General features: G+C 40.5%; 1 protein-coding gene across 5 annotated transcripts; it reads left to right on the top strand.

The window, feature by feature from the left end:
• The first annotated feature begins 29681 nt into the window (after positions 1 to 29681).
• ARHGAP12 (Rho GTPase activating protein 12) lies at positions 29682 to 106574 on the top strand. Of its 5 annotated transcripts, XM_080340545.1 has the most exons (18): positions 29682 to 29780; positions 36427 to 37180; positions 65101 to 65364; positions 71256 to 71396; positions 73027 to 73107; positions 81207 to 81332; positions 84848 to 84922; positions 87641 to 87702; positions 89336 to 89417; positions 96250 to 96354; positions 96705 to 96791; positions 98237 to 98354; positions 99378 to 99497; positions 102342 to 102440; positions 104071 to 104148; positions 105001 to 105135; positions 105398 to 105500; positions 105932 to 106574. In XM_080340545.1, the coding sequence occupies exons 2-18, from the start codon at positions 36512 to 36514 to the stop codon at positions 106104 to 106106; spliced, it is 2520 nt and encodes an 839-aa protein (XP_080196671.1). In that variant the 5' UTR covers positions 29682 to 29780; positions 36427 to 36511; the 3' UTR covers positions 106107 to 106574. The 5 variants fall into 5 exon arrangements, with proteins under 5 accessions (XP_080196671.1, XP_080196667.1, XP_080196669.1 ...); XM_080340541.1 differs by lacking the exon at positions 71256 to 71396; XM_080340543.1 differs by lacking the exons at positions 71256 to 71396; positions 81207 to 81332.
• Positions 106575 to 109768: the final 3194 nt, after the last annotated feature.

Here is a 109768-nt window from a genome sequence, read left to right as displayed (position 1 = left end):
TGGACAGTCATCTTTGGAATCCATGTAAACTTGGTTGTGTTTGGAAAGGAATTCATGAATCGCTGTCTTTTTTGAACTTGTCTTCTGCTGATTTGATCACCCCTCATTCTTGTTCAAGAGAGATTAGTCCCTTTCCAACATTTCTATGCCACCTAGACTTTTACAGACCTCTCCTCTTTCTGTTCCTCAGGACTCATAATTTTCTTTTCACAGTAATCTGTAACAGTTGATTCTACTTTTTCTGAGTGGTATTGAACTGATCTTTTTTTATGAAGCAATCTAGTTATGTGAGGCTGCAATCATCTGGATATTTTTCTCAGAAAAAGATCTAGCTAAATTTATAGAGCTTTGATATATAAGCATATATAAAAAAGCATAGAGGAGGCTGATTTAGGTCTGCTAAGACAATCATGTAAAAGAAAAGATCTCAGGAGGAAGATACTATGTCTGTAAAACTGCTCAATAATGAGCTAATCTGATACTATAAAATATTTCATCATACCTCTTATTAACAGAAAATGGTTCTGTCACACTGGTGAAATGCTCTAGTAGATTGTCTCTACTAGGGGATGACCAACTCAAAACAAATTGCAGAGAACTAAGGGTTGCTCACAAAGGAAAGTAAGTCTTTCACTGAAGTTTTTTATGAGCAATGGCGTGACCTGAAATTACTTCTGAAATTAAGAAAAAAATATTAATACATCTCTGACAAGGGAAAATCTGCAGTTACCCGCACTGATAACTCACAGACTGCTAAAGGAATTCATTGACAGAACAAGTTTGTCCTGTTGACTGCCTTGGTGTGGCTTCCCTCTTGAAAGGATAGAGAAGCTGTAACGCCAATTTACAAAGTGTCAAAATGCATCACTATATTTAACATGTGCTATGTGCAAAACCGTCTCGAGTCACTTAAGTACATAACAACATGTCTGGAAGATGATTACTGAAGACTGCTGGGTCCATCAGAATTTCTGCCTGTGGAGTTTCGAGCTGATGAATCTTTCTGAACTCCCTACAGTTCATCGTTTTACATTTAGCCAGTCCTTGCTGTGGGGAGTGACAAGTGACTGGGCTGGGAGAGTAATTTGAGCTGCTAACTCCTTTTAGTGTTTCATTGTGAAGGCTGAAGGTGCAGAGGGTATCAGCTGGGCTATCCAGTGGATTGGGGAGAAGAAGAGTTACCTGAAGAAGAAAAATAGAATGCAAAAGAAAAGCAGAAGAAAAATACATGCAAATGAGACTATTATATTAGAGCATATATAGTCTATTTAACTTTGAAAAGGAAGATAAAAGGCTAATGACTATAAAGGGGAAAGAGAGGGGTGTTGCACGGCATGGTGTGGCATACCTACACCCCGATACCTTGCAGGTGTACATTTCAGGAGAATATTCCCTGCAGGCTCCATGGTGCTCTGTAGGCACAACAGGATTGTGGGACGGAGTTGTCTTCACCTAAGGTACCAAGGAAACTGTTCATACATAACTCCAGCAAGTAAGGAGAGCAGCCTTACCCACATTCTCCACATTCCTAAATCCACAAAACTAGGTATGGAAATGACTCAGAGGTGCCCCCAGGTGTGTGTTGCAAAGGGCTATTTCCACAGCCTCTGTTGTGAGTAACAAATACCAGGGAGCCCCTGTCCTGTTCTGAAAGTCAGCTCACATTGTCTCCTGCAGTTGGAGACAAATACACTTCACACCTGATAACACCATATTGAAGATACCTGCAAAGCTCCTTGCTGTTCCAGTGGATGCTTGATCTGGCTTTTGTCAGCAGCATTAAGAAGTGTGTTAAAAAACAAATTAGCTCAGCAAAGCGTAAATGTCCGTGTTCTCCTGTTTGCTTATTGTCTCCATCAACAGGTCCAGTTCTGATCAGCCCGGGGTGGGGGTGTTGTACTGCCATCACAGTTGTTTTACATGATCACTCAGCATCCTATTAACAAGCAGGTATTTGCAGAGTATTTTGTGCTGGTCTTTTCCTGAGAGGGTGTAAATGATTCTTTAAAACACTCGTACTGCAAGAAATACCCTTCAGCAGAAACCATGACAGATCTTAGTCTGCTGCCCAGGAAAACTCCTTTCACCCAGTTTAACTGTAAGGCCTTTCTGTTTCTGGTACCGGTGGTGTGCAGCAGCCCGGCGAAGGTCTGTGGTTTCCATGGCCTGGTTGACGGTGGGGACTGCAGCGGGGTGATGATGGGAGAGGGAAGCTCTTTTGGCAGAGGGTCTCCTCTCACATGCATTCACAGAGCTGTGCCTTGACAGGTTCCCCGTCCTGGTGGGTGGTTCTGCAGAGATAACCCAACTCGCTTTGCTCACGAGTGGTCAGACATGAGTCCTGGTGCTGCTGCTGCCCTCCTCAGCCCCCGCTGCCTTTCCCCTTTGGACTAGAGGGTGGGCTTCCCCCTGCCCGCCTTTGGACCCTGGCGTGAGGGATCTGTCACTGTACTGGTGGACAGGAGGAGCTGCCTGCTTGTCCTGGAAGAAATCTGTATTCCTGCTCCTGTGGGTCTGTTTCCCTCACTGTGAAGCCACATGCCACAGGGCCACCTAACAGGAGAGAGACTGGAACACAGGTCCTGGAGCAGAACAAATGCAGTCCAGCCTGTGGAGTAACAAAAGTTCTGAGTTTGGTGTGTGAGACTTGCTAGGTCTATTCATCTTTCAATAAAAAATGAAGAATGTCACCGCTGGGTTTTTCCCAGGGGCCCAGGCAAGGACTAGTTTGTGGATGAGCCTGAGAGGTCGTGATGAAGCGTCAGCCACGCTTGTCATGTCACTACTTGGGGCAGTAAAACCAGAACTGCCCGGCTGGGCCTAAAATTTCAGCTATGCAGAGCTAGTGATCAACAACCAGGGACTAACCTGCCCCATGCAAGACCCTTCTGTGGACACTTTATTAACCCCAAACCTCACATGTGTGAGAGAGGAGAGGGCTGCTCTGGGGAGAGGGAGCTTGTACACCGGGAGTCGCTGGTCCAGGGATCCAGCTGTCAAAATCGACAGATTATCAAATCCCCTTTCTCCCTCGTCTTAGGTTTCACTTCTGCCTTCAGTGTGAAATCCGCATTGGGCACCCGGGCCCGAGGCCCGTGTGGAGGCTGCACCCGGCGCCAAGGGACTAGAGAGCGCCAAGGGCACTAGAGGGCGCCAAGGGACTAGAGGGCGCCAAGGGACTAGAGGGCGCCAAGGGCACTAGAGGGCGCCAAGGGCACTAGAGGGCGCCAAGGGCCGGCGGGCCCGGGCGCGGCCCGAGGGGAGCTCATTGTTCATAAAGGGCTGTTTGTTCGGACTTCCAGGCGTTAATCACCGCAAATGACTGCTCAGATGGTTGGTGTGTAGCAGCCCAGGGCTCCTGTGCGTTACTGCTCGCCTGCCTGTGTTTCTGTGTCCCTCTGACCCCCTCAGGCGCCTGTTCCTCAGGGGGCTGAAGCTTTACCAGCGCTCTGCAACCTGCTGGGTGTTTTTCTTCCTTTAAACGTGTTTATATTGTGTACAGGTCCTTCCCAACCCACAAACCTCTTCCCCATCCCTGATTCCAGAGGGGACGCTTCCCCAGGTGACAGAAAAACTGTCTCTGGCCTCCTGGGTGCCGCGTACACAGAACACGGGCCCCGGCAGGCCCGGCGGCCCCGCTGGCCCGAGGGAGCTGAGCAGCTCAGCACTTCGCCTTTTCCACACGTTGTTGGCTCACACAGAGCTCACACTTCGTGTCCCCCAGAACTCCAACCTCCTCCACTCAGCACCTTGGTTCCCAGCCCATCCTGAGGCACCTGCCTGAGAGGAGAAACCCTGTGGGGTTCCCACAGGTGCAGGAACCACTGCGGGCTGCTCTCATGCGTGACCCTGATAAAGTCATCTAAACAAAACCTGAAAAATTCATACTTACGCTAAATGCCCAAGTAGCTTTACTGCCGTCACGCAGAGCAAGTGCGATTTGTCACAAAGAAATGTCCTGTGTGTCTTTGTATATTGTGATATATAAAGCTCTTCTATCCTACAGAGCTGCATGCGATTGAATCTCAACATTAAAATATTGTGAAAAGCTGCATATTTCTGAATAAGTACGAGAATTTTCTCCTAGACATTTTCCAATATTTAATTTTATTTTTTTTTTCAGGAAGATACTTGGAAATATCACAAAATTTGGTATCTGTATTTGAACTGCAAAACAGTGATATAAGATGGAGAAAGTCAGACCTGTGCAGTGGATATATCATTATCCAATCCAGTCATAGGTGAAGCTTTGAGTCATTTTTATACTTTCATCTCCAGCTGACTTGTCTCTGTTGATCTACAGATACATGAGCAGCACGAGATGCAGGAAGAGTCATTCCTGATGAGAAATGGATTTTTCCCCCACGCTCATTATTGTAGAGGACTGTCAGTTTCCCTTGGCAGCCCATACAGTGGGCTTGCTCTCTAATAAATGCAGATAGCATTAAATTAATATTTCATTCCCACGGTGACAAACGGTGGCATCTAGTTCTAGCGCAGGATAATTCAATGGCAATATGGCAGCAAACAAGTACCTTGCGAGTTATGGGCTAATCAGAGACATGAAGTGTTCAGATTGGACTCAAAGAATCTACATAGCTTGGAGTAAGTTTATTAACCTGGAGGCATACTAGTGAAAATGAGCCAGGAACTGGGAAATGAGAGAGTATGCATTAAAAAAAAAGAGCCAAGGTACATAAAAATAAGCATTAAAGCATGGTCAATTTTAATAAACATTCCTTCTACTCTTCCTCCAGCTCTAACTGGAACCTCTGCAGGAGCTGTCAGGGAAGGAGAACTGTATCCACACCTGACTGCAGGAGGATAAGTATGCGTGGAGATGAAGAAGATGATCGTTGGTTCATATGCTTGGTTGATGAAGCTGGTAGAAATCGTGCTGCCAGCCTGGCAAATGGTGGAGTTTGTCATGTTCTTTGGTCAGGGTTTGGCAACCTAGGGTGAGGCAGAGCTATAGAGAACCAGAGCCAGCGGTGTCTGGAAACTCTTGCATGAAGGAGCTCCAGCAGCCAAGAGCAGATATCCACCGCAGAGACACTCCAAGGGCGGTAGAAGCCTGATGGGTGACGGGAGCCCTTCAGCACCCTGCCGTACTGCTGGGAAGGGAGCTGCTGGCCCTCTGCCAGCCCTGGATCTGAGGCTTCTCTCTCTGCTTCTCCTCTGCTGCTTTTGTACCCTGCCGCTGGATGCGTATCTGGTGGCCCTTTATTAGGCCCAACAGTGAGTGCATCTTTCTTTTCAATTTATAATATGCATGGGTAAACACTCTAGAGGGAACAAGATACTGAGATCTTGAGACAACTTGCAAAGAAGGAGAGATTTTGCAAGGACAGGGAATTCAGCCTTCATTATTAGACTCGCCCCAGGGTTTTGTTCTGCACATCAGCAGTTCTGCAGGAGGAGGAGGACCAGCTGCAGGCTCTTACAACAGAGGGTTCCCCTTTCACTTGTGCTCGGCTCTATGTGCTGCAGTATTCTGAAAGGCTATTTCCTGCATATATTCTCAGTGAGACCAATGCTTCAGTTAGTGCTTGGGATAACATCTTATGGGTAGTAGTTGCTTTTTTCTTTTAATCTTATTAGTTATTTAAAAGCATCTCATTCATGTCGCATAAAATTATTCTAAATATTCTCATCACGCTTGTTTTTTTTATTAATGAAAGCTTTGGGAGCCACATCTGGCATGTTTTATTGATCATAATCTCATGACTGGAAGCTCATCTTGGTAGCTATAGCAACAGAACTTTTTTTTTTTTCCAAATATCAACATAATGCCGCAAAGAGTGGAGTAAGAGGGAGCAGATAATTTAAATTACCGAGCAGCTAATAACTCTTTTTTTTTTCTATAACCAATTCTGAGTTTTCTAATTTGACACAGTAAATAATGGATAGGAACAAAATCTTTTGACAGCTACATCTGCTCTGGAGGCTCATGAAAGAGAATAACATGGATGCACGTGGTGTCTTAAGAGTCCTTTTTGCTGGCCGTCCTTGCTCCTGTCCTCTGCTGGGCTGCAGACATCACAGACAAGGCTGAGAGCACAGACCCTGGAGCAGCAGCACCACGGAGCACGTATTAGCAGCCCTCTCTCCTCTACCCAACCAGGCAGAGGTCTCAAACACTGCCCATGTCAGTAGGGCTTGCTCCAGCTCCCAGAGGCAAGAGGTGCTCCCAAAATGTGCCAAAGGGTTAAGGTGAAATGGTACGGACTGAAATTACTACTTTCTGTAAGTGCACTCTGATGCCTAAAGACCCCTGTGAGGTCGGCACCATCAATTTGTTTTTATCAGAGATTTTCTCAGGTTTGTCTAAACACCTCTAAACACCTTGTGTCCACACACAAGTCACCTCTGAACTAGGGAGCCTACAGGTAATCTGGTCCGCAGTGTGGGATAGCTCTGCTTCCAGCTCTGATGTTTGGCTTTGAGAGCATTTGGAGCAGCGTTTCTTCCTCCTGCCTAACAACAGCATCCTGCTAGCACTTGAAAATCATGATGCTGGGACAGTCAAATGAAGTGGTGGGTGGATGCTGTTGCCTCCCTTGTTTCCCTCAGGGCTTTCCAGCAAGGCAAGTGGAGAACCGCCCTGAGCCTCCAGCCAGAGCAGAAAGTCAGATCCAGCTGTGGCTGCCTGCTTTTTTCAGGTCTGCAAGGAACTACATATGGGTATAAAAAAATTCTAGAGATTCAACTCTTGACACAATCTTTTCAGCAGCTGAATAAAATAGCCCTTTGGAAGTGCTGGAGAGCACAGCCCTGAGAAAATTGCCCAGGGCAAAGGACAGGCTCCTTTGCTGTAGCCCTCCCACTGCTCCCCAGGTAGGGCCTGGAAACTGTTCCCATCAACTCCCCAGCTGGTGATCAGTGCAAAACACTGTGGTGGCCTCAACATGTTCCCCCAGCTGGCACTTGTGTTCTCCAAGTCCCATTCCTGGTGTGCAGCCTCAGGCAGGGCTGAGGTTCTTGGCAGCACTCCACAAAGGGCCTCAATTATTATTACCGAAATCCAGCTAGCAGCTGGAGGGCAAGTCATCTGGGGGTTCTGCTGCTCAAAATATCATCTATTTGAGCCCCACTTCTGTGCAGTCCTCTTCCCCACAGCCCCGTCAGCAAGGTGGCACAAGGCCTTCCCTGCAGATGCCCTTTCCATCCAAGAAACACATAGATCAGCTTCTTCTCATCCTGCTCAAAAACCAGGCTGGGTCGAGGGTGTTTTCTGACATGCCTTTCCTGCGTTATGTTGAATGTCCATCCATCCCAGCAGACGGCTGTGGCCAGGGCAAAGGCGGCTGCCACTTCCGCCTGACCGCAGCCCCAGCGTTTTTCCCCTGTGCAGATGATACAGCCGCTCATGCGTGTTAATCCCAGCACCAGGTCACTGAGCGGGAACAAGGCAGGGATTGTTCCTCCGGAGCCCAGGGAAAGCAGGAACACAAGGCATGGGGAAGAGAGAGAAAAGACACACCGCCTCATCCCAGACAGTGGCAGAGGGTGAATTGTGTCTCCATTTCGCTTAGGGTAATACCAAGGGCTGGTTGCTGGAAGAGATGCTGGAAGAGATGCTAAGACCTTGTTGCTGCTGAATAAAAGAGTGAGTTGGCACGCGTTGGCGCTGACGTGGTGAAACACGTTTCCCCTGCACTGCACCCACAGAGCACCCCGGGGAAGGAGATAACCATCAGGAAAATATGTAGCGACGGCGCTGCCAGGGATTTGACACAGCAAAATACTTCTGCCGTTATCGGTTTCTGCTGGTTGAAGCGCTCCTCCCTGCTGGGGCAGGTTCCTCGCTGCATTAACACTTAGAAATTTGGGGAGGTGAGGTGGTGGGTACAACATTAGCGAGAAGGACCAGTCTGCCGCGTGGTTAAGGTTGGGCTCTGTGATACTTTGCTTCCAGTTCAGCCAGTCAAGTGCATCACTGTGAAGAGTTTGCAATTTTATATGGTGAGAGCAGAAATGGAAGAGTAAAGTGTGTCCCTAAGAGCAGACAGAACCAGTGTGCCTGGAGAGAATTTCAAAGACAAACCAGCTCACGTGGTTGAGGGATTGTCAAGGGGGCTTCTTCAGAGAAGTGGGTGTTGTGTTGGTCTAGAAAGGACTAAAGGTATATAGAACTTTTCTTTCCTCAATTTCCTTACTTTCCCTGCCCCTATATTTCCTGAACAAGGAAAAGCCTTTCACCTTAAGCAAGTGTGTTATTGTATTAGCATAGCTTAAAACCTCTAACAGAGCAGCACTGGAAGAGTTTGCCTGGTGCTGCTACTCTCAAGGGGCAGCGTCATTGGCAGGATCGTGAACAGAAAATTCAGTGTCCACTGGGAACTTTTGGACTTACATAGACCTCAGATATTTTAGCAAAGTTTAATGAGACCACCTTTTATTTTGATTCCCATTGTATCTTTACAGCAGTGCAGATTACATCCCACCACACACATCTAAGAGGAGCCTCAGACAACACCACAACCCAGCATTTGGCTGTACTCACAGCAGCCTGCCCTGACCTTGTAAGGATCCAGTTTTGTTACCTCCTGCTTTTCCACACCTGCAGTCATCAAAGTCCCTACATGTCTGTCCCCTCCCAGGCCACCACAGCCAGGAAGACGGGAGGTGCTGACACCCTCTTATACCCAGATTAGGAAGTCTTGGTGGCAGGGGATGTGTTGCAGGGAACTTTTCAGTATTTTATATTCAATAATTATAGGAACGAGGATGGGAAAGGGCTTTTCTACCTCTGCTGATGAGTGGTGTGACCTCTAGGCCAGAGACTCACACTGACTTGACCCAATAAATATTTATGGACTTTGTACAAAAAAGGCAAAGCTTCCACAGGTAGAGCTGAGAGCAGAGAGAGGCTGCAGCTGCCCTTGGGCGAAAGAAAGGGCTGGACTGGAGTTTCTCACATCTTGGTTGACTGTTTTAACCACTAAACCAGTGAGTGAGAGTCACAGCAATGAAAACCAAACCCAGCACCTAAATGAACCAAAACAGAAAGTCATGATTCATGCATGGGTCTACAGAGAGGATTCCCTACTCTCACTTTCTATGTACCTTCAAAGAGCTGAAAAAATCCCCATTTTATTTATTTTATTTTATTTTATTTTATTTTATTTTATTTTATGTTTTAATGATAAGATTAGAAAGACAATTTGCAAGAAGTGTATAAGCCCTCGTGGGGAACATGGCTGGGCTCTGCCCTCCCTGGCAGCTATTCCAGCGGCTGCCTGGGGCTCACTGCGCTCCCTGCACTGGCTTTTCATCTTGCAAGATGTACCTATCTCTTCTGCGTCCTCTGTGTGATTGGGGTGTCAGAAATGCTAGCTGAAAAGTTAAATATCACAAGGTGCTTTTGCAGCCTGAATCATCCCTGTGGCTCTAGTCCATGTTTGTAGCTAATCATGTGTGATGATTGTAGCAGGATTGTTTTCTAGGCTTAGAGCCTGAAAATGCCAGATAGAGGAGGAGGGCAGGGCTATGCGTTTAGCTGAGGAGTTAGGTTTACCTTCTGTATCTATAACTGATATGATCATTTGTATTTGACTCAGTCAGCATTCATTTATTACACATGCATTAACAAATACTCATTAAAGCTAGCTAGAAGCTGCCTAATGTTTAATACACCAAAACCCTCAGGCTACTCACAGCACTACATGATGTATGCAATATTTATTCAGGTATATATATATATATATAAATATATATATATATATATAAAAATACGTATGTATGTACACATGCATGTGTGTGAATGCATGCATGTATATGTATGTTTGGATTTCTTATTCCTCAAGCCAGTTTTGTTCTGCTGATCCTTTGATACAGAGACAGCATGTGGATTCTCTCTGTTGAAATGACCTAATTCAGTTTATGCTCTGAGTGTGGGGTTGGGTAGGGCTGTTCTCCGCTGCACATGGAGCCACAACCCAAACAGCCCAAAGTCAGTGGCAGCCACATGGGTGCCCCAGGGGGCTGCAGCTGGAGATCCCCCTGCTCTAGGGAGCAGAGTGGCTGCGGACAAGTGTCCCTCCGGCCGGCGGAAGGGGAGCAGCCACCCTGCCCCAGCACAGCATTAGCTGCATAAGCTACCTCAGCGCAGACTGGGCCTGGTGCCAAGTGTCAGAAAAACTTGCATTTTATTTAATACAGCTGCTTCCAAGGCAGAGCCTGCGCTGGCAGCATTCCTGTGTGGTGGGCTCCCTGCTGTGAATTTGCTGCCCACTCCACGGAGTGCACTGAGTATTCACTAGGGAGCACAGAGCAAATGCAGTGTGTCATCCTAATGCCGTGCTGCTTGTGCCGGGCAGGCCAAGGGGCAGCCGACAATTCGGGCACCTCACTGTCAGGGAGCATCAGTGACTGCTGCTACTTCTGCACCGGAGAGGATGGTGGTAGGAAGCTGCTTGCTGCCACCTCAGTGTCTGCACAAGCATCCCAGAGCATCAGTAAAAGGGAAGATCTTGTCCTGTACTCTGATTTAATTGGAAAAAGATATGTCACTAAATATTAACTCACTCCACAATGAGATTAATACTTTCCAAACAGCTGCAGATCTCTCCTACTCTCTGAAATATTCTTGTGGGGGAGTGATGTGGAATATGTTCCCCTTTAAAATGTTGTTTTCATTTGATGTGTGTGCTAATGTGTGTGCAATATTGTCACTGAGATTACCCCAGAGTGTCACATGTTGGAAACTCTGTACAGTTTGTTTCTATAATGGTACTTCTTACTGCTAAACATTTTGAACTATTTTTAAAAAAATGAAAAGTAGACAAACTAATATTGGGAAAGTCGTGGTTAAGGCAGGGAAAACATCTCCTGGGGGAAAACCATTTTTATTGCTCTTAGTTTATGAAACACTTCACAGAGGTCAGCCTTTTCTGTGTAAAGATCACACATGGAGATACAGAATGATCTTCTGAAAGTCTCGTAGTATGTTAGTAGTAGAGGTAGAATATCTGTTATTCATTAGGCATTAAATAATTAATGTTAATAACCAAGCTGCTGACAGAGGGCATGGGGTGGTAGGGCTGTGTTCTGACTAAAGCACCTTGCTCTTGGTCTGCCTCTTAGACAAGTTTACACAGAATCTTGCCTCTGCCTGAACTGGGTCCTGGCCCTTCCAGCCTCCCCTTGCAAAGGAGAGCAGGCCTTTGCCCACAGGAAAGGGAATATTAAATTAAAAGAAAACAGCTCCCCAACCCCAGGAAAGGGCACTGTGCTTTGGAAGCAGCCAGCCTGCTCGCTTGCTCGTGGTGACTCACGTCCTTTGTGGCTGTGAGCAGCAGCCATGGCACGAACCTGAATCAGGGTGTTGATGGATGCCACGAGCAGCCTGGGCACGTTGAGATGGAATGGGAGGTGTGGGTAGCAGGGCTCTGGCACACATCACCATTCCTGTCGCAAAACAGGCATGAACCAGGCTCGACACAGGCACTTAGGGACGCTGCATTTGCTTTGCAGGCACTTTTTGAGCACTCCTGGCTGTGTGTGACAGTGTCCATAGTGTCAGCTGTGTGAAAGCCATAACCTTAACTCTTGGTGGTTCGGTGGCTCCGGAGGTGCATGAGGAGGTGTGTTTGGGGGCAGGTGTGTGGGGGCAGGTGTGCAGGAGGAGGAGCTGGGGCACTGGGTGCTAGCAGATCAGTGACTCAGCGAAGGGAGCGCTGACCCAGCGAAGGGAGCATGGCCCAGGCTCCCACCACCACCCAGCTGCGCCGTGGCCAGCGTGGGCACCCGCCACGCTCCTTCCTGGAAGAAGTCCCCGCCACCGTTCCTCTTTAAAAATGATGAAATCACATTGTTTGGGGGAGTATTATCCGTAGTCATATTTTACCAGATAAGCTTCCAGGTTGGGTGTGATGCCAGGCAAGTCACAAGGTTAACAAGTCAGGGTGTTGAAATCTGTTCTTCCTACTTGATGAACGCGTGTACGAATTTCACTCTCACACCGTGACATGGGCATGTACCTCCAGCTGGCCCTCGGCTTTTTGCTGGCACTACTTGCCTCATATGCATTATAAGTTTATACTTCTTGAATGTCTGGCTTGGATAGATCAAATCTTTGACGTAGTCCTACCAACTCTGTGTATGTGAACAGGAGGAAGTATAGAAGCACTCATCAGGACAACAGTAATTAACTGCATCTTCCAAACGGAAATGCACAATTAATGCTGTCTTACATGCTGACTTTCAGTCATACAATAAGAGGGTTTTGATGGCAATTAGGAATTCCAGAATTTTAGGGCAATTTCTGCGCCCAAAATCCCTCTCAGCTTGCACAAATTGTCCTGGGCAGTATTAACCTACTGTGCAGCATCAGCCAAAGGGGCTATTTGCATCTCGCAATAACTCTCTTGCAACCTGATCTCCAGAGAGATGGCAGTTCTTCTGTGCTGCAGCACATCTCTGGGTAACAAAGTAACCCTGAGCCCAGATGAGAGCCAGACCTCTTCCTGCAAAAAAGTCAGTGAATAAGGAAGGTCCTCCTGCACAGCTTTCCATGCTTGAAATCTTCTATGCAACCTCCAAGAGTCCCCTCCCTCTCTCTCAAGCTTCTTCCCTTCCATGGAAAGCAGAGAATGGACATGCAACAGGAGGCCCGGGGGTCCAACCCACCAACCCGTCGAAGAACAGGGAGATAGCGGTGGCAGCACCTGAGCAGCGCTTCCCTCCACTGCCGTCACCACGAGGCCATGTGAATATCGCACACGGTGATGGTGAGTCCCTCTCCCTGACTGCACCTGGAAGAGACCTCCTCACCTGTCCTACAAACATGGAGCATGCTGAGCCCTGCAGGTCCTGTGCTCTGCCGTGCTGGAGGGACCCGAAGCCTGAGAGCTTCACAGAATCATGTTTTCTTGCTCTAGGAGTCAAACACAACAGGTTTACAAACACTAGCAGCCCTTACCTGCCACCTACCAGTCTGAGGCCTAGATCTCAGACTTGCCTATGCCATCAGAGATGTGTGAACAAAACTGACCTGTGCCTGCCTCAGTGCCAGTGGCTCAGCAATGGTGTCCACTGAAACCACCAGGTTCCACCATTTGTCCACGAGTATCCTGCCTTCGTTATTGCATATGCAAAATATCTGTCCCAGATCTGGGGCACCTTTGCGATGACTAAGCTTGTGAGTCACCTACCAATAATATTTGCCATTGCAAATGACATCCAGAAGGACAGCACTGCCTGGCTGATGCCACCACATTCATCCTCTGGTCCTGTCAAAGGTTTCTGGCATGATTGGGCACTGCCAGAAATTTTTGGCTTGGAAACTGTCGAGGGTTAAGATTGCGGGGTGACAATAAAACCCTGGCAGATGTATTGTTAACCCCCTCTTCCCCCCCCACTTCCCCCTTTTGCCCCTCTCTCTCCCCCCTTCCACTCAGGACAGGCGATCGGGAGAGAAAAAGAAGGACAGAGAGAAGAGAGTTGAAAAAATTAAAGATGTTTTACTAATGCTACTAATAAGAATAGAGAAAATAATACAAAATATACAAAACCAATCTTGAAAGTCTCAGCAACTGCAGAGCCGGCACCCAAAGTCCTGGATTAGACTCCACAGCCAACCAGAGCTTGATTCAGTCTCTCACTAGGCCTCAGTTCGCAGGGACGACTAGCAAGGTCCTCTCCTAATGTCGGCCATAGGGAAAAAAGGAAAAAGGGACGAGATCCTCGTGATCTCCCATTTTATATGAAGTATTCACGTGAATGGAATGTTATACACCGTTGGTCAGTTGTTTCTCGTCGCCCCTCTCGCGAGATGTCCATCCATGCTTATCAATAAGTTTGCATTCCATTGCTAGGTTTTACCAAAACATGTGTCTGGTTCTCCAGGAAAATGCAGTTAATATGAAGGCTTTAGCCGACAGGAAAAAATTCACTGAAAGAGAAACTTGTTTTTAACAAAACCAGGACAGAAACTCAGCCTGGGATTTCCCGGTGTTTGGGTTTTCTCAGTAATGGTGACTGTTGGGGTATTATCATTGTCACCCCAAATGCAGGGAAAGGCCAGACTAGCTGCGTACTGACCAAGATGGGGGCAAACAAGTAGTGTCCCCTTTGAAGCTGAAGTTTAAAATCCTGTCTCTTTTAATATGCTGAGGCACTGAATAGAAGAGGGAGCTTGGTGCTGGTGCAAACAGTGCAGTGCTGCATGCCTGTCAGAGGAAGGACAGCGAGGCGGATGAAGAACTCCTCTGTTTCCCCGTTAGCACTACTCTTTCTTTTTGATTTTCAAGAAAGCAAACTTGTTTTTTTTCCAAATGCCTCCCACCTCTGTGCCCCAAACTCCTGTCGGCTCATTACAGTTTTTCCAAAGCATTTTGAACTAAATGCTGCTGTCAAACCTGTCCCCAAGCGCTGCTGGTACTGCTGGATCAGCTTATTTAACCTTCTACCACTTAATGATCCTTGTACAATACTTACTGTTCTCACTTTCAATAATGGGAGATTAATTTAATTATGCATCTTTTTCACATAGCAATTGTTATTAAATCTCTGAATCCTGATGCAGCATTATCAAGCAGTTTCTACCAGCTGCTACAGCAGTAGGGCCTGATCCACAGACCACTGATTGGTTTTGTGGAAGTCACACAGGACTCAAGAAGAACCAAATATTACAAATATTATTTTCACTGCAGACTTTCCACAGGTCACTAAACCAACACCAGCAAGTGCCATTATTATTTTGGACCGGGGGCAGCCTCAGTGAACCAAAATGTTAGTAAAAGAAACAAAGACCAGAGTGAGCAGTATGTAAAATTTGCAGGTGTTTCTTTTAGGATAAAAAAAGCTTTGTCCACATAAACCATCCCACCTAACCCAAAGCAAAACATTTTTGTTCCTTGCATTTATAAAAACAGAAATAAGGAGAGGCTCCATACACTGACCTGCTCCTACACACCCAGATTTGTCCCCTACCAATAGTACCTCACACAGCAGGAAGAAAAGGTAGGAAAAAAAGAAACATTTTAAAGCCATATCTGACCTTTAATGTCAGTGGAGACTTCCCTGGCATGGGCTGGCCCAGGGGGGTTGGGGACAGCCATATATTTGGAGGCCAAATGCCTTGGGAGATACAGTTGTTCCTCCAGCTCTCCTTCTCCCTCCCAGAAGGTTTCCAGGAAATAATGTGAATCAAAGCCTTTGTAAGGAGAAAGGAGAGGGGGTCACGGAGACAAGCTGGAGAGGACGATGCCAGCCAGCGCCACGCTGACAAGTCCTCCCTCAGAAAGCAGCTGTGTCCCCATTGTGCTGGGTGAGTGACAAGGCTCTGCCAGGATGTCACGCTGACCCAAAACATTGTCGCTGTGTCCGGTTGACTAATAAATCATGTCTTTTTCAGGGATGCTCTCCTGAATAGCTGGGTAATCGCTGCTCATTGGCTAAATGCTCCATAATGGGTGAGGTTTCATTTGGAGTAGATGCGAGTCTCTGATGCCACTGGTGAGTGGTTTTCAGTGCTGCAAACTGGAAGTGCCTCTGAGCAGGGCCAAGAGCATCCTGCAGCATCCCCCCTCTGTGCTGGGGACAATTGTCACCAACAAATAATCATGGTTTTATTTGGTTTTGATGGTAGTTTTGGTTTTGTGTGGTGGTGTGGGTTTCTTTCCCTCCCTCCCCCTTTTTTTCCCTTCTCCTAGAAATAACTATTTGGGTCAAATTTATGAACAGTTTTGGCATGACTGAATTACTTTTGGAGGAGAATTTGCAATTTCCTTCTAAGAAACTGCTGAGATATACCTGTTAATTACTATCAGCTCTGAGGATCTGTGGGGCAGGTGGACACCATGTAGAAGAGACAGAAGTGAGACAAAACATTTTCCAAGCAAAGATATAATTAGAGATTAGAGAGACTGATCCTACTGCATAGTATAATTAGGAGCTTATGGCGTGGCATTGGCCTGGATTAGGCTTGACAGAAAAATCTCTACCCGGCTATAAAAAACCTTCCACGTTTTGAAATGGAAACCTGTAAACAAAAGGTCTTCACTGTCTTAAACCCACGTCCTACAGCAGCCTCGAGCTGCTAAAACTGGTGTGTTGAGGAGTGAATAGTAATTTGTGTGGTCTCGTGGGTCAGAGGCAGAGAAACCCCTGACGGGAGGTGACCACCCGCCCTGTCTGCCGCTTCCCTTCCCTGCGGAGACACTGGTTCCCGCTGAGCCTCCTCTGGAGCGCTCTGCTTGGAGTTCCTTTGTCATGCACTGTGGTTCCAGCAGCAAGGTTGCTCACTTCCCACAGCAGCTTCCTTTCTCCCGGCACCACTTTTGTCTTTTATCTAGTATTAATTCTTCAGCAGGGAAGCCACCTTTCTACTGTGTTATATCTACACTTGTTCACAGCGGAATAGATAGCAAATGTACTTCTCTTCCCTTGTTATATACTCTCCAGCACACAGGTGTATAATATAATAATCTGCATTTTATGGTCAATTAACAGGAGTAAATCCATGTGTGAAATACATGTAACAAAAGCCCAGTGTGAGAAGGCCCTGCAGCCTCTGCAGGTCTATTTTCTGTTTCTCTTTCTGATGCTCAAAAATCAACGTATAGTAAAGTTTGAGCAGCCTTCACATGTAAGTGCCAGTCAATAAGCAAAAATCTTGGCCAAATCAAAGGCTTCTTTTACTTTGAGGAGCATTGATTTTAACAGGGTCATTTGTCTTTCTCTTGCTGTGCAATCACAGAATGGAAAATTGCAGAATTTACAGAAAATAGACAGTCATCAGCACATCATTTTGTCAGACTATGATTTGTCTGGAGACAAATTACTGTCAAATTTCTTCAGCCTGGAAAACTAATGTGAACACTGTCTAGTAATTTTGCTAAACTTCCTAGCATGTACACCAAGCCAAATATTCAGGACACTAAAATGAAGATATTTAAACACGTGATTTTAATTAAAAATTATTCCAGAGCTATTACTTGGATGCTCAGATTCATCCTCTTTTAAGGTATTTTTTGGAATTGTTTTGTGTAATGGTTTAATTTTAATTTTATCTATAATATGAACTCAATCTTTGTGATACACCATAGGCTTGTCTAATAAATGTAATTGTCTCCCCTCTACATTGTATTTTCCTTGGTCAAGATTATTACCCCCTTGAGTACTTCACTTAGCCTTTTGCTATCTGACAAGCCAATTAAAAGTTATTTGAAATGGTAAGTAAAGAAGTAAAAGAAGATTTAGAACTATAAAAAGTAAGCTGTGTACTTCTACAAAAGCACCTATCTGGGGGATATTAAATGTCTGCAATGTACAGTCAAGAATAAAAGGTAACACAGCAAATTGGAGCTGTCATTTCATCTCCCATGAAGAGATTAATTAATTTTCCCTTGACAGTGATAGCGGTTGAGCTTCAACAGAACGGCACATGATACGACAGCATAAAAGCTTCTTTCGAAAGTGCATATTGATAGTCATCTGCCTGGGATCCTACAAAGTACAGTAGATTTTTTTCCCAGGTTTGGCCCATCAGGACCATTAGGTGGTTTGTCAGAGGCCGCAGAAAGGCTTGGGAGTTCCTGAAATGGGAGCATATCCCTATTCCAGAGCAGGTTTGTGGGTTTGTTTTGGTTTTTTTTGGTTGTTGCTTCCCCCCCCCGCCCCCCCGCCTTTTTTTTATAAGATATTGAAGATCTTACTGTTCCTAAAGTATGTGGTTGTTTAGGGAATTTTATATGTGCATCTTCTCCCTTGTGTTTGGGATTAATTAACCTTTGGGAGAAAAGATCTTCTTGTATATCTAACAAAATGACCTGAAAAGATCTGTATTTAAGGGAAAGCCCACCAGCGGTGTGACATCCTAGTTCTGCGTAATGACCCAGTCGTCGCTGCACGGCGGTTGCTTTGGGGTTCACCCAGAGCCCCAGGGGGAACTTGTTCCCACAAGACCCCCCAAGATGCCACTCGCGTTGCAGCGAGCCCCAGCTCATGGCTCAGACACCCAAGATAAGGAGCCTGACTTGACTTCCAGGAACTGGGATGAGTTTTCCAGCAGATGGCAATAACCCATAATGGGTGAGTGGGAGGACTGGGGGGGTTTGCGCAGCGATGGGGCAGGACCCTCCCCAGCAACCCCACCAAATCCCAGTCCTGGTGACGGGGAGAAGGGGAAAAAGCAGGGAAGAGAGAGCAAGGCAATGAATAATAGATTACTAAAATCTAGCCAGCTAGAAAGTGCATACACAGGAGAGGGGAAGAGTGCATAATTCATCTATAATTGCTTGAGGGAGGATTTTAAATAAAGAAGAGAGATGGGTTGCACATTCCCTTTGCTTCATTTTTAAGTCTTCCAGTGGTAGAAATGTGTTTTTGTTCAGCCATCAGGGCCTTAGTACCAAAAAGTGACCCAGCTGCTGTCCTGGCATCTGTGAGGTGATGTGGCTGGTCACACATGGGATGCTGTGGTGTGACTAAAGCGTGACCTAAAAATGACTGTTGCCTGCAATAGTGCAGGCAAAAAGTGGTGAGTGTAGAGGATGCACCTTTAAAAAGACATGGACAAAAACCTGGAACTATCTTGGTGATGGTTATTTTATAGGTCCTGAAAATACTCTGGAGGAATCTCTATCTTGTGATTCACTGCTAATCATCCTTGCAAACCACTGAATTTATGTGAGGTGGGCTTTTGTCACAGTAAATAAAAACCTGTTTAACTTTCTTGTGTTTCTCCAGAATAAACAAAGGAACAGGAGAGAACAACATAGGTTGTCTAACCTGGAGTCTATAAGGATGTTTCCTTGGGAATCAAGCATGTTCATGTCCAGAAGTGATGATTTTATGTGATAAACTTACACTCTGCATTTGTCAAGATTAATATCACCTCAGAAAGCAACATAAATACAGATCCATGCTGTCAGCTCAGAAGTCTGTTTGTGCCAACACCCCGTCTCTGAAAGTGTAAAAAATCAAGCTCTTCAGGAGGAACAGCAGATGAGACAACATGCCCTGGCTTCCCATTCACTGGGGCAGGTACAACAGGCTGGTCTGTGCTGTAGAACCGGAGCGTTCATGACGCTGCTGTTCAGGGCTGCCTACCTCTTGTCTTCTCATCTTGCTGCACTCTTGGCCTCAGAGAAAGACTTTGGCAGCAAGTTCCATATTCTAGTTTGTGTGAAAACCTTTCTCAGTTTCTACTTCGTAACATTTCAGTATCACTGAATGTTCCTTTTTTTTGTTCGTTTGTTTTTGTTTTCCCCTTTTCTTTTTACAAAAGAGCGCACTTAGAAACCTTTGATTTGCTTTCTCCTCACCATGATGTTTTTTCTTACCCTGTTTCCTTGTACTGGTCTCTATCAAAGGTAAATTATTTCAGTTTCCTAAAGAAAGGCATAAAAAGAATGAAGAATGGGTAATGCCCACTCATAAAGCATGCAGAAAAATACTGAGCTACTTTTGTAAGAAAAAGCGGTTCTTCCATGTTTATGTCTGTCTTGCCCTCTTCCAAGTAGTAAATTTAGAGGGCTCAGGAAAATCATTGTTTTGGGTGGGTATGTGATTGAGATCTTAACAAGAATGTAATAGCAAGTACAATAGTTGAAGACATATATATATCTGTTAAAAATTAGTAACCATTTGTTATTTACCCACCACTCTATCAGTGGATTTGTTTTAACTCCTGCTGGCATGACAGCTTCTCAGCCTTCGCAGTAACAACCTGTTTCGTGCTTATTTTTGAATTATCGTGTGTTCAGCACCTAACGAGATGCGGTTTGTGGTGTGCATGGAGTATGTGGTCCAGATCACCAGCTCTGCATTTATTTTACTATTCTGTTATGATGAAGCTGATGCTGAGTGGTGAGCACTAGTGTATCACTCAGTGCCAGATGGACTGGCACAGAAAACTGCAGTTGGAGAGACCTGCTCAGAAGTCACCGTCTGGCTCTTTGTTTTCTGACCATGAGACAAGATGCCTATAGATCTTGTGTTTCTTTTAGTGATAAATCCTGGTAATTAATGCACTAAACAGTTTCTGTTAAACAAGAGTAGGAATGGATGATTTATTTCCCGATGAAGAGTAAAATCACAACAAATGTGGTCTCATTCATTCAAAAACTTCGTAGATTTGATCTGAAGTAATGTGAAGGATGCTGCGTAGGGAGAGCAAAGGAAAAGCAATGCCACTGTATTCCCATCACGAAGTGGGGGGAGGGGACGCCTCTCTTTAAACATTCACTTTCAGCATGGAAGATGCAGGTTCAGTGTCTGCGTGGGGGGATTTAAGCCCCCTCCACTACCTCTTTTTTAGTCCTTCACCACTAACCGCCACACTATTAAATATTCTGGGGTGCTTGCAATCCTGTTGCTGCTGTTCCACTTAGCATTAATAATTAAATCTTCAGCGGCAGAGGGACTGAGCTTCAGATATCTTCCAGCCTCGAGGAGCGCTCCAGGCTGAGAAGCATTCACGTCCTTTGTTGAAATGACTGCTCATGTATTTTCCACACCCCAGAACTGTGCCAGCCAGAGGGACTGAATGTGCCCCACTTTAGAGTGACTGTCTCATCGTTAGGATGCTAATCTGGAAGAGATCGTAAACATGACTTTAAATCCAGTTTCTGCTTCATTTGAGCTAAACGACAAGGTCTTTGTTTTGCTATAAAACCTCTCACATTTAAATTTATTTTGACCCAACTCAGGGCCTGGTTTTGATTTTGTTCCCCGCCTTGCTTTTTTTGTCTCTGCAAGACGCCTGAGAACTCTCCCTCCCTTTTCATTAATTGCAAACATAATGGTAACAAAACTCCCAGCCAGTGAACACCTCTCACTTGGCTTTGGAGTTTATTCATCCCTAAGGTATAGCTATTATTTCGTAATTGGAAGCACCTTCTAGGTATTTTTTTATCAGTAGTATAATAAGTATAATAGATACTTACAGCTGCGCTACTACTTCTGTGTAAACCTGCCTTGGTGTTAACAGCTTTAATCCTGGCTCAGCTGTTTACAACAGCTCTGGGGCTCCTCCCTTCCAGGACATAGTTTCATCCTGACTGAAACCAGCATCCCACACAGCATCACTCATCACGAGGGCAGACAGGTGCTGCACCAGGTTCTTCCCACTCTGCAGGAAGAGATCATGGCCTCAGTGATGTAAAACAGCGGACAGAGCACACGTATAATGTACTGCCCAAGCTATGACCCAGTATCCACCAGGCTTCTAGACTTCCTAATTAGGGACTGAGCTAATTAGAACTGGCCAAAATATCCATATATTGGACATGTTTCTATTTCACAGGCTTCAAAAGAGATTTAAGCCTCTTTCCCTTCAAAAAATCTTTATATTTGCCATCAATAGTTGCACTGAAAGGTTTAGAATTTATTAAATTGAAACCTGACTTCTCAAATGAAGTCTATAATTACATGGATCAATGGTTTTGATGAAAATAAGAGAGTTTGGGGTTTGGCTTCATGACAGCGATACGGGTAAGAAGTTTCCACGAACGCTTTAGGAAGCACCAGCACAGTGAAAGGCTGAGCCTGGGGGAAAAGGCATTAGACAACAGCTGTGGTGCAGAGGTGCAATGTAGTGTCACAGATAACACGGTCTTGCTTTCCCCCCTTTCTTTATCACAGAGCATTGTGAAGTCACGCTATGATCTACCCAAAATGTTCCAGGGGATCTTTCACGCCAGCTTGGGGTGTAAACCTGTGCTGGTCTGGCCAAAATACGACAAGTTTCCTTTCTTTCTAATGACACATCAATTTTTACTATTTAAAAAGCACAGACAAATAATAAATACCCAGCCAATCCCTTTAGATGAGTTTCTCCCATGGTTTGCTCTCTAGTGAAAAACTTGAATGACTCATTTCTGGCCAGAAGCAGCTGAGACAACAGAACTACGGGCAGCATTGACTCTGTCACCTGCAGCGTTATTGCTAGCCCAGCCTCAGGACAATGAAATACTTCATAAGGGTTTCTTTTCCCTTTTCAGTGGAAAACAACTGGGCTAACAGAAAGAGCAAGGAAATCCAGTAGAGAAACTTCCAATAAAGCAAACGTAAGACAAAATGAGGACTTGCTTTCCTGAAGATATCTCTATTTGAAGAAGGAGCGACAGGGTTGGAAAGGGTTTGGTCCCTGAACTCCAGTGACTTCTTGGGAATGGGTATGATATGCTGAAATTACTAAGAACTCTGAGCCAGCACATAGTTTCCTTCATACCAGCCCACTCAGGGCCTTGAAATAACTTTTTTGTCAGAGGCAAAACACAGAACTGAAAGAAAGAAAACACAGCGTGTGAAGGAAATGTCATAACCTTCTACCTGACTCCTCCTGCAGTAGCTATCACTACAAAAGGTTTGTTTTCTCTTTTATGAAGCAGAACTAAATAGAGAAGAGTCGATGCAGGGGCTATAAATGAAGAAAGCAACTGGAGAAATAAGAATTAAAGGTGGCACCTGCACTAGTAAATTAAACATAGTCACAGGCACTGGAACTTGATCATCTATACTGTGAAATTGTTTGAACAGTCCTTCCCACGGTTTGGTCAGAGGCTAGCTTACTGTCTCCCACACATGTCCTGCAATGAGACCTTTCCCAATAGGTAGTTCACATGTGAACAGCAGATTTCAAAAAGTAAGAGCTCTGTGGCTGTGGGCCCTTCTGGACCAGCTGGTGTCACTGGGAGATGCTCAGACCTGGTTGACCAGTACAGGCACAGCCATGAGGACCTTCACATTTCTTCTTCCTTTTACGTAAGCAACCAAGTCATGCCTTTTCTCCTAAATGTATCTAACAGCATCTTGAAATGAGTTAAGATTTTTCCTGATTCTAGTGCTCTCTCTGAAGCCATTCAAAAACTCCACCTTCCTGATGGCAAGGAGCTTTAAAAAAAAGCAGCCAATTTCCATTCTTTCTGTTTAGACGAAAAAAGCTTCTGATGGTGTTTTCCCCTGACGTATTTACAGAGAGGAATCAAAATCCCTCTTCACCTTTGTTGTGTACAATTAACTACAAGAGTATGGAAATGGTTAGGGACCTCGCAGGTGATGGAGTGCACTATTCACATATTTCAAATAGTCTCTTCCATGCTGAATGATTAAAAAAAAAAAAGTATTTTTTGCCCTTGCTACTACTGGTTATTCCAGTTCTTATTTCTATCCTGGGCAGAAAGCACTTCCTAATTTCCAACTCGCATCTATTCACAGCTCAAACAGGATTGCCGCCCTGCACACGCAGTGTTTCAGCAGCCTGCCCAGACCCAGCCAGCCCTGGGCACTAAGGCTGGGCCTGTACTAGAGCATCACACAGGCCCAGGCTGTCCTCTGGCCCCGGTGAACCGGCAACATCCATCAGCTGAACTCTTCCACCCTCAAAACCAGAGTGCATGTACCCAGAGTGCCTAATGGGAACAGCCTCTGGTCCGTGCTAATTCTCCGACTGCCGGAACATGGAGAGGTCAAGTTTGGCCAAAACCATGTGCCAAAACCACACACCAAAACCACGCCAGGGAACACGCTAACAATTCAACAGGGTGGGTGGCCCCGTTTGTTTACCAGCACAGCCACAGCCTTAGACTGTGATTTGCAAGAACATTTACTGAGTTGAATATCGCAGTTGCCAGATGATATATTTTTCTGAATGACTGGGGTCCACACAGTGAAACCTCTTCCATCAGGATTGCTCTCTGGCTCTGTTCTCTTCAAGACCAACCCCATGGTGACCAAGTAAAATCTTTTAAGTGAAAATATCATGCTTATGGAACAAAATATTTCAAAGAAAAACTGAAATATAACACAGGGACGTCTATTTTTCTGAGGATATATAGGATTTAATTCACTTTAGGCAGCTGAAAACTGAAATTTTAAGTCATCCAATTTTTATCATGAATTTGACTAATTCTTTTCTGAACATGAACATTTTTGCCATTCACCAGTTCCAGCAGCAATGATTTCCACTCTTTAACTATGTCAGCAGACTCTAGAGTGCAACTGATCTGATCACAGGTGCCTACTTTAAGATGAAATGAATTACACTCCAGGCTCCTTTGTAACTCCACTGAGTATCAAGGGAGCTTAGACATCTACCTTAGATGAAGATACATACTAATAGACACCCAAAAAACTTGGGCAGGATGAATTTTTTCCCTGACTTTTAGCTATGCCTGTTAAGCAGAGATGAATCCCAACTGGTCTATCAATTTCTGCTGTTCCTCAGAAATAGGATTCAATATAACTGGACAACGTCATATATCTTCACTTTGACCATCTGCTGGGAACTTTACTGGACGTTTAGAAGCCCCGGTGGCTGCAGGGGGCAGGATGAATTTGACCTTGCAGCGTCAGAGCACCCGGAGGGGAGCACGTCACTCACTGAGCCACCCCCGGGCCTTGTACTGGAGCAACCTGTGTGATTTGGGGAACCAGAAACTCCCTCGTGTATCCTCTTTAAGCCTGAATTTTGTGCAGTATAACAAAACGAACTTCAACACAAATAAAACACTTAACATACAAGGTTTTATTTAATTCTTTTTGCACAGCTATGTAATATCTTTATATATCAGTTCTGCATATCAGTGTTTCATAAACACAATTCTTTCCTTTTCATTAGATAAAAAATAAGCTACTTAAAATTTAAAGACACTGCTGTAGGACCCTCCTTGATTCTCCAAGGCATAAATGGACATTTACATTGTTCTTTTGAATATCAGTAGATTTCATTGTAAGTTTATCCCAGGAAATGGATTTTCTTTTTTAAAGGTTTAATCGTGCTTTTTAAATGTTTTGTCTCTTAGCTCAAACCATGGCTAGATGAGGGTACAACTAGTTGTGCAGAGCTGACTAAGATTTAGTCAAAGGTTTTAAGTCAAGGTAGCACAAAGAAAGGTCCTTCATCCATTGTCTGCTTTAGCGGTTCTGTCGGAAAACGATGCGGTACCTTTCTCTGCTGTTAATTCATGCTGTGACTCAGGCATCTCTTTGTGCTTAGCACAGAAGTGAGACCATCCGGAATACTACGCTCACAGGAAAAGCGATAAACAGTTTAACTTTGCAGGTAACTAGCGAGCCTGGTCTTGGCAAGAGCAGAATTGAAGGATCTGTTTGACCAAAACAAAGTGTTACTTTGTTCTTTGGTAATGCTGACAATCAGATAGTTGTAAAAAACCCTTCTTTACTTGCAAACTGAGACTGCTAATACAAACAATAGGCACATTTGAATTTTTGTGGCAGCTTCCATTGGATGATTGCAGAGATACAAATACCGAGCACCACAATGACCATGTGGCCAATTAACAGAATAAAACAAAAAAGCACGCTTTGACCACAGTCCCTTCTGGGTAATTCAATTTACAAAAATAATCTGCTGGCAAGATGGAAAAATCTTACAAATTCCTCCCCGATCTTGCACAGTAAAACAAATTCTCTTCTCTGAACTGTGGATAAAAGTTCCTCCTTAAGGCAGAGAACATTCCTTTGTAGTGTCATGGTGAAAGAAGTTCTTCGCTGAACTTCTGGGAAATCTGGGTTCCTTTTTCTATACTCTTTACTTTCTTTGTTCCCTTTTCAATTGATTTTCCTTATAATGCGCAGTTATAGAAATAAAATGGCTCATCTGTTAGCTGAGACAGGAGATGGGGAGTAAATTGACAAATCCATGCAAAAAGCCCACAAGATCTGCACTTTGTTAAGAAGTGCTTTTGTAGAAGTGAGAAAAAACAGAAAGGAGGAATTGATTGTAGATCTGTAGGAGGTAAAAGTATTTTTAGATAGAGGTGAGAGGCTAGAAGCTGCCAAAAAACATGAGAGTAGGAGCAGAGTAGATAGGAGGTGCCCAAGGTAATAGGCTTCATATCAGGCAAGTTGAACCATTTTATAAAATACACTTGCAAGTGGTATTTGAAGTAAAATAAAAATATTTTCTGTTTATATCAGAACTGTTTGCTTAATGAAGTGCATTTCTTTGTCTCAATTCAGAATGGTTTCTCTAGTGCATATCACTACTGAGGTTATAATACCAACCACGGACAAAATGTCTGTGAAAAAAAGGAGTGCAAAGCAAGGAGACAGCATGATGAGCAAGGTGGATATTTGCAGTATCTGCCTGTTAGATGTGAGAAAGCTTTTTGTGTTTGCTTTCTCAGTCATTTCCGAAAGAAAGAATCAACACAGTTCATAATGTGATTAGTCTGTTTGGCAAAGGGGGGTGGCAAACAATGAATGAACAACGCAGATTTAATACCGATCATGTTTTAAGCAGCACATTTCTGCTGGTTACCTAACATCAGTCCTGGCATTATGAGTAACAGGGCAGCAATGTCCAATCTCAGATATGCATTTCAAATTAATTAAAACATGACACGCATCTAAAATTACTGCAACCGAGGCATAAAATAATGGACAGCTGAACTTGTAGAGATTTGAAATAGAGGACTCTGGAGAAAAAAAAATATAGCAAATAAGTAAAATGGGATTTTGCCCTCCAAATTTAATAGGATCAGATCCTGGTATTTCAAAACTTTGAATCTAAGGAGAGAAAGCATTCTTTCTTTGTCTAATCAAACACCAAAAATGGATTTTTCCAAGACCGGATTTCCACAACAACTGAACTTTTTCTCTGTGGATTTGTATTTTATGATAGATTGTAAGTACTGAGTCAACTTACCCACAATTGTGGCATTTGTAACGTCATTTTCTTACGCAGCTTCTCCTGCCCCTTATACAGCTGCCTGCTTCTCCACAACTTCTGGGAGCTTAATTACCTTTGAGACCACTCCCTTTTGGCAAACATGGTTAAATGTGGACAAAGGTTTTGAAGGACATAGGGTTAACAGGACAGACGGACGCAGTTCAAACACCGACTTTTCATAAGGAATCAGTTTACAAATACAGAGATTGATGTCTCTGTGTGTGAGTTATGATATAAAACATTCAGAATGCAATAGGTAAATGAATTAAGAGTCCTGTAGTTTCTACTACAGCTCACATACACTCCATGAAGCAACCGTAGTTGCCAATTCTTTAAATGTGAGATTCATGAGGTCACTACGTGTACCTTTCCACCGAACACATCCATATAGTCCCATTGGAGGTATCAGTGTGACAGCGATCTTTCATCTTCAGAAAAACAACTCACAGTGAGGAAGGTCGTGAACTCCAGTTCTTTGCACTCCAGTGAAATGGCAGAGAAATCCTTCACAGGCCGAACACGCAAGAGATGCTAAAATTGGAACTTGGGCTGGACGGTTTATTTGTAATGTGGAATCTTTCATGACAGTACTTGGGCAGGGACTCAAAATGACATATCTTCTGGCACCTGCAGCTCTATTATGCATGCTGATATTATGTGGGACCATTGGTTCAACACTGACTCAGAGGGAAGAGTGCCTCAGACTGAATCACTAATGCTGTATCCTGCAGCACGCGAGTGAAGCCTTGGCAGCAAGGAAGGATAATTACAATGTGGTTACTATGACTGATTTTTAGATGCTTTTATGTACACCTCAGGCTTGTCAGTACGTAAAATGCAGTCAGCTCACTCAGGAATACAAAAAAAAAGTATGAATACAAAGCTACTTTCCTTTTACATGTTTATTTTGCCTTTTAATGACAAATAAGGACATATTACAGTATCACAGTATGTTTGGGATTGGAAGGGACCTCAGAAGATCATCTAGTCCAATCCCCCTGCTGGAGCAGGAACGCCTAGGTGAGGTCACACAGGAATGTGTCCAGGTGGGTTTTGAATGTCTCCAGGGAAGGAGACTCCACAACCCCCCTGGGCAGCCTGTTCCAGTGCTCTGTCACCCTCACCGAGAAGTTTCTTCTCAAATTTAAGTGGAACCTCTTGTGTTCCAGCTTGATCCCATTACCCCTTGTCCTATCACAGTTTGCCACTGAGAAGAGCCTGGCTCCATCCTCGTGGCACTCACCTTTTATATACTTATAGACATTCATAAGGTCCCCCCTTAGCCTCCTCTTCTCCAAACTAAAGAGACCCAGCTCCCTCAGCCTTTCCTCATAAGGGAGATGCTCCACTCCCTTACTCATCTTCGTTGCCCTGCGCTGGACTCTCTCCAGCAGTTCCCTGTCCTTCTTGAACTGAGGGGCCCAGAACTGGACACAATATTCCAGATGGGGTCTCACCAGGGTGGAGTAGAGGGGAAGGAGAACCTCCCTCGATCTACTAACCACCCCCCTTGTAATACACCCCAGGATGCCATTGGCCTTCCTGGCCACAAGGGCACATGTTTTTTCCCTTACAATGGAAATACTAGTCTCTAGCCGGCTTTTTCCAGACTGGGAGTAACTATTGAAGGAGTAGGTATGGCAGTGGTGTCAGCCTTACAACACCAACAGAATTTTAATTATGATGTTCTGTAGACAGACAGCACGAAGTCAAATGATCTTTGGTGTCAAGGGGACATTTTCACAAGTATTCAGGCTAAGACACACAGAAGCAAAGCTTTAAGGCATTTGCACTGTTTACCACTTGTCACATACCACCTGATAGAAACATGAAAGAAATATTCAATATGAAAATGTGTCCGCATATTTAGTTACAACTATTGATGCCATTTTTATCTTTTCCTCAAATAGAGTTTCTGTTTCTCTCTTTCAGTTGCTTGTACTGCTCAGGTCTCTTCCCATTGCCTTTCCCTTCAGCAAACATGTTCTTCCCACCTTTTGAGGATTTTACTGTTCCCTTCCTTCTTCCGTGTGTTAAAATAATCAAAGAAAAAGTTAGGGCAAACATTAGTCTTGATTAGATTAACAGATCGCAGACAGTTCACAGATCTCTGTGCCATTGTTTCAGGATGTTTGCAGATTTATTCGGATACCACTGTATCAGTTACAGTCAGCTCATGCTTTCAAGGTTATCCTTGCAACCAGGGGGACTAGATACTATTTTTATTTAAAGAGAAAGATAGGATTACTTACAATTTGAAATTGCCGCGAAGACCACATAAATGTGCCCAAACTGGACGCTTGAAAACTGCTACTAATATAGTAAGACATACCAAGCACTGAATGGGACTATTTCTTCTTTCTTTTTGATCAGACAAATTAGAAATTGTGGTTTCTTCAGTTATCAACTATTGAACACTCAGACCCCTGGTTGCAGCAAGGAAGGGGTGTAGTTTTTGTTTTCCATCTGTTCTTTCTGTTCCGGACAGAAAGGCCTAGATATTTCACATTACCATATGAATTAGAACACGGTGTTATCGCTCTGGCAGTCGCACCGGGTGGCTTCAGACTAGTGAGGGTGGACGGCGGGACGGACGGACTAAGCGGGACGCTCACCGATTTGCAGTTACGAGCAGCAGCCCCGTCCGGGAGCCGGCCCGCGACCCCTCGAGCCTTCCCGGGCCCGCTGGGAGGCGGCTCCGCGGCCGCGGGGCAAACCCCCCGTGCGGACCCCGCCCGCAGCGGCACCGCCCACCGCGGGGTCCCCGGGCGGGCAGGGCTCTGCACATCCCGCCAGGCTCGGCCTCGGGCCCGGGCGCGTCGCCCACCGTAACCCGGCCCGCACCGCATGGCCACCGCAGCGCCCCCCGAGTGAAGAGCTGCGGCTGCCCGGACTGGCGGGACAGAACCGGACCCGGCCGGACCGGAGCGGCGGGAACCGGGTCCGCCACACCCCCCCACCTCTCTGGCCCCGCCTCCGCGCCCCGCCCCCGGCACGTGACGGGAGCGGTGACGCCGCCGTGCCCCGGAGCTGACACTCGGCTGGCGGGAGGGGGAGCGGTGAGCGGGAGCGACCGCCGGCGGAGCGGGAGCAGCGGCAGCGCCAGCGCCGCTCGGCCGCGCCGCGCAGGCAGGTGAGGGGCTGCGCCGCTCGGCCTGGCGGGGGAGAGGGACACGAGGAGGAACAGGAGGGCAGGGAGGAGCGCGGCGCCGCCGCCGCCCCCGGGACAGTCGGGCAGGGCAGGGTCCTCTGTGGCGGGCGGAGGGCACGGCCGCACCCGGGCCGCCTCACGGCGACGGCCCCGGCCCCCGGCGCCGCCCTCTCTCCCTCTCCCGGGGCGCCGCCGGGAAACGCCTCCCGTGCCAGGCGGCCGGCGGGGGGTCTGGGCGGCGCCACCCCGCGGTGCCCCCGTTGGCGGCGGCGTCTTCGTTCCCCGAGCGCCGCCGGGAGCGCCGAGTTGGCGGCGGCGCCGGGAGGCAGGTCCGCACCTGGCGCTGCCGGTGGGCCCGTGGTGCCGGGGGTGGCGCGGAGGCCGGGCAGGGCCGCCCGACCTGCCTGGTGCAGCCGCCGCTCACCTGCCGGGGCCGGCGGGAAACAAAGGGAGGCGGCGGGCAGCGGCGGCCTTGCCCGGGCCGCCCCGGGCCGGGGGCTGTTTGGCGCCCTTGTATTGACTCGAGCGCCGCAACTTGGGGTGGCTCGGCCGGGGCGAGGCGGTGCGGGTGTGCTGCACTATTTATAGCCGGTCGTTGGAGTCAACAACTTAACAAAAGCCCGAACGAGGAACGAGTGGTCTGGCGATGCGCTGGAAGCTCGTCCAGGTGCGGGGTGCTGCGACGCGGCTTGAAAAGTTGTCCTGACAGTTGTTTAAAATGCATCGCTTATTCAGTACTATGAGTCACGGGCAATTATTAAATGGTTACTTATTATGCCTTTAATTTTTAAGGAAGTGTGCGCTCTGGGAAGCTAGTTCACTTGGGAGGAGCGCTCCATTTCTAACCTGTGTTAGTAATCTAAGAGGAAACTGTAAAGGATTAATTTTGTGTTCATAAAGTTTATAAGTTGTCTTTGTTTTGTCTATATTTGTTGTTTGCATTTGTGTCTTTGCATCTATTTTTATACATCTTTTGCATGTTCTAGATGCACACTTTGCAGATGCTGTTTTTTACAGGCACTGGTGAGGGCTGGTTGTGTGAAAGTATCAGCTGAGGAGGTAGTTGTGTTGGATAAAGAGCGCTGCCCCTTGGGGAAAAAGGTATGAATAGGGTTGAGTTCTGGCAAGGTTATTGTGGGACCACTCTCCCAAGCAGTGGCTGTGCAGTATAGCTTGAATCCCAGTGAAAACTGCCCAAGGAGGAGCAGAATCATAGAATCGAGTGAGCTGTAGCCAGGGTATCTCATCTGGCCTGAACTGATAGGAATTTATCCTAATTTAGCTTCAGTAATTGAGTTTATTTCTGTATCAGCACAGTGAAAGGGTTCATTTCAGTAGTGGGTGAAGTTTGATGCTGAAAATGGAAAAAGATTACACAAGTCAACTGCTGCTGCTTTGTAGGACACTGTGAACAAGGTCACACGAAGAATTTTAAGGCGATTGGTTAATATCCTCGGTGGCATTTTTAGTAACTTATCATCTGTTCGTATAAGTAAGTAATGATTCTGTAGCCATGGTAAGGTTTCTTCCAAGAGGAAGAGAAAAGAAATAGTAAAAAGTCTTTTTGGTATATCTCAAGTCCCACTGAATTACCTGATTCTTGAAGATTAGAATAAAGTACTCTGTGCCTATAAAGTACTCTGTGCCTGGTAATTTCAAAAGCAGAGTATGAAACACCTATTGTGTACCTCCTGAATTTTTTTTTTTTTTACTCTTTAGTTCTAGGATAATGCTGAAGTTAGTGGTAATTATATCTAATACGATATATGATTGTATTATGTGCATATTGTATGTAGATACCTATCTGTGTGTGTTAGGACCATGTTTCTTTCAAGACCACTTGTGTGTGCTTCAAGATCAATCTAGTGAGCATCGCTGTGCAGATAAGGTTGAGTGCTGTCAGGAGGTGACTGTTGCTGTAGGGTTTAAGTTCCCCTAGGAAAGGCCAACTGAGCAAACCTAAAGCTCTCCAAACCCAGCCTGCCTAAGGGGGTCTGAAGCTGTCACTGCAGTTACTTGGCTCTGGTTCGAAAAGGTCTAAATTTGTGTGGATGTACATGAAATCTGGCGAGAGGCAAATGTTTGTGTGATGCAAATCCCTGGTGCTCTGTTTGTGTCCCCCAGTGGACAGAAGCTGCAGCAGGGAAGGAAGCAGCTGACTTCCACAGACACAGAGCGTTGTAGGAGATGGAACGTTCCCATTGGAAATTTGAGCATGAGAAGATCCACGAATGGGTACAGAGTGATGGAGTGGAAGGTCCCCTCACCGCGGGTTGCTGGGCTGCCCAAGGTCTCGCACCCAGAGCTGTGTGTGTGATCACGAATGTCCTCTCTCTTTAGGGCAGTACGAAAGTGCTGTGAGAGGGTGGAATGTATCACCACATGGGGATGTGGCCCACCATGAATTGGTTACCCTGTAGAATTTGGGTTTTATTTGACTGGAAGAAAAGTGTGGCCTGAGTCTGTTTTTTGGTGTTCATGAATAAGTTTTTTTAGGTCTTTGTCAGTGAGGCAACTCATTGTTACTAATCTCTTAATCAGGTATTGAAACTTTATTAAATAAGTATTAAAGCTTACAGATATCCTTTCTGGAAGTAAACAATTTTTCATCCTTTAATTACGTTTCTTCAACTTCACTGAAGTGGGTGCCATCCAGCATTAGAGGTAATGGTACAGAAAAAGAATATACAGTGAGATTACAAGGTCTGACCTGCTGTATTGGGTCAGTTCGCTGTGAATTGTTGACTGACAATGAAGTCAGTACTCCAAATGTCAACATTGTGCATTCACATCTGAATTATTCTAAGCCCCTTAGAGTAGAGGTTTGGCCAAGATTTCCATGCCTCTTTAGCCCAAGATCTATGAGGGAGATACATGGACCCTTGAAAGGACTTCACAATCTCCTGGGCTGTGCATAGGGTGCAGGCAGTCAGCCTTCTCTGGCACAAACAGCTGCTTTAACAAAATTCAAACAAGATCAAACTCAATGCATTTGGATCTGTGAAATCAAGGCCATGGTAGTTGTTTGCAGAGCTGCAGGGTTGATGTTGATATTTGTTAAACTTACTGAGAAAGGTTTCCCACCAATAGTATAGGTATGCCATGTATCTCGAGGGCAGAGAGGCCCTACAGAGGGATCTGGACAAATTGGAGAACTGGGCAATCACCAAGCGCATGAAGTTCAACAGGGGCAAGTGCTGGATTTTTGCACCTGGGACACAGCAACCCTGGCTGTACGTACAGAGATGCTGGAGAGCAGCTCTGCAGAGAGGGATCTGGGGGTTCTGATCAATGGCAAGTTGAACATGAACCAACAGTGTCCCTGGCAGCCAAGAGAGCAACTGTGTCCTGGGTGCATCCAGCACAGCATGGCCAGCCAGGCAGGGGGGTGACTGTCCCACTGTGCAGTAGTGCGGCCTCACCTGGAGCACTGTGTGTAGATCTGGGCAACACAGGATTAAAAGGATATAAAGCTACTAGAGAGTGTCCAGAAGAGGCTATGAAGTTGGTGAAGGGTTTGCAGAGGAAGTCATATGAGGAACAGCTAAAGTCGCTTGGTTTGTTCAGCTTGGAGAAAAGGAGACTGAGCGGAGAACTCATCCGGCTATAGCTTCCTCAAAAGGAGAGGAGGAGAAGCAGACATTGAACTCTTCTTTTTAGTGAACAGTTACAGAACCTGAGGGAATGTCAGGAAGATGTGCCAAGGGAGGTTTAGGTTGGACATTAGGAAAAGGTTCTTCACCCAGAGGGTGCTGGAGCACTGGAACAGGCTCCCCAGGGAGGTGTCACGGCCCCAAGCCTGACAGTGTTTGAGAAGAGACTGGACAACACCCTCAGACACATGGTGTGAACTGTGGGGTTGTCATATGCAGGGACAGGAGTTGGACTCGATGATCCTTGTGAGTCTCTTCCAACTCAGGACATTCTATGTTTCTAGGTATCTCTTGCTTCTTTCTGTTGAGGTAAAGAACTGGAGCCTTGCTTCATCCTGATGATGTGATCTGTTTATAGTACTGTTGTAGTGTTCTGGCCAAGCGCAGAACACAGCCTGTCTCTTTTTGATCGTGTGTTCAAATTACCAAATGTTTGCTATTGACTTGGTAATTTTGCAGCTTGGATGAAAGAACAAAAAATTGTGCCGCTTTTTTTTTTTGGAAAGGGGTTAGGCTGCAAAACTGACTGCAAAAATGGATAGAGCTATTTTTGTAGCTGCTCTATTTTATTTATCTTGTATTTCTCAAAATTGTCTTACATATTTTAGGCATAAAATGCAACTTACTGAACCTGTCTTGAACAAATGTTAAGCATGCATTCTTAATAAATAGTTATATGGAATTGGCAAAAGAGAAATTAAACATCGAAGGTTTGAAACACCCGGTCGCCCTGCGGGAAACCACAGACTTGTGTTCTCTCTTTGGTTTCTGTATGGGAGAAGGAAAAAGTGTGAATGGATCTTCTAACATTTCAGCTTCCAAAGTGGCAGACCTGGGAAACACTTGAATTTTTCTGGTATATGACCTTGAAGCTGTGAAAGGGCTTGGTAGCAGCTTTGAAGAAGTGTTGGGAGGAGTCAGGTTTAGCAACAAAGAAAAAATAATGTTTGTATGACAGAGCTTCCAAAACTAGAGTGGGAATGGCTGCAGTGTGTTCATGTTTACCTAATGCTACAGTTGCTAAACAACTGCAGAACTGGGTTTAAAAACACCTATTTATGTAGAACAGCAGGTAAGCAAGTTGTTTTGTACAGAAGCTGTAAATAGACTGTAATGCTGTGAATTTCAGTGTGCCATTTTATGGTGGAGGGAGTAAATGCCAGAATCCTAACATTGTTTTCTACTGCTTTATGTTCCTGCTGTCAGTTGTTGAATGTGGTACCGTCATTCCAATGAAATTCTATATCTGACCTTGTATTCCATTGGAGTTCTGTAAATGATGGTAGCTTTCAAGTCACCTGTAGGAAGTATAAGAAGATGCATAGTGGGAGGAAGACACAGAGGCACAGTATAAACATGGGCACTTCTGTCTTGGCATCATACTTTTGCTTTTTTCTTCTTTTTCTACTGAGTTATGTGGGATATACTTCCCCCCACCACCCCGAGGCTCAAACCAAATAGAAATGGTGAAAGAAAATCTGAAGAGGTGTTAGGGGTTTCTGCTTCAGCTCTCCTCAGAAGGTCCTTTATTTAGTTGTTGTTTCTGTCCTCACTCCTGTGCTGGGTAGCGGAGCTCCCTCTGCATGTGTGTGCCTGCATGGAATTGCATTAGTTCCACTCTCTGGCAGAGAAAACACTACAAATCTCATCACAAAGTCTTAACTTGCAGAGCTGCAAGTTTCTGCATAATTTTTCTTGTACATGAAACATGCATTTAAAAAAAAATATTTGTTAATCTTTATAAGATTAAATGTGGTGGCATTTTACTTGAATTCTCTTGCGTTCTATTTGAATGCTAAAGATCTTCCCCTTTACTTACATGCTCTGAGTTTTCAAGATGAAGAAATCAAATCTTTCATGTCAGTTTACTATGTTGTGTTCAGTGTAAGTTGGCAAGACTGATGCTTATCCACTCATGAATTGTGACATTGAAGCTACATCATTAAACAGAGACACCTTGTTTTCATGGGTGTAGATACAGTGGTGGTTGTCTGGATAACAGGATGCTAAAAGTCCTTATCAAAATTTTCATGTATTACTCTTTGATTTGTTATTAATTTTTTTTATTTGATTTGTAATCTTGTTTCATTATTTTTGTGTTTTCTGTTTTAGCCCATAAAATTTTGGTTAGATCAGGTTTTCTGTAAAGTAAATACCACTAAAAGCTCTTTTAAGAGCAAAGTAAATACATGGAATTTAAACCACTGAAACCAAAGTATCTTGGAAATGTTAAATACTTTTATTTAATACTACCATGGTTACAGATTACATTGTACGTTGCAGTTCTACTGACAATTTAAAGCAATAAATAAAAGAGTGATTATACCATGTGTTCAATAGCCCACAGCTGTCTGCAGCGGCAGCACGATCTGCAGCCGGTGCGGGCAGTGTAGCTCCCTCCTCATCCTCTGCTCCACGAGGTGAGGCTGGCGGGTCTGTGGGACCTGCAGCGCACAGGACCGCGGTTGCCGGCCTGTGCTGGACCTCATGGCAGGAGGGAGCACTGGAGGAAGATTTAAGGGATTTTTGTAAGGAATTCTGGGCACTCTGAAGGAACTATTGAACTGAAAGATGAATCAAAATAAGCAAAGAATAATATTCACTTTTTGAATATTTTGGTTAAAACCGGTGTAGTTACACAGTTCCATAAAGCAATTAAGCCTGTGTATAAGCAAGAGATTGCCTCTGACTAGTCCCCCTGACAAGCCCGTGGTGATCCACACTGTTTAGTAACAGAAGCAACAGGCATCATGAGCAGCTTGCTAGTAGGAGGCTTGTGTGAGTAGGAGAGTTAAATTGGTGAGTAGGTTGCTCTACTGACTTCGTTTTATCACTGAGGAAGGTATCTGAACATCTTGCATTTTTCTGTCAATTTATTAGTCTGAGGTTGACATAAATTGAACAGGCAGGTTATTGTTGAAGTTATTTTCCTCTGAAGTGCTCTTAGACAATTACTGTATTACTTTTTCTTGCAGCTCTGATTATTACAGGAAAATAACACTTCTGGAACAGAATGCGGCTTACCTTTTGCCTGAAAAGGTGAAATCTTTTCAAACAGAAATGGCTGATAAAGGTGGGAAGATCCTTCCAGGACAGCTGTACATTGAAGTGGAGTACGACTATGAGTATGAGGCCAAGGACAAGAAAATAGTAATTAAGCAAGGGGAGAAATACATCTTGGTGAAAAAGACTAACGATGATTGGTGGCAAGTCAAAATAGATGAAAATTCCAAACCCTTTTATGTGCCAGCACAGTACGTGAAGGAAATACCACGAAAAGCGCTGATGCCACCTGTTAAGCAAGCGAGCATGCTGCAAAATAACACTGTGAAGTTGGTGCATGGACTACAGAGATCAACTGAGAATGTGAATAAGTCACCAGAACTTTCTAGTTTTGGAAAATCTTCTCCTGTTCAAGTGTCTTGCTTAGTTCGAGATGCCAATCAAAATCTGGGACCAAACAATAGCCCTGGTCAAACTCTTGGTTTGAGTCTGGACCTTACTCAAAACAATGGAAAACTTAACAATGAGTTGCAATCTCCTAAGGTTTCAAATCAGTATAGAACCGTCTCCATGGGTCATTTCCCATGTCCAGAGTTCTTGGAAATAGAGAAGACCAGCTTTTTGCATGAACAATCTTGTGATTCAGCAGGAGAGGGCTCAGAAAAAATTCACCAAGATTCTGAGTCTGGAGACGAACTCAGTAGTAGCTCCACAGAACAAGTGCAGGTAAGCTGAATACTGGTCCCTGGAGATTTGTGTGTTGTGTGTGTTGTAGCGTGTGAGGTTTTTTTATTTTTGTTTTTTTACGGGATTTCTTGGTACTCTTTTCAGTTTTATTCCTAACAAAATCGGATTGTTGAAGTAAAAATGTATTGTCTATGCCTTGCAGAAATACTTTGCTTTGGGGATTAATTCTACTCATGTTACCCTGTGACTGAATGTGACCGAAATGCTTTTGTTCTTTCTTAAGATTGTTTTGAGATGCCGCTGAATTTGGTTTGTACTTTCTTCTAGAGGATGGGAGCCTACTGCACTAACTCCTCACTTCTTGACTTGTTGAAATAATAGTGCTAGTTACTGTCAGTTTTTTCTAAGTGTGTGTATCGATAGCTAATGAGCTGTAAATTGATGTACTTGTGGGTTTAATGGGTTAAAAAATGGTATGCTTAGAATTTGTATGGTGTTTAACTTCTCATTTGATTATTTTATTTATCGACTATTGTTGTGAGTCGCCCTTGTCAATTCTGCTTCTCACAACGTTATTCTGGATTAAAACTCAAAACATGGGAGTTTGTTAATTAGTATGGAAGAATCTCAGGAATGATATACTCCCACTTCAGGCTAAGACTGAGCATTGATGGCCTTTTTTCCTTAGTAGTTTCTCCCACTTTTAATTTTTTTTTAACAGGCCTCTCCCTCCCCCAGCAAAAGATTAGCACTCTGATTTAGATAATCAGGTCACTTCTGGTAGCCAAGTTAATTAGTCTATTGTAATTCCACGTTTGCTCTTGAACCGATGATGTATGTGTACATACACATATTTTTGTGTGTATATAGATAATTCCTCCACCTCACCCCCCGTCTTTCTGTAGGAAGATATGAAACTATATTAAATTTTTAAGGTTAAAAGCTCCCTGTTTTTGAACTTTAGTCTTACTCTGTAACATGAAACTGTTGTTTGGGTACAAATAGTAAATCCCACTTGTCAGCATGTATTCAAAGTACCAAGGGAACTCGCTCAAGTGCGATATTCAAATAAAAGTTGATGCTCATGTTAGAAATAAAAGTCTTATCATGGAGGGCTGTGAGTCCGTACTTTGCTAATAAGACACAATTAAGACAAAACTACTTAGTTAATGAGTGTGGGAAGATCTTAAAGATACAAGATTGATTGGGTGGTTTATGTAGTCTCAATCTGTATGAGTTTATATCTAGATATATATAAATACTTGGAATCAGTAGTTTTTCAATACCCTACTCTACTCTTGGAGTTTCTCTACTTATGGGGGTTCATGTCTCTAATATTTGTATATTTTATGATAATTTTAAGGTGGTGTGGTTTTTTTTCCTCTCTGCAAATAATCAGGAACAAATAGGATCACTTTTCTTTTTAGTAATTTTTCACTAATGCGATGTGAAAATTGGTCAGTTTTCTTGTGTTTTCTTTACAGCAGTGCCCTAGCTCACTGTAGTTGATATGAGACACTTCGAACTTGGAAGGATAAAGTAAATATTACATATTTATTTTAGAAGCATGTGTAGTTGCCCATCTACTGCTGTAGTAGTCAATTGACAAACAAACTGAAAATAGTAAGGGATGTTTAGAAAGTATATCCTACTTCAAATAGTTTACCACACTGAAGTTTATATTGTATATTAAGATAGGTCCTTCTTCTATGCTGACTGTAGTTAGGTGCATCTCTGTCTCTAGATGAAATTAATGTTACATGAGCGTCTTTTGTCAAACAATAAGAAATATATGGCCTGCTGCTGCTTCTCCTCTACCCCCCAATACACTTAACTCAATGCTACAGCCTATTTCTAAGTCTGGATTTGAGTGAGGTGGGTATGCACTTCTTTCTAGACTTCACTGGGTTATGAAAGGTCTGAAGATTGGAGTATTCACAGTGCTTAAAAATGACAAACCTTAAAAATGCACCATTTCGGCTGTGGAAAGAGCGTGGCTGTTTCTGACTGATGTTACTGAAGAACTTGTCATTGTCGTGGTCTTTGGTGCCAAGAGCGCGGGTGCTCACCGTGCTTTGCAGTTGTCTGTTTTAAAACTGTGAAGTAAGTTAATCTCATCGTGCGCAATCACAAGCTCCTTAAAGACAATGAAAATATTTGACATTTAGTCGCCGTAGGGATTAACGCAGTAGTAGCACTGATGTCACCGTTAGCTCAGTGTAGAGATTCAGAGTGCCAGCCTTCTCGCTGGAACAGCCCCACATTTTTTTTAGAATTCTTTCAATAATGAGCATTGTTTAGTAGAAATCAGCTGTGCAGAAATTAATGGCTCAGAAAGCTGTTTTTATTGCTCTTAGTCTGCAGTGAGAACATCAAGTTCCCGGCTTTCACGCACAAACAGGATTTCACTTCACAAGACTGGCTGTGGTTCTCCCTCCCCTGCCTGCTCTGCAGTTCAGCCTGATGCCGTCTGCATTATAATAGACTCTAAGCTACAGGTGTTTTTTTCCTGAATTTTTAAGATTAGAAGGAAGAATGACCTTAATAAACATACCTTTGTATTCGTGATTTTTTGGGGACTGAGGTGATAGCCTTCAGCCCTTGCCCAACCTTCAGTGTGTGTTTTAGTATCCTGAATACAAATGTATGAGACGCAGAGGAATGCTTCTACTATGAGGTTCTACTAAGGGGTGGTTGTGTTATTCTCTGAACATTATCCTCCATCTCCTTTCCAGCAATGAAGTGCAGGTTTTTCAGCTGTACAGTCTCGAAGCTCATAGGCTTGATGGCTGTGGAAATACTGGAAGATCCAGAGTCTTCAAAGTAGTGCATGAAGGAAGGATTTTTTAGCAGCTGAAATATTATATGAAATGAAGGATAGAGAAGTGACAGTGTGAGCAGAAGAATTTGCTAATAAAGATGTAAGCAAATGGTCTGGTCAAGAGAAAGATCAGGACTGGCTAATGAGTAGCCTTGGACATTTTATGCAAAGAAATTCCAACTGTTGGGTGCAGCCCTGGTGCATAAGGCATTGTGAGAATCAGATGTTAGTGTATGAACTCGAGTTGTAGGAAGGCTGGAGGTAATTAGAGGAAGTTTGGCTTGAGAGGAAACAAGCTCCAATTTAACCGGATTTAAATCTCTGATGGAGATGGTGACTGCAGGTTGAGATTGGAATGGAATGAAATGGTTCAGGAGTGCACGGCTGGGTGTCAGAATCACTGACATGGTGGTGGCACTTGAAGCTGTAAGAATCAATGAAATTCAATTAAGTTTTAGGAAAGTTGTGTCAGATGTCATGTCCTGATCCCACAGGAAGGGCAGAAAATGCTCCTTGAAGAGGCTGGGGATAAGGGGAAAAGGAAAACTTTGAAAGAGAATTCTGTAGCAGAAGATAGACAATACTTGTAAGAGGCAGATGGGAAATCCCAACAGTATGCAGTAGAGCCCCGAGTAATTGTTCTGAAGAGCAAAATGACATGTTTAGGCATGCCTGAACAGGAAAGAAAACTCAAAGCAAAAGTGGAAGACATTAACATTGGTCCTGAAAAGGAGCTTTGGGCAGTTTTTGCAGATAAAATCTATTAACCAGTTTTGAGAGAGAAGGCGTGCAGACAGGGAGAGGGTTGGAACTTGTGTTCAGAGATCGTGTCAAGAATACTTAGGTGTTATCTTTGTGAGGATGGTACTTTGGCATAGAATCATTACAGACAAAAATTAAAGTCTGCTTTCAGCAATGCAAATACATAACCTATGTGAAATATCTTTGTTTCTGGTGAGTGTTACCTCCTGTCATAGGAGACATAGAATATACTTCAGAGTAAAATAAATGCTCTGTCTTAATGTTAATTTTTATGCTTATTAAAAGTTAGTTTTGGTAGCAGGCTGGTTTTAATCATTATAAATATAGACAGTGACCTATTTGCAAAGATTGTTTTGTCTTTCATCCTCTTTAGTAATTGACTATTGCATAAACTGTGAAGCACTAAAGGGGATTATCACTAGGGTGGCTGTTTTACTTTGGTTAATTCTGAGCAGTAAAGATCTTGTAAAGAGATCTTTCTGTCTTACCTCTACAATTTCTTTGGGATTGCAGTATCTTTTTTAATTGAGAAAACAAAGTTTTCTGTGTTTCTGTAGATGATGTGAGAGCAGGTCTTCTAGAAATCTTGGCATTCTTTATCCCTTAGTTGAAAGACTGGTAGGCAAATGAATAGTGTTAGACTGCCATGTTGATCAAACATGAAATCTTCGAGATAAATGGCTATTACTGGTTTTGTGGGGCCCAGATTTAATTTGGTTCTATTTTAAGAAATTCCATGCTATTTTTTATTTCATTCATTTGCTCAAGGAGTAAATAAGTTGACAGCATGAAGGAAGCACACTGTATACATAGTGTCTTTTCTTAATGAAATTGAGCATGTTTGCAGATTCATATTGGTATGTATAATATGATGTAATATTTTGCATTATGTTTTAAGTACCATCTTTTTAATCTCTTAACTCCTTAAAATCAACATTTGTTATTCTAATGACATTAAATGCTGAAATATGCCCATTGTAATGAGGTGAAGAATAACTTTCAATGACAAGGAACTAAAAGCTTTATAGTTTAAGCAATTTTGTAAAACATTGAAACAATTTTTTTAAAAAAATTTTGGTAATTACAGCAGCTGCTGCTAGAACTTTGTAAACAGCTTGAAATGTTTTTTAAGTTGCATCAGTAACTCTGAATGTTCTGCCCAGAACCTTTAAGGAATACTTTCTGTGGCTTTTATTCCCTACACAGTGACAACAGGTCTGGATAGTTTTGTTTCATGGTGGTGCTGTTTGTGATCAGCTCTGTCTCAGTATTTTTAATATGTAAGTCAGCTAGCAGACAGTTGTCCCTCTTGGTCTCAGTAATTCTGGATTTAGGTGCCCTAGAATGAGAAGGCGCTGTGTCCCACTGACACTGCTGCAGCACATATGTGCCTCTGAACTTGCCTGCTGCAAATCAGATTGAGCTTTTTTTAATTAGAAAAAAATAGAGAACAACCAAAAACAGCAAACCAAAAGATCCCAAACCCAAGTATTATCTCTGGGACAATTGTTGAAAAATTGTAACCTGAGAGCCAAGTTGGTTGTAGTTGACTGGCTTGTTCTAATACTGGTGTCAAAGCTCAACTGAGTGAGCTATGGATCTGCCTGGGACATGCGGTTTTGTGTTGTCATTTTGAAAGAAGCATCTAGACCACTGTAAAAATTCTGGAAGTACCAACACAGTCTTCTATTTACCTTAATTTAATGTGGAAAATGATACAGTGGAACTTCTAAGGCATCAACTTTAATTAATAAACCGGTGCCTTTCATCCTGTAGCTCAAGTGAAGCTCAAGCTGCACTGCTTAGGGGATAACAGTCATAATATGGAATTGATTTATCTTTTTTTCATCTAGAAAAGTCTAATTTCTAGTGTGCAATATGAGTTTTGGTGCCTGCTGTCCCACCCACCTTTTCTTTAGAAGCAGTGCAAACCACCACCCTTGGCGGGGTGATGCTGGATCTGCAAGGATGGCGGGGTAAATGCTTGAACAGCAAAGCAGAGGGAGGAAAGGGTGTTTGTGTGACCACTGCCTAAACTGGACACAGCTACACATGCTAGGGACTCGCTTGTTCTTCCTTGGCAATGCTTCTGTCAGTTTTAAGTTGGGAACCTCTAGACATAGAACAAACTCAAATCGCTTTGTAATAAACAAAAAAACCTTTTGAGAATATTATCATATCTTGTTCTTGCACATAACTCTGAATATGAACAGTTGCATTTGGTATGTCTTTACCTAGTTGCTATCTAGAGGCTTGTTTAATATTGCAATGCTTACCTATGGAATAAATGTGCTGTTATTTTGTGGAATTCTAAAGAAAGTATCGTTTGTTTTGCAGCAGTGTGACAAAATGGTAGGGAACGTATGACTCGGTAGAATAAAATGCAGAACACTTCTTTTCTTTTTTTTTCTAGGCAGCTCTCTCTGGAATAGTAGACATTTGTGCTTAAAAAAAGGAAAGTAAAATCTATGCATATCTAGTACCCAAACAGCTGATATTTCTCTGACGTGCCTTGCCACGTATGTTTGATTTAAAAACAGTAGAGAGAAACGGGTTTTACCATCATGTGGAGTTCGTTCTAATGCTGAAGGGCAGTACTTTTGGGGAAAAAACAGGCTTTCAGGATAGTACGAACTGAAGAGTTTTAAATGACTTCTGTGATGGTGAGTAATTGGGCAACATAGTGTGAGATTACCTTTATCAGTTTTGAATTTGGGTTCTCTTAATATAGCTTCTGAGCTAGTTCTTGGGAAATAAAGTAACTTTTTGGTAGATTGTTTTATGAAAGTGCAGGCAAGCCATTGAACAAGCATACACAATGTCCGTAGTATGAAACGGAGCAAAACAAAAATGCAGAAGTCTAATTCCGTGGTATTTCTATATTTTTAAACAGTGCATGGTTGTTGGCCTCTCTCGTCTTGAAAAGGAGATACTGGTGCTGAAAATAGCCTAGAAGAGGTGAAAAGTATGAGCAGAGATGAGAAATAGTCCCTGTGTGAAGGCTTTGCAAAAAACATTGCATGCTAGTGGGTGCACATTTAGTACTGCATACACAAGACTCCTGATTTTTAATTTGATATTTTTATTATTGATGCTGAAATGGCTGAGAGATTGTTGAGAAGTAAAGCAACCTTAATTTTTTTTCTTTGCTCTTTCAACTTGTATCTGCTTTTTCTGTCTTTTTTTTTGTCAACTTTTTTGACAGGGCGTGCAATGTTTTGACATTGTGTGCAATGACGCTGTGAAGACTGGTATAGGTGTTTGGAGTCCATGTTTCAATTAATTCTAATGCTCTGTCTGATAAAAGTTTTGTAAATGAAGGCTAAAAGTTGAGCTGTCTGAATGGATCGAGCCTACTGCTTGTGTTGGGTTTTGATGTTACATTATCTGGCTTCAACTTCTGTTTGTAATCAAATTTATGATTAGAACTTACTGGTTCCTGACTTAAATCTGAAATTACATATTACGTTTTGAATTTAATTAACATAGTTTTAATTGTTCCCTTTTTAAATGGTTTGCCTGGGGCTTCTGGATGATCCTCAGATCATCCAGTTAAATTAAGTAGCTTCCCTGTGTTCTGTTTAAAAGCGGTGCTGAAGACCAGAGCTCCAGGTATGTTTTCTGGTGATGTGCAGCATACGTAGCTGCTGCCTTTCTCTTGCTTTTATGGATTATTGTTCAGCTGAATCACTTTGCTGCTCTAGTCACCACCTGGCTCTACAAATATTTATTGCCTATACAGCACTGAGATGGAGTGATACTGTGATCAGTATGTCAATAGCCCCTACATACTCCTTTGTTGCAGCTTAAATAGTTGTAAATAGTCTAGAGTCAAGTCCACAGAGCTGATGGATTGGAGGACACGCTTGCCTTTTCCATGTCATTGATGTGATGGGAGTTCTGCAACAAGCGTGCTAATGTAAATAAATATTCTACTAGAATATTATGTCAAATAAAAAAAAAAATACTGTTAAACTTCTGAACTCTCAGCTGGTCGTTCCACATATCTAATAATGTTGTACACACATTTACTTTCTAGGCAGCTTGATGGATTGCAAGGATATTGTTTAGAAATGATTCATGCTGTAACATAAACTTTATACCATATTGCACATAACCATTGTTTGTTCTTTAAGTATTTAGTAGAAGCTTTGTCCTGCGGTAAAGTGTTGTAACACTAAATATGAAGTTCTTCAGTGACTTTGCTTTGGCTGCTTTTCCTGTTGAAATTGAAAAAGGTGATTTATTTATTTCTTTATTAATTTATTTTTCCCCCTCCCTGCCAATGTTCTATGGACATACTTGGCACTGTCCATATCAGTTCTGGTTATCTGCATCCAGTTCAAAGCACTAATAGGTGGCTGTTGTGCATACCTGCATTGTGCTTTAGATGCAGGGCACTATATGTATATATGCATATACATAATTCTATATATTTATGTAAAGATAAAAAAATCAGGGGGCACTATTCTGTTTCTTCATAGCACTTTGGCCTTGATTTACACATCATATAGTGCAGCTGTTAACTTTAAACTCCTTCATAAAAACTTCATGAGTTATACTCATCAGTATTGTTCTTCCCCGCCCCCCCCCCCCCTCCCCCCCCTCCCCCCCCCCCCCCCAATTCCTCCAAAGAATTCCATTTGTCCTGGCTATGACTTTGCCTTTATCCTCCTTGCAGATGCTGCACTCTGCTTTTTAATGGCATCTCCCTGCTCCCCAGGGCTCTGTACTTTTCATACCATAACCCGTGTTACTCCTGGGTGCTCGCACCCCGAAGCCGTGCCTGAGGAGTTAGTTCACTCACCGCTTCCCCTAGATGTGCTTTTCGGGTGCCGGCAGGGAGCTGGAGCCCCAGCTCTGGAGCAGAGGAGCTGTGGCTGTACTGGTGACCCAGCTCTCGCACCCTTTGCTCGCTCCACCCTTTGTTGCTCATTCACTCCCTGGGCTCGGCCACTCGCGCTGGTGCCCTTGGCAGGTTGTGGTCAGTTGTCGCCCGCAGCCTTCCGCTTTGTTTGCTTTCCTTCTTGCCTTTGCCAGCTCAGAGGGCTCTGTTCTTCACGTGACTGCCTGAGAATGAGATGTTGAGGGTGAGGGAAGTAAAATGTAAATTTCATTTTTCTTGGTATTCTTCCATGTGCTTCTTCCCAGAAAGAGACCTGGCCCAGCTCCTTCTCATCCCAAGTTTGAGAACTTACTCCTATAGCAGGCTGTGGTTTGTGTTACACCAAGGTGTAAATTTTCCTTTAAGGTTATTTACTTTTCAGTTAACTGTATATGTAGAAACTGCATTACATCCCTTCTTTTTCCTGGTTTAAAAGTTGCTATTGCAACCATCAGTTGAGCAAAACTTGGATATGTGCTTCTGCTCCATTTTTTCTAATTAAAAAAAAAAAAAAAAATCTCTTATGAAAACCCTGAAAACTCCAAATCCAAAGTTCTTTGGTAAGAGACAGCTCTAAACTCTTCTATTCTTCTTTTCTTGCTTTGTAAAGCATTGGAACCTTAACAGATTTTGTCCACACTTCCCTGTCATACTGTTCCATGCAGTGTTTCTAAGGGCTGTGAGGCAGGGCTTTCCATCTGCTGCACGTCTTTGGCATGTTGTTTATTAAAACACGTAAAGAGAACATTGTGGGGTAAGAGAGATGACACTGACAATTCATTTCTCTGGGGTTGATTTTTGAGGAAAGTTTTTTGACGTTAGCTTTAGGAGTTGTGTTTAAATACTGTGTCCCATAGGTGGTCTCAAGAATTCCATATTCTTACCCTTTTCTCCCTTCACCTTCTCTCAGCGCTTCCTTACCATCTGTCCAGAAACTGCTGCTTCGCTTCACCATGTATTATGTTAAACTGTGATTTGATTGCTGAGAACCAGGCTTCTGTGTTCTTGGTATGGATGGGTCTGGGCTTTAGTGCAGCCTTAGAATTGTTGTAAATAAAATTCTACAAATATTGAATATTTTCTATCTTACTAACCATAATAGGGGAAAAAATCGCAATGGTTCAATGTCTAATTTTATTGAAGTGGTAGTCCCAGGCTTATTTTAACATCTGTTTTAATATTGAAACACAAAATTAAGTGACAAAAAGTATCCTTATTTACTCTGCATACTGAATTGCAGAAATAGCTGTTCTTAAAAGTGAAAGAAATTCTTGCTAGTGCAAGGAAAATAAAGGGGAAGAAAGAGTTCAGAAACACATGGCTGAGTGTTTAATGCTTTCTGCCCTGAAACTGGATGCCAACAAACTGTCTTCAAGTAGGGAGAAACAGGCTAAGAAGTACAGTCAGAGGACAAATATGTATATTTTCAGTTGTTGTAGGGGAAAAAAAGGGTGCAACCTGCTTGAGATTCCTATGAGAATTTTATTGCTTTGCTTAGTTCTGCTGTAAGCAGAACAGTATAGCCTGTTGCTGAGTATTTCTGGGATTTTGAGATAGTTTTTAACATCACAATTGTGTACTTGCCTTTAGCATTTAAAAAACATCCTCAAAAATGATCTTAAAAAAAATCTGTAACTTCTTGATGTGTCGTGCATGATGGGTTGCATGCATTTCTAAAAGTATTCATCCTACTACTCGGTACTCTTTCGCAAAATGGAATCTTGATGTTAAGATTAGCATGAATGTTGAGAATTAAAAAATAGTGTAGAATCACCATGGCATAATTACTTACAGGCTTTTTCATGTGGTCTTAAACAGCTACTAAAGGAAACATTCCTACTCAAATTTTGAAATAAGTCTTCTGTAAATGTGCCAACTGCTAGCACTTATTTTGTTCATCCTGCTATGTCTTTTAAGGACAACATTTAAACTGAAGTCTTGACTTAAGCTGTTGCATGTGTGTCTTGTCTGGCATGAGACTTTGTTTCTTTATCCTTCATTACCAGAAGAAAATACAATGTGTGATGTGATAGTAGATGTTCTTTGTCACTAAATTGCTAATTGTGTTTATCTTGGGGATTGAGTCACTAAAATACATGGGCTTGAACATGAGTTCCAGCAGCCCTAACAAAAGTTGAAAGTTTTGATCGTGTGCTGGAGCACATATATTGTAGAGGCATCATTTTCTGAATTCAGAGAGACTTGTGACATTTTGTCTTAATTCTTCAGATCTCGCCCCCCTCCGCCCCCCCCCCCCCCCCCCCCCCCCAAATATAAACGATGGATGCTAATATGTGTGGGATTTTTGTGGTTTATTTGGAAACTTTAACATGCAAACGGAACAGCTGAGTAGGTATGTATGCTGGAGATGACAGTACATGAACAGCCGGCTTCTGGTCCTGTTAAGAGCCCAACTGGTAATGGAAATTGAATTTTAAAATGCTTTTCCAGTGGAGCTGCAAACTTCATTTCCTTAAGTGCCAGAATCAGAAGTGTTTTTCTTGGTCAGAGGGGTTTTAAGCACAAAACACATCTAAATATTGGAAAAACAAGAAGCGTATTCATTTTAATGCCAAACATTTTTTACGTCCTTTTTTTCAGGCAGGCTAGTGCATGTCCCCTTCCAAGATACTGGGAGACAATAAGGATGTCAAAGACATGCAGTATCCTAAAATACCAGATTCCTTTGAAAATTAAGTTGCAATCTCTGCTCTAAGTTGTTGTTCACTGTCTTGCACCTTGTACAAAACCTTGCTGTCTATCATGTAATGCACTAATTTTATTCAGTGTTACATAGTAAACATGTGAGAGAATACTGGGCCTGAATGCAGATTTAGTGAAGGATAATCCAATACAGGGACTTTGTGTTTTTTAAAAGCCAGGAAAGTCTGATCTATTCACTGTTAGTTGAAACCTGCCAGGTGAAAATGAGTTTTGATGCTAAAATAATGACATTTTAGATAATCTATTTTAATAATGAGCTAAATGAATAAGTGGGACCTTGACATCTAATTGTAATTTAACTATTTAGAAGATTACTTGTTAGTTGAAATTATGTTTACATATGTGAAAAATGATGAAGTGTATAAATAGTTTTTTTGTCATCTGTAAGCTTCAGTGATGCTCGCGGGAAGGTTGGTGTGGAGGAAGACACCTATGGAAACAAGCTGTCAAAAACATATCAAACAGCTTCTTGTTCCAAATTATTTTCAAATTGGGGTATCTTTTAATGTTAATTTGTTATGCTAAGAGTCTCAATAAAGGCATGCTTTATGATGAGCGATGTTTTTCTTTTTAAAAATGATATTTGTAACTTCCTGCTTCTACTAGATCCATTTTGTTATGGTATGCCAGCATGGCCACAAGCTCTATACTGTCTTGGCAAAAAGTGCCATAAAACTTCAGTTTCTGCTCAATATAGATGATTCTATATGCTAAAGTATGGACATGTATTAGTTTAGAAATTTAACATCTCAGAAGCATTTGGAGTAATGTTAGCCTAAAGCCTCTTCAGGTATTTAGTTTCATGATAAGCTTTATGTTTTTAATATAGCAGTTGTACTAGATGTGACTGGTCAGCAGAGTCTGGAGTCAGGGAGCCGAACAAGCTGGACTGATGGCCGGTGGTGTTGCAGGGAGCTCTGGGCAGCTGGTGACCAGCCCGCAGCGCTGGGACCTCACCGACCTCCTGGGACATGGGACCCGGAGCTCCTGCAGTGCCTGCGGTTGCCCATAATTCAGCTTTTCAGAGAATCGCAGAATGGTTGGGGTTGGAAGGGACCTCTGGAGATCGTCTGGTCCAACCCACCTGCTAAAGCAGGTTCACCAGAGCAGATCACACAGGAATGTGTTCAGCCAGGCTTTGAATGTCTCCAGAGAAGGAGACTCCACAACCTCTCTGGGCAGCCTGTTCCAGTGCTCTGGCACCCTCAAAGTAAAGAAGTTTTTTCTCATATTCAGATGGAACCTCCTGTGTTTCAGTCTTTGCTCGTTTCCCCTCATCCTATCGTTGGGCACCTGCAAGGAGTCTGATCCCATCCTCTTGACATCCACCCTTGAGATATTTATAAACATTGATGAGATCAAGAAGGTCAATGGAAATGTCTCTAGAAAACAGCATAGAAATCAACAGCAAAGTATTCTTGTGAAAACTTGTATACAGTAATTTAAAATGCATTGGAAGTCTTGTTTTTCTGTCTCTTTTGTTCATGGCAAATAATTGTTTTCCCAGAAGTAGTAATGTTTTAAATTTCACTTGTTTGTGATACTTTGCTTTAGCTAAATCATCAAAAAAATACAAGAGACACCTAAAGGTCCATCGTTTGCTGATGACCATAGTAGGAAAATAACACACCATTTACCCTCATATATTTTTCTGGGAGAATCCTAGAAAGTTCAGCTTCCATTCAGCCTCTGTTTGCTGCAGCTGAACAGCTGCTTTCCATCAGCTTTACATGCTGAGCTTTTCTATATACTTTAGAGACATTTTTTTTAAATACATACATGTCCTTAAAACCATTTTATTTCCAATAGCTTGTCAGATAGTGCTGCGATACTTTATTATACTTGAGGTTTCAATGTGAATGTTCTCTAAAGGCTGGTGGCTGCAGCTGATCCGCTGAGTGCTGAGCACGGAGTTATAATGGAACAGCGTGGGGGGGCCATGTTTGCCATGGCGAGCAGCAGGGCACCGTGCGCTGCTTCTTGCTTAATCAGCACGAAACTATTAGCAAATTCTTGCTATCTCAGCTATAACGTACTGCTAATAGGTTTGCTTTATTGCATAGCATAGTCAAAAAAAGCCTGGAATGTTTTAGTAATTTTAAGTAGCATAACATTCCTCTTAATGAAGTTTGACAGCATTTTCTGAACTCCCTCACGTTGTATAACGAGAGTACTGTAAATGCATTCCTGTATGCTAAGTGCTGGTAACTTACTCGTGTCTTTTCCCAATGAAAGTTTTCTTACGTGAAAGCTTTTGGCATAATTTTATTTTGTAATGTATTATGTAAAATAGATTCATGGCAGCAAAAGCATTTATATAATCAGTCCATTTTAGCATACTGTCTTAATTTTGTCAAGGTATTATGTTTGTGAGATGACTTTGAAAGTCTTACTTCAGTCAAAAAACCCCTCAACTTTTGTGAAGTCCTGTGTTTTGTTTGTTTTGTTTTAAAATTACCTCTCACCCCCAGTGTTTTAGGACATGTTTCATTATCTGGGGTATGCAATACACAGGGGTTCATTTGGCCTGTTTCGCTCAGACCCTCAGCAGTAGTTTTCAGTGAGGACTGGTACCAGATATCTGAATCTGACTTTTTCTTTTTCCTCTCTGCCTTTTGCTTTAGAGGCACTATTTTTGTTTATGGCAGTATAATATTGTCTTCATTTTACTGCAAAATCAGACTATAACTCTGATATCCAGGGATTGGGACGATTTTAATTTTTAGTTGTCAGCAGTGAAAAATGTGTTGCATGGTAGAAAGCGAATTCAATTATCTCAGTTTATCTTAGCACTTTTAGTAATTTGTGAATTTGTCTTATAGGAGAAGTGGGAAGTGTCACAGTGTTTCCCTGCTGCCCACCTTGGTTCCGGCCAGGCTGCCAGGGACGTGCCAGAGAACACGGCTTTGTGTTTTTATTGCAGGGTCTGGTTCACTTACAGCTGTGTTCACTCATTTCTGTCTTACATCTGAGAGTCTTATCTCAGTCCTGGAGCCAGACTTGGAGAGGGGTTTTTACAGTCTTAATCCAGCAGCGCTGCTCACAGGCGGAACGGCTCTAGTTTGAATGCGGTGCCATGCGTGGGAAGACCAGATGCCATCTTTATGAACAGTGCATCTTGAGCAGACCCTGTTTGGATTGATCCAACTGTGACAGCAGGCCTTTGGAGACAGAGGCTTTACGTGAAATATCAAAATACTTGATTTCCTCCCCCCCTTATTTCTGTCAGGCTGCACCTCTTTGTGTCGGCTCTTCAGAAGAGGTCTTTCGTCCTATGAAAACTTTGTTTGAGGAGGACCTGCAAACAATCAGGGGGATTTCTGTTAAACATTTAACTACGATTAGTTGTTGATACATGTCTGGAGGAATGAAGTCAGCACAGAATGCCAGAATAAGATTATTAGTTCTTTTTTTAAATTTTTACTTTTGTGTCCTGTTACGTACACAGTTGGCTTCTACAGCAAACACAGCATTTTATGTTGAACAGGTAGTTCCAAGCATTTAAGTGAGAAATTTTGACTTAGGATGTAAAACATTAGGTAGCGGGATAATTTTTTTTTCATTTTGAGTTATCAGTGCACTCAAAGATATCACAGTCAGGGATTGTTGTAACGACTTTGTGATCTGATATATACTGAAAGTTGTAGCAAAAGTTAGTGAAGCAGTGGAAATATTTCTGTTGATCATCTTAATTATCAGTCCAGTCTATGAATGCTCACGCCTCAATATGCCCTCCTAAAATGGATGCATTTAAAAAAATCGTATCTATCTATCTATCTATCTATCTATCTATCTATCTATCTATCTATAATGTGGTCTGTTTTGGGGAGCCCGGCTGTTGTGCTGTGCCATTGTGAGCATGAAGTGAACCCTCCCACGTTTCAGTTTTTGTACCATTTACAGTTGGAAGTACTAAAGTCGAGCTGATGCCTTTCAAGTAGATCTGAGGAGTCAGAAAATAAAATATGTATTTTAATTTGATTACAGAAAACTTGATGAAATGCTAATTCTCAAAGCACCTAAGTTCTTATTTAAAATCAGGTAGTTTTTGTATGGAGTGGGCCTGTAACTTCTTGATTCTCAGGGTGCTTGACCACTGCTCTGTGTGACTGCCTGTTCCACAGCAGTCATGTACCCCTGGCAATGCAGAGGCTTTCAGTGGTTTGTGTTTTTTCCCTTTGTCATAATTTTTAGTTGAATATTAAGGTTTGGTTTTTTTTTTTTTTTCTTTTAGCATGAGTTGTTCAGTAGTTGATGTAGGATATAAGTAACCATTGGAACCTGTTTCGACACCTCTTTTGTAACACATACCAGCAAACTTCATACAGTAATTTTCTGTGTGAAGGCTGTAACTGTTGTTTAGAGAAGGTGGTTGGAGGAGGGGAGATTCTCAGATTTAGTTTTGGCTTTTGAGGATGGATGGCTGAGCTTCTGGGGACAGGCTTAGTCAGTTGTTGAGCAACACTTTTTTTATTATTCTTCGAATATTCACACATATGCTTTATTGTTTTTAAAGTACGTTTCTAGACCATGTGACACTGCCTTAGTGCCTTCACCAACTCTTATTTAAGATAGGATAGACATACTATAGGCTGTATGCACTAATGTTATTTTGTGGTTCTTTCTCAATTACTGTAGCATACAATCCATGGGGTTTTTTTTAAAATTCAAATGGGTACACTGAAATGATAATTGAACTGCAAAAAATACAGCTAACTGCTTCTGAACAGATAAATATTGAAGTCTAGATTGCACTGTAGTTACTCAGAAGCTTAAAAAAGCGAAGCAAAAGCCCAGTTCACTTAGTTTGCAAGACCTCTGTTCTGTATTACAAAATGCAACTTGTTTCATCATTCACTTATTTGCAGCTTCTCAGGAAAGACAAGTGACTTGAAGTTTCCTGTCAGTGCTGCAGTGTGGAAGTGAACCAGGGCAAATGGCCACAGGTCTCAGTAAAACTGCTCTTCATTAGACATGTGGGGTTTGCTGCCTAACTCATAACATTTGGGGATTTTTATTTTGCAAATTGTATCTGGGATTTAACTCATCAGTTTCATTTCTGAGGGCTGTGAAGTGGTAATGCATAGTCAAGGAAGGAGAACTGAAGCACAAGCATTTCCAGTTGTCTGCCACATTTTCAGGATATTGCTTCGGGTGACTTAAATTCTGTGCTGGAAAGCTTTTTAGTATAGAGGTGATTTCACTGCCTTTGTGATCATCTCCAAACAGAAAAGTGGGTTTATCCATTGTTGAACTTAGCTGCTCTGAAAAATCTGTGTGTTAATCCCACAAAGTGTAACGTTGTGCATGTTTTCCTGTCTGGTTTGTTTTGCTGCCATCCTACTTATTTTTTTGGGTTAACCACCTCCTGAACAGGACAGGAGCCACTATAGGGTTGATGTAACTGAGTGAATTGGAGCATGTCCTTACTTTCCTGATACCTGAGAAGCTTGATTTCTCCAAAACTCACCTCTTGGATCTGTGGGGATGTCTGAAATCAGAAGCATAATTAGATCTGGCAGAAACTTTCTGCTTTATCTATATCAGTTTTGCTACAGGTTGAAGAAAATGGTCCTCAGTCTTTTTTGGGAAAATTATAGATAAAGGTGTATATCTCCTCTTTCTTTACTGGTATGCCTCTGAATGTTTTAGAACTCTTCTGGATTGTAATTTATTAATTATTAATAAACCCTGGAGGTTAGAAGAGGAGAGGAAAATATAGCATCTTTTCTTGCTTAAATTGATTAAGATATTCCCACCATGCCTGACCCAGGTTTTTCTACTAAAAATTAATGTTAGTTGTGGGGGGGGCTTTTTAAAATTTTTCCAGAAGTGACTATGAGCACTCTGAACAATGTACTCATTCCTGTTTTTCTTACAGAAAAATAGAATAAAAATTGGCAGACACAGCAGTCCAGCATAGCTGGACTTTAGTGCTTTGACTCACTACACTTCCCATTCCATCTCATTTGATGACACCGTGGCAATGATATCCTTTTTCTTTCCAATTCTGTAAGGTAAAATATTAGATGTGGAGTGACAGGCATTATTTGTGCTGTCCGAGCAGACTGGTGGAAAACCTTGAGCATGGCGAGGGTGGTGAAGGCCGCACTGGTAAGCGGGCAGCTTGCACCCTAAATCTCTGCAACAGCAGAGTTCCTAGAGGTGCTTATTTTGGAGTTGCCTTGGTTTATCTGTTGACCAAGATAATTGTTATGAGTAGGGCTTATCATCAAGTTTTATCTCGTAGGTGCATCAGACATCAGTATGATACCCTTTTTCCTCTGTTTGGAAGGGCCTGGGTGGCTGTGAGGAAAATGTTTCATTATATATTGCATATATAGAGTATTGTGTATTATTATATTTTCTGTTAAAGTAGTTTTGCTCAAAATGCTAACAAAACCACTTTCTTCAGAGATGAGTTTTTTTACTCCAAGTGCATGACTTAGTGAGCAAAACTGTGTTTCTCTCTTCACTCTTGTCATTTATACTATGAGTGTTATGTACTCTGAGATGGTGGGATGAGATGTATTTATTCAACTTAAAAATCTTTGTTATTCTCTGTTGGATCTACTTGGGGTACTTCTTTCTTCCTTTGATGGCATGAGGCCTGTTCTACTTCAGGTATGCTCTTTAGTGCTCCAGTCACCATGGTGTTATGTTGCTCGTTCTCATAGGTTGTTGATTTTTCTTATGAAAAACAAGGACTTGAGCCCAACATTTCAGTTGTGCATCCTTGTACAATAAAACAGCTTTTTGCTATACATTTTTAATGGATTGCTCCATTTGTTTCTAACTTCAGATGTGAGCATGCTGCCTTTCAGGATGAGGCTTACTGTGTGTGAAGCTGTATAAAGCCTTGTGACAATAATAAGTATAGAGAAGAACCCCATTGTGGTTCTTTCTCACTGCACGGGAACAGAAGCCAGAATACCAAAAGTACTATTGAAAGTTGTTGACTAACCTGCATTAAACCTTCAAGGGACGTTCCCTGTTTTCCTGATTAGACTGTTGTGAGGTTTGATTCCTAGTACCTTGTTTCTCTCCATACATAAGTAACTTCAAAAAAAAATTTAGACAGCGCTGTGTTTTTTTTTTTCTTCCTCTCCCTGGCAGAAATGGACAACTCGTTACTTATTATTGTCTCTATAATTGATTCCATTTTAGGTATTTGAACACAGTTCCTTCTCCCAGCCACTTTTGGGGTTTAATAATGCAGCTGAACCTCCCTAAGAGTGAACAGGTTCTCAAAGAGAAGGTCCAGCTCTCCTGTCTCCTAAGTCAGACACCACGAAGGCACCTCTGACTGACCTCGCAGTGGCCTGCAAACACTTAAAGGGTCTAAATGTTTTTGTTTGTTTTTAAAGTCTTGATGGGGCTAATTTACTGCAGTTCTAGTTTCTTGTATCAGCTTGCTGCAGGGTCGCATCAGCATCCCAGGGATGGGAGATGGGACCACTCCTTTTGGTAACAGGTGGCCAGCAGAGCAGTTTAGCTATATCTTAAAACTGTATCAATAGTCTTTTATTTTCTGAAATAAATTTGTGGTTTTTCTTATTTTCTAAACGTTGAGTTGTTGGCTGAACCCTTTGAACCATGTGCTTTATTAATTTGGTGATGTGAACTGAATTAGCAAAAGCATTTGTTGAACTACTGGTATAAACAGAAGTGTCAGTGTGGCTTCTGCCTTCCTGCACAAAGGAAATACTTAGCTTGTGTGCGTGGGGAATTATGGTAACTTACTCACTTAAAATGGCAAATTCCTTTTCTCCTGGCTTCCCTTTCTGCTAAGATGATCAGTTTTTCCAAAAGGAAAGAGAGAATTTTTATTTTTTAATATAGTAGATATTCTGGTATGTTAAAATGGACAGCTGTTGAAAAAATTGCCTGAAATCAGAAATATGGAAATAATCAGGGCTTTGCATATACAGACTGAAGAACAATTATATCCTGAGGTCCATATTACTCTAGCCTAGGTCTGTTTTGTGTTGAAGTATGAATAAATTACTCGATCAACAGGTTTTGTCATAATTTCTGTAGACTTGGCTATATAATTTGATTTTTGGTTTGTGGAGGTGTAAAGCTAGCATGACAGTATGTGAAATGCAGTTCTTTGAATCGTATGTTTTGAAATTGTGTCGCTGGCCAGGATCCCTGGAACAGACTTTTCAGATGTTGCTCTCAGTTTATAAATTGGGTGGTACTGAAACTTTTTTCTCAGGTTTTCAATATAATGTTTATGGAAGTTAATGTGAATAGCTGCCCTAGCTGTTGTCTGAAGGGACTGCCTGTTTGTTCCCAAGTGGGACACTGTGGTGAAGGAAACTGCCCACTGGGGACCTGGGGCACATGAGTAGCCGCAGGACCTTGGGAGCAGTGGTTGCAAGTAATGAACGTGGGCAAAGCTCTGAGTGTCCTGTAATAAGGTATCCTCGTTAACACATTAGCAAGGCAAGCCAACAGAAATCATTCTAGTATCTTCATTTCTGTACTATACCATGGTCGCTTCCTAGGCCAGTTAGCTGTGTTAGTCACTGGGCTTGGCCACTTTAATTTATTTCCATAACATATTTCCAATATACCAGTAAGTGTACGATACATTAGTGTTCCTCATACTGTTTGAATACTGGTGATGTTCTGCCGCTGCATATGTTATTAAAAACTCTTAAATGTTGCAGATCATCATCTCAAGAAGATATTTTGAAATGATTCTAACATCTAACAGAGAAATACTGGCATAACAAATGTTTGCAGAATTTGCTGCCACAAGCAACACTTAGTGAAGCCAAGTTTCACACAAGTGAAATCTGCTTTTACAGCAGAGTAAAAGGACAACAGCTGTAAATTGTGTGGGAGTTCTGCATTTTCTTGTCAAGTGTTTGGAAAGAAATACCCTCTCTGACAGAACACAGATTTGATGACTGCTCTGGTTTAGAGCTGTCTTTTGCAAATAGTTTTTTTCTCTATTTAAAAAAAAAAAACAAAACTCAACAAACTTAATATTTGGGAAGTGAGAAATTAATATACATGTATATACTTTCAAATTATTAATGGCTCTGACTTTTTTCTTCTCCTTAAAATATAAAATACTAACATTTTTGTTCTACTGAGTCATGGGTTTTTGGTAACTTGCATGGCAGTAGTTAGATTTTATCCTGTTTGATCAAATAGTACTCAAGCTATCTTTTAGGCTTTTGAGCTTGCCCAGTAATACAACTTCAGTAACTTTTGAGTAACTTGGGAATCATATCAGAAGTGATGTTTACTTTCCCATCTGCACTTGCCATGAGTGCTCAGCTTTACGCTGGTTTGTGTAAGCACTGGACCCTCAAAAGTACACCTGAATGCTATGGGATCTGTATTTTGGAAAATGTAAACTGTAGAAAAAAACTGCTATTCAGTTTAAAGTGACTTAAACTAATGGAGACTTTTTATTGACCTTTAAGCTCTAATGAGGTCAAATAACACCATTCCAACCCTTCAACCATATTGGCAAATGAGATGTACAGCTCTAAATTAAATCAGTTAAAACCGTAAGCGGTTTGTTAAGTGAGGTCTCTCCAGTACCTCTGAAACTTCAAGACATGATTCTGCTGTAACCCTTCTGAAACAACTGAAGAACTTGTTGGGTTCTTCTGATGCTGCCCTTCTGAAAAGCAGTAGCTGTGGGCTTATTACAGGACATTTTTCCATTGGAGAAAGCAAGTTAGGTTTTTCTGGTGTTTTCTTTGTGTACTCTTTTAGTTTTTATAGAAAATAATCCTTGAGAGACATCGCAAATGATTCCCAACAGCTTTATTCATGGCAAATCTCCATTCAGACATGTACTGTGGGTTCTCCGGAGGTCAAGAATTGACAGCAGTTGAACTAAAATGCAAAATACATTTGGTGTTTCTGCTAGTATTGTTGAAACATCCTTATTACAGAACCAATTTGAAACCACTTCCATGAAGGCAGAAAAAATAAATGTGTTATTTTCTCCTGTGTGACACGTCCAGATTGTTCAAGATGCTCGCTAAATTCCTGAAATAGGTTACAGATACTCCGTTATGTCTATTGAAAGTGTTTTATATGGTGGACAGGGTAAAAAAGGAGTGCAGGTAATTTACTGGCTGACTTTTCAACATGACTTTTTCACTCTTTCCTTCTTGTAATAAGTTTGCTGTGTAAGCATGTTTGAAGTAAAGTGTTTCATATGGTATTTAAATTTCCTGCTATAGGAAAAGCAGCTTTGTCTATATCCTTGGACAAAAGCTTTTTTATGGAAGGGAGAAGCTAGATTGTGCAAGTGGCAAAGTACAACTAGGGTAAACACTGTCATCTTTGTGCGTGTTTTACAAAAGATCCCATTGTAAGATCTTATTTCCGTTTTTTAAAATATTTGACATGACTGTTGCAAATCTTTCCATCAATTATATACTTTCTTTTATTGCTATAAACTTCCTAAGTTCATATGTAACCATTTTGCTCACTGAGATGGTCGTGAGCACTATGGAAACGTGAACGGGAGGTGTGTCAAGTGTACAGCAAAAAAGGGTTTTCCATCAGTTTTCCTTGACGGGTCAGTTATGATGCAGACGTGGGGGTGTTGTCTCTGGCACCGGGGCCGTGGCCAGCGGCTCCCCCAGCAGCGGTCACCGCGTCCCTGCGCTCTGCGGCATCGCCTTACAGAAGCAGCCGCCTCTTGCCTTTCTGGGTGAAAGGTTTCTGCAGCACAATTTAATGAATCATTGTCTTAATGAGTATGAAAATAATTGAAGTACTCACCTATTTTTTTTCTTTAAATTGATAAGGCATTACAATATCGCCAGATAAAGATTTATATTGTCGGCAACTTTGGGAATGTGTGTGGGGGTTTATTTTGTGTGTTATGGGTGAGCTAAAGCAGAAGGCAACCTAAATTGCTCAAATAACACGAGCGCTTTCTGGCAGAACACAGTGTTCTATGTACTAAGACTCTTTGTTTCACAGTTTAGTTTCATAAACCAAAATATTAATAGTTGTATTTATATTAAGATGAATTGTATGTAAATATCTCCAGAAATAGAAGCAATAGCTCAGCCTGTAATTCAGAGTAGGTAAAATGAACTGTATGCAAATATGTGCAGAATTTGAAGAAAGTAATAGCTCAGCCTGTAATTCAGTGCAAGAAAGACACAAAATTAACCAAAAGATAGAATTAATGAAAGTAAATCAGATGCTTAATTTTACTCTTTTCAATCTGATGGAGTTATCAGCCATTTTAAAAAATTACTTTGAGTGTGTCTGCTTAATTTTTAAATGGGTCATTTTAAACCTATAACTGTTGAATGGCCTTTGCTAGGCAAATAAATTTGAATCATCAATATGGGATGATTTTTGATTCTGCATTGCTTTGCAATGTGATTTTGTTATCACTTTATAATGGCAAATCAACTAAATGTGAGAACTTCTGTGCGTTTAAATAATATTTATTATAGCTTGTCTGAAATTCATAGCCAACTATTAACAGGCTTATAATATTTACTGTCTTCTTTTTATGCGTTCCTTAGACTTACAGATTGAATTATCCAGTTAAGTATTAGACTGGAAAAGATTAGTGTACAAATAACTATTTGGTTTATCTTTTCAACCTGGCTTTTAAATTTGGTTTGTTATTTTCACCTCTGAGGTAACAGAGAACTTGCTGAAAAATCTCCTTCATGGATTTTGCGGTATTACAGTAAGTTTTAAATGTGCCTGAATATGTTAGAAAGGAAGTAGGATCCAGAACATGTTTGTAAAAACATGAGCCAAGAGCAGAAAGAGGAAGGAGGAGATGAGCTAATTATTCCAGTTGAAGCTGTCACTTTGTGAAAATGAAACTGTAGAGTTTTTGAGATTTCTTTTATATTATTCCTGTTGAATAAAGCTGCTATTGAAGTCCCAGGCCTTCTTAAAACGACAGCGGCGATTCCTTGGCGAGCAGCTGGGTTGTTGAGGGAACTGGGATGCTGCTTCGCTCCCTGTCTGGGGATGCTCTGGGATGTGCCTGTTGTCCTTTCTTCAGCTTGCTGCTGCAAAGAGCTGCTGTTCCCTCATTTTCCTTCAGTGCAATACCGTTCTTTCACATGAGTATAGACAATCTGTTGCTTATAACGTCATAAAGAGTATTAAGATGAAATTTGCCTTTTTTTTTTCTTAATTTTTAGCAGCTGGTTTCAGCAATCTGAATGATGCTACTGAAATGGAAGCTCTTAATTTCAAGTTTGTAACACTAAGAAAAGCTGCGAACAGAGGCACAACAACTAAAGTGATTAATTTGTAAAGGAGGGAAAATCATGTGTGGAAGGTCATGTTTTGCAGGCTGGTGTTGCAGTTGTTCTTTAAGCAGTTGTTTTCTTCTAGAAGTTTTTGTCTTGGATTTAAGTGCTATAAAGGAAAAAAGGTGATTGCCAGTTTAAAGGAAATTTTGTTTTCTGTCATTTAATTGCTGGCATCCTCGGTGCAGTTTGTTCTCATTGCATGAAAATAAATCATAAGCCTTTTTAGCTGGTGGATAAGGAAGAGATCTGTAGTCTTTTTTTTTTCTCCTGGAACTGCAGTCTTACACTATTGGAGTGCACTGAAGCTTTTTTTTTTTAAAATCTTGCTTTAATTTTGAATGCTTAAACAAATATGTATAATGTATATTATAACATTAAAATTTAAGGTATCCTCTAAGAAGCTTATATGCATTTTGATAATGAAAAGTACCTTGTGAAGTATAGTAAGTTTGCTTTTCATTGCACGGAGTTCAAGTGTTCAGAGGCCTGGTTGTTGCCTTTGACTGTTCATTCATGAATGATTAACAGATTGTTTTATTTAAAGGCACGTACCTGCTCCCTACTGTGTCAGTGTAAAAACTGTGTTCTGAAAAAGCTGTGTGTATAGTCTGAACAATGTTTTGTGTTGATCCTGGAAACTTTGTCCTGTCTGCATGAAACTCTCTTCCTTATCAATTTGCAAGGATTTACTGCTAGCAGACTTTTCTGTGAAACTGAATTATGTCATATTTGTAAAGTATTAAAATACAGAGCATTACTGAGCTCAGGGAGAGGTCATTATACTCACAAGGCTGTCATAGTGCTTAATGAGCTGTACAACTTGCATTCAAGTTGTAGGATCTTAAGTATTTCTGATTTTTGATTTTTCTTTCTATCTCAAGTGTCCTTCACTCTTCTTAGCTGGAGAAAGCAACATGAACAAGTCTGAAATATGTATCAAATAGCAGATGAATGTTGAAATGTTTTGAGTTGAAGGCATTTTGTGTGTGCGTGCATGGGCATGTTGAAGGCCATGTTCCTGTGATTCTGATAGTGCGAGGACAAGGAGTCTCTTTTCGTAGATTAAATTCTGTATTTGAGTATTTGAAGCTTGTTAGTGCAAAAATGAAACTCAGGGAGTAAAATGCTGGTTGGAAGTCCTCATGTGTGTACAGAGATGTTTAGTGTTTAGCATACATTTAAGTTTTCCTTAACTGTCTATGTCTGGTTTTGGAAAAACAGCCACGGAAGTGCTCAGAAACTATTTTGATCTAGGTAATGCTTTATCTATTCCAATTTATACGTTGGTGATGAGTAATGGATTTGGTAAATGAAAGGAATATAGTTAAATTAATCTGCTTTTTGGCTTGAAACTATTGAAGTTTTTTGCAGAACACAGTCTTGATCTCAAACAGTCACGTTAAAAGCAATGGTGTGGGGTCTGGGGCCTGCCTGTCTGCAGGACTCTCCTTCCCATGTTGCAAGGGGCAGGGTTGACCTGCCAACGCTACTGTAGAAAGTACACTCAATTTCAGGTAATTTTGAGCTTTCTAAAAGCTGCTTTTCTCATAAATTAGAAATTCTTCACAAAATTCACCTTGATAAGGTTGGGTGCTGTTGAACTGAGCATTACTGTAGACGCAACATACCTCATTGCGTGCCTTGAGGTATGAGGAAGTAATATTATATGCTACGTAGTTATTTAAAATAGTTCTTGATAAGAAAGTTGTATCCCTTAAAGACGTGTGTATGAGCTAAGCTGTGTGTTGTAGTTAGATTGATGGATTTGCATTTTTTTATGGTTCACTGAAAGCAGTAACTTAAAGAACCTTTCAAAAAATCTTGCAGTTCTCCCTGAGAAAAAACTTCGAGAAGTGAGAGCAAAAGGGTGTGAGAGTAGCTGAGGGCTTGGTTGGCAGGGACAGTTCACTGTCTCCTTTGTTGTTCAGGTCACAAGTTCTGGCTTCCTCTTGAAAACCAGAAATCAGTATTTTGAGTTTGGAAGTACTAAGCATTCAGAAGATAAACTCCCCATTGCACTTTTATTTCATGTTGCTGTTTTAAACTCAGCTAGTATGCTGCCCGAGTTACGTGGCAGTATGTTTGCTCTGAGCTTCCAGCATTGGCTTAGCACAGTTTGTGTCCTGCAGTTTCATCTGGAGTTGTCCTGGTTGTAATACTGGAACCTTTGAAAATATTGGTGTGAAACCTCTGAGCTATATTCTTTGGTGTTGCTTGAGAAAATGTTTTAAAAACCTTTACCAAGCACACTGTGTCATAGGCTTTATATTTGGAAAATATACACAGAACTGTTATTTTAATAATGACATTTCACTGCCTTAAAGCAAGTGGCAAATGCAGGCCAGCCAGCAAAGCCACCTGTCTGGTGTGGAAGAGCAGCTTTAGGAGGACGTGCATGTTGTGCGCGCCACCGGCCTCAGCAGCCAGGGCCCTCATGGTGCTGCTCTTGCCACATCCTTGAAAGAGGGGAAGAACCTGAAGGTTTGTGTGTTCCCCTGGTGCAGGTGTATGCTGTTGCTTCAAATGACAAGCCTGGTGGTTTGATGGCAGGATGATTTACGTGGGAAACGTCGTTCTGTGGGCCAGTTGGGAAATGAATGCAGAAACCGAGCTCTTGAATGAGGAGACCGCAGAGAGGCTTTGAGCAGCACCTGAAGCTGATCAGGTTTGCGCTTCCAGCATCCTGGGGGATTGTTCATCCCTTGAAGACATTGGGGTGATGGTTGGTTCATAGCAGCATTCTTTAGGCAGTTAGTGTTCTCAAGACCAAATTTACCAAAGGGAGATGTTGTACCCCCCTCAAAAAAACTAAAGAAGGCAGGAGGGAAGACTTGGATACTAGAAAAATAGTCTTTTACTGTTCATCAAGTTTTGTAACAGATTTTTTTTTCTTTTGCATTAGGAAGAGGATACTAATTGGTTTTTGGCTCTGTGATTTTGCCAGTCCTGCAGTTCCTCCACCCACCCCCCCTTGTGGTTTACCTTAAACATGCCCTACTTGCTATATCTAGTGGGCTGTGTTTTCTCTTTTAAAGGCATACAAAACAAGTCTGTGCCTGTTTTAATCTTGTGAAGTTCCTCTCTAGCTGTTTCCCCTTTTGGTTGTGGATATTGCCCATATTTGGGTCTCACTGTGGTGCAATCAGTTTACATCTGATTGTGTGGTACGATATGTTGTCTTGCCTGAGCAAACCCTGGTAATTTATTATTAGATGTGGGCTAGATTAGCAGCTTATGACTTTAATGTTTGAAAGTACATTATAAAAGATCTTTTATGTAATGCAATATATTATTTTTTTCCTGTGAACGATGCTACAAGAGACAGAAGGACTTGCCTCCAGCAAAGCTGCTGAATTAAAACCAAGCAGATGGAAGGGATGGTATAAATTATATAGTTTCTTCCTTTAGAGTGCCTAAATGTGCCCTAAAATACAGTGATGGCAGTGCATTACCAGGAAACTATTCAATTTGGTTTAATAAGAAGCTGCTTTCACAATCTCATAATCATAGCTCTCATGAAAACATGTGCTTTTATATTCTGCATGGTGTATTTTATATACTTAGGTTATAATTTAAAAATTGAACACCTAGGAGTGTATTTATCTCCTAAACACTTTAGTGGGTTCTGTGAAAGTACTCATGGTTTCAGTGAGTGCCATGGACTTTTAACTGTGCTTTCTGATGGCCTTCATGTTAGCAAACAATTTATTAATGAGAAATCATCATTAGTGTTTTGGGGGTTTTTTGTATTCATTGTTCTACTTGTGTGCATGTCTCTGAATTAAATTAGGTGGATAAGAATATCCACTTAATTTCTGTAAGAAGAGAGTGGTAATCAGAACATTCAGTGATATTGCCTAAAATATTTTTAGGTAAGCATCTCTATGGAATGGCATACAGGTAAACCATCCAGGTGTTTTCCAGAGTATCTCAGTCATAATGTTGCGCTCGTCTTTCCACCTGAACTGTCTGTTTAGATCTTGCTGAGAAGGTAAAAGTGCCGCTTCACGTTCACTATCACTGTATTTGTGGTGAGGGGGATAGGTTGGGGAACCATCCTTGCCTAGCAAGTGGCATCTCCGAAATGCCGGGTTTTGTCTTGAACAAGATCCCATTACTTAGAGTTCCTGAGCAATAGTTGAACTGTAAAGCTGAAGTTTATCAAGAAGGCAAACATAAAAATATTTTGATGATGATTCCAGTGTATTTCAAATCCACTGTCCACATAGTTATTGGCTGACATCTAGAGAAATGCTGACATTTTTTTTCAGTATTAAATAAATACAGCTTGTGATATTTATGTTCTAATTAACAAACTAATATTTTCACGCCCCATTGTCTTGCGGCTGTCCTTTGTGCTTTTCTACTTAACAATAAAAAAGGGAGTTTGTTGGTTTGTTTTACTACTGTAATATATTCTGATTTGTAAGGGAGCATTCTAAAATTCATCTGCTCTTTAACGATACATTTCTTCTCTCAATAGCCAACTACTCCACCAAGCCAAGGGAGGCCCGATTCACCCGTTTATGCTAATTTACAAGAACTGAAAATATCTCAGTCTGCACTTCCACCACTACCTACAAGTGCTCCGGTCCAAATAAATGGGGAATGGGAAACCCATAAAGATACGACAGGACGCTGTTATTACTACAACAGAGGATCACAGGAGCGAACCTGGAAACCTCCACGGTGGGCCCGAGATGCCAGCGTTAATAAGGGGGATACCCAGAGCCATGCAGATCATGAGGTAGTTCCTTCTGAGGTCAGAAGCAATGAGATTGTCATGTGTATGATGCTGTTTTGCTGCAGAATTCGGTATCTCTGAGTTTCCAAGTGTCAAGGAGTGTCTTCATTTGTCTTTTTTTGTCATGTGTCTTGGTATGAAGTAGTAAACAGTTCAGCTCTTCAATTGCTTGTGTGTAGAAGAATGTGTACATAGACTGTGTGCAGGCCTTACAATCCCTTAGCAGGTATTGTAGCTTTTCTTTTAAAGGTAAACTGAGATATTTTGAAACTAATACGACTACAAATGACAACAGAATAAGGCAGCCACCGTAACTTCTCTGACATGCAGTGCGTTCTCCTTCCCAGTGTATTGGGCACATCTTCTGGGGAGGAGGGGGAGAGGAGTGCACGTGTGACAGTGCTTCTACAAGCAGGATTTATGGGGATGCATTGAAAAAAGGCAAGGGGAATTATGTATTTTTATGAATATCAGTTAAATACACAGTAAAGCAAAAGTGGGCAATATACAGGTGTTTGCTACTGCTTGGTTAATACTGTGGCAGTAAATTTAGATATGTGGGTTTTTATAGAGGAAAATATTTTCGTAGAGAGGAATCAAGATGGTTCTAGAGTTTAAGGTGCATATAGAGAAATCCAGTGTTCTGGAGTAAAAACCAGACTTAATGGAGTTCCACAGCACTTTCCACCTGTGTCAAAAATACTGACATAATTAAAGCTTCTATCAAATTAAAACTTATTGGTTTTTACTTTTGTAATTAGATTTATACATACTATTAACAATTCTCTATATTGTATGGCGATTTAAAAATGCTGGGTTTTTTAAAGGGTCGTATGTGACTCTTCAAACTAAAATTTTATTTAATTCATAAATTCTTAAAGAGGTGGAATAATCATAGTGAATATAAAAAAACAAGTTTACCTGGATAACTTGTTGCAGCATTTTAACCATTTGCATAGGAGATTTGAATGTACATGCTTGTCAATGATTTCTGCCTTGGATAGCTGGAGAACAAAGTAGGAGAAAGGGCAGTTAAAGGAGCAATATTTTGTAATCAAATTGTGTTAACTTTGAGAAAATCCTTTCCTTCATTCTGTGAATGATATCCTAGAGAACAGAAGATGAGAACATTAAAATTACCATGATAGAAGTGCTGCCTAAGCCAGCTGTCTAGGTCCAAGGGCAGCAAATGTTGATGGGGGGTGGAAAACCACCCCAGCTTCTGGCAATTGGCTGTAGGAGTTTTTGACTAGGGTACATTCAGGCCATAAGCATGTTCTTTAGATATATCAATTATTTTTTTGTTGTTTTTTCATTATGCAGACCTTTTGCTTTTGCAAAATGTTTTGGCAAAGCTATGCTGCACACCTTGCTTAAGAGAGTTGAAGCTTACCATGAAGTTATTTATGTTAAAAGATCATTTCTGCTAACATGTGAGGTGCAGATAGATTCTGTGCAAGCAGTCACTAGGGAGAGCCAAACAGTGCTGTGTGTTTATTTGAACTGCAGTGATTCAGATAAAGCAAAGGAATAGTCGGGAGATGGATATTACTATTTAAATATGCTTAAAATAGTGCTCTTGTTTTCAAACAGTACTTAGGCTAATCAGTTTCCTGATAGAAAGAAAAAGCAAACATTAATAAAGAAATCTTCTACATATTTCACTTTTATATGTCCTTTTCAAATACATATGGTTTGGGTGGATTTCCTTCTGAGCCTATTACAATGCTTAGTTTTAAAATTTAATTGTGGACCGCTCACAATTTTGATTGCTGGAAGCTCTGTCGTGGAAGCTTACCTCTGGGACAGTTAGTGCCAGAAACAGGAGAGAAAGGAAAAAGGGTCCTTTCATTGCCTTTGGCAGTGGCCTTCACAGCAGCTGTGTCAGCCACAAGCATTTAAACAGCCAGATTTTCTTGCCACAGGCCAGTGGCAGCAACAGGTAAACTGGTGAAAAGTTTGTGGCTGCCACTTTGATATCTCTGCTTATGGCCTATTAATTTCTCACTGGGTCTTCTTTTGTTGGAGAAGACTCTGTTTTTCATCAGGTTAAGATGATTGCTTTTTTGAGTAGTGATTCTCCTTGTAGGTAGTAAGTGTAACTGGTTTTCTGCTGTCATCGTTCTTTTTGTGGAAGGACTTCCAATAATTCTTTCTCCCTCCCCATATGCAAATGATCCCTCTGACTCGTACTGATACCTCGGTACCATGACTTCACCACATGGTTGCATGTTCAGAAAGCTTGATTTCATTTATTTATTTATTTTCATTACCTAGACCTTATTTCAGCTCAGTTCTTCTGTTTATTTGTGATGCTTGAGGTATCACAGATTGGTCTTCGGACAGTCATATCTGTTTTCAGTCTTTGTAAGACCAGTGAATCATGCATGTTTTAATTAATTTTTAACTAGCCACAAGTTTATATCTCCAGTAGCACAGGTTCCTTTAGTAACTTGTGTCTTCTCTAACTGGCTGGTCAATGTTGAGGCTAGAGAGATGCATGGTGCAAGGTCCTGTCAATCCACTTTCCAGCAGTTGTGTTGATTTTGAAGCTTTTTTTCCCTTTTCTGTTCTGCATTTGAGTATACTTCACACTCCACTGCTCATGTTCACCTTTTTGCTTATGAGTATTTAAACCAAATTACTTAGGCTTGGATTTCAACCTTTAAGCTACCATAAAATATAGGAAATCCCCAATTTTGTTTGATTATGAGCAAATATGTCTTAATAATTAGTAAAACCAGATTTAATTTATTATAACGTAGTTAAGTTGGCCTTTACACACTAGTCTGAGTCATGCTCATTCCTTTCAGATTTAGTAATAGAAGAACATGTACAGGAAGATTAAATACTAGTTGTAGCTTAGAGGTTTGTCCTCAGAGGAGCTTGTGTCGTATTAGGTAGCAAAACGTCAAGGTGACGTAAAAATGAGAACTGTGAATGATCATATATTCTAATACATGTTTAATATATTAGGATTTGAAATAGCTTCTAGTTGGTCTTAGAACTTTGTGATTAGGAAATTGAATTTTATTGGATAATTAAGAAAGGGCAAAATTTTACCCAATTTGTCAAAAAAAGTTGGTAACAGCTATGGCACAGAGAGAACACTTGTAGGTTTGGTAGTTATTTGGATGGGGTGGGGGGAAGCAGGGAAGTCCTATCAACAGGACATCTAGGGAAAGTGTGTAAGATTTTTGGATTACAGATAAATTCATTGGAGGTAGTGACTTGTTAATGTATTTCAGGAAGGAGTGCTTAACAGTAACTGGGAGAAATTTGTCCTTAAAGTGATTTAATCAGGGCGGACTGTTAGAGGAATGAGGTGTCATCATATCAGAGAAAGGCAAACCTCTAATACCTAGATAGGAGACCTTAATGGGAAGTAGAGACTAACAAATTAGCCAGCAAGCTGTAGAAAAGCAACAGGATTTCATTTAAATTGAAAACTACATTTAAAATGTATGGCCAAGATGCAATTTCATTCCCTGTATTTTTGTTTCAAAATGAACAAAAACTGATAAAGGGATGCTGCATTCTTTAATTAGTCAGTATTCTTTCTTGTTATTTCGATTTTTAGAAGTAGTAATAACTTTCTTAACTGCATGGTGATGAACTGGTGTCTGCCCTCAAGAATTTTCCATGTAAATGGAAAGAAGCCAAGGAAGATAGAAGTGATGATGTGGGGGACCATTTCTGTAAATCCCTTTAGTGTCACAGCAAAGTTCTTAAAAGGTATAAGGTTGGTTAGCTTTCTGTTTAAGATGACTTTATTTAAACGTGACATAGTGTAATTGAGGATGTGACTCCGAGAGGAAGCATGGAGGATATGTAAAAAGCACATACACAGTTAATACTGAAAAAGTGTTGAAAGTTAGATGGAAAGGTGCTGACTGTGGTTTGGCCAGTGTTCTCTAACCCCAGCTGGTGCAGCTTCAGCAGTTGTTCCTGCTGGCAGAGGGACAGGGAGGGCCTTGGCTTGGGAAAGCTTGGACCATCTCAGGAATTTGGTTTAAGTTCAGGTCTGCAAAGCCTAAATTCCCCCATTGTATTGCATGTAAGATTAGTTAAGCCTTGAAAGCATCAAAACTTCCATTGTATGGGTGTCTTACTGTGTTCTTACTGAACAACAGTGGTCTTTCTAAGATAATTTTATTTTTTAAATCTTCCGTTTAATTTTACATGTGTACGGTGCTTCCTCAGTTTCAGGAATTGCTTGTAAGAGGCAAATACAAATACATTGTGTTATTTGGTCATAATTCCTGTTAATAGTAAAAATAAAAATGTCCAAGGTCTTACTACTTTAAACAAATGTCAATGCACTTAATATTTAATCATTAAAACATAATGAAAACTTGAATATGTGTAAACAATATAGCTATCTTATAAAACAGTAGTTGAAATGAGGCCAATAGCACTCTTATCAGCTCCTCAGTCTTCATTCTTCAAGTGTAAGAATGGGACTGAAGACCCCTTTTTTTTTCCCCCAAATGATTAGAAGTTGCCACTTCAGAATTTCATGTTACTACATGTACAAAAGAAGTGGCATTTAGACACTCGCATTCTTTGGGCTGTAGAGGACACTTAGATTTTTTGTTTATTTTTTCATGTTACTTTATTAATGACATGAAGTTTCCCATGGGTTGTGCTGTGCTTGGTAAGCTGGCTCATGTCAGCATACTCAGAAAGGCAATGCCAAAACCCTGTGTAGTAATAATTTGGAAATGTCACTGAACATTTAGTCTCTACAAACACTGACTTTTAAAAACTGCTTAGTTTCTGATACCTGGATGTTTTTAGGTAATACTTAAGCTTTTCAGCTTTTTTTTTTTTCCTACTTGGAAATAGAAATTCTGCCTTTCTCCTGCTTTACTGATTTCCTCAAAACCCTTGTGTTACTGAACCTTAGTCAATATTTAACTGTCATAATTTCTGAATAGCAGGATGTGTTCCCTCTTACTTGCTGAGGATCCAAGATAGTGTGAAAGGAAATTTGCATTGGATTCCTCAGGAGACTGTGGCATAGAGATCTTGTTGTGGGAGATGAACGCAGAGAGGTGACTTCTTTTTTTAGATTTTTTTTTTTGGTGCATGGAATGGATGCTTTCAATAACGCTACAGTATTTTAGCAAGGAGGTGAACAAGGTGTGCAAGGGAACAGAAATAGTTTATTGTGTGTGCAAAATCTTTTTTCTATTCTACAAATCAAACTCATTTCTTATGTTATAATTCACTTCTGCCTTCAGAAAATGATCTTAAACCTGAGCCAGCTGTGCCTGGTAGAAAGCCTGGCTTTTTGCATTGCTCATTGTCACATGCATCAGAGTTGGAAGGTGAAGAGTGGAAATTCCTAATATTTTAGGTTGCATTGCACAAGTACTGTAAAGTGCTGGGACCTGCCAAGGTGTAACTCGAGACTCAAGTTGTCCTTAATGATGATTGTCTTTTCTTCTCTTTCCCAAATAGTGCCTGAAAAGGATTTAGCTATGAAAATTGGGATGTTGCCAGAAAATGAAGGTAGCGGGTCTCCCAGGTTTTTTGAGGCAATGCAGATTACTGAAGTTAATGAGAGAGTTAAGTAATGTGAATCTGTGGGAATAAAATTTAGATTGGCAAAAAAATTCTGAGTTTAAACTTGAGTAGCTGAAATCTGGTGTAGTAGAACTTAAAAAAATTCTATCAGTATAAAGCAGCTGTTCTGAAAGTAGGTTGAATTGCCTAGCATTTATCAAGTATTTCTGTACTGTAAAAATGCATCTCTTGTTCTCTGACATAAAAATGTGAACTCCCTGAATTTATTACTATTCTCTTTCTAGTCAAATAATCTTTGATCTTTCAGATTTTAAAGCACTTTCATTCTCAAAACTGCCTTGTGTGTTTCTGACTACTTGTAGCATCTTTCATCAGAAGAAAACGACCACAGTTCTTGTTACAGCCAGTCAGATAGTCAGTATGGTTCTCCTCCAAAGGGTTGGTCAGAAGAGTTGGATGAACATGGTCAGACCTTATATACCAATGACTATACTAATGAAAAGGTACTTTTTCCTTCTTCTCATCGCGTGTTCTAAATCTTTTCCGTTAATTCACTCTTAGAAATGCAGATTTCATTTCTAGGAGTGAACAGCATCCATCAGCGGTATCTCCTTTTGGTTTTTAAATATGCATGAAACTGAACAGATTATTTTTTTCTTGTGTATGTTCTTCACTATTTAGAAAAAGTTTTCTTATTTCCATTTGGGTATCAGATTATATTAGATGAACATATCATGTGTATTTTTTTTTAATTTGTGCTCTCTCCCATCTTCTTGGCTACACTTCAGGAATGAATTTCATACCAATATCATGTTTTTCTTACTGTCTTTTAAGACCCATTCTTGTCTGTGGGGACCTTGCAGTTAGGATGATTTCAAGCCGAAAATAATGCTGTTTTATCAGTTTCATCCTTTATCAGAGATTTTTTGATACTGCTTTCAGATGTAGACAAACTTCTTAATTGAACCACAGCTGTATCAGCAGATTTATGTTCTATTCTGATTATCTAATTGCCACTGTCAACTTACTGTGATTCTGGGCATATACAAATATATCCCATGTAGGATAAATGACAATATTTGTTTATATTTGTAAAGCAGTTGATTTTTCTCATAGTTTCCTAAAGTTTAGGTTTTTTGTTTGTTTCAATGAATACTTCTTGAAGTTAACACAAACAGTAGTTTATTGTATTATAGTCCTACCTTTTCTCCAGTTGATATATGCAAGGGTTTTTGAAGGAAGGTTTTAAATAATTGAGTTTTATGTCAGTTTTGGAATTTCATCATGCTTAATCTATTTCTGCTAAACATCTGTAGAGCACATACCTTGTTTGGCAAATATGCAAACCTTTTTTTTTAAAAAAAAAAAAAATTGTACATTGGAATTAAATTGTAAATTGGAATCAATAGAAAACAGCATTTCCTGTCACAAAGTGGTTTATTGGGAGGCAATCTTGTGAAACCTGCATGACCCAAGTGCCTTGCTGTGCGTGTTTCTGTGCATATTTTGTGTGATCTTGTAGAATTGTGCTCATTACAATTCCTTCCTTTATGCATAACTAGTCACAGTTGCCATAGTTTTACTTCTCTGATTGTGGGAGTCGCTTGTAGAGGTTGCCGAAATTATACCGTCTTCTTCATGTTTTATATAGAAACGGCATCTCATGTTCCTGTTGATGTTTTAAAAAGAGAGTTGTTCAACAAGTGTAATTATCTCTTAAATGATCAGCAGTTGCTGGCTGAGCTTCTTGTAACTCTAGAATTTTACATACAAAATCCTTACACAGATGCGATGCGAAGGTTGTGCCTCCTTGAACTGACTCTCTAGTGTTGGCAAGAGTGAGATATGCCATCTTTGAAAATACCTGCTCATCGCTCTTGTGTGATATTGCAGGACTATTTTCTGAGGATTTACAGAATGAAATAATAATGGCGAACCCAATTCAGGAAGCTGGAAACTCTGTTGCTCTCGTTGCTAACCAACCTTGGTTAGTTAACAGGGGTTGTGTACTAGACACTGCTGGAATGGATGGCACTTTATTAAAAATTAACTTTAAATCCCAAGTATAAGAGGTTTACTATGTTACGGCTGTCACTCTGATTACATTTGCTATCCTTGCATTTCTTTCTGCAGTGGATAAAACATGCAGATGAACAAGGCAGACCGTATTACTACAGTGCCGATGGTTCCCGATCGGAATGGGAGTTACCAAGGGTGAGTGACCTAAAAAAGAATCTTCTGCAATTTGAGGCTTTCCCCTCCTCTTCAATTAATGTTCTATGGGGCCTTTAATGGGAGTTATTCATAGCCAGAGGGCTTGCATATTACACTTGGTCATTTCTTGGATTTTTTTGTGGAATTTCTGATTGCGAAGAGAAAAAAATATACTTAAGGATGTGAAAAATGGATGTACGTAACTATTCAGATGCCAGAGAAGATCCTGTAGCTTTGCTGAACTGAGCTTTCCATGCAAGGCTGCAGAATGATGTTTGTGGTTTTGCTGTGAAAACCTCTGCAGGAAAAAATAGTTTTTTTAATTACAAAATGTTCCAGAGAAACTGTTGTCTATTTTTAGTACCTCCAAAATGCTTATACAGACAGGTGTCAAAACACAAAAATTTCAGCAGAGTTTTGTGGTATCTTAGACAATGACAAAGTTTCACTGGGAGTGTTTTCTGGTATTTATTATTTTTTTAATTGAAACAGGAATTTGTAGGAAAGAGACAGAGCTCAGGTCACTTGGTTGTCTGAGGATGTTCCTAATACTTTTAATTTTCATTTTCACTTTGAAAATCTCTAAGACATTTGTCATAATGATGTAGTTGTACGTGACCTTCCTGCTATTAGGATGTTTGTTCAATCCTAGATAGTAAGGTGACTGTAAAAAACAAAACCAAAAAGACCAAAACAACCAACCAAAAAAACAACAAACAAAAAAACCCCCAACAACAACAGAGTTTCACACAGTAGTGTGTGTGCAAGTAGATGAAAGAGTATGTTTCTCAGTTATTGTTTCATCAGTCCAAAAACTGGTGTCCTGAGTCACTTCCACTTAGAAAGGAGCAATCTTAATACATGGTGCTTTCATAATATTGTGAAAAAATACTTGCACTGAAATTTAAGTGAAGTTGTATAGCAGACACGTTCGTTATGTTGGTAAAGGAGTTTGTACCTGAGTCACTGAAGAGCTGAGTTAGCTCTGTGAATTCTCCTTGTTGGTCTGATGGGTTAGATGACTTACGTTTTGTAACATATGTAAACCTAACAAGATAATCTGTGACAATTGGTTTTAAGAGCTAATTAGCTGTTGATTATCTACTATGTTAATTAGTCTGAAAAACATCTATACCGGATTTGGTTTGGATTTGAAATAAATAGCAAATTAAGTTTGCTTTACCACAACTACAATGGCACAAAGGTAATCCAGAACTGTTACCTGAGGTGTATTAATATAAAGGGGTGGATGGGGTCTAGAATTTGTGTGTTAGTGCATGATGCTCTAGTGGTTCTATACAAGCACCTGAGCTCTGTTGCAGTAGTAGCCACCTATGGAATGCAACAGGCCCTATTGTGGAGTTTGTGATCTGATATGCTTTAGTTCCTGTTCATATGAAAATCATCACATACTACTGTTACAAATTTTTACTTGAAAATTACTTCTGTTGAGCCATTTGGGCAGGATGTACGCTTTAATTCCTTCTTGAAACTAGTACATCTCGAGTGGCAGCAAATACACCATTAACAGAAGTAAATAAGCAATTGACTCTTGGATTCATGATTCAAGAGTCTGTGTATTTCCAGAAATCCTTAGCTTTTAACTTTGAATACTGTGGAATAGATTAAATATTTCAGCACAAGATTTAGCTGGTTTATGTGACTGTACATCTGAAGAACATACAGCAGAGATGTTACACTTGGGAATAGTTGAAGTATGATTGAAGATTATTCTCTTGAATCTTACTGAAGCTGGTTCCAAAAGTGCTTAGGGACAAATGAATAGGAAAGACAATGTAGACCACAGAACTGCTTTGAAGAATAATAGTCTATGTTGAAAGCTCTCATGAGTGGTGAGAGAAAACCATAGAAAGACTTCAGCATTTTAACTCTTGCTCAAATGAAAATTGTTACCAAGAAAAACCCTCTTGGTCATTTTTTTCCCAGTGTATTTAGCTCAAATATTACCTTCCAAAATTTGTTGTGAAGTAAAGTGATAGAATAGCATGACCATGTAGTGCTGTTAAACCACAGAAAGAAGAACATCCTGTTGTTAGATGGTTCTTAATAATGAGGACTTCATTAGAACCAAAAGTTGTCCCAAGGTTTCTGGAAACAGCACATTAGCTGAGCAAATACTAGAACATAAAAATCTTCACTGTTATAACTAACTAACATGCTTAGAAATAATGCTTCTAGTATTCTTGTATGTGTGTTAAATTGTGAGGGTATATGTTGGGGAGGGGAGGCAGTTACAAAACAAATTACTTCAGACAGTCTCATAGAAAGCCCTCCAGTTATGTATATTTAAATAACATCTAGGAATAGCTGAATGCCTTTGGCTAAAAATGATGTCTCAGAGTAGCTTTGACAACTGCTGAAAAGTGTGTAAAGGCTCATGATGAGTGTGACCCAGCTTTTTGCAGTGAAAGAGAAGAACATACCAAATTATTCTTTACAATGGAGAGTCTTTAACCATAAATTTGTACCACATCTTGTGAAAGACTGAGTTTTCTCCTTTGTCTATGCATTCTGCTCCATCCATTTGTTTGCTCTTGCCAATTATTAAAAAAAAACAACCAAAAACAAAACTGCAGATGAAAGTTCATTCCTGTGTAGATCACTATGATAAAATAAGTTTATTTCCTGTGTGATGAATGAGTAATATCTAAATTGTGTTAAGAAAGGCTGCAACCCTGTTCCAGAAATAGAGTTTTCTAATACGAGTTTTATACTTTAAGCAAATGAGAAATCTGTATTAAGGAGGGAGAAAAACAGTTAAAGTGATCTCAGAAACGAGAACTCTCTAATTCTGAAGTTTAAAAAAGGTAATCTGTCAAAATGACAAAAAAAAGTGTGGCTAACCATGTAATAGCTGTTGAATAAGTAGCTCGAAGGAGAGGTAGAGAGGACAATCTAATACAAATTAGAGATTAATGGCTTCTTGTATTTTCAAAATGCATTCCTGGGCTGATATGTGGCATAACAATATGATACATGGCCATCCTCGCACCAAGCTCTCTGATCCAAGAATAGACTTTGAAAGAAAATCCATAAACTCTAAGCGTCTGGAGTGAAGTCACAGTTTGGTGTTGTTATTTGCAGACTGTGATATTGCCATTACGGTCTGTTCCGGAAGCTCCTGCGCCATTACCTCCCCTCGCTGTGTCCGCAGAGGAGGCGGCAGGTGGAGCAGCAGCAGTTTGGGCACTGTTAGGAGCCCAGCAGTATCTTAATTCACTCGTGCGCTGTGTGAGCTCGGGCCTCAACTCTGAAACTCAGGTGGATGATTTTCCTGCTGGAGACCCGAATGCTGTCAAACAGCACGTGCTATCTGAAAAAACACAGTGAAACATGATGCACGTAGCATCAGGCAGATAGCCTGGAGATATAAACATATTAATAGGGCCTGGTTGTCTTATGGTAAATTTGTCTTGTTCTGAGCTGTGTTCCTTGATTTGAGGTAACACACTGTGTGTGCTGGCATTTCTATGTCAATACACTAAACAGTATCATTAGCAATAGTGAGTTATCTTCACATTCTCATCATAAAATTGGGGATTGCTTGGTGAAAGCTGAGGCTGTCTCAGCTCATATGAGGATCTAGACAGTTTTTAAGGACAAAAGTGCAAGTGATACGACAAACCAGAGATGAGTATGGGAAGGCAGTCAGATTTATTTTTTTTTCTCTTTAATGTGGATGTTCGTACTCAAGACGCCTCGTCTGGTCTTCCTTATTTATCCTGATGTTTGGTAGTTCCCGCCCTTCTCCCAGATAAGATGGGGGAAAAGTGAGACAGAGCTGCTTGATGTCTTGTGGCAGAGAATGAGGAATCTTCTTTCCCTAGATAAATAGAGGGAATGAAGTCCTTACAAGGACAAAAGTGATTTTTTTTTTTTCTTTATGTGGGTTTAAGAAAAATATGTGATCGATTTATTCTAAAAGAAAAGTAGAAGCTATAAGTCTTATGTCCATTGCAACACCATGAAAGTTTATTCAAAGCCAGTGACAGTAGTAGCACTCAAGAGTGGTTTTGTTCTAAGGCAATATTTAAATTAAAAAAAAAAATCTTCAATTTCAAGCAGTCTACTGGGACAAGTGGAATTAAGATGGTAGGATATATAAGGTGCTAAAGGATAGGATATCAGAATATTATTAAGTGCTGCTGTTTTGATCTCTGATTACAAGAAGGTAGAGTAAAATGCTTAACTTTGGGTCTTTACTAACTTACATTGTCTGTTGCTTCCCACTGTTTTCTCCCTTCAACCACACAGTTCCTTTCTTCTGACTGAGGATGTTGTTAACACAAACCAAAAAGAATCTTTCTTCTGTTTCTTAAAGCTGACAGATCTGTGTCATCTCTATAAGAATGGGGACAACTGCTACAAATAACTCCCGAGGTGTTACATTTATTTCAGGCACAATTAGGCTAGGATGGAGCCTTGAGCCATGCCACATCTCAGGTTAAAATGAAATATAAATCACTCAGCCAGTTGAGAGGGTTAGAAAATTTTATACTGAGGTAAAGAAAGCTTTGAAGTAGCTGGTGAAGGCATTGAACAGATTCAGCAATGAAAATAACCCTGTGTGACCTAAATTTACACCACTGGTTCTAAGGCAATATTTAAATTAAAAAAAAAAAAAAATCTTCAATTTCAAGCAGTCTACTGGGACAAGTGGAATTAAGATGGTAGGATATATAAGGTGCTAAAGGATAGGATGTCAGAATATTAATTTTTATTATTTACACCACTGGTGTAAATTTACCCTATGCCAAGAACAGTTCTAACCAGAAGTCTGTGTTACCTTGTGCCTGCAGTCAGAGTGTGACCAACTTGCTCATGTCTTCTCTTCCTGGTAGGAGATGTTCCAAATGAACTGGGGAACAAACTGAGGTGATGTGCTGGGTGGTCATGCTGTAACACAGATATGAGTTTGTGGAGGATTTTTCAGGGAGCAGTACTGTGTATATTTGGAGTTGTGTGGTACGTTATCAAAATCTTTAGAATTAAGAAAATAACATTGCACCCTTAAGATGCTGTTAAGGCATATGGTATAGCAGAGATTGTTCTACCAGGCAATGCATAGTCTTGAATAAGTTTTAGTGCAGTATATGGCCCTTGCCTGATCTCTGTTTTTGAGGTTATACCAAGGCTTAGGCAGAGAAAGCTTGTTTAGAGTTACGTAAAAATAAAATTTTGCATGAGGGAAGGAGAGCCCAACCTAGTTGCTCATTGTTGCTGATAGAACAGTGGGAAATACCATTGTAAACGCCTGTAGGAGAGGCAGCAGCTCGGCAGGTAGGAGTCCTACAGAGTGTCAATAAGTGAACCTGACCTGAAACTGTTCTGCAAGGCTTTCTGAGCTGAGGAGCTGGGGTGGGGGCAGGCCCAGGAGCAGCAGGGGCGGCGGGACCCGGCCTGGTCTGCTGCTCTCTGTCCAGTGGGCTCTGCCTGACCTAGTTCTGTTGGATAATGCAGACTCTGAAACAGTGTCTGTGTCTCAGTGTGATTCTTTTTGGAGATCACAGATCAGCCCCTTTATTTTCAAGGTGAAGGCTTTTACTGAGCCCAGAAATACACAAACATTTTCTTCCCCCCTCCCTTTGTAGTGTGTTCCACTACTTGTAAGGAATAAAACAAACAAAAACCAGAAAAAACTCAAAAACACCTGAGCACAAAATGTTTACTTGACACCTCTATTGTGAGAAAATGGGGCAAAAATGTCAAATGTTCCCTTTAAAGAATTGTCAGTTTACTAACACAGTTTGTATCACCAATGCAAATTATATAACCTGCTAAGATGTGTGTAGCTCAGTGTTCCTGAGTTGTTAGCAGTGCTTTGTTAATAAACTCCATATACTGTTGCTTTGCTTTCTCATTAAACTTCTTTAAAGTAGAATTTTTTATTACTTTATAAGTCCTTTCTTCTTCAAGACAGGGTTGTCTGTTAGATAAGTTAAATCCTGATGGCTTGTCATGGTATCAAAGCCACCTTTTAAATATAGATCACCTGTAACTAGGCTTGTGCCCATATCTTAATCCTTTAACGTGGACTTAAATTCAAGATAAATTACTTTGACTGTTTAAACTTGTATTTCTTGAGTTACTCAAATGGAAAGCGCATGGAGCATTTTAATAAATAATATTCACCAGTGTCACTGAAGTGTAAATCTTTTTCTGAAATAAATGATTCTGTTTCATAGCAAGAACTATGCTTGAATTCAATATGTTCTTCTCTTCCGCTGCAAAAAGCTGGGTCACGCTCATTGTGAGCCTTAAGAGACTTTTCAGCAGTTGTCAAAACTCCTCCTAGACGTCATTTTTAGGTTTTAGTTGTAATACGATGGGCAATTTTGCTGCATGTTGCTTACCTTGCTCCCACAGTTTGAGCTGTAGGAGCATCTGCAGAGTGGGTATATCCGTAACAAGCAAGTAAACTAGTATTAGATGCCTTGCAGCACGAATGATGGTTCAGCTTTTGATTTAACAAGGGCACAAACTGAACGTTGCTTTAACACCTCACCATTGTAAGGAAGTTGTTGTCAAGTGAGTATAAGTGAACCTGATACAGTGCAAACTCAGAAGTGAATTCTGTGAGGACAACCAATACATTTCTGTCTGCACATGAACAACCAAACTTTATTCTCGAAACTGCAAGACCCATTCAACTGGGAATATTTTCTTACTATTGGGTGTATTGAAATAATTTAAGGAAACACTAAAGTTATTTACATTTTAAGCATCCATTGACTTATTGGAGCATTGACTCTGCTCATAGTAAAATACATAGCTAACACAAGCATAGTGTCTGCAATGGCAGTAGTAATGCTAGCTCTTTATTTGGACAATAAATATAACTGTGTTGTGGAATTTATCTTAAATTTGCCTTTTATGTTATTTAGGCTAAACCTTGCGATGCTTCATTGGTGTATATAGGTATAGATTTTCCTGTCCTTGAAGACTTGGGGCTCTGAGCTTGCAGTAGGAATTGGTAGCAAAACTGTAGAATTCAGTGTATGTGCGAAGATTATTGCTTCAGCCTTTTCAAATAAAAGGGGCACTTGATTTTGTTACTTCTTACCCAGTAGACTCTAGTCCTTTACATGACTCCTCAAGTGCTGCCTTATGATTCTTTTTATGTACAGATTTTAGTCTTCCGATGCTGAATAGAATGAATGAGATTTTTAGTTACTTTAAAAAGACCCAACATACCTTAATGTTGTCTTTTCTTGTTTGAATTTCAGTATTAAACTTTGTTTGAAGGTTTTTAATAATTCTTTATAATGCTACCTCAGTGTTGATTGTGATGATCAAAAATGGCAATGCTACTGATGATAAGTGTGCTGCAATGCTGAGATATAATTAAATGCTGTGTCCTTCTCATGACCTTCACATTTTCTCAGCCTGTATATTTTTGTGTGCTACTGAATTAGTAGAAAACCTATTTTATGATAAAACCATTCTCTCCTCTGACAAGTCTTAAAATTATTTACTGCTAAATATTTATTTTCTGTGCTTATGGACTTTTCACATGAACAAATCCTTTTATAAGTAATTTTATGTGCCTATTCTGAAAGAGCAAGTCCTCAGCCTTGTGTTTCCTCTCCAAGGCATCCCAGACCTTTGGGTCAAAGGGAATCATATCCAGGCAATCACAACTCTCGATCTAAATCCCTCACTGCAGGATAATCAGGTTTTTCTTTCCTTACACAAGAGCCGAACAGGTGTTACAGTTCTGTCAGAGCAATATGAAGAGTGGATGTTTAAATATTGTATTTATTGTAATTCCATGGTGGTTTTCAATATTGTGGTTGATCGCAAAACTGGCAGTAAGCTGTTGCACAAGAAATCAAACATCTCTCTGCTAATGGAGAGTATTATGCCAACAGGCCAGTCCTACTTAGTGCCTTGGAGAGGACTATGGCAGCAAGGACTGTTCTGAAGGTTAAATGTAAAATAAAACCAAGGCTCTCTTCACACCTGTGGGGGACTTCAGCAATCTGAAAGCTTGCACTGTTCAGATGTATGAATGGTATGTCCAGGTCTTGTTTACATGAATTAGATTCTACTTATAGTTTGATTTTTCTCTTCTTTAGTATAATGCTTCACCACAGCAGCAGAGAGATATAATAAAGAGTAGGAGTCTGGACAGGAGGATACAAGAACCAATAGTTTTAACAAAATGGAGGCACAGCACGATTGTGTTGGACACCAACGATAAGGTAGGAGCAGGTTAAACAGCATGCTGCAATACCAACTGTTTCTGATGTGTGAAGTATTTAATCTAACAGAAATGAGTATGCATGAATTTCTGAAATCTCATTTTTCTGTTGTGTCACTGTGTATAACATTCAGTGAAACCAAGGACTTTTTGGTAACCTTATTACTGTTACTTTGTGACTAGTAGCTCTTTTCTTGTTGTCCCTGAAGTATTTTAACTAGTGTTAGTTTAGGTTTTGGTGTGTACAATCATTTTAATTATCATTGGGAATCTTCCAATACAGTTCAGGCTATGGAGTATCATTAGGCTTTGAATTCAAGAATTATGGATGTGGGTGAGATTCTCATGTAAGGTATGGTGGTATTTCACACCTGAATGTTTTTATTGTAGGCAACACCAAAGAAGAACACACTTGGAAGATGAATAAGTGAAATATTCATAGCACTGAAATAAAAATTGCACTTGCTAAAACAAAAACTGTGCCTTAAAGATGTAAATAGTAATATTTACCCCTTTAATGACTGTTCCGTTTATCTCCACTGTGATATTTCAAGGAAAGAGGAAAAGCTGTGTGTGGTTAGAGCAGGGCTGTAATATTGTTGTGGAAGGGCAGAGGACAGAACTGGCAGCGCTGAAATGCTTGGCTTTGGCCCTGGCCAGAGCTGAGATGGCTGTTGGGTCTGAAAAGGGCTACAGGTCAGTAACAACAACAGCTGTTTTCTGCCCATTCTTAGGGCTTGTTCTTGATAGTCTGTTTTGGGCTGTACAAAGAAGCTGTCTAGGCCAGCAAGGAGACAGATCCTCTCTCTCCCTTGCTGCCCCTCTGCCTGTCCCTCTCTGGTTTGGCTTTTTTGTCCCAGACGTTTCAGGTTGTTCTGCCCGTGGGTGAGCTGAGTGGGGATGAACTGGAATGGGTGTGGGAGACTGGTGACTTGCTGGTTTTTGTAACTTTGCAGCTGCCCATCCCGAGATTAATGGAAACGGAAATACTTTGTAATGCTGAAATCTTAGCACAGACTACTCAGGATGAGATACCAGGAAACGGCATTGTAAACTCCCTTTTTCTAAAGGTACAGGGAGAAATGAACGTATATTTGGGAGTACGGAGAAAAGCCTATATGTGGGCCTGTGTAATCTCAGATGCCAAAGACAAACTTATGTGGACAAAACACAGTAGTTGTAATGAAAATGGATCTGCTACCCAGAATGTTATTTGCTCGACCTGTTGTTTTTGGTACGTTTTAATGGCTTTCCTTGTTGAAATCGGGTGCAGGAGAGTGGGCTGTCATGAGTTGACTTAGTTCCTCAGAACAGGATTTATTGGATTTGATCTTAAGCTTTTGAGCTGTCAGTTTAGAATACATCATCTGTGGTGCTGAGGAGGCGATGGACCGTGCCTGGCTGGAGATGGTGCACGTATGCGGTTTAGATCAGCTCGCGCGATCCCGGGCTCCTTCCACTGCTCCTCCAGCCGTCCCTCTGTACCCTGTGTGTCTCACGTCACTGTATGAGGGACACCTGGACGGAGCCTTGACAAACCAGAGCTGAGGAGACACTTCCAGGCTCATGTGCAGTTGGTGCTTCACAGGTGTGAACGATTCTGTTGGGAGACAGCTTGGAGTTTTAGCCTCGCTTTTAAAGGAAGACTTTTCTTTCTGTGTTTAGGGATAAGAATTCTATTTTGGAACAACCTTTACGTAGTGTTGCACTGAATGAAGAAGCTCTTGAAAAACATTGAATAAGTGGAGTTGTTTACTTCAAGACCCATTGTCTTCAAGACCGTAAACCTAGTGAAGCAAACGTGAAAGTGTACAAATGCCTAGTGTAATAACCAAAAGAAACTGTATATATGAGCCACATCTGAAAGGCTAAGCCAGTAGCTTAAAGTTCCTTTCACAGCTTCAAACTATGCAGGCAGCATGCATTTTTTAATGGCAAAGACACTATATAGTTCATATAAAGGACAATATTAATGCTTTGAGGAAATTAAAACGTGTAGTGGAGCAATAAACTAGTGTTTTGTGGAAGGAAAAAATTTTTTAGTGCATTGATACACCTGTTTTATTACCAATGGCAGGCACACTGTTATATATATACACTGTTTTAAATTAGTATGTGGAAAGGGAATAGTTCCTGACCACAAATACTGGATTTCTTTTTTCAAAGTTGTGTGGTGTATGAAAGCTATCTCAAATTCAGAATGAAATAGAAACAACTGGCATTTGGCTGGATAGCACATCAGTCCCAAGTTTGCTTTTTAACTGATTCTTAGGGAAGCTATTTTCTTTTTATTTTCCTTATTTGTTTTTCCTGGAAAAACAACACAACTCAATTCTATGAAAATAGACCAGTCAAAAGAGTGCTTGAAATGTGTCAGAGTGGAAGTGTGGGTTGCTATGGCTGACGAGAATTTGATTATATCTAATGTACTTGTTGAGTGTTTATTGGCTGTGGCACATACCTGTATATAGCTAATCGGCTAAAAAAAAATTGTAAGGAGAGGAAAAAATATGTTCCTGAGAGGAACAACTTTGATTTCCTTAATTTGAACATGTCCTCCCCCACCTCTACAGACATCTGAAAATATGGAACATGTAGGCTGTTCTTAGGGTTGCTCATCTTCTCTGTTATTATACCACTAAGTAACTAGTGGGCCATTTCTGCAGGTAAATTTACAAGTGAATTTTAGCGCACGGGTGTGCAGAGTGTTAGGTAATGTTAGAAAAGCAAACTGAATTTGGGAGAGCTATCAAGGGAATTAATACAAAGGAGCAGGAGAAATGCAGTACACAGCAATGGAGAACAAGTGATGTATTTCTTCTGTTTGAAGTTCTTTACCAGATTTTCAGGTGGTGTATTTGTGCAAAGCAATCATTACCTCAGAGGAAATGCACATGCCTTTTTTGTTCCAGATGGGCAATTTTTCTAGTTTTCAGAGATGTAATGCTTTCTATTAGTCTGTAGTTGATGTCTAGTTTAAAATAAAAGCGTGAATTTCTGGAAATTTTCAGTGCTTGATTATAAGGACATTAATGTTCATGACTTATCTAAATTAATCGAGCTGGTATCTGCTTTTCTACATGTATAACAATTTATTGTACTAATCTTCTATTTACTAACTACACAGAGATATAATCTGTTCTTTAAAATCTTATTTATTATGTGATGTCCTGTAATAACTTAGTATTATAGATGTGCTTCATAATTTGATAGCAATGTCATTGAAAGAATCTGCCTCTTAACATGAAAGCTTTGCTAATACAGTATGTATTAACATTTTTTCAAAAGAACATGTGCTAATTAACTCAGTTTGAGTGTTGTCTGTAAATCTGCTAAGAACACTGTTTAGTAAGCAGGTTTATAATACAACTATCTGAGAATATAATGAATGTTCAAAAAAAGTACATTCTTTGATGTGTGAATCTGTATAAAGAGCAGAAGTATCTCTGGAGTTGAAAAAAAGTAAAGGAATTGTAAACAAGATAATAACTTACGTTGCCTAATTGTATTTTACAGGAATCATCAACTGCTTCTAAGGCCAGTTTTCCTGAAAATGAGTCCTCTCCTTCTTCACCAAAGCATCAAGCCACAGTCAGTATGCCAAGTGTTTAAATAGATAAGTAGATGTTGTAGAAACTGGGCTATTCATGATTAGAGAATTGAGGCTAAGCCTGCTTGTTATTGAGAAAAGTAATGGGATAAAAGTATTTGAAGGCTTTACATTTTAAAAGGAATGCATTGCCTCCAACTGTGCTTTCAAAAAAAAAATGTAGATGTCTTTGGTTTAAATACAGCTTGGCGATAGGAGATTTAGTTTAAAATTCACTGTAGAATAAAATTATTTTGAATTATGTAGAACTCAGTTTACTTCAACAGTCAAGGCTTCTCACATAGCAACCTGGAAGGTAAAGGCAGAAACAAACGCCATCTCTTCGCAGAATCTGTCAGTAATAGTTTGTAGTATCTGATATCTTCATTTTTCACTTGTGCTTCAGTCTCCTTGAAAAGAGCTAGAGGACCTGGCATAAATGGGCTATGTCTTTTTGATTTAGTAGAATAACTGCTGAGAGGAAAACTTAAGCTTGTTAAACTCCTTATGGATGTTTAACAGATTTTTTTTGCTTCAGTTTTTATTTTAAACAGTGGGAAGTAATTCAAGAAATGAAGTGTTCTAATTTTGCAGCTGTACTACAGTAGCACTGAAATATGTGCCTTGATCAATTTTAGCAGCCCTTTAATAGGTAGCTCAGGGTATGAAAGGTGCAACTTCTCCTGTTCTATTCTACTCTGCACACAGAAGAATGGTTCTCTGGCTTATCCGTGCTGATCCATTCTTAGAACTCTTCAAACAGTTTTCCACAGTAAAATAAACATTGTTTATTAAGCAAGCATAGTTGATAGCCTTGCACAGGAGCAATTACTGCTGCATGTGTTCTAATTTATTTAAATATGGCTCAGACCTTGAATTATTAAAATTGTATTTTGTAGAAGAATGCACTGCTGCTTCAGATAATAGAAAAAAATAATCTGTATTTTCTTCAGCTGTCCCCTGGGATATAAGTATTACAAAGAAAGCTGATGAATTTTATTGTGTTTTGATCCTTAACTTGCTTTCTACTTCCTCTTCCCTGATTACAGTCATTTTCCCATTAGTACCCCCTAGTGTTGCTGCTGAGTTAGGGCATTATGATACTTTTTCTGAATAATTCTTCTCTGGAGCATTCGCAGCGGTTCCACCATGAGTAATTTATTAAAGCCCTAATTTATTGGAGAAAGTGGGGCTGGGTTGCTCAGTCTCAGTGACAGAGGGTGACAGGCCGCTCTGCTGACCAAGGCCAAGGGGCTGTTGGAAGGTGCGACACGTTGGACTCTTAGTGGTGGTCGGCATGGATCACACACACAGAGATCTACACAACAGACTTTTTTTTTGTGGAGGACAGAATTGTCTCTTCTATTGAAAATATCATTTTGGGAAAATAATGTACACATCACAGAATTAGGCAAAAATTCCAGCCCAGTGGAGACTTTTAGATTGAGGTAAGAGTAGCAGTTACCATTGGACAGAAATAACATCTGAAACACCAGCCTAAAAGCTGTTGTCCTTGAAAACATGTCTCTTTTTTTGTATTTGAGTTGCTGTGCTTGAAACATGTAGCTAAATTTTTTAAGGTTCATGAAAAACAGATCTATGTCTTTAAGAGTGTTGTTACAGTATTCCATAAAAATCACTTTGATATTGTATTCTGCAGTTATGGTCCACTTAAATTTGAGATTTAGAGGAGAAAGCTGAAGAGAATATATCTTCTGTTTTCATTGAATCTGGAATTGAGGACATTTTTGTTAAGATAAAGCTAATTTGGATCCTTTCCCTAGTCGATTGTTTCAACTAATAGCTTAGTTCTTAAATTAGGAGCTGTTACAAGCTGTTACTGAAAAGCAATTGATTAAAAAAAGAGAATTTAATGTTCATTTAGCAGTATTCACTAGTAGGGCAAGGCTGGGCTGACAGGAGAAAATGACAGAATTTGTTACCTTATCTTGAGTGTCACAAATGGTGTAAATTGATGGTTTTCTTTTTTATCCTACAATATTTTTTCAAAGATTGCTTCATATTTTATTATTTTTGCATAGAAACTACAAATATCCACTCCATAGATTTGCAACTTGCAAATACCCTTCTTGTTCAGTGTTGTTCTTTTCCTGCCATTCACTGACTGATCTCCAAATTTGCACGGGGCATACCAATAGAAATGATTTTCATCAACAAGCCATAATTAAGTAGTTTAAAATTCTAATATTTTGCTTGGAGATATGAAAAAATAGGACATCAAAGAAATGTTTCACTCATCTGTGTTTGAAATGAATATATTTTTATGCATTTCAACCATGTTTTATTTAAAATATGCAATTATGTTAAAACTTGGAATAATTTTGTCAGAGAATTTAGGCTGTCTGTTTGTCAGTCATCTCCTTTTTAAATAAAGGACACAAACACAAATGTGCAATTATACCAGTCATTATAAACTATGTTTAAAATTTCCACTGTCTAGTACCACAAATAATTTTGTTTGGCTTATCCAAAAAAGGAGGAAATCTTTTTTACCCTCTGAATGGTAATGAGTAATCTCCCAAAGGAATTTTGGTTTTGCTGATCTCTGCATATTTAAATATACATAAAACAAGTTTCTTGAAGTTATAACATTGGCTAAGATGGCCCATTGCCAGAAATTGATTATTGGGGAGGTTGAATTCCATGGGAATAGAAGCAGATTTTCTTTTATGTTACTTGTGGCTTACTCTGTCTTACAGGGTCAAGAGAAGTATGGGTTACTGAATGTGACAAAAATTACAGAAAATGGGAAGAAAGTTCGGTAAGTCTTGGACTTCTAGAACTACCTGTACATAAGGGTTTGTGTAAGGTATCTGACTTATATTATGTATTAGGACAGCATACTGAGGTTTACAATTTGTTACTTTTTGTCTGAATTTGCCATAGAGGTTTTCCTGTAGGACACAGCATTTCCTTATCCCAAAGTGTGTGTTTCTCCCAGTGAGCTAGAGACAGTGGACTTGGGAGAGCCAGAGGCTCATGGATGCCAGGGCTCCACATGGGGCAGTGATTTTGTGAAGGTGCACTGATGAGACACAGCTTTTTAAAAGGGGATCCATTTATTTATCTATTTAAGAGAAAATCTATATAGGTTATACCTGTCTTGTTCTTGGGACAGAATTGGTGTAAGATGGGCTTTCAGACTTTCACTTCCAGCTCCTTTAATTTCTAAGGAGTGCTTAGAGTGCTGGGGAGCACATGTCTTGTGCTCCCCAGTTCTTCCTTCCCTGTACTTGGGAAGGGTTTGAAGCAGAATGTGTCACCCAGCTTTGCTCTCCCTGTAGGTGATGAATGACCTAATTTCTAACTTCCTTTCTCTGCCTTACAGGCAGACATTTACATTATAAAGCATAAAGTGTAATCAAGTAATGCCATCTAACTTACATTTCTGGTGTTTTGCAAAGAGTGTTAAATGCAGTGTTAAATACTGCATAAGTGTGGCCCATTCTCAGATTTAATTTAGGTTTACTTTTTTTACTTGTTTTTATTTTAATTTAATCTTCTAGGTCTAGAACTGTGGTCTATCTAGTTCAGTGTTTCCTAGACTTAAGATCCATGGAACGTGCTTTTCCTGATGCTTAAGTAGCTCAGCACCCAGCTGATCTTTCAGTGCCGCCCTGGCCCAGTCCAGCACAGCTGGGCAACATGTCTGGCCCCCAGTTTGGTTCCTCAGAGCTTGGTGGGACAGGGTGGACAGTGCCTCATGGAAGCTGCGGCTGGTACAGTACACTGTCACCACTTATGTCTAGTGGAATCATTGATTTGGGCTTCTGCACAGAAAGATGCATCATGACCATCCCATCACTTTGAGAGCTGCTGAATAATAGTTCATGTGTGGGCAATGGTAATAGATTGTCAGGGCTTGTCAAGACTTTTACTTTTTTTAACCTCAGGAGGACAGGTACTCAGAGATGAAAGCAAATAGACAGCTGGAACAACTAGTTTGTCCTTTTTCTGCATTTTTTAGATGCGTAGCAAATATTTTATTGTCAATGTAAATGAGCTTATTACATAAACACGGCACACTTGCGCCCCATTTATATGTGATCAATCAGTTTCAGAATTATGCAGTACTTTGGCATTATCTACTAAGTACACAGTAGGCTGAGTGTTCCATATTAGCTCCTTTGGAATTATAATCGTATGGTGTTTCTCCTGGTAAACTGCTTCCACTACTAATTAGCTTTGTTTGATTTAGACTTTGGTCAGGCTGGGACTGTTAACATATGTTCTCTTCTACAAATATGATGGCAATTAAGACTTACTGATGGCACTAATGACCATATGTATGGTTAAGTATATTAACATGCAGGTCAGCTAGACAACAATGATTGACAATTGAAATATCTACTTCCAAGTCAATTTATCTTATGTTTGTTTACAAATATTTACAGAAAGAATTGGATGTCATCGTGGGCAGTGTTACAGGGTTCATCACTGCTGTTCACTAAAACCCAAGGAAGTGGAACTGGCTGGGTAAGCTCAGGAACAACCCCCACCCTCATTTAAGTGTTAATCGCATAAAGCACAATAAATTAAAGGCCTCTTATTTGTAGGCCTGCACAATTTGGAAAAAATAAGTGTGTGTAAGTTAGCAGGAAAATAGTTTAATGTAACGATTATGATGTAGAATGAGAATAAAACAAGTTGTACTTTCTTATATTTCAGAAACATTTTTATATTTGATGAGTAAGAAACTGATAATTCACATGCCCTGTGAGCCTGATGTTTTTGCTCTAAGGCCAAATATTTTTGTGTTCCTTACTAATGTGTTTGTCTAAAGAGTTTGTTTTACTGTTCTTTGACATTTTTTCATAAACTCCAGATAATTTTGAATGTGATACATGTAATAAAGAACATGTCCGACACTTGGCTTATGACGTCGGACTATTTGAATAATGTATTATTGTTGTCATATTCAGTCTTTGGCTTGCTGGATTCCATATTTTGTTTTATATCTGCATCATGCATGACAAGTATTTGTATCTGTTTTGATGCCTGATGAAGACCTAAATAGGAGCATCACACTGAAGATGATGATCATTCAATTTTTGTGTCATCTCTAGTTTAATAGTACTATAATTAAATTTGCTATATTTATCCTGCTACATTTCTACATTAATAAGTGTCGAGATTTTTTTAATCTATGACTTACTTACCTACTTCTGGAGGTCTGACATTAAACAGTGTGGATCTCCTATAATAACTAAAGGGAGGTCAGATTCAGTATTTGTCATTCCAGTGTATTATCATGTAAATTCCATCAAAATTGCATCTTATATCTATAAGCTGTCTTGCTGTGCTTTGCTGATCTTTCTCCTTGGCTCACTTTCTCCTGCTGTGTTTCTTTTTGGGTAGTGAGTTCATATTGACAATTCTTTTCTCAAGCATTGAGTTCATTTCAGAGCTGTAAACATCGTTTTTTTGCCCTTCTGTTGCTGTAGAAAGGTTGGAAAAAAATGAGCGACGACGGATAAATAACAACATTTGGGGTAGAAAAGAATGGAAAGAGTAAACATGGTCAGGCAGAAAGAAAAGAGAAGGGAAGGAAAAAGAATAAAGGCATAAAATAAGGTAAATTACATTGTCAGGTAGGAAGTGGACTGGGTGACCTGAGGAGGTCCACCCACACCTGGTGTGGGGAGGGCAAGAGAACGTGATGCGTATCAGATACAAAGCACAGAAGACGACACAGAAACATATATATGTCTGAAAGTCACTGACACTCGCACCTGTAAGCATTGGGACACTCAGTAAATAAAATTACAGTTATTCGTTAGTCAGAAAAATATTGCCAATAAGAGAATTTGTTGGGGAAAAAAAAGCATAAATTCCTTTCATAATTTAAGTGGAGCAAAAGTGCCACAATATTTCAGTTTGTGCACTGTCAAGTATTGGAGTAGGATCAGCAAAACAGTCAACAGTATGAACATAATAAAGTGAAGCTGGAAATTTTAAGGGAGAGTCTCTTTCGAGGACTTTTTGTTGTATACCTGCATACTTGCAGGTGGATTTTTAAATATGTAATTAAATATTTAGCACACACTCTTTTTTTCTCTCTGATTTTTTTGGGGGGGTGTTAAAAATTCCACCTCACCCCTCAAACTTTGATCTGTGTCAGTATTTTAATAAGGTGAAGTCAAGTCTAACAGTTTGACGTATGATAAGAATTATGTTCCTTCTTCAGCTTACGAGAAGAATATTTGTGTAGCATTCATCTAGTGATTGATATAACCACATCTTTTTTTGTGCATTGTTTTGTGACTTCATCACTTTTCTTCCTTTTTCTCATCAAGTCATTTTGCCAAGGGGGCTCAATTCCTGAGCTCTTGCTCTCGCTGCTTTCTTCTTGGAAAAATGCTCTCAGTCGCCGACCTGCTGTCACCTATGTAAACTCTGACCAAGTTTCAGCTGTCACTGTATGTTTCTTGTTGCATGCCTCTTGTCACTGTAAGGCTATTTGCCACTAATCTTGAAAGTAAATTTGAATTTTTCCAAGGTTTAAGTTTTGTCACTTCATATAACATCTTTTGTATCCTGTTTGCTGTTTTCTGAAAGTCATCCGAGGTGCAAATTAACACAAGTGTGGTGCAGTAATCCTGTAATTCTTCTGATGGAACAAAAATAGAAAGATACCTCTTCCATCAGTGGCAGAGTTATAATCCCAAATTTGCCTACTATTTTGAACCACTGGTCTCTTGACTAATAAACAGCATGGTATGGTCAGTTTTTAACAGATATCTTATATCTAATTCTTTCTAACACAACTAATTTAGGATGTTTGTAAGATGCCTATGATGCCTTTTGATACAATAATGTACATCGTTGTTGGTTAATTGTAGCTATAATTGGAATACTCAAAAATGTAAATGTTGTGCTTAAAAAGCTGAAAGGAAAAGAGCTCAAGAATGTTCTGGCTATATGCCACGTATAGAAAGCTGATAGAAATTTGTAAGACTTTCTCTGTATAATTTAAACATCTGTAGTTAGTCATGTTTTGAAGTGTAGATGTGAGGCATGGAAGTGTGGTTTATCAGAAACTGATAAAATGTTGGTAGCTAATATGATAGCTTGTTGCTCAAGGTGGATGAGGAGGAGTTCAGACCATGATGCCAGTGTTAGAAGAAACAAAACACTTGACTGGTTGTATTTGGGTTTCAATATCAGTTTGTCAACACTTATCAGAATCGAACTAAAATTTTCTTGGAAAAAAATAATATGCTGAAGACACCGAAAGCAACATTTCAGTAGTTTGGCTTCTTGAGGGTTTTAAAGTGTTGGTGATATATAAAACTGTTTTGGTATCTTGGCTTGTATTTCCTGAAGAGTGAAGTGAGAGATATATCTTTGGAGTTTAGTTAAGGTGCCCGAGACTTCTGGAAGGACTATTTTGATGACTACTACCTTAGTGTTGTTTTGTGGTGGTTGTTTGGGGTTTTTTTGGTGGTTTTTATGTTCTGTTTTGTTGGGTTTTGTTTGATTGATTGGTTTTGGTTTTGTTTTTCTGTAATGAGGGAGTAACTGTAGGCTTATTCAGTTAACCTCGTGCTAAAAATGATGGAACTGCCTCTTCTTTGTGTGTCAGATTCACTGCTATGTATGTGGAAGGCCGGAACAGAGAATTTGTACATTGGTATACTTTAAAATGCTACTTGCCGTAAGGAAATTTCTGCATTTTTTTATTATGTGTTTTCACAGGAATTTAAGTTTTCAACTGTTGAAAGAAGGTGTCTCTCAATTTTTGGTGTGAATGAGTTGTAATAGCTATGGCCAAGTTTTAGCAATGGGGCTTCATAAAACACAGCAAACAGTAACTGCTTAGCAGGATTCATCTGTCAGCCTCTGGAATAGGTGCATGTCCTCAGTGTCAGGTACGGTGGCTGTTAAACAAAAGTGGGTAAACTTCCCAGACATCAAGGAAATAAATGCTTTTCAAGGTTCATCTGGGCAAATGATCATTTACTGTGTCACACTGCTATAGGCAAGAACGTTATATGTACATAACCGCAGTTCATCAGTGTTGCACAGCTGATTATACAAGAGCTGTAGATTATTGTTATGAAAACTATTTGGAATGCAAATACTCCTATCAGAGTCTGGTTTCAGAAAAACTTCCATCATTTTGCTATGACAATAAAGAATATATCTCTCTTTTTTTGTTGAAGCTGCAAGTTCTGAAGCTTCCTTGCCAGCCACAAAGGAGCATCTGTCTCCTCACATCTGTTTCTGCAGTCCGTCCGTGAGCTAGAAGGATTTGGAATTAAAACGTTCTACCAAACTTTAATTAGTATTATGAGACTGCAGATGTCATTTGTATGTCCAAAGTCTTCCCAAAATAAGATCCAGTTTTGTTTCCAGAGAATGCTGGAATATATCACAATACAGACTGCGTGGCTTGTCCTGTGGAGGCTTCCAGGACTTGGAGACAACTCCTGAAAAGATTAGAAAAGGCTTTTAATTGATTGATGCAAGCACACATCTTCAAGGCAGTCCTTGAACTACACAGCATCTACTATATCTAGAGAAAACAAACAAACAAACAAACAACAACCCACCCCGTTCTTTCCGAAGAGTAAAACTTATCCCTGCCATATAACTAGAACAAGCACATTGCTTTCTTTCTAGAACAAACTATCTGAAGTGACTCTAGGACAGCTTCCTACCCGGGACAGCTGGCAGCACCATGGACAGACCTCCCTGAGCTCCCTTTTCTCACGCTGCTGCCCTCTTCAAACCTCCCAGGCAGCTCAAAAGAGAAATGCAGTAAGAATAAGGTGTCTGCACAGCAAAGGGCCAAATTTATCCCAGCTAGTGCTGACTTGGTAGCACACTCCAGCGAGAAAGCAGACTTTCTGTCTAGGTGGCAGCAGCTGCTAAAGGGAGGGGCTTTCTTTTCACTGCTCCCAACAAAACGAGCTTCCTTCAGGGGAGTTTGGCTCCTTTAGCTGTCCTAGGTGTGCACAGCACCTGAGCAGCCCTGGGCAGGGCTTGCTGCTGGAAGCTCGCAGGGAGGGAAATGGCTGCTGGCATCTTGTTTTCATACACTCAGAAGTAGAAAAGAACCATGTCAGGAAAGCTTACAGAGAATCTGCACGCTAAACTCAGTTTCCTTGCATGAAGAAATCAAGTTTGTGATGAGTCTATAACATATTGGTGTATCAGAGAAGCTTTGTAGAGTGGCTAGGTTGTTTGCATGGGTTTCCCCGTCCTTGGATCGCATGGAGTGGTTTGGGCACTGCTTGTAGGAAGAAGCGGCGCAGACTTCTTCCTCCCCACCCCAAGAAATTTAGTTTCTAGTTTCTGGTTTGTTCTGTGCTTCCCTGAAGGAATTCAGGCCAAAAAGATGGGTAGAGTGTGAAGGTGTTTGAGGCAGTCCTGCCATCTGCCAGGTGGGCAGTTCAGTAAGCTGATGTGTTGGAGGGCTTTCCTTTTGGTCAAAACAGCAATGACTATTACATTTTTTTTGTTGTTATTTGTTGGTGTCTCCTGTAGCAAGTCACCTCCTGTGCTTCTCCACGTCCTCTGGTTGGTGTTTTTAAGGAGTCCCCCATGATCCTGCAGAGGACTTAGGCACTAGTCTCCTGCTCCCTCCAGTGCCAATCTCTATAACTTGATTTTTCTTTCCCCACCCCCAAACACACAGCAGGGTTGTTCTGGGCTGTCAGAAGTGTGTGGCTGGGCACTTTGGTCCTATGTGAAGCAACTATGTGAATGTTTTGTCCATGAGCAGCTGCTGCACGGTCACCCACTACTGCAGGAGCCAGAGTGGGCCAGAGATCGTTGCTGCTGTGTGGGCCCTGTGGCTGAGCTGGGCCTCTCTCAAAAGCTATCCTATAATTAATAGGAAATGTTCTTGGATGTGTTATCTGAGAATTAAGTTAGTGGAAGGTGAAGGTTGATTGCCCCCCCCTTTTTTTTTTTGTCAAGCACTAGCTGGCATTTAGCAATTGGAAATATTCCCTAATTCTGGTATTTCATGGGTAAAATAAACAACATACTGCTTTCCATTCAATGCTTAATTGCCCTTAGGACTCAAAGTGGGGAGATTTTCTAGTGGTAAACAGCCTTTCTAAAACACAATTAGCATTAATTAACATCCATGCTGGGAATTTAATCAGAAGCAGCAGATTAATTCTGTTTTCTGAACGATTTTTTTCTTACCTTGGATACGGCTGTTGTTGTACGGGCTGGAAACCTCGTGTTCGCAGCAAGGAGCTTGTCCCAGGGCTTATGTCCCCCAGAGCTGTCACACGAACAGCATTTGAATCAAAGACTTTTTAAAGAAATAGAAAAGAACCTTTCTGATGGATCAGAAGCTACAAGCTTCCCTACAAGTACAGCATTAAATTGCTGTGTTACAACCAAGAGACTTCCAGCTTTTCATGTTTTACTCACAATTAGAGCTTTTTGTGTGCAGGGGTCACTGAGGGATGATATTTCAAAGTTATCTGGTATAGATTCAAATGTAGTAAAAGTACTTTATTTTAAAAATGTGGGTTACCTAGTATAAATATAAAAGTAGTGAGTAGAAGTATCTCGCTGATGTTTTCCTCCAAACTGTTTGAAGGGTAACTTGTGGGTTAAATGTTTTTTATCACTTTGGTTATTTGCTGTTTGTTTAGTAGCTAGACAGTGAAATGGAGTTGTGTGTACTTGCTAGGATGTGCTTCACTATTGTAACAAAAGTACTACAGAAATATATAAAGAAACTTGAAAAGCACTGTTGAAAATATGTCTATATATACACACACACACAAAATAGAGGCATTAGGAAAAGGTAAAATCTTCCAGTGTTCTTTCAGTGCAGGAGGGATGTGATTCCTGTCTAGCAAAGCCACTGTTTCTGGTTTGATTTTTGGTTTTTTATACAACCATGGATTAAGTGACAGAATGAGGGCTTTTTTCAGTTACTTGTTAGCCAGTTTTCTTTGAATCTTGGGACTATCTTGACTAAAATTGAGCTACAATTAAATGCTGTACGGACTTCTACCATTTGTGATAGGAAGAAAAAAAGGTCTGCTGGAATCTGGTTGGCATTTTAAATGTTGGAATTTTAAGGGCCTTAAGCTGAGCAGCTTTTAATAGGCCTGCTTGAAACATGTTTTATGTGTGGTTTTTGTTTGGTTTTTGCTTTCCTGATGTCATGCCTATTGATCTGTGTCAAAGTATCATGTTTAGGTTAAGTTGTATAGATGGGAAATAACTTAGAGGACCGTATTATGTTATACTTAGAGGACTTCAAGGCTGTGTACCTGTTAGGAGTTTTTGTTTGTTTTAAAGTTTGTCATCATTGTTCTTTTTTTTCCAGAAGTTTGGTGTCAATCAGTCTAAGCCAGAATTTACAGTGGATCTCAAAGGGGCATCGATTGAATGGGCCTCAAAGGACAAATCCAGCAAGAAGAATGTTATTGAGGTGAGTTATTTTGTTTTAATGCAGAATTATATGTACTTTAATTAATGAGCTAAGAAATTTTCTCTAAACTTACAACCAAAACCATTGAGCTTTCTACATTTCTTCTCTCTCAAATGTACATGTATCTTAGTATCGGCAAGAAATGTCAACTTTTAATATATCTGTATGGGTTATGCTTTTAAATTTTAAGTAGACTGGTATTTGCTGTTTTCACTGGTAAGTGTTCCTGAGAGGATATATATTATGTAAAAGTTATACCAAGGAGAAGTTTATTTTGATTTAGGTAATTTCACTTTTGAATTCTAGTGTGTTTATCAATTCTGATGATACCTGTTTTTATTTCCGTAAAGCTAAAAACCCGCCAAGGAACTGAGCTCTTAATTCAGTCCGATAACGACACCTTTATAAATGAATGGTATACAGTTCTTAACAATCAGGTATGTGTTTGAATTGTGAAGGCTCTATTTTCAAGGTAATGTTATTTAGTAAAATAATTGATATAATGACTCCTAGTGTTTCACATACATCTTTATTTCCTGATTTCCTTGAGCGTGGGCAGGAGGCTGAGAATGTGGCACTTCCTGGTGGTGACAAGCGAAATATAATTAATAGTGCAAAGGAACAAGGATGGTCCACTGGATTAAGGACAAGGAGTTATTAGATTAGTCTTGTTCCATAGTACCAACTAGATTCCAGATGAATTTTTTTTTTTTTCAAAGCAGTTAATGGTTTTCAGATTTTTCAATCCTGAAAAACTTTGAGGCCTCATGAAGAGAGCACTGTCTAAATGATCTCAGTGGCAGAGTGATCCTTAGTGGGGATGTTATTTAGACAGTTGAATATATTGATCTTTGATATGTGAAAAAGTGACCTGAAGCTTTTGGAAAGCAACAGAACAAGTGTGTTCCAAGCTCACATCTCCCCTTCAAGTGAAAGTGCACCTTAGTTGATGAAGTTGTGCTTCCAGTTGTGCTACCATTTTGTGCTCTGGAGCACACAACTTTGCCTTGGTTTTAAAGTGTCCTTCCTTGTAACAAAAGACACTGTACAGCCAGATTTTTGTAACTGCTTAGAAGTCAGGTTCACTTTAGTAGAAGTGAAGTAAGACCTGCACAGTTTTGGAAGGGCCTATGTTGTGCTGAGACCAGGGGCAGTTTCTTTTCTTGTTTTCTGGTGTGTCTGCAGTCACGTGTGTAGCACAGGTGGGCAATTTTAAAACAGGCTCTGGCATCTGCTTCTGCACTACAGTGTGATCTACATTTGCACGTCACTGTGTTTAATGAGGATATGCTGAAAGAGCAATAACACAGGGTAGAAATTTTAGGCGCTGGTATATTTAGTTTTTCAGAGTGAATTCGGTGTATGCTTTTAACAACGGTGCAATTTTACAACTAGTGGTTCTGTTTGCTGTTAAGAAAATTTTAATTACAGATATCTGAAATGCAATAAATGCTTTAGCAATATTTTTTGGACTATCAATCAGGTGCTTCTGCAGCAGAGCATGAAATAGCTGATGTTTGTCTAGTGGGTTTGGAAAGAAAAAAAACCAACAAAACCAAGCACCACAAATTCATTATTTATTGGCTGATGTAATGAAGTGTTATGATGAAGGGCTGGTTGTACTTTGAGTGTCCAGCAAAACTTTCTTATTGGATCTTACGATGAAGTAGTGTTTCTCAAAGTTATTCGCTCTGCCAGTGAGAATGGTGTTATCTCTGAATATATTTTTAAGCATCTAGAGTTCAGGAAAGAACCAACTGAGTATCATTATGGGGAAAGAAATGTATATTGTAGAACTGTGTAAAGGAAGTGTGGGTGTTGTGTGTTAATGCTATATTCTATGAATTGGCAAACTGATCAGTGTATATCTTCTTAAATCTAGCCGGTAGTAGAGTCTGATGAAGCACTGGAAGATGAGGTACCAGATTCCCCTGGGGTGGAAAAACAAGACAAGGAAAAAGACAAAGAGAAAGAGAATAAAGACTCTAAGAAGCTTCGTTGTGAGTTGAACATTTTCCATTTATTGCTTTTAGCAATGCCAGTTTTTATTTTCTGCCTCTTCAGTATTATGTGTGGATAGAAAAGAATTAAAAAGGACAGCTGGAAATGAAACTACTCAAGTTTGGAAACAGGTTTTGATGTAGTTCATTTTGCGTCTTGGGGCCAGTTAGTAGATTTTCTTCCATGTTTTATAAATCATCTTTAAAAAAAGTACCAAATGTCTTTAGCTTCTGCTGAATGGCACATGAAAAACAGGAGAAAATGGGCAGTGGTGAAGTGAATTATTTTAAGGGTGTTGTCAAATGCATATAAGAAATTAGACATTTGTGTTCTCTCACTTTTTATAAATTATTTTGAATAAGAATTATTTTGTCCTTTTACATGTTTACTATGTTTTACTTGATTTTTTTTTTATGTGGTTCAGCATCCGTAAATATTCACACCATTAGCTTGAACTGCAATTTCACTAAGTTGCTAATGATGTTATATTGGCTCATTTGGAGGAACTAAACATTTTTAATTAGACATTCACAATTTCAGAGCTAAGTTTCTTTTAGCCGCAGAAATTTCTTTCTCTGCACAGAAATACATGAATCAGGCAGACTATTTTCTGTCTTTACTTCTGGGCCTGTTGTGTAATTTGCGAGAAAGTATTTATTTCTTTCAAAATAGTTGACTTAATGAAGGACAGGACCAGTTTTGGAACATAGCTTTATTTTTAAAATTCCTCATCAAGCCCATATGTAAGCTGCTATTTATTTAGTTTCACAGGCAACAGTTGGTTTTACAGGATGTTGGGTTTTTTTCGTGGCATGATAGTCTCTTGGCAGTTTGAAAAATAGATGCTATTTACAAGGAGCTGCAAAAATTTAAGGGAAAAAATGTGGACGCATTGCAAATTTGAATAGGTTTTTTATGTGGTGGGGCTTTTTTAGTTTAATTATTTTCTTTTAATGTTGGTTCCTTGGCAGATAAAGTGTTCATCCTGTGGATATTCATATTAAATGCCTCTCTCTTTGCAGCAGTGAAAGCACCTAGCAATATAGATTCCACAGAACAGAAAAAGACCAAAACAAAGCTCAAGAAGTTTCTTACACGGCGCCCTACGTTACAAGCTGTCCGTGAAAAAGGCTACATTAAGGGTAAATGAACCTTTGTAACAAAGGAGATAATTTGAAAAGCTGAATTTAGTAGTTCATGTGGGGTTAAAAAGGTCTAGTTTTAGAGTAAAACACACGTATATAGCTGGTTTAACAGAAGTCTTGAATGTGGTGGTGGATTGTCATTCTTCTGAGCGCTGGCAGCAGGCACTGACCTGCGCGGGGTTGTCCTCTCCTTCAGCTCGGTACTGCCAAAACTGCAGTGGAAATTGAGGGTCTGGGAGCCTGTTTGGATTTGAAGTGGCTCGTAGTCCATGTGCTCTGCCGTTCTGAGCTGGGGATGTCAGATGTGTGATCGTGGCTTGGGCAAACAATGGAAAGAAAAGTCCCCTGGGTACCGAGCTGAATGCGAGTGCTCATCTCTTTCACAAGGGTGCTTTAGTCTTAGTGGAACCAGACAATCATGTGCCATCTCATAAGAAAAGAAAGATTTAGGCAAACCAGCATGAGGCTAAAGGAATCTGAATTTAAACATCTGTTTTGCCTAACCTTTTTTGAATGTATACATTTTGAAATTGTTTCACAAACAATGTGTCTTAGTGATATTCTTGAAACAAACTTACGGAGGAATTGATTTCCATTTGTCACACTTTGAGAGAACAGTATTTGCACAGGTTAAAGTTAGTGTTTGTGTAAATTATTGACTTGGTACTCACTGTAAGACTTTATTTATTTATTTGTATGCTTTAGCAGGACTTGTAGGTGGTGCTCTACCAGGGTCAAAATAACATTTGAGTAGGCAAATACCAGACCAAATCCTACTGTGATTTGCCTAACTACATGCTTTAGCAAGTGTGCTTCTGTTGCATGTGGTGTTTGATATATTTGTGTATCTGCAAATATAATTTAACTGTAAATTATGGAATTTTTGTTTGGGATAAGGAGGCATTATTCCCAGGCTGTGACTTCTTGCTCTGCTTTACAGCTTAGTATTCATGTCGTGGCTCAGTGACGTAACGTTAGCAACAGTGAATGCTAAGCCAAGTTTAATTTGTACACGTGCGTGCTGATGATTGAATTTTTAATAAAGATGTTAAGGAAATAAGAGTTTGTTTTTATTTAAAAGCATGATGTAATTTTAAAAGTTGGATCTGCTCTGTACAGTTTTAGTTTATGAATGAAAAATACAGAAGCCTTTATTGAAAAGCACATTGTACTTTCGTGGCTGCTACAGAACAAGCTTAGTAAATGGAAAACTTGGCAAACCCAGTATGAGCAGAAAAAATAATGAAAAGTTCTAAGAAAAAAACCCACTTCAAGCAGCATGTGCTAAGCAGAGAAGTAACTGCTGAAGTTTTGTTACATGGAAAAACAAAATTACAAAAGTTACTTTAAGATGAGAGGGGGAAAAAAATATGATTCCTGTGTATGTGGAAATTATTAAAATCAGAGGCAATTGTAGCGATTCGGTTTGTTCTGTGCCTGTGTTTTCTTGTGCTCCCTAACGTGCCTTGCTTCACCTGCCACAGCTGCATGCCAGCCTGGCTTTCTGCTGCGCCCGCTTTCGCCATCCCTTGCTACTGACTCTGCTTCTACGGCTGGTTGTGTGAGTGGCAGCAGCAGGACCGGGTCACTGGCATTATTTATGTGCATACAGCTAATATTACCATTATACGCCAGTTTTCGTACTGTATAATTGGTTTGCTGTGCTGTTTAGATTTCCCAAAGCAGTAGTCAGATGCAAGTGTTGTTAATGAATCTACTTACACTACTAAAGGTGAAAAATGAGTTAGATACTGTGCATGATGCAAGTGCGGTTTCCCTCTTGCAGAAGCTCTGAAGTAAAATCTACCAGATACTGTGAAGACAGCCACTTACATACCTTATTTAACAGAGCAAAACAGAACCAACCAAACAGACCCCCCGACTTTGTTTCTTAGGAGTGTGAGCTTTGCCTCTCTATCTCAAGACCCTGTTTCAGTCTCATGCATCTGAATGGGGGAGGCCATCTATTATTTGGGTATCTTTAATAAAAAACGTAGAAATGGGGCTGAGAGAGATTCTGGTGATAACATAATCTGAACAAGAGGAGTTAACATGTTGCTGAAATACAGTGTGGCATTGCAAGAATCTGTTGTTCTTTGCCCAAGCTGATTTTAATTTTTGCTCCAGTTTATGATAGCAAACACTCCCCTGGATTGTGTAGTTTGGAAAACAAGACTCAAAATTACCTTTGCCCATAAATAGCTGTATTTAGATTCCAGCCTTCTAGCCAGGTTGCCTATGCATAGTCATCCTTGCATCCACTCAGAGCTCTGTCATTTATGAATCCACGTCAGAACTTAAAAATGTTGGAAGTTAAAGACTGTGCATTAAAGTAAATTAATATGTAATGCTGGGTTAGACAGGAGGTGCAATGAAAGATGAAATTTTACAGGGTTTTTCCCCAAGCAATGCCAAAAGCTTTTACTTCGGTTGAAGTTTATTATCTCTGTTCAGAGTTTTAACAAAGATGACAGCAAATGTATTTTGAACTCAGAACAGGAATAGAGGGTGACAGGACACTTGGATCCATTAAATTTCTCATTACAATGATGACTATATGACTCTTGCAAGTATCTCCTGATGGAGTAATGTAATTTCAGTAGCAAAAGTTCCCTATTCAGTGACTCAGGTTGTGGGAGCTGCTGACACTCTTTCTTACCAGGAGCTTTTTCTTGCTGGGAGCTGCCGAGAGGTCTTTTCAACCCTTGCCTGCTTTCACTCTAATAGTGGGACAATTGTATCCAGTAGTCTTTGCCCTTTGTAGAGGTTTGTTTTAACCTGAACTAGTTCTGTCACTTGAGTCCTGTTCCACTGTAAATCAGTCTCTTTACTTGGTTCCAGATCAAGTGTTTGGTTCCAATCTCACCAGCTTGTGTCAAAGAGAAAACAGCACGGTGCCAAAGTTCGTGAAGCTGTGCATTGAGCATGTTGAGGAACATGGTACGGTGACATTTTTTTGTTTCCAAATCTCTTTCTTACCATGCTATCCAATTTTAAACGTTTTAATCCTTAAAATGCTGCAGGTTTCTTCGGGGAAAATGATCTGAAACCTGTAAATGTAAAAAGCACTGTGTATTCAGGAGTGGGGACGTAGGTGGGATCCAAAATGGGGAGAGGGCAAGAAGTTATATCTGAAAAATGGATCTGCTTCAGTATCTTTCAAGGCAAGGAGAAGTCAGGACAGTGTTTTTTGTTGAAAATATGTTGGATTTGACTCCTGCATTGGCTGTAGTCGGTGCTGGTTTTCTTGCTGTTGCCATTACACTCTCTCTTGGAAAAGATGACTGAGAGGGGATTATGGAGTTTCCATAATCATCATTGAAATATGCACCAATCTGTTAATCTTGAGAATCGGGCTGTTACAGGGGAATACTATGTGTTAATTTACATCTTCCAATGGAACTTCATTTAGGATTTTATTGCAGCCTGTAGCCCTTTCTCAGTGCTACCATCTTATGGCCTGGGAGGGGAGAGAGAACTGTTTCTGTTGCCTGACTCCCGTTCAACAAACTGCTGCCGTGCTTGTAGCAGCAGCCTTTGTTCCATTTGTGATCTGCAGCTTGTGAGAAAGAGGTTATTTTGCCTTTTTTTTTTTTTTTTTTTCTTTTTAAAGACAGGACTGCAGTGAAGATAGTGGTGTGAAGTTTTCCTTTTTTAAATACCTGAGGGAAAGCTGACAGAAATGAACAGCTTTTTTCCCCCCGCTTCTTCAGCTCTGCTTCCAACTGCCAGTACACTTGAAATCAGTTCTTCCTGTAAAGGAATGACTAGTGGATTATGGGGCAAAGGGGAATGTCAGATGGTGCTGGTAACTGTGCTTGTTGCATCAGACAACTCCCTGAGGAGCTCCAGGGACTGCAGGTATTCTGGCAGCGCTCACCCCCTCAGTGGCACTGACTCACATGATGCGTTCAAGTGGCGTTTCAATTAAATTCTTTCCCTCCTAATCGCTTCTGAGTAACTGCAGTAGCAACCACGGAGACGCAGTTTTCTTCTTTTCTGGTGGAGCGTGCAACACTGCCACGGCAAGGGCCACCCTTTTGGTTTTGTAGGCTGCTGGGTAGTGAGTGTGCATGCACATTGTTCCTTCTCCATGTAAACCTGGTCACTTGACAACTTTGAGATGCTCTATGTGCATGATGTGGTTTGATTTTTTTTCTTAACCATACATTAAAAAATTGAACATCCACAAAACACTTGGTTCTTGCATGTTGGACTCCCATATACCCCCTGGCCGCCCACCAAGAGTATCTTAAACGAGACACCCATCTCATTGGGGAAACTTGGAGCTGTTGCCTCATTGCTGCTGTTCTACTGTCTAAGAAGTTTTAGAGATCGAGCCTGACACTACCAAACCAGTGCCAGCAGACTAAACCTCCTCTGATATGCCCTGCCCATCAAAAAAGTTAGTTTAACTTTGTTGTTGTTGCTGTTGAACCAAGGGTTCTTTGTTACAAGGTGGGTTTCTTTTGTTCTGATTTTGCTAAGTAGACCTATAAAGAAGCAGCCTAATGATTTCCAAATTCATACATATGTAAGGCATTAAAATGGATTTATCCCTTTGTTTTAGGATTAGATGTTGATGGCTTATACCGAGTTAGTGGCAATCTTGCAGTGATACAGAAGCTAAGATTTGCAGTCAATCATGGTGAGTTTCCTTTGGCCATGTTACAATTGTGTATATTTTCAGGTTGTTGAAGTTCGTAGAAAGCTCAGAAAAAAATTTCGGAATGTATAGCTGCAGTCTTTCATTATAAATGGTTGTTAACTTCAGAGGAAAATTACTTGGAAAATTACAGAACTTTGTGTGTAATATACATCATTTGAAATCCCTAGCATCCTGGAGGCTTGGTCTTACGTGGAGCACTGAGGTATTGCTAGAACATAATTCTAAAGAAAGGTGGTAATAGAACTTGGGGTGGGGGGACATTATGTCAAACAAAATAGCTTCATACCTTGTGGAAAACCAGCAGGCATGTTAAGCTTCCACTAGAATTAAACTCCTAAGTTAATAGTTTGAAGCAATATTTGTTACTACCCTTTTAGTATGGGGATGCTTAGCTCCTCATTGCCACAGTCTGTGTATAAAACCCTTTATGTGGTTGTATCTTAGTGTTTTGTTCAGTGGGAATCAATAGGCAGCTCGCAACGGAGGACAGTAACCCATCCACAATCTGACCTCTCATTTCCTGATTGACAGGGTCTGACAGTGAATTTTGTGTTATTTCGGCAGCTCCCATTCCCTTTGGAAAATGCCCTTGGCATAGGGGAGCTGCATGCAGTGCAGGGCAGAGTTTGGCCATCTCTGTTCTGGTTGATTTTCTTGTATCGCCTTTTACGTGGCTGCAGCTCCGTGTCCCTGCACAGAATGGTCTGAAGTGTGGAGTAGGAGCCTTCACTGCTTTAAAAGCAATAAGTGCAGAAGAGTGGTTAAATTTATTAAAAAGAAAAGCTTTTATAGTTAAATTGTTAACATTAATTATTAATTTTTCTCTCTCAGATGAGAAACTAGACTTGAATGACAGTAAATGGGAAGATATACATGTCATCACAGGAGCACTGAAGATGTTTTTCAGAGAGTTGCCAGAGCCGCTGTTCACTTATAATCACTTCAATGACTTCGTCAATGCAATAAGTAAGTCTGGAAAACACAGTGGTGTTGCTTGTATAAGTCCTCCTCAGTATGTACAATTCATTTAATTCTTGTGGATAGTAAAAATAATGTTTTGGTTATGAATGTCTGTAAGGCTTACCTGAAGTCGCCTGTCAGTAATGCCCGGGCTGGTCAGGAGGTGGCAGTATTTTATCTAATATTAGCACTGCAAAATGATTGCTTTTATTCCCGGTCTGTTAAATTTTAAGCTGAATTTTTATTTCTACGCCTCATCCTTTTGCAGAACAAGAACCAAGGCACCGTGTCCACGCTGTTAAAGATTTAATCAAACAGTTGCCAAAACCAAATCAGGACACTATGCAGGTTCTCTTCAGACACCTGAAGAGGTAAGTAGCAGATGGAAGGAAAGGTTTGTATTTATGATCCTCCCTTAAAATGAAATAATCAAAGAAAAAGTACAAGGTAACTGTTCCCGTTGTGGTTTTCTCGTATATATTGACTTGCTGAAAACAATATATCGATCTGTATACAAACTTGCAGAGCACCAAAGGGACTTTACACAGTATGTGTCATAGTTGTAACATTTTTACTGCCAAGTCCTTGTATTCAAGGGATTGTGAGAGGATCAGGAATAGCATTTTGAAGGAAGAACTTCTCTGTAGAGAAAGGATTCACAACAGCTGTGTGTCCTAATAACAAGACTACTCATTAAATATTGTGAATAGTCATTTGCTTTGGACTGTATCTTCTTCTTGTCATTCCATTACTGTAATGCTGATAAGTCTCTTCTTGTGTATTTTTTTTTTCTCTCTTTCAGAGTTGTAGAAAATGGAGAAAAGAACCGAATGACCTATCAAAGTGTAGCAATAGTTTTTGGTCCAACCTTATTAAAACCAGAGAAAGAGACTGGTAACATAGCAGTCCACACGGTGTACCAAAATCAGATTGTAGAATTAATTCTGCTGGAATTGAATTCCATCTTTGGACGCTGACATTTTTCTTGGAGCAGAAACTGGAAGTGATGGGTTGGCAGCAGGACTCCATCAGAAGGAAAATCTCTCACTGTACATGATGTGTATTATGTTTGTGGACCAAGAAGCAACTTGTTTTTTGCACTTTTGGGGAGGGGAGAAACAGGAGAAATGTTTGACCACTTTAATGCAAATTAAAGACAACACTCTGGATTTCTTTGAGAAGTTCAATGTAAAAAGTGAATTGAAAAGTTTATAGTTTGCCTTTTTTTTTAAGAAGCATCAGAAAAAATGTAATATAGGTTCATACACTGGATTTCTTGGAGGGTAAAGCTATTAATCTCAAACTGGGTAATCTGGAATTTAATCTAAAATGTTTCCAACTTGATAGGGAAAAGTCCCACCAACTTGGGCTGAAAAATTCAGTGAAGTTACATCTTAAGCTTGTGTGTTACAACCTACTCAGATCTGTATGACACTTTTTGAAGGGGTTTCTGCATGCAGTGACTGTCTTAACCTTGTGCTAACAATTTGATTTAGTTACTCAAATCTAATTCCTCACTCAGGTCTGCTGACCTTTTTCCTTTTTTCCCCCTTTTCCCTCCCTTTTTTTTCTTGTCTGTCTTTCCTTTTTCCCCCCAGCAAGCTTTATGGAACTTTTTAGTTGTGTTATAGAACAGCACACTATTTCAAACACTCATCTTGTAAGAATATCCTGCAACGGATATTTGTCTCGTGGCATAATAGAAGTTATATTTAATAAACATGTTCATTTTTTTTCAGGGTATTTCTTGAGCTAAGTTTTGTGTTATACCGATTTAAAGCTAAAATCTGAAGTAAATACCAACTTGTAACACTGTGTTGAGTTCTTGGTATAATGCTGTGGTAGTGGAAGTTTGATGTAAATACAGGCTGTCCTTTTGATTCTTGTATATAATTCCATTCCTGTATAGTTTAGGACCGTTTTAGTCACACATTTCTAATCATGGGTAGATTAGCTACAGTAGCGTAATGTTTCCAGTGGACGTCTGGGTTTGAGCAGGGAACAGGTTCTGGGGAGGGAGGGGGGATCTAACTGTGTGCACTTTTAGATGTTAATGACCTTTGCGGGCAAATAACTGTAATGCAAATGGTACTGGAGAAATACCGAGTGTGCTTGCTAAATTGTTAATGCACTACAAGAGGAGCCTTTTAGCTTATTTAATATGTACAGGATACGTTAGGAGAAAAATGTACTATGAGTTCTAACATCTACAAATAGTGAAACTCATGTTTTAATAGATAGATGTTTGATGGAATCCATGATGCTCAACTTAAGAATTTCTTTTTACATTAATGTAGAATAATTTGTAAAATTGGTTTTGAAAGATTTTGTTACAGGGAACATGGTCTGCTGAAGATTTTTTTAAATGTATTTTTCTAGACTAACTGCTGTATCTGACATATTTGTTATGTCTAACCCCAATAAAGAAAACCGTTAGTTTTTTTCTGGAGTTTGCCGTTCCCGCTTCAGACAACATGAACCCCTTTTAAACAGTAAGACTGACTGTATCTTACTGCTTAGCATGGATACTACTTGTGGTGAAGAGTTGTCATGCTGGATTAAAAGATGAATGCTTCCTTTATAACCTGACAATTTGAGGAACTTCCCCGTCCCTTTCTTTAACAACTTAAATTCTAACATAAGCTTCAGACAAGGCAGAAGTAATTTATGGATATAAATTTGTCACCTTTAAAACCTATCCCAAATCACTTGGAGCCTACTGTACAGAAAGCAGATACATTGGGGAAATGATTATATTTTGCCTTTGTTATACACCTTTCACAATGCGGTTCTGGCTCAAAGCAGAGGGGATGTGTGGTGAAGTACGAAGGTGTAATCAGATGAACGGTGTGAGAACTTCATGATTGCATGAGAAGTCTTCAGAGATAAAAGAGAAGATGAGTTACCTTGTGGCTTTCTCACTGTCGTCTTGTGGTAATGGTGAAGTCTTGTGGTTTGTTGCGAAGCGACCTGGGTGAGAATTGCGATGGCTCCGTCTCGGCGTGACGCCGTCAACCCGAGCGCTGCCGGGAGGCGCGTGTGCCCCAGCCTGCTAGAAAATACCAGCAAAGTTGAAATGTGTTGCTGTAGATTATTCAAATGCCAACTTCAGCTGTAAAATAAAACAGAATTCTCACTGCTAAATGAGAGGGCTTATCCACAGGTCACCTTTTCTGTATGGGTGTTACATTTTTCAAAGAAAGAATGCCTTTTTAAAGCAGCTTGATAATGAAGATGTCACACTTTTCCTTGTATTTCCCCCCAAATAAAGCATTTTGTTATTACAATATATATAGTATAGTTTGGTGCGGTGCAGTTGTTGTAATTTTAATGTTCTTATTTTTAGTCTGGGGAGGGGCGAGTATTCTTTTTAATTGAAAGAGCTGCTAATTGCTTTAAACACCCAGGAGCAGGAGGATGTCTAAGCTGACAGTATGCTTGGCATGACCAAGTTGAAACTGTATGTCAGCACACTGGATTTCTTCACTACTTGAAATACCTTGTCTTGTTCCTGCTCGCTTGTAAAAAAACAAAACAAAAAACCAAACAACAACAAGAAAACAAACAAACCTCCAGATTTTTGCACAAACACAGCAGAGGAAACCTATTTCTATTAAACATAATTAAATTTATATATTCCTTAGTTTGGGCTTCAAATTAGCTTTGCTTCTGGTTTAAAACCAATTTAAAGAACGAATATGAATTTTTGCAACCATAGCTACTCAAAGATACTGAAGATCCAATATAATGTACCAATGCCAGTTCAAATTTTATTCCAGCAGCGGAGCTCTGCTCAGATTTATAGTTCAGCTACACGGTGTTAGTACCAACCAACTCTCAAATGTGCTTGCTATATACTAGTTACAGGTTTCTTCAATATAAACCTGGAGAGAGAAGCGGACACAAGAAAGGCAAGGGAAATACACATGGCCGTTTTGTGTAAACTGATTTTGGTGCATCAGAGTTCCATGTTAAAAAACAAAACGCCTCCTGTGTGCAAGGGGATAGGTCACGCTTAGTGCTCAGGCCCACACTTTCGTTCCCGCTTCACAGAAAGCCGCAATAAATTCCCTTTGTACTGAACCCATTGTCTCCCGGCAAGTGAATCCTCGCGTCAGAGAGAAGGGAGTTTGTAGGTAATACAGTATCACGTTATTCCTACGTGGAGCGGTGACTCTTTTCCCCCAACAGGAACAGCTTTATGTAGCCCCAAATTAACGGCATTTTCAGAATCAATTGGTTAATTCATAGGCCATAACGTGGGCCATTCTGCAGGGAGCTGCAGCGTGTCTGGTGAGGCTGCCCGCCGCCACAGGAGAGGAGAGAGCAGAGCAGAGCTCCTCCCCAGAATCTTAATTAGTCTCCACAATTGCAAAGTTCTGTGGGCAAGCAGCTGGTAGGACTGGATCAGACTTTACAAAAGTGGCCCTATGTGCTTGTGGGACTTGAATGAACATTTCCCCCCGCCTCCCCCCAGCATTCTTGTAAACAGAGCACTTGTAAAACAAGATCACACTGTGTAGCAAACCAAGATGAAAGACATTCAGAGGCGAGTTGTCCTCTTGGTCCTTTTTATTGCCTCGAGAATTAAATTGCGGCTCTAATATTCGAGTTTCCTGCAACTTTCCCAAATGGATTT

Source organism: Nesoenas mayeri, assembly GCF_963082525.1.
Source record: "Nesoenas mayeri genome assembly, chromosome: 2".
Classification (NCBI taxonomy): domain Eukaryota; kingdom Metazoa; phylum Chordata; class Aves; order Columbiformes; family Columbidae; genus Nesoenas; species Nesoenas mayeri.
Note: the sequence above shows the minus strand (reverse complement) of the source record. Positions and strands in the feature narration are given on the sequence as shown.

What these genes read in the sequence shown, in the direction of transcription:
- ARHGAP12 (XM_080340545.1), top strand. Translation starts at nt 36,512, where the DNA reads ATGGCTGATAAAGGTGGGAAGATCCTTCCAGGACAGCTGTACATTGAA. An exon ending in TGAAAAAGGCTACATTAAGG is followed by an intron (nt 99,498 to 102,341) that starts GTAAATGAACCT and finishes ACTTGGTTCCAG; the next exon opens with ATCAAGTGTTTGGTTCCAAT. An exon ending in TGAGCATGTTGAGGAACATG is followed by an intron (nt 102,441 to 104,070) that starts GTACGGTGACAT and finishes CCTTTGTTTTAG; the next exon opens with GATTAGATGTTGATGGCTTA.